The following is a 141,410-nucleotide window of genomic DNA, read 5'->3' as shown; positions in this document are numbered from 1 at the left end:
AATGTACCTGAGGCCGCACCGGCACGTGATGAGGTACACCAGGTTGGACGAATTGCAATTTGTGAACTGGCGCTGTATCCAGGTTTTGCCGTTTTCCAGGGCCAGTGTCTTAGAGGGGGAGGTCAGGTGGCAGACGCTGCAGTTGTTGCAAGGTTGATGGCCAGTCATTTTTGGTAGGCCCCAGGCGTTCAGGATCGTGTTGTCTGTCGGACGGGGGCTTGTTCTTGGTCTAGTAGACACCAATTGGTCTTTTAGATTCTTTGCTCTTTTGTAAGCGAAATGTGGGGTCTCCCAGTCTCTTGTTCCTGAATTGATGATCTTCCAGTTTTTGCGGATTATGTTGGACACTTGATTTGAGGCGGTGTTATAGGTGGTAACACATGTCAGAATTGGTGTTTCAGGTGGTTTGATGCTGGTTTCCAAAAGTGCCTCTCTATTCTGATTCCGCGCTCTTTTGCAGGTCTAGGAGATAATTCTGGTGGGGTAGCCACGGTCCTCAAGTTTGTGGACTAGTGCTTTGGACTGTGATTTGTAATCTTGAATCTTACTGCAATTGCGTCGTATGTGCAAAAATTGACTGAAGGGTACGTTTTCCCTAAGCGGTCTGGGGTGGAAACTATCAAATCTGAGTAAGGAATTCCGTGATGTTGGTTTGTAATGTGTGGTGGTTGTCAGGCCACTCTGTTCTGCTCTGATGTTGAGGTCCAGAAAGGCGAGTTCGGTGGGGCTGCTTGTGCAGGTAAACCGAAGATAGGTGTCACGGTTATTGATCCATGTCAGGAAGTTTCTCAACGTTTCTTCATTTCCCTCCCAGATGATGAAAATGTCGTCGATGTAGCGACGCCAGGTTACGATGTTTGCTGAGTAGGGGTTGGTTGGTGCCTCGATGTGGGTCCGTTCAAAATGATGAACATAAAGCCCCGCCACGCTTGGGGCAAAAACACTCCCCATAGAGGTTCCGTTAGTCTGGAGAAAAAACTTGCCCTCATACTCAAAATAGTTTTCTTTCAAAGCAAGGGCAGCACAGTCAAGGATGAAGTATCGGGGGGTACGATGTTGCCAGGTATTCTCCATCAGGACATCATGTAGTACTTGTAAGGTGGCATCCTGGGGTAAGCTTGTATATAAGCTCTCTGTCCAATCCGACAAGGAGTTGTGTTTCCGGGTTGAAGCAGGTGTCTTTGATGATGTTCAGGAGATGTTTTGTGTCCTGGATGTAGGACGGTGTCTTCTGGACCAGAGGATTAATATAGAAGTCACAGAAACGTGATAATGGTTCGAGAAGAGATTGGATGCCTGACACGATCGGTCTGCCTGGGGGCGGGATGACCCCTTTGTGCACCTTGGGTACTGTGTAAAAATAGGGTACTTTGGCATTTTGTGTGCAGAGGTAATCCGCCTCTTGTTTGGATATGTATTCTGCATCGCTGGCATCTTTGATAAGCTGGTTAATTCTCTTTTGTAGTTCTTCAGTAGGGTCTTTTTATATGCATTTGTAATTCCGTGTGTCACTCAGGAGTCTGCGGCATTCTGTATCGTAGTCGCTTTTATTCATGACCACAATTCCACCCCCTTTGTCCCCTGGTTTGATGATGCGGGTGGGATCATTTTGTAAGCGCTTAATGATCTCCCGGTCCTGGTGGGAGAGGTTGTTGAACATGTTTTTGGGTTGTAATTTATCTATTTCTGAGTAGACTGCAAGTTCGAATGTGGTGATTTCTGCTGGCATGCTGGCTGGTGGGGGGATGAAATTGGACTTCAATCTCAGGCCTGTTTCATTGACGTTCTCAGTATTGTTGCCAGTTTTCTCCTGTTTTTCGAAAAAGGCTTTCAGCTTGAGTTTCCTAAAGAACTCGGCTAGCTCCACATGGAGTTTGAAGGTACCCAGTCTGGTAGTGGGGACAAAGGAAAGTTCTTTGTTGAGGACGGCAGTCTCCTCATTAGTTAGTGGCACATCTGAGATGTTGAATACCAGGGGGCTGCTGGTATGTGGTGTTGTTATTTGCTGGGTCCTGCTTGTTCCCAGGATTTGTTCCGTGTGTTGGAGCTCTCCGGGTCTTCTTCTGTTGCCCACTGCACTTGTTGGGGGGTTCCTTCTCTTGCCACGTGGTCTGCGGCCTTGGCCTAAAAAAGGATATCTCTGGTTTTGGCTGTTTTGATAGTAAGGCATCTGTCCCGGGGCATAAAAGGGCGGATACCCGAAGTATGGTGGTGGTATTGGTCCAAAAGGTGGTTGCCCAAAGTTATGATGTTGTGGGGCCCCTTGCCAGGGTTGCTGCCAATGTTGGCCCCTACGTCCTCTTCCTCTGGGTTTGGTGTATCCTGCGCTAGAATCACTTGAGACAGAGCTGCTGTCTCCTGAGCTATCTGCGCCTCTTGTAGGTGCAGTGTAGTCGTCATCAGCATAGGGGTAGGTCTTAGAATAGCTGAATTTCTTGAGATCTTTTTCAAATTTCTTGATTTTGGTTTGTGTAAGGTATTCTTTATATTCAGCCATTTCACAGTTTTGATCATCCAGTTTTTTCTTGTAACCCGTGAATGTGGTTCTAAAATGGGTCTCTGTCGCCTGCATTTCTATGATCACAGCATCCGAAAGGCGTTTTGCAGTCTTTATAATTAGTATGAGCCAGTCCCTGGTGCAGTGCCAGGCAATCTGTGCCCAATCCTTTCTGAAGGTGACGTCATCAAGGAAGATTCTGGGTGCGTTGGTGACCAGAAGTCCTTTCGGTGCTGTGTTAGTGCGAAGGTATTGTGCGAGGATGACACCATGTAAGATCGTTCGTATCCTGTTCCGTTTTTTCTCAGTGAGAGTGTCCCAGTCTGTAGTCTGTGCTATGGTCGTGGCTGTGTTGAAATCTGCCAGGAGAGAGGGGTCAGCGAGGATTTCACTGACATCATCCTCAGTGAAGGTTAGGCCTGTATTTTCTGCCATATCGTATAGGTAAGTATCTCTCGCAGCTGTGCGCTGCCAAGTATCAGCAAATCAATATGGAGAGAGAGGACTAGATAGGCTAGTCCGGATCCCCTAGTTTATATGTACTATCAAGAAAGGACTAGCTTAGTTGTGTTGAGAGACTCAGTGGGTACGTATGTCGGCAAACCAATTGGTTTGATTATAAAGCCCTCTCCCACCAACCTAGTTGGTGGCATGCTTCATCATCGGGCCCACCACAGTGACGCCGAATGTGTCCCGGGTGTGCTGCGACTCCAGATTACTGAGGAGCTGGTATACTTGCTGAGTGCGCTGTGTTGTGGGAATGATTTAAAAGCTATGCAGTGGGTCCAACACGTACCCACTGAGTCTCTCAACACAACTAAGCGAGACGGTACCAATAGCATACAAATCACACTTGTACACACACGCTGAAATGAAATTCACTTCAACAGAAAAGATTCTGACAGCGGTTCAGACTACTGTAGCAAAAGAAAGAGCCCTCGCACAGGGTAAACGCATTAAAATTGTTACACCTATACCTGCCTTAGAGGCAGTGACAAAAGCAAGCATTCCAAATGGGGTTAATTCTCTTGCTGCAACAGACGTTGAATACGTTTTTGACCCGTATTTAAAAACACAAAAATTCCTGCAATACGAATTAGAATGTCCTCTGCCGACTGAAATTCTGCCACTTGAACATTACGGCTGTATAATATATACATATGGTTCAGCGCAACCAGCAATTGGGCGTAAACAGGCCTATAGTGCTGCGTGCGCGATTGTTAAAGGTCGCTGGCGCGAAGGTAAATTTAGACTTATGGTCACTAAAACTCAATCACTCGGGGACTGTACAGCTCAGCGAGCTGAACTACAGGCTTTCAAGATGGCGCTTGAAAATACAGATCGCGAATTCCCCACACTCATAGTGTGCAATTCGTATTACTGCGTCCAGTCTTACAATGAATATTTGCAGAACTGGGTTCAGAACGGCTTCAAAGACACTAAAGGTGGCACGATTAAGCATAAACTAATATGGGAACAAGTAGTTCTTTTGCAAAAAGACCTACAAAAGACTCACATGATTCATACACTGAGTCATCAGCGTGATGGCGTTCACGTTGAAGGGAATTCATTGGCTGTCGAAGCCGCAAAGGCTATGCAAACGGCTTCCGTAGCTGTAAAAACTCTTTTAAAAACGAAAATAGACGGTGAAACAATGCTAGCAGTCAAAGCCTCAATGGAAGGTAGCTATGCAGTGCTGCCTCTAAACTATCCACTCACGTATACATACATAATTGATGCAAACTCCGTTCCTTTTGCTTGAATCCCTGGAATGGGGGACAGAGTAATACCAAACAGGAACAAGAGAGGTGCTTTGGTTCACGAAGCACATATGGGAGAGGGTCTGAGACATCAAGGGATGAAAGGGATCAAAGGGAGAACAGAACAGTATCAATTGATCTGGTAAAACCACATCATGTGGCCGATAATAAGTAGTAGGCCAGTGGATTCCCAAGAAGTAGCAGACGACCAAATCTGGCTACTATTCAAGAGGTTCAAACTGAAAGACTTCTCACCTTTGATAAACCTGCAGTGAGAAAAGAAGGACTTTGCAACACAGCAATGGAACTCGTCCCTCTTGATACCCAAATATCAGTTCGTCAAGGGATCTTAGAATCTCTAATAGAATTAGAAGAGATGTACCGGTGGCCAGGAATGAGCGTCGAAGTTTACAAATTCGGAATTAACTGTGACACCTGTTACAAAGATCGTAGCTTCGAAAACCACCATGTACCTGACTACAGTATAGCCAGCCCAGTCCAGACACCATTGTTAGACAGCACCAGGCTTTCTACACGCAGAAGTCGCCATAGACATACGCGGTCCCACAAATATTAAGACAAGATTCATTTGGATGTGGCCCCAGCGCTCGGTTGACGCCAGAACTGTTATAAAAGATTTGGGAGTCTTTATCGGCACATACGCAATCGGCACGCTACATTCTGACCAAGGTCCTGTGTTTAGCTCTCGAGCTTACAAGGAGGCCATGGCCAGCTTGGGCGTTGCATTGCGGTTTTCGAGTCCCTTCCACTCTGAGGGAAATGCGGTAGTGGAAAGGAAAAAAACGTGACATAAAGCAATCTATAACAGCTAGGGTATTAGGTTAAGGTGACAGGTGGGTCAAACATCTAAATAGTTTCCAAAGAAGTCTTAATAGTCTGCCAAGAAATTCTCTGGGGGGAATCACTCCATATGAATTAATATTTGGTACTAGAATGCTTATCCAGGACCTTGATCGTCGCACTTAAAGGGTGGAAGAGAAACCCTTTGATATCAAAGACTGTTTGGCTGTTTTACAGGACTTAAATGAAACAAGAAGAAGTCTGGCTAACACAACACAAAAGCCAACGACCACTGAAGAAAAGCCACCTGTCCCAGCAAGACCTGTCTGGATTCCAAAGATTGGGGATCTAGTCAGGGAAAAGATCGAGGTGAAGAAGGAATTTGGGCCTTCTTATAGAAAAGCAGTACCTGTCTTAGCAATTCTTGGAACAAGATCAGTGTTACTACCGCCGCTTGTTGGAAAAAGGGAGAACAGAACAGTATCAATTGATCTGGTAAAACCACATCATGTGGCCGATAATAAGTAGTAGGCCCAGTGGACTCCCAAGAAGTAGCAGACAATCAAATCTGGCTACTATTCAAGAGGTTCAAACTGAAAGACTTATCACCTTTGATAAACCTGCAGTGAGAAAAGAAGGACTTTGCAACACAGCAATGGAGCTCGTCCCTCTTGATACCCAAATATCAGTCCATCAAGAAACTCCTGTCTACAATTATGTAGCATCTGACTATACAAACATGTCAAAGGAGAAAGCAATTCCAGTTATTTCGACAAATCCGGATGCGATGCCAACAATTGACAGAACTGCCTCTGGCTATTTTATCAACTTCGATAATTTTTCTGAGGATCCCAGTGAACCTGAAACAACGCCAGTTGATAAAACTTTAAAAGGAAAAATAACAGAACTCTTTCATCAACTTGAGAAAACATATCTGCTTTCATCATGGGTTGAATTTTGGATAGGATTAGGTGTACTTTTTCTACTACTATGGCTCATCCTTGTATTAAGTTTGGGACGAATGATAGATGGATAATATAGTACAATGGACACAGCAAGTAAGAACATCAACTTACTCCTGCAACCTTACAAGTCATCTCATCGTGAGCAAAGAGACCTGTCATCAGTAAACATTACAGCTGTTCCTATACCTGGTGGTATAGCATGGGACTCGACTGACTATGACATTTATGGCCCGGTTTAATTTTTCTTTAAGTGATTTTGTTTCATCAAGCACCTTTTCAGATGATTGGGAGTTTGAAACTGTTAATAATATGATGTCAGACTTAGAAATGTCAGCAAAATTTCAAAAACATGCACACTTAGAAGGTTCAACAAGTTATGAAGAACTGTATTGTTATAATCATTTTGGTCACCATTATTTGCACAAATCTGTAAATCTTAGAAATGTTTTTTCTTATAATCAATGGGAACATTGTCCAACGCCACCAAAAGACAGCTCTAAAACATTTTTTGAGAAATTTCAATACTTCTCAGGTTTTAATGTGACAAATCCAGAAACATTTTATTTTAAAAATACAAATAAGACAGGAATGAAAACGATGTTGACCAATACTAAACAAATTTATTCTGCAAACTGTTATGCAAAGCTGTCTACATTAGGGTATAACTTTTGGAAAGACAACATTGAGACAAAAACTGTCTGGGGCACAAAAGACTGGCAGATACAGAGTTTAGAAGCCTTGTTTAGAGCCTGCATTATACCAGAACAAATCATATTTTTAAACGACACTGTTCAACAAACATCATGTCTTGGCTTAGCTAAGATAAAAGAATTAAACAAACCGCCCATACCTAAAGCCACACCTGACAGTAATGACACTACAGATGAGGAGGTAGACGTAAAACAGATTTTAAAACACAACAGAACCAATCATGATTGGAAACAATGGTTAATCTGGCCCATAGACACGAATAACTGTCAAGATAGATTCCTGAACAAAAAACAGGGGTTCAAAATGAACAGGCCAGATCCAAGGTACTCCCAGAGACAGCATCCATGGATAGTAACCACATACAGTGTAGGAAAACTATGCCTTGACTGGCTACAGAAATCCTAACTTCCAGAAATTAAACAACACTTAACTTTACTTAAAGAAGACGTTGACTTGCGAGACTTCTTACTCGGGCCTCGCAAACAACAACAAAAACGTATATACGCCGGTATATACGCTGCGTACAACGAAGCTTGGAGAATAACGCAAATGGAAACTGCAGAAAAAATACGAGAAATTGATTGTATTAATTTAGAGAAAGCACACTCTGTAGTGGACAATGGGTAACGACTCTGTCCTCCAGAATTTATTCTTTGGACAGCATTGTATCATCTGCCATTGACATAATAGAACAAGATTTGCTAATGTTACAACACATCCAGTCTGCAATTGTGTTCTATAATGCCACTAGGCTGGACGTTGCAAAATCTCCGTTCAAGTTATGTGCCATGGCGTCTAATCAATACCACGTCATTGTTTACTGTCTTTAACCTTACAAATAAACAAATCTCTTTGGCACAAAGAGGAGCAGACTATATGGTGCTGAGCATTGAAAAACTGGAAAGATTACCATTGACAGTTCCTGAGAAACCTGTCGTTGAATGGATAATACATGGCACCATCACGATACCAGTGACGATTTTCCAATTTCAGTATTGTCTACAGCATATGCCAGCAGACCTGTATGAAAGGTTGGGTAAAGGATACATTAAGTCAACCTGGTCTTTACCATACACACACAAATGTTGGAGAGGAGGAAAGGAAGCATTTCTTAGTACAAAGAATTGTACAAACTCACTAAGCGGTACACTTTTATGTGAAGGTATTAACCTACATGGAGCCCTACGAAGGTTCTTTAAATAACCTTTCTTGCCACATGCACAGTACTCCAGCGGCCGTGATAGAACCAATTTTTAGGCCGCTTTCCAATGGGAGCTACGTTATGCTCAACGATCACAGCTGTTGTGGCATGTGGCCAGGGAGAGCCTATCTGGTTAGTGTGTTGGCCATGGTCACTTGTTAAATGCAAGTATTTTATCCAAAGGGTACTACAGACAGGGAGACTGCGTTATGGCCTTCACTGTATATCTCTTCTATACGAATTGATACTTTAAGCAGAATGAAAGCCATTCTTTTACAAAAAAATGTGCCACTGACCTCGTCTAGAGAAACGTATGATCTGCAAATTGCAAGGACTTCTGCAGAGATACATGCATTATTATCAACAAACTGCCCAGTACATTTCGCAGACATGTTAGGTTAAATGATAAACATGTATTTAAGACAACCTTTTCGGGACTGTTAACACCATTCGAAGCAGTCCTCTGCATTTTTCCAAATTTCATGCACTCTGTGTTCGGCGGTCTGCCTCTCATTTTGGGACTCGTAGCAGGAATTCTATTTTTATTTATCCTGCTCCGATATAGCAAGTCCAGTCAACAACGATACCCAGATTACCATGGAACAAGCTCTCCTTGCCATGCGGTATCGTGACAGAATTACACAGATTCTTGGCTTGGCTCGTTTAAGAGATCTGAATACCACTTGGTTCCTTTCATTCAGACCAATCTGGCAAGATTGCATCTTACCTTTTCTACGATGCCTGCTTTGCGGAGAAGAATGCGTGTTAGACATCTGTTTTACACTTCCATCAGTCCTGCCAACGGATGTTGACGCCTTGCTAGGTCCGGTAACGACTCATGCATCGTGTTGCCCCCAAAGTCTGCCAATCCTGATGACGGCATTCATTGAGATCTCACCAGCGAATTCAGCTCTTGGTGAAGTACGTGGAACAACTGGCACACAGGTACCATCTACATCGAACATTGCTAATGTGTCTGACGCTGACGGCGATGCTTCACATCTATGCACATTTGATCTACTTGATGAAGTAGTTCCACTTTCATCAGCTATGGTAGATGGTTTCTTTGCCAGCTTAGATGATTTGATGTTTTTTCCCGACACCGAAAATAACTTTTGAAAGTGCACACAGCGTTCCATGAACTCTGAAATTCGGCCTTCGTTTTTTCAAAACAAACCCTCTAACTTGGGAACTGTATGTTTCGGCAATCTACATCTGACATTTTTTTTCTCCCTTTCCAGAATAGACCCTTTTTCACTTGCCACAAAGTAATCTGCTTAAAGTAGAACTGTTCTTAGAGAACAAGAGATTCATTTGACACTTCCTATAGACAAATATTTGGCATTATCTCATGAAGACGTTAACTGTTTATATATTATGCTATGGAATGGTCTCGACTTTTTTCTTCTGTCAATTTAGAACCATTTCATAACTGTCATTTCATGGTTCAATGAGATTGCATTTTTTAATGACAGCTATCACTTGTAAAATGCGTGCAAGACAAATACTCATGTATGTGTATAAACCATGTTTAATGCATTTTATGTATTTTGGGTGGGATTATGAACACATGCTTTAGTTATGTTTTTTATGCTTGTAGATTTTGTAATATTAGACATAATACATGGAGTGGGTGTTGTATAGCGTTTTAGGACCCTAGTGTAATTTTCCCGATTCATGCCCTTATATAGGTATTAAATACTGCATCCTTATATAGGCATAGAAATCATAACCATATTAAGACATAGCTCAAGTAGTCCTAAAACGGCTTGGCTACTTCCACTAGTTCCGAAAATCTACAACGATTTCTTGAAAAAACCCACTTTAAGCAGTCAGGGACTTCCCCCTGCATGAATATTAAGTTATCCAAAAAATCATGGAGTTTTCAGAGAATTAAGTCTCTGATGACGTTATTATGTCCAATGGACCAATAGTAGACCTCAGTCCTACGTCATTTCTATAGGATATATTATTCCAATGCGCAGAGCCTATTGGGAATATAGGAACTACACTACAGTACATTGTGACTGTTTGGGAGGAGCTGCCTATTTGATGCGGGACAATGGACGGATGTGTGTTTGTACTTGGACATTATCAACTCACATTGCCCTGCTATGCCAAATGTGATTGGCCAGTTTCTACACACAAGCGGCAGCAGTTGTGTCTTCTGTTCTGTTGTGCACATGTTGCAGTTTGTAGCACATTGTTGTCAATGTTGATGTGCTCTGAATGTTATGTGTGTGTGCTGCATTTTGGGAGAGTTGCTCCTGCAGCTCTGATTTTGCTGGGCCATATCCCTTTCAGCCGGTGTGCCTTTGACTTCTGTGCTTATACAGTGCCGATATGTTGCATACTTGGGTAAATTAGGATCTTGGTGGGAGTTGGCGCATGGTTTGTCCACAGATGTATTGTTGACGTCAGGGGTTGTTTGTGCACATGGATGTGTCAGAGTGACCTGCTCCTTTACGGATGTGTGGTCCACACTCAGCCACTTCAGTGTCGTGGCATGCAACATGTCATGATATATTGATAGGCTGACTATAATTTGAAAGCCAAAAACCGGGAGATTTCCCAAAAATAGGAGAAGGCCTAAAATTTTACTTCAACCCAGCACACAGAATGACAGTGCTCCTTAGCAGAGACTTACAGAAGAGGCAGTCAGAACATACATAAAATGCCATTTTCAAAGCCAGTAGCATGCCTGTTAATTGAATTGCTTTCTTATATCAGCTGCTAACTATCCCTGCTTTGCAAAACATAAAAAGATACCTCCCACCGTTTTCAGCCGACCCGCTCTAAAAACCAAGACATAAGCTTAAATTCCTGAAATCTGCTGGGACAGCTGCTGAATATCCGGGACTGTCCAGGCTAATCCTGGATGGCTGGTCACCCTATATATTGACTGCAGCCATGCTATTCGTCATGCAGTGTCACTTGCATTGTCAGTGTGGCTCTCAGACACACCGCTTTGCTGTTTTTGGCACATGTGCATGGGTTGGTTGTGAGATTGGTGATGTGTGGGAAGGGCCCCTTCTGGGCACATAGTCAACGGAGCCTACTTGCTGTTTCTAGGTGTGTTGCAGTGTGCCAAGGGGATCAGGGACATGATCCAGAGTCATTGTGGGTGTGCATTGTACTATACTTAATTGTGCACGTGTGCCATCGTGCCCATCTGTGTGCCATTGTGCCCATCTCCCTCCGTCCCCCCAGTCTCAACCTCAACCTCAACTCATACCTCAACAACCACCTCAAGTTCTACACACCCACCCGCCAGCTCCGCTCCACCAGCCTCGCCCTCGCCACCGTCCCGCGGATCCCCAGAACCACCATCGGAGGAAGATCCTTCTCCTACCTGGCTGCCAAGACGTGGAACTCCCTCCCCACCCACCTACGTCTGACCCAGGACCATCTCTCCTTCAGGAAACAACTCAAGACCTGGCTATTCGAGCAGTAGCAGCCCCCCCCCAGCGCCTTGAGACCCTCCCGGGTGAGTAGCGCGCTCTATAAATGTTCTTGATTGATTGATTGAGTCTCTGGTCGTTACTCAACCTGTTGCTGTTGTGTCAGGTCATGTTGAGCAGTGTCTGGTCCCCCAACTCCTGCCACTGTCTCTCCACTGATGACTGTGGATACCATTTCCTCCATCTCATCCAGCTCACCTCCAGTCCGCATTGCTGCATTCTGGTTCTTGCCAAGTTTCTCCTTGGTTTTGCGCTTCACATCATTCCAGCGCCTCTTGATCTCTTTCATTGTCCTCCACAGCACTCCGACTGCATTCACCTTGTCCACGATGGACTGCCATATTCCATTTTTTATTGCCAATGACACAGTGGAGGTGATGAACAATAGTTGATGGTGTTCTATCACCTCCGTTAATAGGATCCTGTTTTCCTGCCGACTGAACCGCATCTTCCTCTTCTTCTTCTCCTTGCTCTTCCCTGACCCAGAAGTCCCAGGCTGATCCTCCGTGGGGCTTGTGGGGTTCTGGTTGTCCTCTGTACTTGCTCTGGCTACTTCCATTGTGCTTCGCAGTTATTTTGGTTTTGTTTGTGGGGTTTTTTCTGCTTTTATACTGATTTTTCCCACCTGACGTGTGTGAATTGCAGGCCTGGCGCAGCTTATTGCTGATTTTCCTATTACGGTTGGGCCCATTGCTGCTTCAGATTTTTATCGCCGTCACAGTGATTTTATCGGGGACATTTGACGCGTTATCGGGAGACTATTGCATGTTACCACCATGTTGTGAATAGGACGTTAACACAGAGTTATTTTCACACAATAGACGGCGATATGATAAATTGCTTTAACCGATTTTGGCAATGATTATAGCACGTTCTTGAGAATATCCTCCAGAGAGTTTCCTAAACCTTCTTCCACAATGGAGATGTTATGACTGGTCAGATATGAAATAGTGTATGTTTCTGCAGAACATGTGCCCACCAGACCAAGATATTCTCCTGCTCCTATATAGTCTAGCCTTGAATTAGCCCCCAGATAGAGCAATAGTTCCTGAATAAGGTAAATACTGTGTATGTGTTTGCAATTATAATGAGGATCAAAATATTACCCATTATGCTTCCAAACTGATTCTCCCACATCTCCTTCTTCAAACTCCTATGGTACTGCCGAATGTGTTTCTAATGATTCAGAATCTGTGCCACCCTGATTCCTCCCTAGATGCTCCACTCTTGCTGGCATCGCTAGATGCCTTCCTGCCTATGGCAGGTTGTGCCTTCTCTACCCCTCTAATATCATGTCTGTGGGCGCTAGGGACCCCAAAGTCTTTGAAACCACAAATATTGGTCTCAGTAGAAATCCCACATTTTGATGATTCGTAGACAGTGTTAAACTTTCAATTTCATGTGGCAACGTGTCCCCAAGTTAAGGTACTTCCCAACACATTCTAAATTCATTTAAGTAAAGGGCCCACTGAACAACCAAGCTCTAAATCAGTGGAATAGTTAATGGGTTTTATTACAAAAAAATCTAAATCGACGGTACAGAGTCAAAGCCATAAAAGCTCTTCAGCAAATAGATAATTATAGCGAAATGCAAAATCAAGACTTATTATAAGTTCCAAATGAGTAGCAAATGAAAGAAAAATGGACAGCATCCCTAGCAGCATCTAAGTCTTCAGGTAAGTCTTTTGGCTCACTCTCAGATTTGAGGGTTTTTATACATTATTTTCGCACATGAAATTAACATAACAAATAAACCTTGCTGCACAATTATCAAGCATATCTCTTCTGACAGGTGCATAGAACATAGATTCACTGTGCGCATTTTAACTACACACAGGAAGCCCATCCATCTAAGGCTTTCAATTCCCCCAGATCTTTTGATGCTTATCAGGGCAGCCACAGGACTTATATATGGACTTATATATTGTTTTTTGTGCCACAGCACAATAGTTCAGTCCATGTGTCCATTCAGTTATTGGCGGTGCTTGTGTAGAGCGCCAGTGCTGTGCATTGTCCCTCTTTGCAATAAGAGAAGGCTGGGGCGACAAAAAGCCTAATGTGACGAATCTCCCCCATTCGTCCATTAACCAAAGCAGGATCAACTTTGGGTCTGGGGTTACTGGCCTGCCCGCTACCCTTGATAGTGTGGGACAGACTGTCTGCCAGTACAACTGTATGACAGGACAGTCCCATATGGTGTGGAAAAGGTGCCTAAGGAACAGTGGCATCTCAAACACTGTGGGTCTAGGTTGTTCTTTATTTTATGGAGACTTGTGGGGCTATACTAGAAACGGTGCAGATATTTTAACTGGATCAATTAAAATTTCCAAGAACTCACCAGCCTCTTAGGGGCCATTCTAGCCTTCACCCAATCTCCTCTTCTAGGGGCCCCAGGTCAAATTCTCACCTTTCCTTTAAAGTCCTCATAGGGTCTGGGGTATTATTCAAAAACATTTAGTATAAAATTGAAATGCTTTTTCTGCCAATTTGTGAGTTTGTGAAATGTGTCTTTAGGGGGTTGCATTGCAGGATAGTTTGTGTAGGATTGAGGGAGGTCTCAAATCCATAACGCAGTTGTAGATATCAATAAAATTGTGTCTTGTGCATTTAATAAATGTCTTCAAGATATTTAAATATTCACATGGTGGTGCCCTGCTAGACATCTCCAATCCTGGATACACCAAGATTATCCCAGGCTTGTAACCTACCAGCAAGACTGCATGCTTGAGTCAGTTGCTGGCCCATAAGGGTGTTTCCACCATCAATACTTCATGCCACAGGATCTGTGTTGCAGGTGGAAGGGTTATGGGTATTTTGGCACCATCGGACTTGCAGGTGGTAGCTGTTTGGGAGGGGTGATGTGCAGGAGCAAGATGAACAGAACACCAGATACTGCCTCCATTTTAATTAAATGTTGCCTCATACTAAAATGTGGCATACCTATACTACATTATTTATTACACTTCTAAATGAAATAATTATATCGTTTTTAAGTGCAAAATCATTAGTTTGTCGGTTACAGTCATATGCACCATTAAAATGAGTAATCCATGCAAATAATTTGTCACCTAAAAATTGCACATCAAACAATTAATTTTTTATAGGAATTCTGTCTCTATTTCATTTAAAAACATTTAGTAATAATCTATGCAGCATTTACATTCTTTTTAAGTGTTGTCTTCTTGAATTTGTTGCTTTTTTATAAATCAAAGGGGAAAAATACTGGATCTTAATGATTTGCATCTCCTTTACTTACCTACCTTATCTTAAAAACATCAAGACGGAGAATGGCACCCCGTCACCCCCACAGGCCGCCTCCCCGGCGCTGCACCCCCCGTGCCCAAGATCGAGAGCCCAGACAGTAGAAGCAGCATGTCAAGCGACAGCCCCTCGGGCCGCTCCCTCAGCCTGGAGGGCCCCGACCCCCACCAGCAGCAGCAGCACCCGCAGCACCACGGCCAGGGCTTCAGCATGGATAATATCATGACCTCGCTGCGGGGCTCCCCGCAAGGCACGGGGAGCGATCTCCTCGCCGCACCCAGGACTGGCATCCCTCCCTCTTTGTCCCTTAACTACTCGCCCAGCCAGGGCTCCCTCTACAGCTCGCCCTGCAGCCTGAACAGCAGCTCCAGCGCCGGAAGCTACCACTGCAACAAGCAGGCCATGAACCTGTACTCGGGAGAGCGCTTCCTGACTTTGATTTCTGAACTATGTACCCCCCGGACTTCTCCTGGCACTCTAATCCATACTCACTGGGTCACTCTCATGGACTTCTTTTCTTTTGTCCTGGCCGCCATTTTGCTGCTGTTCAGGGCCTCTTTTCTCTGGACCCTGACCTGCCATCTTGTCCATCCCTCACCCTTTCCCCTTTTCCCTCATGTCCCCCTTGACAATCCTTAAATGTTTCTTCCTTTTTCTGATTTGCCTTTTCTCCATACACTTGTATCCCTCCCACCCTCCCTTGGTGTTGTGACTGAGTCCCCCCTCCAACCCCACTTAATGGAACTCTGCTCTCCTGTTTTTTTGGGTCTTGACCTGAGAAAATCTATTTGTATATCTATGTATATAGAGATAACTATAATCACTAGTATATGCGGTGGACCTTTGTACTCTCTACCATTCCTATGTGACTCTTAAAGTATATCCATTCGTATCCCTTCCCTATGTATATAGAGATAACTCTAATCACTAGTATATGCAGTAGACCTTTGTGCTCTCTACCATTCCCATGTGACTCTTAGAGTATATCCATTCCTATCCCTTCCTTATGTATATAGAGATAACTCTAATCACTAGTATATGCAGTAGACCTTTGTACTCTCTACCATTCCTATGTGACTCTTAGAGTATATCCATGTGTATCCCTTCCCTATGTATATAGAGATAACTCTAATCACTAGTATATGCATTAGACCTTTGTACTATCTACCATTCCTATGTGACTCTTAGAGTATATCCATTCCTATCCCTTCCTTGAATGACTTTACTACCTTTACATTTGCAAATTTTTTTATGTTTGTATCTCCTCCTTGTGTGACTGTATAACTTGTACATTTGTAATTTTTTTCTGTTTGTATCTTGTATGCAACGCCTGTAATCCTAAGTCTTTCTGTATCACAACTGGTTCTTATGTAAAGCGCTCTGACACCTTCGGGTAATGTTTGCGCTATATAAATTTGCATTAAATAAATTCGCATTAAATAAATAAGAAGAATTCACTTTAAAATGTGTTCCACTGATACCTTAATGATCCCTGACTGAAAATTAAAGTAATTATACCAGAGAGGGGCCCACTCAACCAGAGGGAACAGGGAACTACTAAGCAGTAGAGGTAAAGAGTTTTCCCCTTGGATTCGAAATTTAAAACACACTCGTTCACAAACTCACTCAGAATAGCAAATCACCATGCATAAAATGTACATATGGAATGAGACCCCGCAACCTCTTCACCTCCCCCCCCACACACCCACCACAGACTGATGTACCACCAAATCTGAAATTTTACATCAGAGGCATTAATTACATAGGAAGAAAATCATATCATAAAACCACCATTGTGTTCATCCTTAAAAAACATTCGATAATCTAAAATTCATACACAACATACAATATACAGTTTAAAAAGCAATGTGTACCATGTTAGAAAACCCTGCATCAAAATACAAAACATTGTTTACAATATTAAATTTGTCAGTAAGTGTTCCTAAAACGATATAGGTTTAAACGGGTCATGACTATTCATTTACCTCCCCTTTTTCATTTTTTCCGTTCATGTTAAAATCCTGAGCTTCGGGGTTTATATATCATACATCGATTGTCCATTGGGCCATTGCCACTAACGCTTATGTCAGGACACGGGCACCGTTAAAAATAACACGCATTTGGGGTTTGTTCTTGGTTTCTCTTAGTTCTCCAATTTTTCTATCTCTTCCCTATTTCCGGATAGCTTAGAACGGACATGAAGAATACCCCTGCCATGCACCCATGAGGCTTCTACAAGCAGCCTGTTAAGTAAGTGGTGCATGTTTAAAATACATCACTCATCTGACACTGACTGTACCTGACTGAAAATGATCGTTATTGAGATACCCAATTATAAACGGTCTTTTTCTTTTTCTCTTTCATAACTCTTTCATAGGTTTTCCTTAAAATGATGGCTTTGCAGACAGTAGGCACATGCACAGTGTTGTTTATAACCATTACAATGACACGGTAGCTGAGTGTTCAGTGTATTGTCTCTGACCATTAAGGTGGGAGGGTACCCAGCATGTTTAAAGGTGGTGGACATGAGCTGGGTCTTTGTCACATACATATCGATGTGTGAAGGGTGAATCTAATAATAAGAATAGATTACCTTATGCAATTTGATGAGTATTTCAATTTGTTGAGCAGGTGCCATTTGAACATTCAGTTCTTATATTGGGGAGAGTTTAGACACAAATGTAAGAACAGTATTACTATGGTACTTATGAGTTGATGATGTTTGGGAGTATAAGACCACGATTGAGGTTTTATCATCACTCATATGCATTCAATCCCACACAGAAGTTGTGTTACACTTCACTTGGATTTTTGCTGTTATTAGGATTTTGTTTTCCTTTACAGATACAGGCGTACTAGCAGCAACCAAGGCAACTCACGGAGGAGTAACCGTGAGTGGGTGAATCACCCTCCTTTTTCTTGAGGACAGCGAGAATTGGACACACGTTAGAGTGTGTTCCTTTTTAAGCTGTTAAAACAAAAGTTTCTTTTTTCGGTCCTGATTAATGCTTGAGTGATTGTTGCTCATTAGTAAGCAGAAACATGTTGACCATTTTTTTTCTCATTTAAAGGACATCAGGTTTCATTGTTATGCCTTCAAAATGTCCGTTGTTTTCACAGGCTTTTAAGAGAAGTAGACTATCCCTCTATTAAAATTGATATTAGGAACTGCTTATCTTCTTTTTAAACTTGCACTTTCACTGTGGGCCCTATGAGTGGTCCCCTTTCCCCTTTTTTTAAAAAATGTTTTCATACTTGGAAAACCCAATGATGATAATTAACACCTAGATGTTTGGTGTTTGAGGGATTTTCTTCTTATCATTGTTCTTTTCTCTCCCTACTTTCATTGCTTGCTCACTCCCCTCGTTGGATGGACATAGGCTATATAAAATAAAAATTAAACGTAAATTTAAAAATTTAACTTAAAAAAAAGTAGTCCCCTGGAAGTAACACTGGCCGCGACGTAGCGCTGGCCGCGACGTGCATGATGACGAAGAGGAGCGGCGGACATGAGCGCGGGGTGGAGCGGCGGACAGGCAGGGAGGAGCGGCGGACAGGCGGGGAGGAGCGGTGACGAGCGGCGAGGAGCGGCGGTGAAGTCAGGAGCGCGGGGAGGAGCGGCGGCTCAGGTAAGGCAAAGGGACACGTAAAATGTCGGAGCAGGAGGGGGGCCGGGGCGGGAGGTTGGCCCTGAAGAACGGCGGCTTTAAACACAAGTGAATAGGCATGTGGGGCGATTGAGGCGCGCACTGCAGTCCCGACCCGCTATTCCAGGACACTGCGTCAGAGCGACCCGCGAGCTGCGCATGCTTTTTTCCCCGCTTCATCTTGTCGGCTTAGATTTGCTGCATACAGTGGCAATGTTTTTTCCTAGCTGTGCTCTTTGAAGTCAATGATAGAGCTCAGTGGCATTAGTACCGGCTAGGGCGGGGGCCAGGGCGGGCAGGGGCCTGGGCGGGCGGTTGGCCCAGAAGCCTCATTGCCCCCGGACAACGTCGGGGCGGGCTGCTAGTTTTTATATAAAGTTCAAATTAAGTACCATGTCAAGGCCTTTGCGGAATCTTAAAACGTTAACAAGTGGCTGATATTTTTCTCTGGCAAAGGTGGCAACTCTATTAGTGCATTCCCACAATCTGGAACACAGCAATAAAATGTTAACTTTTGTTAGATTAATACATACGTACATGGAAACATTTGGGAACAGAGAATATGAAGATTTAGAACCCTGGAAGGAGTTTCCCACGATATCTGTATGTTATATGTTTATACGTGTATGTTTATATGTGTGCAAAAATAAACCAATAAAAAACTTCTGGAAATTAAAAAAAAAAGAAAAGAACATCAGGGAAAATAATTTCCTCATGGACTTGGATTTGTGTAAAGGTCTTTCTGGCTTAGAGACAGGTAAAAGGGCCGTTTTTTTTTTTTAAAAACAGGTATCCTCTACTACGTGTTTACATCAATAATCCTCGTAAGCATATAACATTTCTCGGTAAGTGTCATTTAATTACAACAGCAACTATATTTTTATTCATCGATACAGGGAGCAAAGGTGTTAAAAATCAAACTTTTTGTGTAGCTTTTAAAGGAACGTCATTGTGGGAGAAACGTTTTATCATTGCGTAATTAAGGCAGAATCAAAAATTAGCTAGCATTCGCGCCAAGAATTTTCAATTCTATTAAGGACACGGAGGCGAGGATTATGCTTCTCTTTCTTATATTTGCCACTCACAGCAGCCAATGAAAAACGTTTTGTATGCAATAAAAACTACATTTCCCATGATGCTTGTACATACATCACATCCTGTATAGCCCCATAAGAGCTGCTGCATCCTGTGTCTCCTCCTCTTTCTTTGCTCGAACATATACAGTCCACACATTAATAAATCCAGTCCATTTTACGGAATAAGAGTCACAATAAACATCCTTCAACATGGAGAACAAACATTAATAAATCCAGTCCTTTTCACGGATATGAATCTCAAGAAACATCCTTCAACATGGCGAACCATCGTCAACTGGACGAATCACGTCTTTTAAGCCAGAAGAACACCTGCTCCTTCTTCTTTACTCGAAGCTGAAAGGAATGAGACAGGAAAAACCCGTAACTTCTGCTGATACAGAATATCAAGTACATTCGGGTGGGTAATTATTACCAATACTGTAATAAACCGGGTGGGATAATCCTCGCCTCCGTGTCCTTAATAGAATTGAAAATTCTTGGCGCGAATGCTAGCTAATTTTTGATTCTATTACAGGACCGGAGGCTTCGGATTATGCTAGTTTAACGCTTAGTAACACAACTACAGTCTGAAATCTCCCACCGGTACATAATACAGTTTAAATAGAGTCTGAGAAACTCCATCAGAAAAGTTAAAACTTGCACAACAATGAGAATTATCCAAACAAGAATGATAAGTATTGTACTTGAGCAAACTGCGTATCACCAGTGTTCCAACACCCATTCCGGCCAAAGGCCCTCAACCATCGGCTGTAATAGCCTCGTACTCACATAGAAAATGATAACAATCATCAACAATCATGAACATATAGTCGAAAAATCATAACAGATTGCAATTCCGAGAACCATCGTCGTAAGCCATGAGGCATCGGAAGAAACACCCATAAAGTGCAAAGTCGTGTGACAAGGCCCTGACCACATGCATGTCAGACCTCGCCGACAGGGCAAGTAATAGTACATACTATACCTGTAAAACGCGGGCTTGCCTCGCCATAGGAACCCCCGAAGGTGGAATACTTCGTAACACAGCCTGACAATAATAAACGTCCCGTTTGTAAACGCAGGCCACCAAAAGAATTGGAAAGAAACCCGACTCAAGGTCAGCAACCTGCCCTGAACCGAGAAGAGCCGCAGGAAAACGGCCAAATGGACGTTATAAGGAGAACGTTACTGAAGTCCCCGTACACATTTGGAAAGCAATCCACCAGAAGAAATCAGTCCTCACAAAGCCGCCAATGGCGGGCATATCCACAAGCTATCCTCTATCACCGAAACGTCTGCAGGGAATGAAAGGTCCAGAAATACGAAAAGAACGCGTTCGAGAACCAAGAAGGTAACGTAGATACCGTAAACTTGATCGCAATAAAGCAAAGTCGGAATACATACACCTAGGGAAAACTGTTCGTCCCACATTGCCATGTGTCAACCCGGACCCGCCTACTAAATGGCAACTATGAATCTGCGGGCCGTAGCTCTCTGGTGAACCATAAGGCATCTGCCTTGATTTACATGAGTGTCACTACATTAGAAAAAGGAGAAAATTGCAAGAAAAGGCGGGAGAACGAGCCGTCCTCCGCCGACCCAGGGGCATTGGGATTCCAAAATGGAGTCCTCCTTGCACGAAAGATGCGACCAGTCGTCAGAATACCAGGAAACCAGATGGAGCCAACCTTTACTGCCATGTCGGCTAAGGAGTTATACCACAACAATCTGAATATGAAAATCGTCGGCAAGACGACCTGAGTCCTGAAATTATTCCACTATGAAGATGACTTATATGCCCATATCCGCTGATCGTACTCGCAGTTGAGACATTGTGCATGCTGAACAGCAAGCCACCAGAGGCGTGCACGACAAAGAGCCCGAATAACTGGAAGGGTCGGAAAAACTGACAGCATGACGGTGCCCAACACACCACTACCGAGGCATCCACCCAAAGGGAAACTCTCGTACTAATACCATCGGAAATGCATCCTCGCATTGTAAAGTGGGGATAAAGCCACTGAGCCGCATAGTAGTAAGATAAACTCGGAACCCAAATTAAAGGCCCAAATGCATGAAGGTTATAACCGAGCAATCCCAACATATCCATCCGCCGACGTCTGGAACTGGGAGGCCAAGGCCTGCCAGGATAGATCAACCATACTTCTAAGTAACCAATGAACCTGAGAGCACAACACGGCACTCGGACGGTAAGAGGGAACTGAGGAGGGATAGCCTATCCCTCGCATCAACCCTTAGTACCACTATCGGAACAACTGCCCTTGCCGGGAAGGAGAGAACCAGACTCTCTCCTGAACGCTATATGCCAGGAACTGCGGAAACACTATGGAAAAGAATAAAGACAATAACTAACGTAAAAATAATAAGTAAATAGACAAAAACGAACGCATGCGCTACTTGGGCTCTTGAAGGTATTGTGGTAGCAGACCAAAATGGGCGTCAATCAAGCCCTGTCACCCTGAGGTAGGTAACGTCAAACATGAGGCCCTGTTGACCACACAAGAACGGGAAGAACCTGGGTGTCAACATAATCCGTTCAGGAGGCTCTCGCGCTCCCATCAGTAGTTGTCATCCTCCAATATAGAAATATATATATATACATACATATATTCCAACATCATCCTCAAGGGACATCTATGTTCTATATATATGAAGTGCAAGGCACAGTGCAATGGAGGAGTCGAGGGGGAGCCAACCCTGTGCACACTAAAACAGAGAAATGAATAATGCATCGGCCCCTCAGCAAAGCTGTAGTCATTATACCAGCCCAGAGGGCGTCGGGAGTCTTTGTAAAATACAAGGAGCGTGTGCGCACTCCGAGGGCCAGCCTATTGTTAAAGCCTGGAGGCTACCAGGAATCTGCCCAGGTAAGCAGGAGGCACTGGGACCTCAAACCAAACAAACAAGGGACGCCTGCGACGTGCGTAGGCCAAAGTGCCCAAAGTAAGCCCAAATTGTGCCCAAATGGGTTACGCACACCGGAGCGTTATGACTCCATAACCGCACTCGGCTACTAGGGAAAGCCTTTGGCGGAGACAGCGCGTGACCGCGCAATAATTCAAACAACCCCATGGAAGTGACCGGAAACTTACGCAACGTGGAAAAGAGCACCGTTGGAATGCAATCCAGAAGCAACAAATCAAGACACAAACACATTCACCTAATACATCATGGCGCACTCTAGCGCCGAATTCCAGCTCCAGGAGGAGTGTTTGATTCAGTTTGCGGCAGACTAGGCCCCTCATCCAGGAGCAACAAATCAAGACACAAACACATTCACCTAATACATCATGGCGCACTCTAGCGCCGAATTCCAGCTCCAGGAGGAGTGTTTGATTCAGTTTGCGGCAGTCTAGGCCCCTCATGAGGATTAATCTCGCCGGCATAAGCAGAGCGACCTCACCACTCCCGCAGGAGCCATTGAAAGTTGCATCAGCGCTACCAAAAAAACTGCCAAGTGCATATTGCCGTCCAGTATAAACAGCGAAACATATCCCAGGAGAATAGTAAACTGGAATCGTGAGAAAACACAAATTATAACATTATAGAAAAAACGGACATGACTCGGGGCACCCGGGATCGAACCCTGTACCATGGAAATCAAAGGCAGCAGACCTTGCCCCGAGGCCACGTGTAGACCGATCCACACGAAGCTGATCAAACCTGAAGACCTCGGCAGGGAAGCGCGGCATGCGCTGATCAGCGGGAGCACAGAGCGCCTTTCAAAAGGGGGGGGGGGGCCCCCGCGTAGAGGAAACATCACCGGACCCACAGTCCTAGGACGTGGCAAGGAGGCGACGCGCGCTTGCCTTCATCGAGGCGAGCCCTGAAGCTCTGCGGAGATGTAGCGGTAAAGTGCCAGACTCCGCTGCAGGAGGAGGCGCCACATCCGGCGCCGCACACAGCCCCTGCAAGAACGCGGTAATGCCCGCAGGCCATGTAACAAATAAAAGCGTCCTTGAGTACGCTGAGCTCTGCGGAGATGTAGCGGTAAAGTGCCAGACTCCGCTGCAGGAGGAGGCGCCACATCCGGCGCCGCACACAGCCCCTGCAAGAACGCGGTAATGCCCGCAGGCCATGTGACAAATAAAAGCGTCCTTGAGTACGCTGCTCCCAGCGGGAGCCGCTCCGCCCTCCAAGGCGGTAAAAACAACCCATGGCGCCCGCGAGCGCTAACGCAAGAAAAACATGAAATGCAGCGTAAATCACCAACACAGACCCCTAGGACCCTTTGCAATTTGAGGACAACATCGATACTGTGGTATATCCAGAGCGCCGCCAGCAAGCAGTCTTGAACTTAGGGAGCGCCGTTCGTTAAGCACCATGACTGCACGTAACACGTGCGCTTCCAGCTCCCACAAACCACAATCACGCCACAAGCATGAAACATAGCGCGATATAAGCGCAAAGCATTGCAACATCAAGCGAACTAAACGCAAGGCCTGTAATACAGTGCGCAATGAGCGCAAACTACTGGCATTAACCTCAAATAAATCCGTTAGTCAACCAAGACATTAATCATATCATAAAGTAGAGAGCACTTAACTGGCTGCGTGAGCAGCAAAGAAAGAGGAGGAGACACAGGATGCAGCAGCTCTTATGGGGCTATACAGGATGTGATGTATGTACAAGCATCATGGGAAATGTAGTTTTTATTGCATACAAAACGTTTTTCATTGGCTGCTGTGAGTGGCAAATATAAGAAAGAGAAGCATAATCCGAAGCCTCCGGTCCTGTAATAGAATCGCACAGGCCGTATTCGTTTGCTAAACGACAATACTAAGGGTAGCCCAGAATGTTTTTTTGATTTTTTTTGCACTTTTATACAGCGTGACCTTGGCCCATGGGCAACTACAACTCTTTACACTAGCAATAAATTACATTACACAAACTGAGGTTTTTTTCTGCTTTTGGCAAAGAGAGATTAAATGGTTTGCCCAGAATAACAGGCTAATGAGCATACACCGATTTTATTCTAGGTCCCTCGTTTTAAAATGGGCACCGCCGGCCGTAAATGATCCATATGATCATTTCCCTTTTAAAAACGTTTACTCTATGATGATAATCTATGAATGCAGCCCAATTGCTCTGAATTTCGTGCTTGACACACCATCAACCCGCAAGGCGTGCTTGCACAAGTGCCTTTCTTGTTCCGCCCCACCTCCAATGACGAAATTGCCTGATCCTGGCATGGCTACCGCCCAGGACTTGGCCACACCTTTGCACATGCGGACTGGCGCAGCAAAAGCATTGCCTGATCTGTCCTAACGCACGCTCCTTTCGAACGTCGCTCTTCCGCAGTGTGCCTTTGCGTCCGTCACGTCGGGTATTTATAGTCTCGTGGACCCCTCAACTCGTTATGTCCACTGGGAAGCGGCAGAAGATGGAGGAGTCCGTGCTCGATCAGCTGAAGAAGTACACCGTGGTGGTTGCTGACACTGGTGACTTCAACGGTAAGGGTTGTTTGAAAGAGCCAACTTTTACTTCTCCCTATGTTGCTCTCAATCTCGCCGAGCCTACTGCATCTATTTTCCCGATGTCCAACTCCAGAAACGCGGACTGTACTTTTTCGAAGCGTTCTAGTATACAAGGAAGTGGCAGCAGTTTCCGCCATGCCGTTTCTCTTGGGTACAAGCCATCCGCGTGGGAGATAGTCTTAACTGTTGGCCTCCGTGTTCAGCTCTGGGGTGGGGTGGTTTTTTTTTATATTTATTTTTTTATTTATTGTCTAGCACGCCTCTTTATTGTATAGAGTAAATGGGGTCTCGGGTTTTATACTTTACTTTCCACCTCCTGGATAAGTGATAGCGTAGCTTAGACAGAACGGGGAAGGGGTGTAGGTTGAAAGGATGACAGGTGGGGAGGGTGTGTCTTTATTTTTTTAATTCTTATTATACATGTCAGCAGTGCCCTCCGTGAGGCCTTCCCACGTGGACCATCGTAGACTTCTCGTGTCCCATTACTGGAGGCCCTCTGTCTTGTAGTATTTTATGAACTGAGGTTTCTTTTTGTAAATGGCATGTCAGTTTATTTATTTTTTCTTCTGTAGTACAGATATTAACCTTTGGAATGTTAATGCCGTAATTAAGAACGCAGGGGAGACAAAATATATTTGCGCATAAAAACATGAGTGAATACAATAGTACATCTTAACGTTTAAAGCACTGGTTAAAAGAGATCATTAATTACATACTTATGATAGCTATTCTATTGATGACATATACTGGGTTCTACGTTCTCAGTCCTATACCGTCAGAGAGTGTTCAGCTTGGTTAATAGCAGGCGTCTGTTGAGCCTCCGTTGTAGTGGGGTCTTGTATCTGAGTAGGGGTTATACTAATTTTTGGGGACAAAATCTGTGCGCGATCATGTATAGGTTGCTGAATTCACGGTGGTTATTTGTTGCACGGAACATGCTTTAACTTTCAGATAAGACAAGTATCTCAGCTTTTGAGCTGTGTTTCAGCAACTGTAAATTTAAACTCCTTGTCTCCCTAATCTCCTGTACATACCGATTCACCTAGCATTTCAGGAGGAAATTATCATGTTGGCGACATCGAAAAGAAAAGGAGCTGGACTGAACTTACCACAGCTGCTCTGCACACTACAGAAGACCTCTGAGTTAATTACAAATAAGCACTTGGCTGCTACAGTTTGTCTCCAGAATTGTGTCCGTGAATCGTCAGTCCACTCTGACCCATGGTTTGTACTGATTTAAACCCGCTCTGCCCCACCCCCAAAAAATTAGGATTTGGGTTGCTTGGTTTTCTACATTGCCATTTAATGTTGGCTAATGGATGTGTATAACACGGGTGTACTTTGTCGCATAGTAAGCATATATTATTTTTAGGTTCATCGTAGATAGAATTAATTCCCAAACTGGATTTTTGTTGCATTTCCTCCTCCACCCCACATAACTGTCATGTTGTGTTTCCACACCCTTTTTGATTCATTGTGGTTTTTTCTTTCTTTTTTTGTCTGCTTGCAAATGATTGCTGGTATATTATTGCTAGTAACTTTTGACCATCTAGTACGGTACAAGTGTAGGCACCTAGTGCTTCCATTGACAAAGAAGGCTGCAAAATGCAAACAGAATTTTTAGTTTTAATAAAGGACTGGTGGCACTTCAATACTGTAGATTGGAAACTCCTTGATGTGATGCTGCATATTTTCTGAGTCATATAGGCATGCATCCCGCTGTTCATACACCTTTTCGAGATGCATTTACGTTTAATATCAAAAGATGATCAATGTCTCTTGTGTGGAGTTGCCAAGGAACGTGATTTGAAAACAGTCAAGATTCAGCTGAGTGCTCAGAAAAGGAGATTTGTTAACATTTTAATTGATCTGAAGATTGCTACATTATAATTGATCTGAAGATTGCTACATTTGGATTTTTCTGAAAGGGCGTGAGTACTGTTGTGACTTGATTGTTGCCCCTCCCTTTCTCTTGTGCGCTTCTTACCTACTGCTCAGCCAGCATGAGTTTTGGAAAGTGTGGTGATGTCATGGAATGCTTGGATGCCTGGATTATGATTGTAAGTTGGTGAATGCAGGTTGAGCAGTAGGGAGGCTGCTCCTGGTAGGGCTACCTTAGATCTTACTTACCATCTACTTAATCAGGAACTGGACTTAATAAACCCCTTTCTTGTAACTTACTACCTGGCTACATTTGGACTTCTTTTACCTAATAAACTTTGGCGACAATTTGAAAGAAACATGCATGCTTTTTATTAGAGGAACTGTTTTTTTAAATTGATTTGGACAATTTGAATACTTGTACAAAGAGAACTGGATGCTCTACAAATTCTACTTCTGGAAACTACTAAAGAAATTCCTGCTCGTAATCTTGGCAATAGAACGCTCTTACCAGCCCCACCAGTGTCCTTTACCATCTGGACAACCTGCTTAGAGTGTTGCTTGACCTTCTTCTTTACATCTACATGAACATTGGAAGTTTACTTGCATTCTCATAGAGTAGCGACCTGCAGTGTCTGTCAGAGCGTGAATTTATTATTTATAGTGTGTGACAAGACTTTATATTTCTCATCTACATTCTCCGGCAAATCCCTGCCACCGCATGAAGAGCCACACTTCAACTAGTGCTCATGATTTCATTTCTTTTCTGATTTGATGTGATTTCAGTAGTGAGTGACTTAACATTTTCGGGGAAGTGCTGGCCGCTGTTACACGCGACATTTAAATGGGCTACTTGCTGCGAGACCACTGGTTTTGCCGGTGTGCACTCACCTTACCATTCTCCCTGGTGTTGCGTGAAGCCTCCGTGATGCCTTCTAACTCTTCAGTGACGTCGCACCGCTCCACGGTGTTATGGGAGCACACACCCACCGTGAGTTATCCGGCTCTCTTCATACCTGCGTGCTGCCATTTTGGGTGCCTGATTTTTCCCGATGCTAGTTAGAGATGCAGAATCTTTTTGTTTTGGATTTATTTTCACCTTGCTTACTGTTTGAGTTGCAGCATTCCTCTTTCAGCTGTGCTGGAGGGCATGATTTATTGCCGTTTTGTTTTAGCTGAAGCAGAGTATGTGGTTTTGTACACCCTAACTGTACTAACATTTCTGAGGTGAATAACGTGAGTACATTTTGTGTGCCTACATCGTCAGTTTGTCACCACCTATGATACTTCAGTGGACTATCTCCAGTGATTTTCACCCCAGAGGATTCAAATAGTGGGCCATCGGCAATTATTTTTATGCATCCGTATATTAGAGCTCATCTGTCTCTACCTTATGTCTTTGTAATGAATCAGGTGAGACCCCCTCACCGGAGTCGCATCTCTATTACATGGAAGTTTACGTCTGTTAAATGTTTCGTTCAACAGTTATATATACTGTTATGGTCCTTATTTTTTTTTTTTTTTTTTTACTTAGTTGTATGGCTTTGTTTTCGATTGTGCGGATATTTTAATTTAGTCAGACTAATTTGTACTGTGAAATCTAGTGGAGATTATTTACTCTTAGTTCACTTGTATGGTACTGCATTGTTTTGCTGTGCTCCTTTTCTTGATTTACTGTTTTGGGTGCTATTATTATGCTCTGGATTTTAGTCCGATTTTATTTTTTTCAAATGTACTTATATTCTGACTACGTGTGGTGCGGAATTTCTTTTGTGGTAAGGGTTTTTCCCCTTGTTTCTCCATGGTATTGTGTGCTTGATACTGAGTTTTAGGGTTATTTACCCTTTTTGCTGTGTGAAGTTTTCCTACGTCCTGTGGTTTTGCCAGAGACATTTCGCCTTGTCAGGTTTACAGCCCTAATTTTGTGGTATACGGTTAGTTGTCCTAGACTTTATTGTTTAGTGTGTTGCCCCATAGCTGGTTTAGAGTGAGGCTCGTTCTCTTGTCAGGTGTACAGGGCAGTTTTTTTTTTGCGTTATACGATTGATTGCTTTACGTACAGTTGTTTTGCCTAGACATTGTGCCTTGTCAGGTGTACAGCGATTTTGTTGACTATAGGATTGATTATTTTACTGTTTATGACTTAGTTTATGCATTGCCTGAGACGGGAGGTCACTTCAGGTGCATAGTATGCGTGTTTTGTGTAAGTTTGATTTAATGTGAATACATTATAGGTTTGCCCACCTTAGTTTACTGGGGACTGCGTTTTTACTTGAAACTTCATTCCTTCTTGGGTTTACAGTAGTGCATATGTGGGTTGGCTGCATTGGTATTTCATGGCATACGTACAACATAGTGTGCGGTGTGCTTGCTTCTCCCTTTATGAGAAAAGGGAATGGTGTGAAAGTGCATTAACTCAAGTAAAATACTTTTGTCATTTTAATTCTTTTTATTACTTCAAGTTTGTTCTACCTGTTAATTTAATGTTTTATTTCATTTAGGACATTTGAATGTTATGTGAATGCTTGATATTTTAGCTACCATTTAACTTTGCTGTATTCTATCTGAATTTACATTTTCGCATTTTTACATGGTTATAAGCTTCAAAATTGTTCATGCTTTATTCTTGTCTTTTGTTGGTGTAAAGAGAGGCTATATGGCGACTTGATTAAAAAAAAAAAAAAAAAAAGTTTATATTGAGTAGGAAGTGGTCCATGGAACCACTGACTACTGTGAATTTTGTTACAAACTCATTTCGGTTACAAAACATTCACACCCCACTGTTTCGGTGTTAGGAACGGATGCCCTAAACATGCCCCTTCCTGATACCGAATCACAAACCTGAATCGGTAGTAGGTTACTAAATCACTAATGAGGCTTTCTACAGCCGCAAAAGCCTTTGTGCGTTTGGAGTCAGTTTGCAACCAGCAAAATGGTTTTTACATGTGGCCCCTACTGATTAGAATCCTCTACTCAGATCTGTGTTTTTAATTTGCAGTTGGATTCTTACCAAACCGGCGTATGTCCTAAAACTTCACGCTAGGGAATACAGCTATTTTTGTTTGTTTAGTTTGAGATCAGTGTGGAGGAAATGTCAATGTGGATATTGTTTCTCAAGAAGTGTGCACAGCCTGCTTGCTCAATTCTCTATTGCAGAATGCTGACTTGTGGTGACTTTGCAGAGTAGGTTGGGCTTTGAGTGGGCGGTGTTGTGTAAAAGAAGTATGTATCAAACGGTTAATATTTGGAAGCTGGCTGTCAGCCATCAATGGCTACATTTGGCATGCCTTTGGTTATTAATCTTAGGTCGGTGTAAATTAAGTGTAATATTGAGATTGTTTCATTAGAGGTGTTCCAAAGTCTTGCTCAATCCTCTGTTCCAGAATATTGATTGAATTGCAATGCATTTGCAGAGTAGGAAAGACTGGGCGTGCAGTCTTATAACGTAACCCCATTCTATGTTATCGAATAGATTTTATTTAAAGTTTACCATGCTACAGTTGCTAGATTTTAAGTGCATACCTTTAATGTGTCTGGTTACGTTTAACCTTTATAAGGCAATCTGACATAATGCTTACAGCTTAAAGTTGTGGTTCTGAATGAAATTCTTGCTTTCTCTCAATATTAGTCCCCTTTGAAAGGCTCCAGGTGGGAGTGCACAGCCCTCGCACTACAGTGCTTCGCTAGCAGTATAGACATTGGGCTGTAAGCGTAGCTTTTGGCAGCCTGTGCGATGAACCATGAACTTCCTCACGAGAAAATGGAAATACAAAGGTTAATGCTGTGAGTTGCATCAAGCGGTGCCTCCTGTTCAGTGGTCTGTCTTGTTGATCCCTTTAACATCACATGATTGAGTGTCCTGCGGGAGAGAAGGATTTTGAATACATTTTTCGTGTTTGCCTTAACCTGAGGATAAAGCAATACAAATGACTGTCCACTAAAGCCCTTTCTGTTTTTTAGGTTGAGCCTAGAGTCTGCGCACATGCACTGCTCTGCGAGGCATGCTGTATTGCAGTATGTACTTGTAGCCCTGCCCATATTGGTCATTGGCTTGCATTGTCCGTCGTAAATGCTAGATTCTGATTGGTTAATAGGCGTGTTAGCCCCCCCCCCTTTACTACCGCCTTGTCTTAATTTGCAACCTCCCATGAGGACTGGCCTTTTTAGGTTTCGCTGGAGGGCGGAGCTCTTAGCTCCGCCTCCAGAGAAATCTCTTGATTTCCAGTAAGGAGAATGGAATACGCCCCCCTGTCCCATTGGCTAGCTCCATAAATGGAGGCTAGCCATTGGAACAGAGATCTGTCCGTCAAGGCCGGACCAGATTCGGGGGCGTTCCCGAGATTTTTTCCCAGGGCGGAGTTACGTTTTCTCCCGTTCCCTCCCCTTTCACTGATGCGCTGTCCATTTCCGCCCCCCCTCGCTGTCCTGTGCACGTTTCCCGCCGTCCGTGTCCTCTCCCGCCCCCTCCCGCCGTCCGTGTCCACTCCCGCCCCCTCCCGCCGTCCGTGTCCACTCCCGCCCCCTCCCGCCGTCCGTGTCCACTCCCGCCCCGATTGATGTTATCTAGAGCCGGTGCCCACCCGGCATTTGCCCGTAAAAATCAGCCCCTGCCTACCTAAGGAGAAGGGCCGCTGCGCTGCCCGCAGCGACCCGGAAGTGGTTGGCCGGCCAATCCCAGCGCGGCCGGCCGGAAGTGCCCGCCCCCCGGGGGGAAGAAAGAAGCATGGCGGGGCGAGGCAGGGCGCGAGCCTCGCCCGTTCCGGGAATTCCAGTCGCGCGAGTTTCACTGCAACAGAGAACTCGTTGGCGCGAGGGAGGGAAAAGGCGCCCTTTTGCATCACGGGCTTCCACGAAATTCATGTTGTGCCTGCCCGCAGGTTAAGGTAAGCTGAATGAATTGCTTTCTGTGTCGGCGGGCGGCTGCGGAGCGTCTGGGCAAAGCAACAGTCGGCCCTTGTAGCGTGCCCACCTGACCTGCATGTTCCACAGCCTCACCAGGCCTCCACGAAAGGGCCTTGCATTTTGTGCGCTCATCTGTCCAAAAACGACAGTTTCCTTTTTGTCAAAGTACACTTGTTGAAGAGAAGCAAAGTAGTGTGTGGTGCCTTCAGCTTTTTTATTTTTTATTTTTACCTCTGTGTCCAGTGGCTTTATGGACAAGTTAAGGTGTTGTAGTATTTTATATATTTATTTTATGTATATATTTTGTTGAATAGTGTCAACTCCAAACACCTTGGTATCGTAGGTTTGATATTGATGTTGTAACATGTCTCATTCACTACCTTTACTACAACAGCTTTAGACGGCTGCACAAAACGTTTGTAACATAATGGGTACGCGAAGGATGATGGGGCTTTATGCCTTTGACATGGCCACAGTGCTTATGCATTTGGTATATACCACTGGGCTTTATGCAAACACTGTGTAGGGAATTTGTGTTTAGCATACTGAGGCATACCATGCGTTCCCACGAAAGCAAACACTTTGGTTGCAGCAGGCGGGAAATTTTTGGTGAGGCACATATAGGGAAGATGCTGCTTGGAATCTGCCAGAAAGATAAGAATCAATCCAGTAAAGAAGGACACCACTTAGCCCTATCTCCATTAGTCTATTCGGTAAGATTTGATGAATGACTGTTTCAAAGGCAGCTGACTGACACAGCTGAACCAGGACTGCTACCCGAACACCATTTATCATTCTTATCTCGTCTGTTGCTACCACAAGTGCTGTCTCCATGCCATGGGCTGGTCTGAAACCCATTTGCTCTGGTCCTAATAAATCCTTATGTTACTTAACCAAACAGCCACTCACCCGTACTGCCACGTACAAAGCCAGTCACCCACCCACCCATACAGCCACTCCTATCTATATATATATATATATATATATATATATATATATATATATATATATATATATATATATATATATACACACTCGACATATACAAAACTCTAAAGGATCGCTGGTCTCTAAATATATTGTGCAGCAGCTCTGGGGCACAGTTCCCAAGTTCTTGTTGTGGTAAGCCTTTGGAATGCAAGTTGGTATTCTAAATATAGTATCATAGTGCACTAACTTGGCCCCTAGTCTATTCTGAGGCTGTGATTTAAATTTAAGCTCAGCAAGCAGATGGTTGTCCAGAATTCTACTTTTATCAAACGGCCACTTTCCAAAACCATCTGTTTTAAATACTTTTATTGTTTGGTGAAGTTTCGGTGGAGAGCAGCGGAGTCCTGTATGCATGAAGGAAGCAATCCAAACCATACCAGAACAAGCATTTACAATGCAACGGTTTCGCCTTTGGAAAAGTTTGAGTTATTGGCATTGTAAATGACAACATTTGTATTTATGTGTTGGTTTTGAAAACAGATAAATAATTGGCATTGTCATTTACATTGCAAATAGCTTTAACATTTCCAAAGGCGAAACCGTTGCATTGTAAATGCTTGTTACTTTGGTTGTTATACATATGCTTTAATTAGAGCCTGGGAGCACTATTTTCTTAATTGCCTTTCTTCTGCCTGCTATTGCAGGCAGGACCTGCTTGCTCTCGATGCTTTTTAAAATGTAAGCAGCACGTCCGCCTTAGATGGGATAATGGTGGACGTGCTTTTCTTTTACCTGAACATGGGCATGCTTGTTTTGTTATAGTGGTTCTCAGCTGTCCATTGATGTCACCACAGCTGTATGACTTTAAATATATAATTGCGCTTATTTCAAGCATTCTGTACTGCTTCGCTTGGGTAGTTATGATAACTAGGAGCAGCTTGCCGTACTGCACTGAGACATACAAAGCTGGTTCCTGGCTCACTACACAAGCATTTGCAATGCACTAGGTCTTTCATTACTGAAAGTATGAGCTATTGGTGTTGCGTTATTTGCAACACCAATACCTTAAACTATCAGTAATGCGAGACCTATTGCATTGCAAATCCTTGTTGTACTAGACAGTGGCGACAGACGTGACCTTTTTTTGGGAGACTAAGTGCTTTCTGAAATACTACTGTGGTTGTTGTATTGAGTACACCATTTCATTGGGCATAAATTGTACTTCCACTGAGTGCTATATTTTTTTTTTGTATAATTTCTTTTTGAGTTGATTATGGTGACCAAGCCAGTATGACTTACTGTAATTTTGTACATATTTTGGTTTTATTACAATATACCTAATGGTTGCCATGTGGGAAAGTGTGTTCAATACAGTAGGTTGTATGAATTGATTATGGGGACTACCCAATTAACCGACCCGCATTTATCATTGGCTTAAGTATTTCAGAAGCCTTAGGGATAAATAGTTTGCGAAGTTGCAAAAAATACTGTAGGCCAGATCTAGGTACTATGAAACTCCAATGTTAAAGCCAATAGGCCTGGGGAGGGGGGGGATTATTACTGCACTGTTAAAGCATGCAGACATGTATCTTGATACATGAAATGTCACTTTCTTTTGGGCAAGGAATTTGATTCCAATTACCTCATGATTATAGCCTTTTGCTACCAGATTTGCACTATAATAAGTCTTACTCCAATCTCTTCAGAAGACCTGAACAGTTGCCTGCCAGTATCTTGTAATCCGAACAAATTGTGTGAGATTGATGTTATACTAGTACCACCTCGCATCTAAATTCAGTTTTCGATGGTTCCTGTACTCGATACAATCGGACTGAATTTTGGTAAAATAAAAACTGAGCTTTCAGCAATCAGACAGTGTTTTTAGTATTCTGATACCTCCTTTTGAAGTGTACCCAATGTTATATGTAAAGCCCAAGACGACCTTTGAAGCAGGGGGTGACCTTCATGCAGGATTTTAACACAAATGTCAGAGGAGGATCCCAGCCCCACCATGGTGGTAACTCTAAACCAGCTATGGGGCAGCTCACCCTCCCACTGGGACTTGGGCCTGGGTGCTTATGACAAAAAAGGCAGGTCTGTGAGCTACATCGGCTTGTGACTGGGGAGGCGTTTTTGAAGGCCACCTAGGGTCTGGGCACAGCCCTCGGGCCATCCTGTCAAGGGGAAGACACCTCCCCACACCCATGGCCCAGTGACCCTGTTCTGGGAGCAGTTCACACCTCCCCAATGGCTCAGAGGTTCTCAGAATCTGGATTCTGCTTTTTTCTTGTTTTGCTTTTCAGTGTCCACTTATTTGAATGGAAACACCTCATTGGCATGTTTAGTTGTAGCAGTACAACATGGCCGCAACTGACCAGTAACATGTACTCCTATCTTTTTTTTTTTTTTTTTTTTTAGCTATCGATGAATATAAGCCGCAGGATGCTACAACAAACCCATCCCTCATATTGGCTGCTGCCCAGATGAAGGACTACCAGAAGCTTGTTGATGATGCTATAGAATATGGCAAGATGAAAGGAGGGTACGTACATCTGAATTCGCAGCAGGTGTTGTACACTGTTATTGTGGTCAGTGTAGCTGCATTCAATTGATCACTGAGATGGTGTTCTGTGGTTTACTCTGCGCTTAACTGTTGTGTTCTGTATTTTAATACTTAAAGTGCAACTTGTTCTATGGTATGTAGAATGGAATTTATGTTCACTCTGGGTAGAATTTATTATTAGACTGCTGACCTGGCTTCAGAAACATATATTTAGACCTAAAAACTCCAGGTTATTTGCTAAGGCACCTGCTGTTGTGATACTATTTATGATGAACCTCCCATTTAAAGAAATTGGTGTTGCATTCGCATTAAAAACCAATAACTCTAGCTTACTGTCTTGAAGTTCTTGTTAGGGGTGTGTTTGGGTGTTAATATTTAAAAAAAAAAAATGTTGTATTACTTATGAATCCAAGAAGAACCAGCATGGTCAAAGCTATAAGGTTTGGCTTTAGATAGCCGCGCACCCACTCATCCAGGCATAAATGAACATTCATGCACATTTGGAGAAAAAAAGCGCCTATCAAAGGTATTTATGCATACAAACCACCAGACTTGGAGGTACCCTTGTACATGGACCCATACAGACAGTATATACCATATCCTACATGGAGTTAGACAGCATGCAATCTGAGGCACATAGACATGTGAACCAGTGATTTACAACTTGATTTCACTTAAATGTTTGTCACCTTTATTGAGTAAATCAACTTTGAGGTGGTGCAACAGTGGAATGTCCATGCTCTAGCAGTCCTTTTGTTCGACCTGGAGAAGAGGCTGTGATGTAGTAGTAGTAGTAGTAGTATTATACAAATGTGAATAATTAATTTTATTATTGGAATCCTTATTCCCATGCCCGTCCAGGAGTCAAAGTGGCAAAATCAAATACAGCTCTGGTTGGGGATGTAATCCAGGTTGCTATTACTTCATATTTACTGCATGTTCTGTCCCTTGTCAATTCTTAGTTCATAAATACTCTGCTGCTATCAAGTAAGGAGACCAGTCTGACTATGTCCTGATACGTAGTCTTGGGAATGAGATGACTTGTTCGATGGAGTCTACATTTGGGCATCCACTGATCCACGTGATTGCAACAGTTTAGGAAGTTGCACTATTACTACTAACAGAACTATGCTCTTGAAACCTGGCAGAACACTATTGTTGAATACTGTTGCGGAAAATCTGCTCATATACAGAACTGTGCACAGAGACCCAGGACCTCAGTGAATTGTAGTGGACCAAAAAACTCACCTCCGTACCTAGAACTCCTAACTGCTATAGGACGAAGAGCTAATGAGACACTGATGCTAGTCCAAGTTACCAATGATTAGACAACCCAGAACATGCGACTTGGGGTACACTCAGGAATGGTGGGAATCAAGAACCCTTTCGTTTTATTCTTATACCAGTCCACAACGCGAGTAATCAAAAGTTTAAAATGTTTGTTTTAATGACTTGCTCGAAGATGCAGTATTTTTGCTACCTTAAGCAGGCATATGATTAAAAATAATACGATCAGCATTGTTACAATTCCATAAAACACAAAGGGAGAAATCCTAATATAATAGAGGCAACCGGTCCTATAGTGCCTTGTGAACCACCCTCCCCTGCTAGGAACTAGGTTTTAAAATAGGTCTCTAGGCTTGAATGGGGAACCCCATACCTCCAAGATCAGCATAGCTGAATCCCATCCGGTTCAGCAAAGCTCTCTCTGGAAAAGGATTGCCTCCAAATGCCAAAATCATGCATGCAGTGCAATATTAAAGGCGCTAGAATTTCAGTTAGCTGCAGCTGTGTTCGTGTTATGTCTAGAGCTGGGGCCGATCAACCTGAATAACAGCCTACATTGTTATGGTGACCTTGAAGGCTTCTGCACACAGTGTACAGACAGAGGTCACGATGTAAGTCTGGAGATGTTAAAAACTAGCCATTTTCATGCGCAGAATAATCAAGCAGCCTAACTTACAACAATAGTTACATGTGGTGTTGTGTGCAAAAAGCTGCAAGTGGCAAAATAGTGTTTAAATGATCATGGTAGATGGTACCACTGGAATTTCTATTTAAAACCTTTTGAAGACCCCTGAATACAGTTGTACTCCGCCAACCAGTCTTATGCCCCCCTGCCACTGGAGGGTGGTATAATAGGGGGTATACCGACCCCCAAGAAAACCGTTTCATAAAAGAGGATCAGTATTGGCGTCGGTTGGTTTTTAGTGTGTGATATCTAGGCATATCACAATGATTAGCAAAAGTAGCTTAAAGTAATCCAAGAAGTAACGTGTACTGTTATCTACAAAGTAACTGATAAGTAATTCTGATTGACTTACCTGTAAACCAACCACATGCATTTAAACATGCATCCAACTGTAATTTACTGCAAAAATATTGCTAAGTATTTATTTCGCTTACCTGCACCAGGCCTGGTTTGGTTCTAGATGTACAATAACTAATAGTGTTATACAAACCAAATTGGTCTGAGTGACATTTCTTGCCTGAGTGTGTACAATAAATGCTTAATACTACCCTTTGATAAAGCCTTACTGCTCGTCCACACTACCACAAATAGAGTAAGGTATTATCTACTTTTACCTCTACCTACCTTTGGGGTTTCACTTGATTCTGTGCACACTATACCATACTTTGCTATAGTATATACAGAGCCAGCTTCATACAGTAGCAGATTTATATCTCCTTTCCAAAGAAGGAAAAACAAGCTTTATACTATACTTGCCATTGGATGTTTCTTTTGCTAAAATCTTTTGAAAACGTACTCTGATACCATAATGTACACGTGTGTGTTTTTAATGGGCTTTAGGCAACATCAGTCGGGTTCAATGATAAGCTACTGTTTGGTTTCCTTAGCAGATGAGAAAAAATAAAAATATTCATTCACTGAAAAAAACATAGGTTTCAGGAGTTATATAGTTAGGAATTAGCTAATTCACTCAAACTATACGTTTTAGTGGTGTTATAGTTAGCTGGACATTTTACTCATTCAAAACCATTGAAATTGCTCCTATATAGTTAGTTGTACTAACTATATTTTGCGCACCCGCAATCCACTGCTGATGTCACATATTAGATCATTCATGACATGGTCAGTGACATCACTGATGACATCTCAAATGACATCACTGATATCATCCAGTGAATGTGGTTTGCTTCGTTATTTAAATATGCATTATATATATAGCAATTTACATTGAAGAATGAGTGGATATATATAAATAAATATTTGGATGGAGGATTTAGTAGCAGTGTAGTCGACTGTTTACTTGACCAATTTATAATGTCTCACTAAATATAGTGGATAGTGACTAAACTGTGTGAATATCTGTATCACTTTGTCAGTTGTTGTGTAAACTGATTCTACAGTTGGTTACTAGCTATGTGAAAGTCTATATTAGTTATTGATTAGTTAACTGAGTATTTGTATGGGAGTGTGAAAGTGTGTGGTTCGGTGGGGGGGTGTGACTGTCCAAAGATGTGTGAATAGTTGATTCAGTAGATATATGAAGTTAAAACTACATGTTCTAACAGTTGTTTGGGTGAGTGAATATCTTTATGGGTGTGGTGATGAGCAAATATATTTCTCAATGGTACAGGTCCAACAAACTAGAAGGCAGTGTATGTGTCAGTTGTATATAAATAAGTATACATAAGACACAATGATTGTGTGAGTGACTGGATAACTGTATACTTGTAGTAATTTTATAATTCACTAAGTATGACTTTCTATCTAAATGAATAGAAGTGGTGTTTGTATAAGTGTTTTGCTAAGTAAATATGTTAGTATGATCCATTGTTTACATAAGTGAGTAGGATGACTTCATATGTGAATAGGATGCGTGCTGTTTAATGTCCCTATAGATGTATAAGTATTTTTGATAGTGTTCTATTCATTGACAGCATGTATGAGTGAATCCATAGGTAAGTGATTAGATGTGTATATACATCTATGAATCACTGAGTGGATTTTTAGATACTTGTATTGCTGTGACAATGGATTTAAATAGGATACTCCGTATTTTACAAAGAGTGATAAAATTGTAATAGTGTATGAAAAGGTGTATGTGAATGTCACGTGGATGATGTCATCAGTGATGTCACTGACCATGTCATGAATGATCTAATATGTGACATCATCAGCAGTGGATTGCGGGTGCGCAAAATATAGTTAGTACAACTAACTATATATAGGAGCAATTTCATTGGTTTTGTATGAGTAAAATGTCCAGCTAACTATAACGCCACTAAAACTTATAGTTTTTTGAGTGAATTTCAAAGGTTTTTTAAATGCTAATTCCTAACTATATAAGGCCTGAAACCTATATTTTTTTTCATTGAATTCGCAAGGTTTTTTAAATGCTAATTCTATTAGCAGATAACGTTTTTATATATTAAAACGTTTTTTAAATCTCAAATGCCTGCTTTGCCAACAGTTTTTAAGCACAGGGGCTTTTGTCTCTGGTGGCCATCTTGGGAGACTGCATATCAGAATTTTTTTAATGAAGTATAAGAGGATTTGAGAAGTCACTCAATTTCTATGGCAAAATGAACCCCCTCATTTTGTTCCTTTGCAAATTAAATGTTTTTAAGTGTTAACACTTTATTCCAATCAAGATGACTTCACGTGTGCCATACTTTTGTCATAAGACTGTTCGCGCTCTAGTTGTTCTTTAGAACACTCTGGGACATTCTGTCATTGGGCTATAGTTGGGCTACATCTGGCTGATATTTGGGCTACATTTGTTTTTTTTGTCTCTGGTGGCCATCTTTGGGCTACATTTGGGCTCTAATTAATATATATAGATATATATAGATATATATAGATATATATAGATATATATAGATATATATATAGATATATATATAGATATATATATAGATATATATATAGATATATATATAGATATATATATAGATATATATATAGATATATATATAGATATATATAGAGATATATATAGAGATATATATATATAGATATATATATAGATATATATAGAGATATATATAGAGATATATATAGAGATATATATAGAGATATATATAGAGATATATATAGAGATATATATAGAGATATATATAGAGATATATATAGAGATATATATAGAGATATATATATAGAGATATATATATATAGATATATATATATATATATATATATTTTTTTTTTTTCCCAAAAGTTAATTTTCGCAAGAACCACTGGAGCACATACCTTGAGACATAGCAAAGGCACATCGGGCTACCAGTCCCTACAATTTTGCCAAGTTTGGTGGAAAACCATTCAGCCGTTCGGGCTAAAAGTGAGTCCAACCGCCCTATGGAAATTAACATGGGGAAAACACGTTTTGGGACCCCCCTTTTATCTCTGCCCCCGCTTGACGAATCCCCCCCCCCAAACTTTCAGGGAAGGACCAGAGCGCCGCAAGGCAAAGTTAAGGAAAATTTCAGGAAGATTCCTCAACCGGCGCCAAAGTTATTCCCAATAGAATGTTGCGATTTCCCTATGGAAAACAATCCTAACTATATATACCTACTGGCTATCGCCAGTAGGATGTATGTATGTATGTATGTATGACACTCGCGGGGCTTCCAAACAAGGTTTATTTCATCACAGGTTGCTCAATGGCTGGAAACCGGGAACACAGTCTATGAGTCCTGCTTCGTCTGCTGTCCTGACGCGTTTCGAAGGCGGTAGCCTTCTTCTTCAGAGGAGGACGAATGCTTTGCAGGGTAGTGGCAGGAAACACCTTTATTTAATGTTGCACGCCCCTGGATGGGCGCAGTGCCTCCTGGTGCTTGTAGTCCAGCCGTGATTTCTACTTGCAGTATTGCAACAGGTTCGTGGTTTCCATTTGTTATGAAGTGGCCTCGTATTGGAAACCCCTCGCCAGCCAGCCTGCGCGGTGTTGGTAGAGTTGAGGAGAAGTATATGAGCGTCTCCCCACAAGCTGGATGCTCGCCATCTGGACTCCTTGCATCGCGCTGCACGGCGGTGCTCGGCGTATTGCAGTTCTGCTGCCACGCTCCATCCCCATCAAGATGCCGATCACTCTTTCGGCGGATGCAGCAAGGAGGGTGATGGGACCCTCCAAAAAATGTTCTATATATATATACAATTTTTTTTTTTATCAGGCAAAAGAGAAAGTACAAGGCAATGATCAAACAATAGCCCGGTCCACAATACCGTGACACATTACAACACTGAGATGTCGATAAGCAGCATGTATTTCCTAAAAAGGAACCAGGATGATGGAGTGCCGTCTGTACAGTAGGTTGCAAGGGCCGGGGGACAAAAGTATGCAACACAGCAAGAAGAGCAGGTGGCGGCCCACAGACTGGTAAGTGTCAACAGGAGTTAGAGCTTGGTGTCCGCATCACACACTGGCTGGTCCAGCAATAAGCTTTTTTCGCATTGCAGTTCAATGAACGTGGGGGGGTACACATCACTTCTGTATTTGTGCCATTTCCCCCCCTTTTATGACCCCATTTCCTGGGGCACCCTCTGTTTGAACACCATTTTTGGCAATCATTGCCGTATCCATATCAATAGCCCAATCTCTCCAACACTGGGTCACCCCCACCCTGAATTCTGCACAATGTTGCGTTTTGCAATGGCCCATCCCATTGAAGCCCATGTTTGCTCAGTCTGAGAGAGATCCGTGACCTCCCACACATTAAGAAGACAAAGCTGGGAGGAGGCCTTCAAATGTCTTGCGCAAGCCCACTGCATCTGTTTTGTGACCATATACCAGTATTGCCCAATTTTAGGACAGTCCCATAAGATGTGGAAGAAGGTGCCTATCTGGTTACAATCCCGCAACCATAGAGCTGGTTTCCTACCTAATTTAAACAGAAGCTTTACATCAAAATATACGCAATGGAGTCTTTTCAGTTGTACTAAACGCAGTCTCATGGGGATAGCCACTTCTCTAGGAGAAGCAAGCACATCTCTCCAATCCTCATCGTCCTCACACCCCAGGTCAAACTCCCAACCCTGACGCAGGCGTTGCATAGGATCAGGCCGATTATTTATCTTATCTTAGAGGGGTTTTCTATAGCGCTCTGTCACCATAGTTCCCTGGCGCTGAGTGGGTGCTGAGGATTGTGAAAGAGGGGAGCTAGCCAGACTGTGTGAAGAGGCTGGTTTTCAGAAGTTTTCTGAATTGCAGGAGGGAATTGGAAGATTTAAGCGGGAAGGGCAGCTGGTTCCAGAGTTTGGGAGCCAAGTGAGCGAATCTACAGCCACCGTATCTTTTTAGCTTAATTGACTGTGCAGCTAAGAGTTGATGATGAGAGGACCGTAAGTTACGTACCGGACAGTAGGGAGTGACTAAGGATTTGAGAGGCAGGAGAAGTTCCAGTCACAGCTTTGAAGGTCAGGCAGCCGATCTTAAATGCGGCTCGCTGTTCGACCGGCAGCCAGTGGAGTTTGCAAAGTAGTGGTTTTGCAGACTGCCACTTCGGGATTTTATAGGCCAGTCTGGCCGCCTGGTTCTGCACGATTTGAAGCCTATGAAGAAGATATTTGGGTAGGCCATGGTACAGGGAGTTGGAAAAATCCAGGCGGGAGAGCACCAGGGCAATCGGGACTTGTATCAGGGCCTCGGGTGTGAGGAGATGCGACTTTCCTGATTTTCCTTAGCTGAAACATACAGGATGACACAACCACACCCACCTGAGGCTTAAGGGAGAGCTCTGTGTCTATGATAACCCCGAGGCTCTTTGCAGACTTCGCCGGGGTGGGCGGGGAACCAAGCTCCCAACGGCCAGAACTGAGGGCTCCAATAAGTGGGGCTGTTGCCCGCAAGGATTAGCTCAGTCTTCCCCGGGTTCAACTTAAGCTGGTTGAGGTTCATCTATTGCTGGATGTGTAGCATGACAGCCTGACAGTCGAGAGCTGCATTAGGAGTATTGAGAGGGAAAATGATTTGCAGATCATCTGCGTAATTGAAAACTGTAATGTCCCATCTCTTCAAAGAGTGTATGAGCGGGTGGAGATAAAGATTAAAAAGCAGGGGGGACAGAGAAGAACCCTGGGGCACTCCGCAGATGGTTGGTTCCTTGGCAGCCATGAAAGGGCCTAGGCGAACCGCCTGGGTTCTGCCTGTCAAAGATTTGACCCAGGCCAGAGCCAGGCCCCGGATGCCAGCTTGTTCGACACGGTGGAGAAGGATGTTATGGTCCACCGTGTCGAACGCTGCTGACTGGTCCAATAGGACAAGCGCCTGAGGAGACCCTTTGTCTGCATTGCCCCTGAGAGAGTCCATAACTGCCAGAATCACAGCCTCCGTCGAGTGGGCCGGTCTAAAGCTGGCTTGATTGGGTTCAAGGTAGTTGGAGCACTCAATGAACTGAGAGGCAGCTGGTGACGTGTTCCTCCAGAAGTTTGGATAGGTAGGGCAGGAGAGAAATAGGCCGATAGTTGACAAGATCTTCCGGGTCAGCTCCAGGTTTTTTCACCAGAGGTACCAAAACAGCCTCCTTAAAGGAGTTCGGTACCGTGCCGGCCTCGAGGTGTTTAACAGAGGCAGGATGCAGTCCGGCAAAGCCAAGCAAATGTCTCTGAGAACGGAGGGAGGACAGTAATCATTGGGTGAACCGAATTTGACTCGAAGCTTGTTTGGCCAGGGTGGAGGAATCGAGGATGGGGAAAGCGTGATAGTGGATTTTCAAGAGAGGGAGCTGGTTGGGCAGCGAGGGGACTGGGAAATGGTATTCTTGATTTTTTTTTTTTTTTTTTTTTTTTCAGTGCAAAAGCTATTTAAAGCATTGCAGGACTCTTGGGTGGGGACCTGGGAAGGGAGGGTTCTGGCATCAGACGTCTGCTCACCTATGATTCTAAAAATCTCCTTAGACTTATTAGGTGCAGCGGAAATCCTTTCGGAGAAGTGTGAGGATTTCGCTGCTGTGATTGCGCTTTTATATATTTTACGTGCCGCGACATATGCCTCTGCCAGTCGGTGAATAATTACGTCTCCACCTGCGTTCCGCCTGACGTAGGTTTCAGCTGCTGGGATTTCAGGGAGGTATTGAACCACCTGTGTGATTTACTATGACGGGAGTGGGGAAATCTGAAGAGAGGGGCAAAAACATCGCTGGCTTTTGTTATCTAGTTGGAGAAATCGTCCTCCAGGATCTGGACAGTTGCGGTACTGCGCGATGGAGGTTGGGTATCGGCCAAGAAGGAGAGAACCTTGCGAATCAAGGGTACTCCATTTACGAGCGACCCCGCCTGCCAAGGGAGGAGCTTTGACATGGGCCCCTGACTGTAATCACCGTGTCGATCATATGATGATCCGACCAGATACAGGGGGTGATCACAGGAGAGCGTGAGCTTGTGGGTCCAGATATGATCTAATATATGACCCCTAATGTGGGTGGGGAGGAGACAAGTTGGCTCATATTGAAGTTAGAAAGAACTTTAAACAGTTCGGCTGCATGGGGCCCGGCGTCGCTATCATGGTACCAGTAGTTGAAATCGCCAAAGATAGCGACTCGGGCAGATGAAGTGATCAAATTAGCTAGCTGTTTGCTAAAAGTGGCAGGGAACAGAGGCATAGAAGACTGGGGGCGGTAGAGGACAATAAGAGTAAGAGCTCCCTCACCTGTTTCGAGGCTGATAATGAGGTTGTCTACGTTCGCAAGGGTGAAGGAGGACGTAGAGATAGATTTGAGCTCCTTCCATATGACAGCTGCCACCCCTCCACCAGCACGGCCGGGAGGCTGGTTCATATTGAGCATGTAGTAGGCTGGGGGTAATGCTGCCAGGATGTCAGGGAGGGCGTCATCTGTCAGCCAGGTTTCGGTAATTAGGAGAATGTCGGGGCTTTCATCGGTGAGAAGGATAAAGAGGTCAGCCTGATGTTTTAAGAATGAACATGTATTTAAGTATGACACACGTATGCACGAGTCATTAATATTCAGACGTGCTGAGGGCTGGCCAGTGAGGTGAGAGGGGAACTGTGCGCGCGATGCCCAGTGATGAGATGCGATCTAGGCAGGCAGGGGATAAGGTACATTGTGCAGATTGTAAATTTCTGCGGATTTTTAAATTTCTCACGACAGGGAGGATAAGTAAGAGAAGTAACAGCGTCCCTGGGCCCGTCCGGGTGCAGACGGGCAGGAATCTGACACGACTCCCGTGCGAACCGGGCACGTCCTATGAACGCGTCCTCTGCGCGGAGGCATGGACGTCCCCTTTTATGCGCAACTGGAGCACGAAGATTCCAAGCCACACTCAATATGGCCGCCGCTGTTCTATGCCCGGGACCATCTCCACAGCGTCCATACTCGGCTGGGAGTGGTCCAGGGCTGCAGGAGGGAGGGGGAAAGGAGTCCGCAGATAAAGCTTCTTCAGTCAAGCTATTTAACAGTTTTTATTTTTTTTTTATAAGTGAGGGATATCGTTTTTGTGGGCATAGGGTCCAGAATCCATCTGTCTTCCAGTGGACAGGAAGCAGGCATGGTGAGCTCCTTGGGCATGAGCGCTGAGATGGCATGACTGATCTGGAGATATCAAAGTCTCGGTGGGAGCTAAATGGTCAGCAAGAGGCCAGTTTCCCCTTCACCCACATGTCTCCCCACCGTTGAGATTCCTATCATATCCCACCTGTCAAATCCAGGGCATTTACGAAGTTGACCCAGCATCTCCGGTTCCCAGAGTGGCGTGGCTTTTGTGAGCCTGGTGTGCCAGCCCCATTTCTTAGTGATTCCGTGCCAGACCTCTACAGTGCACGCAGTGGGCCCCGTGAGATGAAGCTTACAGGGGTTTGTGTAAAGTGCTCGATTTATATCCCAACAGCCTGTACGAAGTTTGGATCGTCATACTCTCCACATACCCACTTGACCGCCACCAGCTGCAACGCTTGGTAATAGACGCATGTCAGGCAATGCAATACCTCCATCATACCATCCCATGGTAAGTTTATTCATGGCTATACGTGGTGCCTGTCCCTCCCATAGCAGTCCCCACACAACATTATGAATACTGGAGAAATAGGCGACGGATCACATTGGGGGTAATTTGTAATGTATATACGGAAAGCGCGGTAGGGCAAGCATTTTAGAGTGCCGCCTGCCCGAGAAGAGTGAGATTGCTATTTACTAGCATCGGATTTCAAACGGGTCAGGGGTCCCAGTAGATTGGTTTCATAGAATAAGGACGGGTCCGGGCTAATTAAGATGCCGAGATACCTAAATCCCTGAGAGGCCACAAGTATGTTGTAGCCCCTGGGGCGAAGTGGCGGATCCCCCCCAAAACACATAGAGCTGGGACTTAGCCCAATTGATCATGTATCCCAAGTGGGCACCAGTTCTATGGAAAATGTGAAGCACTCGACTGAGGGACAGCGTGGGCGAGGCCAAGTAGAGGATATCATCCGCATAAAGCGAGATGCAATCTTTGTGGTCCGAAGTCTCCTTATCTGCGGGTCACCCCTAATCCAGACAGCCAGCAGCTCCAACAATGGGGCAAAGAGCAGGGGCGACAAAGGGCACCCCTGCCGCATGCCCCCCTGCAATGGAAAATCGCTGGAGATGTGGTTAACAGTTGCATGCGCCGTTGGTTTGGTGTAAAGCAGCCGAATTATCTGTTAAAATTGGCCCCACAACCCATCATAGCCAGAACCACTAAGAGAAAATCCGACTCAATGGTGTCCAACGCCATAGTGGTCTTCTTATGACAACAGGATTGCATTTTCCATAATAGTGTCTAATCTGCCAAGGACTCCGTTCAACCGCTGCAAGATCAGAGCTGTATTCCTTCCTGGCTTAAACCCGGATTGATCTGGATGCACCAAATCGGTGATATGAGGGATAAGTCTGTTGGCCAATTTGGCTACAATTTTCGCTTCCACTGAGTGGAGGGATGTGGGCCGATAGGCTGGCTTGTCTGGTTTGTGAATTACCACAATTGAGGCAATCCGAAGGTCTGAAGGATACACAGTTCGAAACTTTCAGTGTACAATAAGTGGGGAGAGAGCTTAGAAGCCACTGGTTTGAAGAGTTCAATTGGGAGCACATTAGGTCCCAAAGCTTTGCCTGATCGGCTGTCCTGAATAGCTTTTTGAATTTCAGTTTCCGTGATGTCACTCTCCAGGGATTCGCTGTTCAGCACAGTTCCGCCGCAACTTTGATAGTCGCGTGAAGGTCAGCAGCCAAGGGGGCTGAAACTCTCGGCAGTAGTATATACCGATGAGAAATAAGCGGCGAATGCTTCGGTAATCTTCTGGGGTCAGTGAGCAGCACACCGTTCCCATCAGAAATCGAGTGGATCCACCTGGATGGCATCTCCTTTCTTTCCAGCCAGGCCAGGAGTTTTGCGTTCGTAGATCTTGTGGAGAGTAGCAAGGTAGGGCGACGTAGCAGATCTTGTGGAGAGTAGCAAGGTAGGGCGACGTAGCAGCTTCCGTCAATAGTTGCCGGTAGTCCAGACGGCACCAAACGCTCCCCCACAATACACAAGCGGAAGAGACTGACCCCATTTTTTCCGTAAAATGGTCCGTGTCTTTAAGCAATGTTTCCCTAATGTAGGGTATTTTAAGCACCCAAGGACTAATAGAGAGTAGCATTGCACCCGGTATGCCCAGTGGCTAAACTTGTGCACAGGGAGAGGTGTGGCGCCGCGGCCAGGGCGACTGATGCTGGAATCTGGGGACCACGGTTCGATCCCCGGCTCCGGCGGCAGGTTAGCCCAGCACCATGTGACTCTGGGCAATAGCTCGCTTAATCTTCCCGATGGCCCCCAGCGCCTAGAGACCCTTACGGGTGATTGTGCGCTTTACAAATGTGGACTTTACTTTACGTTGGGGGGGTGATCAGATTCCCCGCGACTCAGAAAAAAATGATTATCTTGGGCTAGCGTGAACATGTGGTCAATAAGGGATTGACTATTGTGCACCCCCAGATTGAAACGTGAATTGAACGATGTTCGGGTTAAGCCATCGGGCTTAACCCCGAGGGGGTACTTGCTGGGTGGGAGGCGTCCCCTAGCGCCAACTACTGTGAAGTTGAAGTCACCCCCCCAACACTAGTACACCCAAGGGTAGGTCCAGTATAAGCGCCCCTATGTCCTGTAACGTAGTACGCTGTAACCCAGGGGGGACCTATATGGATACGACGTGGTACGCTGTAACCCAGGGGGGACCTATATGGATACGACGTGGAGTCTGCCCCTCCCAGGTACCAGATAATGCTGCATACCTACCCAGCTCATCTGTCCAAGTCCTGTGGATCACATATGGACAACCTCTACGGAGGAATACTCCTGCCCCTCTCGAACCAGGATTAAACCCTGAGTGGGCAACTAGTTGATATCCCCATCTATTCAGCGCCCCACTGCAGTTCCCAATCAAATTAGTATCCTGGAGCAGTACGATATCCAGCGCCTGGCGCATCTGGTATTTCGATACTATTCACCGCTTAATCTTGTCACCCAGGCCATTAACCTTCCACGTCCGAAACCTAATACTGAGTGCCACGCCTTGTGGGTGATATGGTTGGAGAAGAACCTGTCGGAACTCAGAGGGTGAGGTCAGGAGCCTGGCACCGGGCCGCGAAGTCGGGGGGGGGGGGGGGGGTACACTGCACGTGAAGGTGGATCGGGGTCCAGTTGTTTAACGAGTAGGCACATGCATTGATCTCTAAATATCCCCAGCACTCCCCTTTGTAAGGGCTCTGTATCCTGGCAGTGAGCATATAATGGTTCAGTCAGTGTATGGGCGCAGAGAAAAATTGGACCCTTTGGCGAAAAGGAAAACCGAGTAGCATTGCTAAAGTAGAAGGAACTAACCACCCCTACGTGCCCCCCCCGCCTCCCTGCACAACCGGTATAAAGCCACCCCCAACTTGCAGAGTGCCTGTCACCCTCCCTCAACATCAGGTACATGAACAACCCCACTCCCTGAGGCAACAGTTCATGAGTACAAGAACAGCCTTGGCTGATCTCCTAAACTGGTATGTGGACACTGCAAATAAATTGTTGCAGTGGTTGAGAGAACATTTGGTACACCAAAGCCAAGGACAATGCAGAATTGGGTCCAGAGGTACTCTTATGTATTGGAACCATGTATATGGTGGGGCACCCTGGATGCAGTAACAGCTACCAGACATGAGAAAACAAAAAAACTCCTTCTCCTGAGTTTGGCAACGGATTTGTAATGCTAAATTCCCATAGGGGGCGTTTACACAAGTGGGAGGGACTCAATCTTTGTGTAGGTTACCAAGTTTACACCTTTTGTATTTGTCAGATCAATAATAACATGAAAATATTGCAAACACAAAATTAAGTTTCGTTCATTTGTTTTAAGATTTAAAAACACATTACTTCATCAAAACCATCTTATGCACATTCGTATTGGCGGTTGACCAGCTATATTTAAAAGACGCGGCGTTTCGGTGCCTCAAACAATCTTGCACCTTCTTCAGGACTTTATCATTAAAATGATATCTACAAAAGACGTGTCACAATACATTCCATTAGGTCCAATATTTGATCGAACAATTGCACATTGATTTGTTTACATTTTACCTCTTATGCCCTACTATTTGGTAACCCCACAACACTGTAATCTGGTTATATTCCCTCAGTCCCCTGTAGTACTAAGTTCCCACACCTTAGTATTACTGAAAGGGAAGACATACCAAGCGTGTTATATCCTTATCGCTAGGATGATGCGTCCTCAACTTGCTTTGTAGGACACCGGTGCTATGGGCTGTGAATGATTTATAACCAGGGCAATTAGATCTATGTCCCTTCTTGGTCATACAGTCCCACCCACAGGTAACTCTATGTTCTTACCCAGGTTTGTATTTCCTTCCTGGAACTCCCTTAACGGTCTTTGGAGCAGGTTGTCTTCAGCTCTTATGATATCATAGGGATATTTTGTTTGTTTTCCTCTTGTTTATTCTAGGAGAAAGCGCACCTTATTTTTAATTCCCCTGACATTAAAATTATTTCCTCAATTTTTTCGTAGTGTACTACTTATTTTTACCTAAGATGTTATTTTTGCTGGATGTTCCTTCAGGTAGATTAAAAAATGGACCAACTTCAATCCTATCAAGACAGAAAACATCTCCTTTGTCAAGAGTTCCCTTTCTTAATTGTTGACCCAATCCTTTTCCTGTCAAAAGGGTAGCCCCTCTTTATTATTAACAGCTACCAGACATATGCTCTGGTAGTCAATGTTTAAGAGGACCGTCACCTTTACTTGCCGATCTTCCACTCTCCCCGTCGGGCTCTGTGCCACCAAGTTGCTATCAGGCGGGGACCTCACCCGCTGGAGTTTGTCAGTAGCATTACCAGCATCGCCCGCAGGTTTGTGAGGGCGCTTATCAACTGTTCGTCAGCCGTCAAGCCAGTCCCACGCATCTTCGGGCCTCGTGAAGAACCATAGTTCATCCTCTGACTCGACTTGGAGCTTTGCCAGGAACAACATGGAGCAATTCACGGCCCTCCAGGGGCAGGCCATGACCCTGCTATCCCCCACCGGAGCCTAGGAGCAGCCCAGACCCACCATTCGCACTCCGCACCGAGGCAGCTAAAGGAGCATCAGTTCAGGGCCTTTGATGCCCCCACAGTTCTAGATGCAGAGTTCAGGTAGAGGGGGTGATCATTCACTGCTCCCGCAGGATTTATTGTACAGTTGCCGGGCTAGAGCACTCCCATGGCCCCACTGAATGAGAATCTGGATGATCAAGGCACTGTCGTACCTTCCAGGAGGCCTGATGCAAGGGCCGGGCGCAGACTATAACTCAAACTGCGCCCAGCTTATACAGTGAAATGTCTCTGTGGGCGCAGGTAATCCGACTCCCGATTGTCTGGAGCTCTCAGCGCTCGTGAGCATAGGCCACACATTAGCCACAGGAAGTAGCGATGTCTGCTCTTCAGGGACGCTCCAGCATCACAGGGAAGAAGCCGCACTGGAGGCGCACTCACCGCCAGCACTGTTGTTGTCGAAGATGAGGTGCGGTGCAGTGACCTGTGTTGGGGCCAGCTCGTCAATTAGGCCGCGGTGTCGGTCAGATCGCCTTCCCCGGGAATCAGCGGGGCACTCCGATGTCGTCATGGCCACCAGAACACACAAGGAGTATTTTGGTGCGGGGGTGCCTCTGATCAATGTCATCTCTCGTCTGCTTGTAGGGCACCACGTCGGGCCCGGTAGTCGGTAACTTGAAAATCCAGCCCGGGTATAATGGTGTATTTCAGATTAATCGAGTGGCACAGCGGAGCGCTGCTACCGTGCAGCCTTTCCCTTTGTCTTTTGATCACACCCCCTCCAGATGTGTTCCTTTTTGGCCTGGTTTGAATAAGGAATTCTTTCTACCATGTGGCCAATGGCAATTAAGTTATCCTGTTTAAGAAGGATTAACTCCATTCCTGAAGTGTGACTGTCACATCTTTGCACATACAATGGCAAAACCACAAGTTTCTTTTCACTGTGTGCCACATACCCTGTAAAAGGTTTCTCTCTAAGGGTTTGGCAGGATTGAATAGCTGAATTTGTCTCCATAAGTAATTCAACATCTATACTTTTAATTCAAACCTACAAGCCTGATGTAAAACATTTTGGAATAAAAAGCCAGCCTTTGCCATTATGTAATGGATTTATGCAAATTATTGCAGGCCTCTGATATTGTTTGCCTCTTCAGTCTTTGCAATGATTTGACTTGCTTTCCTTAGCCTGAAGTTGCATTTAAGCTGATTTTACTAACTAGAGAAACTGCATGAGCTTTGCCTCTCAAAGATGATACTTGCTGAAAGTAACACCATTTTTCTCAACAGGTCAGATGATGAGAAAATTACTAATACTGTGGACAAGCTATTTGTTTTATTTGGTGTGGAAATCCTGAAGAAGATTCCAGGTCGGGTGTCAACTGAAGTAGATGCTCGGTAAGTGTTTTGCCTCTTAGGTAAAGTGATGAGATTGATTAAAACCAAACCTCTGGCAATTACTACTCAGTAGTGTATCCCACAGACCTGCTCACAACAGTGGGCATAAGCCCCAACTCTATCCCCATTCCATCTACTTACTTCTATTGTACTTAGTCTTTAAGTCTAGTCCCATAGAATTGTGCTTCAAACAGGCTTTTTTAGCTCCTCAAATGCATACATCCTGTTAATCACTGGACTTTAATCTGTCTTCTCAGTCTCTCACAAAGTGAGATTGCAACCTCGCAAGCAGACACCCAGATGCAATTTTGGAATTGGATGCCCTTAAGATGGACTTCTTAACAGTTTATTTAATTCTTTACATGAATGGTGTGAAATTGGGTTTGCTAGTGTAGTGTGCATAACCTTTCCATGCAAGTGCATGCACACAATGCTGCTGTAATTCTGTTATATGGAGAAACTGTATTAAGCAAGACCTTTTTCATGCTCGATTGTTTAACCCCAAATATTGGGTAATGCTAAATACACCACTTAATTGTGGGTTTCTAAAGCGCTAGAATCGACTCCCGAAGGAGTATCTCTGCGCTGTAGACCGCTGGGCAACCCGTCCTGGCTTTCCCTGTGAGATGGTCCCTAATGGGTATCTCCAAGGTGAAACTAGGCATCCCCGGCGTATGTGGGGGGCCGTCTTTTGCCCACTATGCCACCCCCCTTTGGACACCGCCATATGCAAATCAGTCTTGACACTGTGCCCCATGGTAACAGTTCAGACCGAAGTGCCGTGCCAGGTCCTCCCTGGACCGCAAACTATCATCCTGGGACCGGTTTCCGGGTATGTTACCCTTCAGCCAGGCTAGCTTGAATCCAGTGGCACAGTGAGCAAGGGACCCACGTCTGGCCATACCCATCCCACTTAGGGCAGACTTAGGGTCAGACTGATTTGCATATAGCCATGTCTGAACTGGGGAGCGGAGTGAGCTAAAGAATGATGATGATTACACCCAGATCAGTTGACCTGGGGTGAGTGCTTGCAATGTTCAACAAGCAGTCCATCATCCACTTTGGTTTTGCTTCATACTATGCCCAGCAGACCACCAGTGTGAAACTCCATGGAAAGGAAGATGGTTTGCTTGTCAAAACTCTCTAAAACTGAGTTGTCTTATGCTTAAGTATGCTCCACCGGCCATTTCAAATAAATGGGTGGTCACATCTCAATGGTGAGAAATATATGCCACATCTTAATTTGTTTACTTGTTCGTTCTGATTCTCTGGTCAGTCATCCACATGACATGGATAAAAGGGTATCCATATAGGGTATGGCGGGGGCTCCACCTGATTAAGTTAAAAGAGGTGGGTGGGTGGGGTCACAAATGACTAGAGTGTGGCGTCATGTAAGCAATAGGTGTGGGGCGGGGGGGGATTGGGTGGGGGGGTGGGAAGCAATACTGGGGAAGGGCATGGCAACATGGATGCAACACTGTGTGTGGGAGAACAGCATGAAGGCTAGAGTTGTCCAAATTAAGAATACCTCTGCCTCCAAACAGTGACTTGCACATTCTGCTGTGCTCGTCCCTTGCACCACCACTCTCCCAGCAGCAGATTTCAGCTTTTTAGCCCCATCCACCCCACATCCCTCAACTTAGTTCATTGCATCAGTAGGAGCTAGAAACCCAGTTGGATTGACCTGTACACAGCCCATTCATCAGCACTTCAGGAAGTGTGTTCTGGTCAAGATCAGTCCCACTAGATGAGTTTAGGGACCCAGTGGAACACCAAACACTTTGTAAAAACACTCTAAATTGCACTAAAAACAGGGAATGAACTTAAATAGTTTATACACTAGACTAACGTTTGAGAAAAACATTAATGGTAACCACGCTGGATGAGCAAATAAAAGCAGCAATGCATGTTATGTGAATTTTTGTAAACTGCAGGATCGCCTGCGAGTATTCTGGTCCGGAGCAGTTGTCTTCAATTAGCCAACCTGCCATAATCTGGGCTAAACAAAGCCAGATCATGTTTTTTTTTTTTTCCCCCATTGTTTTTCTAACTTTGCATATCTTGTACCATTAAGGATATACAGGAATGACCGTGTACACAAACCTAGTACTTAATTTCATATTAATTAGTAATCTCTCAGCAGAGAAATATAAAAAATGTCTGGTATAAAAATTCACAAACTCCTATATTGGAGTCCGTAACATGGACGCAAGACATATCGCATGGGCGTGTCAAGTGCCAGGGATCTAGCAGTTTCTGGTTACCAGATTTATCAAGGTGTGGGTCAAGGGGTAGATTCCAGTCACCCCATCAAAATCTTGGTTTTACCAGAGAATGGAGGAGTCTGGATAGGGTGGGAAGAGATCATATTTATTTCCCACTGGTGCCTATATGAAGCAGATCATGAACGTCTCATTCAGTATCTTAGGTTTTGCGAAAACTTCCATGGATTTATGTAAGAGGATAGCGACTCCACATTGTGCCCACCCATTCCTTTCTCAGTTTTTAAGGCTGTGTCCATAAAGCAATTTCTTGCACAAATTCCTCATACAGGTGTTGAGATTTGAGAATTGACTATTTTATTTTTATACTATCTCTCGGGCCGTTCACATTGAGAGATACGCCGCAAAGGTGGCAGCGTATTAAGGGGAATAGGCTTTTAGCCAATATAGCAAGGGGGTGGGGTTCCGGAGGATGAGAGGGTCTATGGCGGGCAAAGGGGCAGAAAACAGATGTAGGTCTGCTGCTATCCTTGTGATAGCTTTGTTCCTTATCAGGACATTAACACTGTCAAGTTTTTTTTTTTTTAACTCTCTAAAGAGTATTGTAACTGTGGGTCTGAGGCGATGCCAAGTCTACCTACCAATGGCTGTTGGGAGCCAGTCAATGAGCTGCTGGAGTGTGAACCTAGACACACACAAATGAAACCCATTTCCTGTCAGTTACCAATGTCCCCTGAGGTTGTTATTCAGCAGTCACTGCTCAACCCTCTTAGTAGGCAATAATACACAACATGCGTAAAGAGTCATTACAAGCAAAAGCAGGGTATCTTCCAGGCTTGGGCACTCCCCAGTAGCTGGAACTCTGGGTGCCTTCTCTTGGATCTTAACCTAAGCATGCAATGTAGAAGGTGCATGTCACTCTATTTCCCCACCCACCCTTGGGGGAAGATGGGGAGGGTGGCGTAACATCCCACTGAACCCAGTTGTCCATAAATTCAATTGCACAACTTCAAGTGAATCAGGACTAGGAGTAGTCATGGTCTCCTTTTAGTTTTCATCTTTGATCAAGAGAAGTCTCTTTGTACCATGACTTTTTGTGTGGAATTTTTCATTGCCAACAACCACCTTTGAGTGACCCTTTCCAGTCTTTGACGTTTGCTTTGGCTGTTGGCAGTTCGTGCCTCTCGTGTGCTGGTTGAAGCGACGCCTTATGGTTTTCCTATATATTTATATTGAACATCCAGTGCATCCAAGAACTTCCTCATTTTCTGACTCGTCCTATTTCCTTGTGCTGCCATCAATGGTTTTCAACCTCCCCACCAGCCTTAGAAAGCCATAGCAAATGTCCTGATTTTACAGGCGGAGTAGCAAAGTCCAGAAGTGTTCAAAGTATAATATTAATTGGTTTGATTTTTATCATGAGAGAAGTCTGCCAGAGTAAGATTTGGGGGTTCTCCGACTGGGAGGGTCAATGTTTCTTAGCTGCAGTGATATCTCTCTGCTGTGCCTGCTTATGCCGTAGAAGAAATGCCAAAATAGGCCAGGGTACCTCTGATGTAGAGGCAGCATGAAATATGACCATGTAGCTCTCTTTACAGCTGTGGGGCTAATGTCTGTTTAAGGAGTTTAACTGAGTATTGCAATCCACGTTTGATCAATCTATATTTTGTTTTGGGAGTCTCCAGTGATTCTCACTTAATCGTGCCTGCTACAGATGTCTTTTGTTGCTTCAGGGCCCATATCTTTGGAGACCATTCTGGTAAATCAAGTCTGGATTTGATGTATTTCCGTTTGGCGTCTGTATTATCCAGCCTATGGTTGAAGGAGGCGATGTTGTACCTTGGGGATTGGACTTTCCACCCTCTCTTGGACATGGCTTCATTTATGGAGCCCATTGAATGATTTATGTTGGATGGCTCGCAGAGTAAGGCTTCCATTGCAGTAGAAGATGTGGACGGTGGGTTGTTTAACATGTCACCCCAGTGTGCAGCAGCAGGCACCTTGGTATTGGTGACTGCTTGCAAGAAGAGTAGTTGTCAGGTGGCCTTCACTTTGACGTGCAACAGAGAGCCCATAAGATCCTATGAACGGATGAAAGATGTGCCAGGTAGGGATTAGGCTATGGTCCAGCAGGACAGGCAATCTGGATGCCTCGCACAGAGCACATGAGTTACTGTATTAAGAGGTGAATGTCAACCCACATCCTTCCAGCCCCTTCTAACCCTCACTGTGACAGATACGTGGGTAGACTGTAGCGTCCCAGTGCGTACTGTGCAGTTTCTCTGATGGCATGTGCCAGCAGTGGATATGCTGCTCCTACAGCCAGGGCTCGAGGCCAGCTGGCAGGGAAACTCTCAAAATTACTGACTGCTATGTGCAGCCCCTCAATCTGGGGGCAGACAAATGCACTGATTCCAGAGTAGCTGCACAGTCTCATTTGTCGGGCAGGGCCACCTCGAAGGTTCCTCCGCATTCTCCAGGTGTTACACCAACTACATAAGCAGATTCTTGACAGTTAGCCGGCTTTGGGCACTTCTAAGTGATGACCAAGGCCCAATGAGCAGCAGAACTCTAGCAGGATGTCTCCATGGTTTCCAGCTTTGCTCCAATTGTTTTGAGGAATCCAAGAAGGGCGACAGAGGCTCTGATGTGAAGGGAGAGGCTGTTATGTTTCTTTTGACTTGTTTAGTGCACCAATCACCTGGGGTATCCAAGTGCTTGTGTAGGTCTGTGAGCCTGAGGTGCTTATACGAAGAGCCAGATCTTCAGCTTCTTGCTGAAGAAGTAAGGTTGTTACATGTCTTGGGTGCAATGTAGAAGAATGAGCGAACTCCAGTTTTGCTTTTGTGGATGCAGGGAATTTGTGCGAGAGGCAGAGCTTAAGTGTCTGGTGGGTTGGTGAAGTGTATGCAGGTTGCAGGTCCTGTATCATGTAGGGCTTTCTATGCATGTGTAAAAGGCGGTTTAGTTTTTTCTTAATTGGCTGCGCTTGTGAAAGTGGAGACAATGAAGCGTGCTTCTTGAGGTGCGGTATGAGTCATGCAGCTGTGTTGTGGACTGTCTGGAGTCTGCGCCGAAATCTCTTCACTCTTAGGGTTGCCGTACTCCAGCCTGCTGGTAAGGAGCGATTGCGTGACTGCCTCAGAATATCATAGGAACAACGATTTGAAGATCTTTCCTAACATGCGTAGGATATGGTAGCATGAGGGGCATGCTGTGTTCACTTGAGCCATCAAGTTGTGCTTATTGTTTAGGATGATTCCCTAGGGTTCTGGCTTAGCCTGTGGGTCTTCCATCTGGCTCAGATGGACACCAGGTGGAGTCCCATGGGGATGTTTTGTTGCCAAAGACTAGTACTTCTGTCTTGTGGGAGTTTAGCTGCAGGCAGTTGATTTGTATCTAGTCTGCTTCCATGGTCATGCAGTTGATTAAGTTGTCTCTGGTGGTGGTTGTCTTTTTCCATTAGGGGAAAAGAGGAGTTTGGTGTAATCGGTATAGGAAACTTTGCACTTTATGAGCTATATAAGCACTCCTGTCCTAGTAACTTGGTTCTGTGTTTGCATGCAAGTAGGAGTCCTATGGAATGGAGGGGTGTGTTTGGTGAGAGGAAATGTGACTGTTCAGGTAAGTGAAGTTTAAGGTGTCTCGGTCTCTGTCGTATTAAGTAAGTTGTGTGTAGGAGGTTGAGGATGAGCCTGGTTGCTGCGTCCTGTGTGGTTTGCAGTTTTCTAGTGAGTTGCTTTGTGATCCTGATGAAGGGTGTTCCCAAAGTCCTATTTGCTGGTGACCAGGGCATGAATGATTTTTTTTCTTTTTAGGTCTCACCTTACAGACCTGCTGTATTAAAGGTGTGCATAAAGCTCCCCCTACTTCCCGCCCACGTTTTTATTGGTCCCTGTCCTTTGTAAATGCTGGCTTTTCATTGGCCATAAGGCCCCCCTCCCCCAGCGCCTTGAGACCCCCACAGGTGAGTAGCGCGCTCTATACATTTTTTGATTGTAGTTCCTCCTTAGTATCGCCCTGTCTCTTTTTGTAACCTGACACCCCCCTTTACATGTGGTGTAACACCCTAGGTTTTAATTACAGCCTCAAGGCACTATTTTCTTAAAGGCCTTCAGACCGGACACTCACTTGGTCCTAAACAAGGTTGGCAATGGTTACTTTGCTCACTAGCACATCTCACAATTGTTAGACCTTCTATAAATTTCCCTTCATCAGCTCAACATAGAGTACAAACTAATCGGAATTAATATAATTGTGTTGTCACATTTCAAAGCTCTCAATTGTATATATGGACATAGCTATTTGAATGTACTTGTGGTACTGTCTTGCATGCAGTGCATTATGGGAGTACCATATGTGACCAAGCTTGATGCTCACTAGGGACCTCTGGGAGAAGCTTGCAATGAATATAAATGTTTGTCAGATTTAAAACTACTAATTGTATATATGGACATAGCTATTTGAACATACTTGTGATACTGTAATGAATTATGGGTAATGTGTAGAATATATAAAGTGTTTTTTTTTTTCCTTTTGTCATGGTGTCATTTCTGGTTCAGATGTATCAATCTTCACCTTCCACAACACCCTATTTATTCGTCGGTCGTTAGTAACCATCTCTGCAACAAGTGCGCAAGCTATCCTATTTATCTTTTATCTGTGAAGGGAGAAGGTCACGTTAGTCCAATACATAGAGTAAATAACTACATGTTCGAGGCATGTGGGCTGCTGAATTCATATCTGTTCATAGATCGCTGCCTAGTGTTGGGTCCGGATGATTGCACATTGTTGTCCTGGAAGAGTCTTCGAAGTATCACGAGATAGGTGGCTCCTCCACTGGACTACAGTGCGCATGGGCATTCTCTCCATCCTCAGATTGTTATTCTCTGCCATTGGGTTCGGATGTACTTTCCTAATCTCCAAGTTCGGAATCAAGAAACCTTTCAAAAGGCCTTCGGAACCGTCGGTATTGTTCAGCGCTGGCCGTGAGGCCTTCTCGACAACATGTGGACCGACCGCCGATGGAACGAAGCCCATTCAAGTACTGCCCGCAGTGCAACTCTAAGTTCCCGCACACAGACAAGCATCCGGTGTGCAATAAATTCCTATCTCCAGATCACAATTAAGATAGTTGCCTAGCCTGTGCCCAGTTCCGATCGAGAGACTATCCGGATTCGACGGGCGGCGAGGCAAGAAATGCAACGGTCGACGCCCAAGCACATCTTCGATGATGAGGTAGATCTAGCGAGCACCGAAGACTCTGATCTAGACGAAAGAGAATACTCTGAGCCCAACTCCGAATATTACCCCAATATTACCCCGAAGAGGGAGTACTAATCGTCTATCTCTAGGACTATGATCAGGACATCGTAGCGGTTGAAGACGACTCCGATAACGACGAGGGGCGAACTGTGAGTACACTGCCCCATATTGACACTACACCTCTATCAGAGACTCAGGTCAAGGCATCGCCAGCAGGCCTTAGCCGAGATCTACAACCTCGTTCTATAGTCCCGCAATACCGCCCGGCTAAGAACACACACCAAGAGCCCTCTGAGATACGATATACATCATCGGTTCCATCGAAACCGAAACTTACCGTCTTCGGACCGAATTACGTCGACCCGAAGGTAACTAAGCCAAAGGGCGTCGACCCGAAGGCCACAGTACCAATACAACCTTCGAAGCCAAAGACCGTCGAGTCGACATCGAAGACCAAAGCTGTTGAGTCTAGCTCTAAGTCGAAAGCCGCCGAGTCCACCTCTAAGCCAAAACACGTCGCTTCGACACTGAAACAAAAGCACGTCGAATCTAGCAAAACAGCCTCCGGTATCGACAAGGGGGAAAAAAAAAGTCGACGCAAGCACGAGGCCTACGCCTAAAACTGCAGTCGAACCAGAATCGAAACCGAAGGTGGACCAAAGTCAAGCGGTCGAGCCAAAGCCCATCGAGCCGAAAAAGGGCATCGAACCAAAAACACCTAAACACTGTCGAACCGACCAAACCGCTCGGTCCGGAAAAGGTTGTGAAGCCAACCAAAGACGTTCAGCCGACAACCTGTCAAAACATCAGAAACCGATCCAACCACCAAAAGCGGTCGACCCCAAAAAAGCGTTGAGCCGAAAAAAGACAAACCAAAGGCTACAGCACCAAAACCAAAGACTGTGAAAGAAGAGCTTATTCATCCAGATCCTTCCACAGAAGACCAGTAAAACTGTACATTGACCCACAGACTGGTAAAGTGACTTGTTTATACAAAAAAGAAAAGACCTCTGCCAAAGGAAGACTTTTCTAAAATTCCCCTAAAGAAAGAGGGGACTGTGCAACCTACTCCTTATTCGCGGTCGACCCCAAAAAAGCGTTGAGCCGAAAAAAGACAAACCAAAGGCTACAGCACCAAAACCAAAGACTGTGAAAGAAGAGCTTATTCATCCAGATCCTTCCACAGAAGACCAGTAAAACTGTACATTGACCCACAGACTGGTAAAGTGACTTGTTTATACAAAAAAGAAAAGACCTCTGCCAAAGGAAGACTTTTCTAAAATTCCCCTAAAGAAAGAGGGGACTGTGCAACCTACTCCTTATTCTTTGAACCTATCAGTCCAGCTATGCCTACTACTCCTTATGCCCCAACCTCACCTGCGTGCTCTGACTACACCCCAGATGAAGATCAGGACACAGATCTAGTGTTATCCACAAAACCCAATTGCGGAGCCAAACTCACAGCCATGGGGTGGAGGGACACTGAAGGGATTCTGCTCATTACAGACCCTGCAGTATACCCAACTAAGCCACCCACAGAGGATACAATAGCGTTTAATTCACTATTCGACAGAGCAGCAACCTATCATAATGTAGATATGCACTCTGATGCTATTGAGGAAGACTTCCTCTTTGATACATTAACAACCTCTGAGAGGCACGTTAGACACTCCCAATGTTAAAAGGTGTATTAAAACATGCAAGTGACCTATTTAAGGACACTGCGAGGGCACGGGTCATAAACCCTAGAATCGGAAAAAAATATAGGGCTGCACCTATTGACCCAACATACATCAAGGGGCAGCTACCCTTAGATTCCCTAGTGGTATTCAACGCACGGAAACATGCAAATTCCCAGACTACTGGAGAGGCCGCACCTCCAGACAAGTAGTCAAATCTTTGATGCATCAGGCAAGAGAGTGGCAGCTCAAGCAGCAAACTCATGGAGAATAGCCAATACACAGGCCCTGTTGGCCAGATATGACAGGGCGCACTAAGACGGTGTAGAAGAAATTCTCCAACACTTGCCTGATCTTTACAAACAGCAGGCAGATTAACTTATTCAAGAGGGAAAGCTCATCACCAATGCCTCAATTAAATGTGCACTAGACGCGGCAGACACAGCTGCCAGGTCCATCAATACAAGCGTGCTGCGAAGGCGACACGCATGGCTTCGCATATCTGGCTTTAAAAATGAAGTCCAATCCACAATTCTTAATCAGCCGATCAACCCAGACTTTTTATTTGGTCCAGCAGTTGACTCAATTCTGGACAAAATAAAAAGATGCGGAAACTGCGAAGTCTATGGGAGCTCTCCAGTCCCAACAACGGGGCTCCTTTCGTCGCTCCAATTATAGAGGAGGAGCGTGAAGTAATACATCACAGCAAACCTCCAACTACAAAAGTAACACACAATCCACACACAACAAACACCAACAGGGGTGGATACAGAGGAAACCATACCAAGGGAAGAGGTGGAGGCAATGCAAATAGATCCTCCACTAACTCAAAGCAGTGACTTCTTGAACTACCACCAGACCACATAACACCGGTCGGGGGAAGAATACAACCATTTCTGCCAGTCTGGTTAAATATCACCACAGACAAATGGGTCAGCAAATTATCCAACATGGCTATTGCCTCGAACTCGCCTCACCACCACCCCAAACATACCACCCGTGCACCGTCCAATGTCACAGGAACATATAACGCTACTACAGCAAGAGGTCATCAGTATGCTGCAAAAGGGGGCCATAGAACCAGTCTCACTACAACATCCGGGAACAGGAGTATACTCCCTATACTTCCTCATTCCAAAGAAGGACTGGTCTCTCAGGCCAATATTGGACCTCAGGCCCCTCAACCTGTACATTGTCAGAGCACTTCCACATGCTGACTCCAACAAGTCTTACCATTGCGCCGCCAGGGAGACTTCCTAGCAACCTTAGACCTCAGACGCATACTTTCATATACCAATACACCCTGCTCACAGGAAGTATTTAAGGTTCACCATTCAGGGACAACATTACCTGTTCAAAGTCCTACATTTGGTGTCACGACAGCTCCAAGAGTGTTCACCAAATGTCTAGCTACAATGGCAGCAAATCTCGGAAGGCAACACATTCATGTGTACCCGTATCTGGACGACTGGCTAATACACGTGCCGACAGCCCAGCAATGTGCAACCACATGTCAAAAACCATACATCTCCTGCACAGTTTAGGATTCTCACTAAACTACCCAAAATCACATCTCCAACCCGCCCATGTCCAACAGTACCTGGGAGCACCAATAAATACACTGGCAGCAAAAGCATATCCCAACACTGCACGGATCAAGGGAATGCAAACGTTGATTCAAAAGTTCAAACCCCAACACTCACTACCAGCTCAAGTGTTTATGCAGCTAATAGGCATGATGGCCTCGTGCATATTCATAGTCCCTCATGCCAGACTACATATGCGTCCGCTCCAAGAATGCCTACCGAGGCAGTGGAACCAGGCTCACGGGCAATTAAAGGACCTAGTGTTGGTGACCAGTCGGGCATACAACTCTCTGCATTGGTGGAATCCACAAAACCTTTGCAAAGGACGACTGTTCCAAGAGCCTGTCCCACAAATAGTGTTAACCGCAGACGCATCCCTAGTAGGATGGGGAGCCCATGTCCTACACTACAGTACAGGGACTCTGGACTGCACAGCAAAAGAAAATGCATATCAACCTTCTGGAGTTGATGGCAGTCTTTCTAGCACTAAAAGCTTTCAAGACACACCTAGGCAACAAAGCTGTGTTCCGGACGAACAACATGACAGCTATGTATTACATCCAGCAACGTGGAAATGGTCTATTCAGAGCAACATGTTTCTCATGGCAGAACACCTCCCAGGCAAGGGCAAGCAGGTAGCCGACCTGCTCAGCAGGCACAGCCAACAGATGCACGAATGGGAAATTCACCCCAAAGTGCTCCAACCATTATTCCGCAAGTGGGGACAGCCGGAGATAGATCTCTTTGCCACAAGCAAAAATGCAAAATGCCAGTACTTTGCTGCCAGGTTCCCACATCCGCAGTCGCAGGGCAATGTGATATGGATGAACTGGTCAGGCAACTTTGCGTACGCTTTTCCCCCAGCACCATTAACCCCTTCCACGCTGATGACTGACTGAGCTCGTCATGAGTTACGCCTCTCGTACGCTCATGACGAGCTCAGCTCGTCATGTAACGCACATTTTTAAAAACCGCCACGTAAGCGGGAAAAGCCGCCGCGCACATGCGGTTAATACCGCTGGTGGCACGCAAAATGCGCCAACATTCGCTGACACTGATCCTAGTTGCTCCTACATGGGCAAGGCAACCGTGGTACACAACGTTCCTAGAACTGTCAGTGGTGCCTCATCAAAGACTGCGACTCACACCCAATCTTTTAACTCAGAGCCATGGAGAAATCCAACACCCAGACCCTCAACCTGGCGATCTGGCTCCTGAAGTCCTAGAGTTTGGATACCTCATCTTGCCTCCTGACTGCATGAATATTATCAAAGAGGCAAGGAAACTCACCACCAGAGCTTGTTATGCAGCAAAGTGGAAGAGTTTCGTCATTTACTGTAGTAACCATGACATTAACCCACTTGATGCTTCTACTCAAAACATCATTTGCTATTTCTTGCCTCTACAGCGTTGCAATTTAGCCTATTCATCCATCAGGATACATTTAGCTGCGTTAGCAGCATATCTGCAAAATAGGCAACACCTTTCACTATTTAGGGTGCCAGCAATTAAGGCATTTATGGAAGGACTTAAGCATGTAATTCCCCCAAAGCACCCACCTTCACCGGTCTGGAATCTAAACGTCGTTTTAACCAGACTATGGGACCACCTTTTGAACAACTACTCATGCGAACTACAATTTCTTACTTGGAAGGTGGCTTTCCTTATTGCCATTACTTCACTTAGAAGAGTTAGTGAGCTGCAAGCCCTAACTATTCAAGAGCCATTCATTCAAGTACATGCAAATAGAGTAGTTCTCAGAACAAACCCTAAATTCATGCCAAAGGTGGTATCCCATTTTCATATAAATCAAGCAATATAACTGCCAGTGTTTTTTCAAAATCCAGACAGTAGCTGAAAGGGCCTTGCATACTCTTGATGTCAAAAGAGCACTGCTATACTACATAGATCGAACCAAGGCATTTAGAAAAACAAAACAGTTATTTGTTGCTTTCTCACCGCAACACAAAGGTAACCCCATTTCTAAATCCAGTATAGCCAGATGGATCGGTAAGTGCATCCAAATGTTATTTGAAAGCAAAACGCACCTTAACAGTTCCCCCTAGGGCGCATTCCACAAGCGCTAGGGGCATCCATGGCTTTCCTAGGTAACATTCCCTTACACAATCTGTAGAGCAGCCACATGGTCAACCACACTTACATTTACCAAACACTATTGTGTAGATGTACATTCAAAACCGCAAGCTGCTGTAGGACAGGCTGTTCTCAAAACTCTTTTCCAGACTGCTGCAGCTGCCACAGGTAGCCACCGCTAAGGGCGATACTGCTATACATTCTATGCAGATATGAATTCAGCAGCCCACATGCCTCGAACGGAATATGCTACTTAACAGTATGCATCTGTTCTTGGCATGTAGGGCTGCTGACATTCATATCGCCCACCCACCTCCCCGGTGCCTGTCGCAGATGCAGCATTCACTCTTTGCATGGACATCTCTTGCTGTACTATACTCCATCCATCTCTGCCACAATGGCGAAAAACAATCTGAGGATGGAGAGGATGCCCATGCACACTGTAGTCCAGGGGAGGAGCCACCTATCTCGTGATACTTGGACTCTTCCAGGACCACAATGTGCAATCATCCGGACCCAACACTAGGCGGCGATCTATGCACAGATATGTCAGCAGCCCTACATGCCAAGAACAGATGCATACTGGTAAGTAGCATATTCCTTACTCACATCTTCAGCCGCCTTCACCTTCCACAACACCCTATTTATTCGTCGGTCGTTAGGAACCATCTCTGCAACAAGTGCGCAAGCTATCCTATTGATCTTTTATCTGTGAAGGGAGAAGGTCACGTTAGTCCAATACATAGAGTAAATCACTACATTTACTCACATCTTCAGCCGCCTTCTCCCCTGTCTCCAACTAGTTCCTGGGTTAAAGAAAAAAGGACAAAAATAGGTTAGTGGCCCCCTCCAGGGCACCCCTTGCTAGGTTACAAAGGGACCCCTTTTGGGTCCTCCGTCATCTTTATCTGATCTGTCCAGGGTAGGGTATTCCCGCAGGAGGCTGTGGATAATCTTATTGCCCACCAGGATTGATGTCTCCTGTTTCCCTACTACCAGGCTGTTACTGGAAAAAATAACCTCTTTGAACAGCACAGGAGCCTCCAGCAGCCCTGGAGGTCACCTAATGCATGTGTCCCTGGTAACAAACCATATTTCAGAGTCCGGTGATGCATGAAGTAGGAATCCATGCCCTAAACTCCGTGCCTGTGGCCTTCAGTAGGTCCTGTGCATTCCCAGAAGAGATGGTATGTTGTCTCGTCTGCAGTGCACCCTCTCAGGCAGGACTTATATTGGTTTAGTCCTCTTGCATGCATGAAGGCTCTCATGGGAAGTTCACCTTGGATGGCTGGCCAGGCAATGTCTTTGTGCTGGTTTGTCAGGCGCTTGGATGCAAGGTTTCCCCCACACGTGGTCTGCTGTGGCAGAGGGTAGGGCGCCGATCGGCTCGCTGATATGGGTAGGGTGGATTTCCAGATCTGCCAAGTTTATGATGCTCACTAGGGACCTCTAGGAGCAGCTTGCTGTGCCGCACCTAGACCAGCAGTGCTGGTGCCTTGCTCACTAGGGACCTCTAGGAGAAGCTTCCAGTACTGCACCAAGACATGCAGTGCTGGTTCACTATGAGCTATTGGTGTTGCATTATGATGTGCAACGCCAATACCTTAAACTATCAGTAATGCGAGACCTATTGCAAATGCTCGTTTTTCCAATGTTGCTTGGGAGCCATTGGACCATCTTCTTCCACATCTTCAGATTTTAGGAGCAGGATTCTGTAACTGCATTGGCTTGTGCATTCCTGTCCACTTATCTGTCACTGATTATTCAGTGTTTCCTGGCATTGGTGTCGGTCTGGTCACCAGTTTGAGTCCCATGGTGAGGTCTTCTTGCTGAAGATTGCTACTACGTCTTCTTGGTGTTGATCTTGAGAGTTTGCTTCATCTGGTTAGTATTTCGATCATGCAGGCGGTGAACTTGTTAGTTTTTCGGGGGGCGGGGTCTTGCCTTGGAAGGCGATCTGTGTTGTCCGCATAGAACATTTTATGTTGTGTGCATGGATGACGTTGGCCAGAGGGTAACCTGTATTAGTTGCAGAGGGTGGGGCTGAGCGATGAAACGTTTGACACTCCAGAGATTAGTTTGTGGCATTCCGACTAAAGTTCCAGGCTCACGGCTTCCTTCCTATGTGTTAAGGAGTAGATCCAGCGGAGAGCGGGGTCCTTGGGTGCCAATCTCATGCAGGTGTATGATCAAGCTGGGGAGTGAGACCATGCTGAAGCTTGCTGAAAGGGGGCCATTGTGTATTCTGTCAAGGATCACATGGCTCTCTGTGGCATCGATTAGCACGGTTTCTCTATTGTGGCTGGGCCTTAATCCGGACTGAATGGCGTCATGGAGCTGGTGGTTGCTGAGGTGGTCGGCGAGACATCTGTTTATTTCTTGAAGACCTTTGCTGGGTATGGTACGATGGAGATGGTTCTGTCGTTTGAAAGGATGGCTGGGCCAGCAGATGGCTTCTTGAGCAGGGGCGTGATGGTGACATGTTGCCAGGCGTCCGGAATTGTGACTCAATTAATGGAAGCTTTGAGGATGGGTGTTAATGCTGCTCTGATCATTAGTCCTGTGGTGGGGCGTCTGATGGCTTCCAGAGTGGGTGGTCTGCATGGTAGCAGCAATTTCAATGGCTGTGACATTGCCTGAACAATTGGCATAGTAAGTTCTAAGCGTGTTAACACCCTATCCAATTGCAAAACTATAAATTGAGTTTTTTTTTTCTTCTTGGGTGGATTGCCTAGCATATTTCTCTTAAAAAAATAGTGGTTTAGCTATATTCTATATCAAATTGCTTATCGTTCCTAGGCAACAGCTGTTAGACTGAAGGGTACATCTCTGCACCACTCCTGGAGTCTCCGCTGACTTGGCTATTAGTTGCTGAACTACAGAATGAGAGCCCTATCGCAAAACCCTCTAATGGTCAGAAACCTGTGTTTTTTTTAAGGATCTGATATCCAATTTATTTTAGCTAATTTATTATAATTCGACACCACTTGCTGACAGTAAATTCTTAACAAGACTAAACAAATATGGCTTTAACGGCTTCCATGCGTCTGACATCCCCTGGCCCTCCTACGTCACGGTGGGCGTCGGATGGCCCAGGGCCATTCCCTAGCAGCGAAGCGGTTAAATGTGTCCTTTATTTACATGCATGTACGTGTCTGTAGGAGAAAAAAGAAACATACCAACTTCCACAGTAAATCTCCACCATGTTCTGTCCGAGTCTATAACAGTAAATTATGGCAGCGTATGTCGGAGTCAGACATGATAGTAACACTTCTGCACATATCTAAAATGTTAAACTTTCTACGAAGGTATAAAAGAACGTGCAAACAAGCACATGATGAAAATGAAGGTCTAAACGAGACTTGTCCCATCATGCATCCCGCTTAATTGGCATAATGCTTTTATGATGCGTTTCGTGTTATCAATTTTTGATCCTTTATTGCTTGCAAGATGAAAAGCGTATCAATCACATCTTATTGCATTTCTTCTTGCTATTTTATGTACTCACACTTTTATGAAGTTACATTTATGTAAACTCCAGTCATACATATGACATACCGTTTGAGATTGGTTATCTATAGAATTCCTAAATAAATATGAAATGGCTCTCTGCCCATATGATGTCCCAATGTAGACATACAAGCTTGGGATGACTTTAAGATCGCAAGGTCTGACTCAATTTTGAGCAGGCCAAGACTTGCACTTTTCCCTTGACTCTGTCCTGATCTTGCCAAGAACCAGTGAACGTGTCAAGCTACTCAGACAGTGACATTGAAAAGACACCTAATGTGACATCAGTCTTCAAGTGCCTTATCTTATTTCAAGGTCCAACAAGAATAGCCAAAACAGTGTAGTCTGAATTGTTGTATTTTTACCTTTATGGGAATTTCTTGTACTGCAAGGGTCTGATGTGCCCCCAGAGTTATGCAAGACGTTCCTAAGGTGATCTGGTAAATCTTGAATAGGATATGGTATAAAAGGCCTGACATTTCCTCCACTTGACAAGAGGTCCTGCATTACCCTTAAAGCTGATCTTGAGCAGAGTCCAAGAGGAGCTGATGTGACGTGTTTTCCTTTCGCAAGTAACGCAGCCTCCCCAACGACTGATAATTGCAGCTTCTACCTGTAAACAGGTATGCAGTGTGCGGATTCCCTAAAACTCTAGTGGGTAGTTGTACTACTCCATGCTCTCCTAGCGTAGCGCATAATGTAGGTGATAGATTCTTAGGCTACTTTTTACTATAATGTACATTTGTATTTTATTGTTTTAGTTGGCAACAGGCATTTGTGCTGTTCTAATTCTGTGTGGTTGCTTTAAATGTGCTAAGCAACAGGAAGAGCCTGTTGGAAAATATATATATATTTTTGTTTTATTTCCTTGTTTTATTAATTGCCATGTAGTAATAGCATTTACAAACAACTGAAATTGCATATTTGCATCTCTTACGGTCACTACTTGCCACCAGTGTTTGACTTATTTGCTGCAAGTTCTGTATCTGGTACCTAAATGTGTACATCACTTGCTATAACGTAATATTTCTTCAAATATTCGACTAGAATGTACACACTACTCCTTGTAATAACATACTCTTGGGGGGGTGAACAATGGGATGGGGGGGGGGTAAGCGGTAGGGGAATAATCTCACAGAATTATTAATATTATATTGAGCGCAGATGGTGTTACTACATTGCATGTCATAAGCCTCAGTCCCCTTCCTTCGCCAACACCTTCTTTCTTGTGTCCCAATTTTAGTGCATGGTATCTTGGGTGTATGTCAGGGGTTGCTGTGCGTGCACTGCCCCTGCTCCACTTCTGAAATGGTGGCCATCGGGTGGGGGGGTGTAACTAGCTATTGTGAGGTACTCTGTTTGCTCTTGTGCCCTGCTTGTTGCTTGGGATACCCCCTGTGTCTTCAAGTGTTCCTACAATGTGCCTCGGAGGTCTGAGTATTGTATCCCATGCTATGGCTGTCTTGGGTATGCCAGTGGTATCTTCTCGCCGGAGCGCCACGCTTTCTGCTTGCGCCCAGCATATCATGGAGTGATACCATGTCTTCACTGACGGTGGGTCAGGGAACTTCCGTTGTTTAGTAATGAGGCGCTTTCCCACTGAGTCCCATGTCTATAAAGTGGGTTGTCACCTTATGTTAGTCCTCTGGTATAGCCCCAGTAAGCACACCTCCCAATTCCACTCCATTGTGCGGTCAGTGCAACTCACTAATTGTGTTGATAGTCTCCCAATATGCAGCCAGCTTGTTGCATGCCCCCAGCAGGTGTATGAGATCTCCTCCAACCAGTCTGCAGCGAGGGCACCGTGCATCCTCACGTTTGACAATTTGAGGCCGGTGTCATGTAAGCTCTTTGTGTTATGTAATGTTGTATGTATAATGTAAGAACACCAATGAATATAGACACAATGGAGACTATATTGACTTATGACTTGTCCAGCCGGACAGAGGTCCAAGGATTTTTACTTTTCAAGGATAGTCACGCAAAATACCTTCAACAATTCTTTGAAGCAGGGCACAAGCCTGTACCCTAACGCTACCTTCAACAATTCTTTGAAGCAGGGCACAAGCCTGTACCCTAACGCTTACAAATTGGCATGGTGAAGAATAGATCAAGAAATAGAGCAGGGTTTTTAGGCAGAAGCTACAGATTTCTGTGAGTAAAGCAATTTACAGAAATTCAATTAACACCATTACGAGCATATCACATACAGTATACAATTACAGTATATGGTGTTTAGAAAGGTCGACGGCGTTTCGATCCCATTACCAAATTAAAGGGATCATCAGGACAAAATATTGCCTAACCAATAAAAGCTACAATAGCCCACTGGCCTTTCGCAAAAAGTGATTGCCAGGCGGAGGGTAGAAGGACAAGGCACCAGAAGCGAAGAAGAGTCGCTGACACAACCGGCAGATGCTCGGTGGGTTTGAATTTATTGCAGAGAAATCGTCATCCCGTTATCAGGGAGACCTGAGGAGACGCGCCAGCAGATTGCTCGGTCGCGTAAGGGGAAGTCTGCCGTGTCAGTGGACTGGAGATCTCTTCCCTGGCAGTAGACTTCCCAGTCTACTGCCAGGGAAGAGATCTCCAGTCTACTGCCAGGGAAGAGATCTCCAGTCCACTGACACGGCGGACTTCCCCCTTACGCGACCGAGCAATCTGCTGGCGCGTCTCCTCAGGTCTCCCTGATAACGGGATGACTATTTCTCTGCAATAAATTCAAACCCACCGAGCATCTGCCGGTTGTGTCAGCGACTCTTCTTCGCTTCTGGTGCCAGAAGTGTCCTTCTACCCTCCGCCTGGCAATCACTTTTTGCGAAAGGCCAGTGGGCTATTGTAGCTTTTATTGGTTAGGCAATATTTTGTCCTGATGATCCCTTTAATTTGGTAATGGGATCGAAACGCCGTCGACCTTTCTAAACACCATATACTGTAATTGTATACTGTATGTGATATGCTCGTAATGGTGTTAATTGAATTTCTGTAAATTGCTTTACTCACAGAAATCTGTAGCTTCTGCCTAAAAACCCTGCTCTATTTCTTGATCTATTCTTCACCATGCCAATTTGTAAGCGTTAGGGTACAGGCTTGTGCCCTGCTTCAAAGAATTGTTGAAGGTAGCGTTAGGGTACAGGCTTGTGCCCTGCTTCAAAGAATTGTTGAAGGTAGCGTTAGGGTACAGGCTTGTGCCCTGCTTCAAAGAATTGTTGAAGGTATTTTGCTTGACTCTATCCTTAAAGTAAAAATCCTTGGACCTCTGTCCGGCTGGACAAGCCATAAGTCAATATAGTCTCCAGTGTGTCTATATTCATTGGTGTTCTTACATTATCTATGCATGGGACCACTGTTGTTGTAAAAATATGTTCCCCGAGGTCCTGTGCTGACTCGTATGGGTGCCCTTGTTGTTTTGTATACACATGTAATGTTGTATGAGCCGAAGCCTGGCATTCCTCGGTATGCAGGTAAGGCTTTCTAATAGCTTAGCCCACTCCCGGTCCGTGCTTTGTCTCTGCAGAACTGTATCCCAATGCTCTTTTAATTTTACTAGTGGGGCTGCCGTATGTGCCCGTAATGACTCTGCGAACCATCTAATGAGCTGTCAGCCTGCACCCATTATGTGTAGATACTGGAGTGTTGAGTGGGTTTTTGGTTCTTCTGTAATGGCACCCCAATTTGACCACCACATTCTGATGAGCGCTGTGTGCAGTAAAAACCTGCCCTGCGGGAGACATTATTTGTTCACAAACAGGAACACTATCTGCGTTTAGGTACAGCAGTGTCAGCAAACTGCCTCTCACGAAGCCAGTGGGCCACCCACTGCAGCTGTGCTGCCAGATAATAGTGTTCCATGTTGGGGACTGCCACTCCACCACCATCTACCGGCAGGTACAGCTTGGCTAACTCTACTCTATTTCGGCTGCCCTGCCAAATGAATATCCTAATATCTGCTTCAAAAGAACTGAACACCGCTGGCTTAATGTATACCGGCAGGTTTGCACAGAGGTACAATAGCTGTGGGAGGGCCACCATTTTCAATGGCGCCACTCTCCCCATTGTGGGAATAGGCAGCCAGCGCCAAAATTCCATTTGCAATCCAATTGGCGTTATTGCTCTGGTGTAATTACTCTCTGAAAGATCCAGCGGCTTTTGATCTATTTGAATTCCCATTAGTGTGTCTTAGTGCAGTTTGTGTGGTATTGAAGAACGAAATAGGTTTGTTTCCAATCACCACAGCGTGTCTGGATTACTCAGTTAACGACCCGAAAGCATGGACACCACTTCAACTATGTAATGGGTGTAGGTTCTGTGGGGCTATAAAAACCTGTCTTTCACCTTCGTGTTGGAGCATTCCACTATGTTTACTCATAAAGCTGAGCCAAAGACTTAGTTTATGAAACGGTGTGACACTCAGTTTCTCACCCTCCTTTGATCAAGAGTTTCCCACAACTCCACTTTCTTTTCTCTTTAAAAAAAAAAAGTTTACTTTTTAATGTTTTTTGTTTTGATACTCTTCACCCGAAGTCTCTCTTCACTGACTGAACTCTGTTAAACTGCATGAGTGAACTGGGAAGGCATGTGATGAACAGGCACTTGAAGCAACAAGCTATCCTGACTCTGCAATGCTCTTGTTGCCAGTCTATAATTGATTCCTAGATGGAGGTGGCTTGCAGAAATGTCTGCCCTACTAAAGCTAGGACTTGCAGCTGAAAAAATCATTCTTTAGCATAGTGGGATGTTTTTGTAAAGGATGACTTTGACCGATTTCACCACTGTTGGAGGCTCTTTTTTTTTTTTTTTTTGGTCTCGCCTAGCGTTCGCAGCGCACATGCGCTGCTCTCGCCATGCGAGGGCTTCTTGGGATCAATGATTCCAGAAGCTCTTTTTGCTCGGCCCATGTTTTGTATTGGTGCCTGTCATTTTGCGTCACCAGTTATGCAAAACCGGTATTTTGATTGTCCAGGAGAGTTTTTAGTCCCTCCTGGTTACCACCCTGTCCGCTTTTGGCCCCACCCACTGGGATCGCATCTTTTACTGGCAGCGGGCGTCGGTGTCCTACTTAGCTGCTACACACTTTTTGTTCAACAAACTCTCGGCTTTGGCAAAGGCAGCCGCGCTTTCACTTTTGCATTGCGCTTTCACTTTTGCATTGCGCTTTCACTTTTGCATTGCGCTTTCACTTTTGCATTGCGCTTTCACTTTTGCATTGCGCTTTCACTTTTGCATTGCGCTTTCACTTTTGCATTGCGCTTTCACTTTTGCATTGCGCTTTCACTTTTGCATTGCGCTTTCACTTTTGCATTGCGCTTTCACTTAAAGTGAAATTGCGATGGAATTATAAACCAGCGGCTGCCTTTGCGCAATGCTGAGAGCTTGAGTTTTCTTTTTACTGCACTTTATAGCTGCACACGGTGACAGTTTACCTTGTATGTAGTCAGTTTACCTTGCATGTAAGCAGCAGGCAGCGCAACCATCTCAGCATTGCTTCTGTGAATGCGTACATGGCGTGCAGCCTGACATTCCACTGAGCGAAGTCTCCCTTCCTAACCATACTTCAGCAGGCTGCTTGTTTCCACATTGCTTCTGATCCTGCCCTCCATCCCTGGGGTCGCCCACTTCCTAACTGTCTGCCTGGGATCGATTTTAGGAATACAGGTACTACTTCACATAACTGTGGAAGCCGCTGATCTCAATCTCTGTTTAGCTCTTAAGTTTTCACCCCTCTCTTTCCCAGGGCCATCTCCCCTCGAGCGCCCTCCCAGGGGTTCTCCATTTCCCCCATGGCTCCACCACCTGCTCTGGATGCTCCTACTTGGCTGTAGATACTGAGCCCCGCCATGGAAGGGGCTCTGGAGAATAACCTTGCTGGAGCTGCGAAAAGTGAAATACGATTCTGTATGGGGAGCAGGTTTAAAACCTGGATTGGGGGTTACAGCGAGCTGGGAGGGGAACTGGGGCCGCTACTCTGTATAGCTCCTGAATGTTCCTATGCCCTGTGTGCACCTTCAAATAGTTATAACTTTGTAGCCAGCAGTGTGTGTGTGTGTGTGTGTGTGTGTGTATATGTATTATTTTTCTAGATTTCTCTATTGCGTGAACTTGAGGCAAAGGTATTGGAATGCTTTATGAGCACCTGTTACACAAGAACACATTCGTTTTTGTAGCCACAGGAGATCAAGCGAGTTGCTCAGAATCGCAGGACATTGAGCCGAGACCCAAACGTGGTTCCCCAATTACAATTTTGGCAGAGTGGGCAGTTCTAGACTACGCCACACCCTGTCCCCCAATGGAATGTGCCTTCCTGAGCTGCCACATGTGGAGTGAGGGATTTTGAGTGCGGGGTGGAAGGCTTGATAGCAAGTAGCTGAATTTGCCCTTCTCCCTCAGCCTAATCCGCCCCTCTCCCACCCCGCTTTGTTGTTCACTTCACATGTCTATTGTAAATCGAGCTCCTGCAGGCAGCAAAGGCCTCTTAACCCCTTGCATGCTGCCGCGATTCTGCGTCTGTGTGGCAAAATCGCGAGTGGGTGGGTTGATGACGGCCCCCAGCCGTCATCAGCGCCGTAGTGCATGACGGATGGGGGCCGTCATCAGCATGCAAGGTTTTAAAGGCATCCGTGAATGGTGTAAACATGGCATTTGGGTATTTAGGGGACTTGAATATTCAGTGTTGGACTTTTATTGCCACGCATGATGTTGCGGTCCTGATGTGCTTTGTTAATAGTGCACATCTGACACTTGTAGTCCGGCGATTAGGTGTATTTATTGTTGTACTGGATGCGTATTTCTGAATTGCTGTTTTTGTGGGGGGCAATGAAAACTTTACTTGTACCATTTATACATTCCGAGTGTTTCGGTGTACAGCTGTACATGAGTACTCTTGTGTGACATAGTTCTGAGGAGCATTGAAAATGCAGTAGGTCTCGCATTTGATAAAGTTTAATGCTGTTTTTTTTTGTAGAATAAAAAAATATATCTGTTGTGCCAGATTTACATGACTAGTTACATTTGTATGACCTTGTTCCTCTACTGATCAGCCCCTGGCTGCTGGAGCCACTAAATATAATATTCTAATAATGCAATCCTGACTACCGTTGACATTTTTATGGAGTTTAAAGTGGGGTTGACTAGTGAACAATGCATGGCTTCTGAGGGAGCTTTAATCTGGCTTCTTTTTAGTTCTTAGTTAATTTACCATCCTCTTAAACTAAATCGTTTTGAATGTTCTGCAGAAGTGAGATAAACTAGTTTCTCTTCCCTGTGTCAAGATACTTTGTACAGAAATCCGTGAATGTCTGTTGTCTGTTAAAATGACGCACACTACAATCTGTGGATTAGAAAAAGGGAAGTAAACAGTTAATCTAAAATGTGCTAATTTCAAATTGTCTCTATTTAGGTTTACAACAGGTTTGTCTAGTGTGTAATTTCACAATTTGCCTTGGTCTCCCATTTTAGGTTGTCGTTTGATACAGAGGGAATGATCAAGAGAGCCAGGGCTCTAATAAAACTATACAAAGAAGCTGGTATTGACAAGGAACGGATCCTCATCAAGCTCTCATCAACCTGGGAGGGAATCCAGGCAGGAAAGTAAGCAGTGATCTTTCTAAAACGTGCCCCTCTGAAAGCTTGCTTTGGAGCCTTTCAAAAGACCCTATTAGTGTGTGTGTGTGTGTGTGTGTGTGTGTGTGTGTGTGTGTGTGTAGATTAACACCTTCTACTCTATTAATGCTACCATTTGTGTGCAGAACCTCTACTTGGATTTAAACATTCCCTTCTAGGCTAATGTGAGAGCCTTACTAAATTAGTGTATAGTGAAAAAACAATCCAAGGAAGAACTTTTTTAACATGATTTTAAGTTCACTGCTACACCATAATGTTCCTTGAGCTGCAGACCTTTCTTCTGATTGCTCCCAAACTGTGCTTTTTCTATTCAGATTAGACTGTCCTTCTAGTGTTAGTTGGTTTACTTTCTCTGGTTGTATCGTTTGCTTTTCATTCTCCTTGGGAATAGTTTAAGAGGTGTCCATAACTCATAGTACGCTTGATCTTTAAACTGTTTCAGAATTCTGGAGAAGGAGCACGGCATCCACTGCAACATGACCTTGCTCTTCTCCTTTGCCCAGGCTGTGGCTTGTGCGGAGGCTGGCGTAACCCTGATCTCTCCTTTTGTGGGTCGTATCCTGGATTGGCATGTGGCAAACTCTGGAAAGACCACATATGAGCCTTCTGAGGATCCAGGTAGGTCCGCTGTTGGCTCATAGTTGTATGTGTTTTTTTATTTCTGTAAAATTAAATTGCTTAATACTTTGAGGCATCTTGCAAGAGTACCAGTGAAATCTTGTTAGTAATTTACCATTATAAAAAATATATGGTTGGGTTTCGTAAGGTTTGTGCTCTATAATATATTTGCACCTCTTAGTAAATGTGTAGAATTAATGATCTCGCGCAGTGAGGTTTGGACAGTGGGTAAAAATAAATCTACACATGAAGCCCTTTTATTAGTGGCAATTCACTCTCCTGACTGGAATTCTGTAGAGCTTGTAGAAAAGAAACTATTTACTAAGTGACATTCCTCCTGTGAAAGTTGTCTTTGAAATGCTTCTAAAATGTGTTTTTTACAAGATCTATTTACCTTACTTAGAATGCAGTAGGGGCATTACTTTCCTGCGGACTGTAATAGTCTGTAAACACCACGCCAGCCTCCAGCTGGCATACTTCCCCACATGCATGAAAATACAGAGGGATCTGGCGGGGGTGTTCATAAGTATCCCAAACACATTTGTAGAGCTGCCTGACCCACAAGGGTATTGGCTCTGAGATCAGTGCGATTGGAGAATAGCATCCTCCCCCTCCAAACTCCCACTGCAATGAGTTTAGGGCAATTTGAAAAGCCTGTTTGCTTTTTGATAGCATGTAATAGTATTGGAGGCTGTTCATCTAGCTGCAGTTTGCTTGGAGGATGGAATATCCGTACAGGCAATACCATAGTAAGCCACTAACTGTTATGATTGCCTGATAGCATTTCCTAGTCTAGGAAGGATCAGAGTCCTCATTTTGCATCCATTGTGTGAAGCAAACGGTCTGCCGTAGTAGAATCTTCCTGAAATGTTGGAAGGACAAGTCTTTAACCTCTTCCATGCTAATGACAAGGTCAGCTCGTCATGCAGTTTACTGGACCTGTGCTTATCGCGAGCTGACCTTGTCATGAACAATAAGCTTTTAGGACTTTCAGCACCCAGCGGGAAAAGCCTTAGCATTCAAGGTGTTATGTGGAAATCTGAAATTACTTTGGGAAAGGACGACTGATCCACCTTAGTTTGTAGGGTTCCTCAGTGCAGAGTTTGAAGCTGACTAACCCTTCTGGCTTAATTATCGCCACAAGGAAATCTACTTCCTCTGCCAAGTGTTGGCAACCTGGTTCATAAACTCTTTCAATACGGACATTTTATATCTGAAGTAAGATTTCATGACCATGGTGGAGAGGTGTGGTGCAACGGCCAGGGCAGCTGACTTCAGAGCACAGGTTTCATGGTTCGATCCCCTGCTCCAGCAGCAGCTCAGCGCCATGTGACTCTGAGCAATAGCTCACTTCATTTCCACGATGGCCTCCCGCGCCTTGAGACCCGTAAGGATGAGTAGTTCGTTATTTACAAATACGGATTTACATTTACCATATTTAGGAGGTCGTTAAACTTGAATATTTTATTTATTCAAACGGTGGAAGTATTGCATTTGGTGCTGCAAAACATCCAGTGGGCTTATGCCTGGTTCAGTGCTTATGGACTATAATGAAGATTCCCTTGAAGAACCAGGGTTTCATGTAAAACTAGGAATTTTGTTTTCTTTTCATCTATTGTTTGAGCGCAAGAACCATGAATTTGTAAACCTCTTGTTAGAAAATAGTTAATCTCTCTGCAGTGTAGATTTGCCAATGCGGGTTACAGTATCTTTTTGAATGTGTCGTAAAGATATTAAAACCTTCCTGACACTTGGTTTTAAAATGCACTGTGGCCATGAGTAATGGGCAGTGGCATCTGGCATTTCTTCGTTCCAGGCTGATGCTAAATTAATCTCTACAGCTTTGGAATAAAAAAAATTTTTTTTTTTTTTTTTTTAGCATGAAGCTGAAAACTCCTGCTCTGATTAAGAGTATATAATGCTTCTGAAAAATAGTATGTGAAGCCTGGTTTTTCTACCACTGCTCTTGTCACTCTTATGTCGACCACCAGTTCCTTCAGGCTTTATCCCTTAACAGTACAATGAATTAATGCTTGAAGAGTTCCTTTTAGGTCTAGCCTGGGCAGCGCATGCACTGTTCTGTGAGGCATGTTGTAATGTAGACTATTGCTGCAGCAGATCGCATCTTTTCAATTCGATTGTGCCCTACACACACCTGCTTTTGATTGTCTGGCATGTTTAATCCCGCCTTTTTGCATTTCGGACCCTCCCAGCAGACTGCCCCTGCTGCAGGTGGTCTTGCACATTTTCTAATTTCCGGCGCTTTTATTTGGCGGGCTTGTGTACCAGCACGGTGCCCACTTCAGACTCAGTGCCTGCATTTTCCAAGGATGATCTTTCTTATTGCACAACTGCCGCTGCACTGAGTTGAGGTAGTGTTTTTGTTGGCCACCTTCTCCCTGGTCGCTGCTTTCCCATTTGTATCCCAGCCTCCCACACATCGTTCTATTTTGAAGCTTCATTTTCATCCAACCTTTGTTTGACCCTTACACAAAGAAGTACTTTGGAAGATTGTTGGCAATCGTGGCAGAATTTCTTTACAATTTCGAAGCCTCTAGAATTTCTGTTCCCTTGGCCCCTCTTGCTTACAGGCATGCAAGTCTCCACCCAACTCCCCCTTTACTGAAGAACACCTCTATCACATGGGAGTGATGGGTGTTTACTCTGTGTAAATTGGCCGTGCTGTTCACTTAATCACTATGCATTACAGGCAGCTAGTCTCCTCCACATTAATAGCTTAAGCGTCTTTTCCCAGAATTAGCAGTTGTATTTTACAATCTTGTTTTTCTAGCTTTTTCTGTGTGAAGCCAAAGTAACCGCTCATCTGCAGACTCCCCTCTCACCTGGCACTCTTCAATCACTCATGCTCCCTTTGTGGAGCGAGATTAGGCAATTAAGCCAAAATTGCTTTTAAAATGCCCATCCTATTTACTGCACTGAACACCAAGGTATCCGCACAGCTTTACTTTCACTTCCGACATCTGCGCTCACCACTACTTGTCGCTGGGACCTTTCAAGCGTTTCTTAAGCTTCTGTAAAAATAGTAAATATGTTTAAACAATTCAGCTCGACTCCTACATTCTTGTGTCCCAAATGCCATGTGTACTTGTGCGCTCTCTGGGGTTCTATAAAAGCCGCTGTAAATGTGTGTAGAGAAACTGCAGTTTGAGTCTCTGATCACGGTGTCATCGCACACCCAATGTAATCATGTCTCGAACGCTTTGGAGTTAAATTTTCCTAATATTTAGTTTCTGTTGTACTCTTCGAATTGTTACAAAAAGAAGGGGTAACAGTTTGAAAAGAGCGCACAGCAAATATAGGTAAGTCACAATATCACAAATCTTAATTTGGTGCTCCAGGAGGGAACGGGGTCGGTTACCACAACCCCATACTTAAACCACCTTCTGGTGATTCAAAACATAACAAAGTTCTTCAGAGCACTCCAAGTAATAATTAAGAACAGCAGTTCTGATAGATACATCTGCCTTGTGGATTCCTCACCTTGTGAATAATCCCCCTTGCGTCAGCAACGTTCGGAATTTTTTCTTTGTAGCACACCGGCGTGGACGACGTCATAGGAACGCGGCATCGCGCGCGCGACTCCGTCTGACTTCACCGACCCCTTATTAGGCCTACGTCGGCGTGATGACATCAGTTCCCTTTTTTCCGCGTCGACGCTAACGGTTTCAGGGATCTTCTGTAGTTACAGATAGAGACTTTGTTACTTTTTGTCTGTTACTGTTTCTGTTCTTCGTCGAGGATGTTGTCGAAGAAAACTGGATTCAAACAGTGTGGCTCGTTTGCCCGGATGATGTCAATTACCGATCCACACGAAGATTGCTTATGGTGTTTGGGGTCGGATCATGACGTCAAGGGCTGTCGATCCTGTTCTAGAATGAATCCGAAGGCTCTATGTGAACGAGAGGCTAAACTTTTATTAGCCAAAATTAAAAATAAGCTGGTAGATCTTCGAGATCAAGACACTCCAGATCGAGACCGAAGTCAAGATCGAAGTCACGATCGAGGTCGCGATCGAAGTCACAAAAGCTCTGACCGAACCAATTCTGGAAGTTTGGAAAAAGCCTTTGTCTGCACCTGCAGTATCTAGATCGGTGGCGAGACGTTATAGGGTGGCTCCTGGAGATCCTGAGTTTGTCATCTCACCCTTCACCGGAGAGTCTGGTGGTACAGGCTGCTTGTGCGAATAGATCAGCAGGCTCTTTTCCTCAAGTTCCTGGAGATAAAGACTCCAAAAAATTGGATCAAGCCGCTAAGGTCTTCTCAGGTAGCATGGCTTTTAAATAAACAAATGCTACTTGTTTGCTTGGTAGATATGTACATGCCCTAATGGACTCTGTCAAACAATTGTCTGCGAAACTTCCGGAGGAGGACAGAAAACTTTAATGAAGTTTTGGACACTCAGCAGCCCGCCAAGTTATTCAGAGTGGCATGGACACTGCAGACTCTGTGGCTAGAGTAATGGGTTCTTCAGTGGCTACCAGAAGAGCTGCTTGGTTAAAGTCCTCAGTTTTCCGCTGATGTACAGGCTACTCTTTTGGATTTACCTTTTGACGGGGTTGGTCTCTTTGGGAAGAAAGCGGATACGGCTTTGGAAAGGTTCAAAGATAGCCGAGCGACGGCTAGATCTTTGGGCTTGCAGGCGATAGTCACTAGGAAGTTCAGGGGCTTTGGCAGATCTTCCTTTCGTCCCTTCAGACAAGGCCAGCAACAGAACCCTCTGTACAAGTCTTATAGAGGTAGACAGAAGGGTCGTAGACGTCAAGCCTCTTCCTCCTCTACTTCCTCCTCTAATACCCACCCCCCACCTGCAACAGCAAAGCAGCCCTAGATCTGCCATTCCGGATCATGCGGGTCCGGTAGGGGGTCGGCTTTCTCATTTTCTACGGGATTGGGAATCTGTTACATCAGATCTTTGGGTTCTCAATCTCGTAGAAAATGGGTATGCTCTTCCTTTCCAGGAGTTCCCTCCCAATTACCCTCCTTGCCAAGGTTATTGTTCGGAGGACCACCTGCTTCTCCTGCAGGAAGAAGTCCTGGCACTGTTCAGAAAGGGTGCGATAGAGGTGGTTCCGGAGCAGGAGAGGGGTCGGGGATGCTACTCCCGGTATTTTCTGATCCCCAAGAAGAATGGCGGGCTTCGGCCAATTCTGGATCTCAGGATCTTGAACTTGTATCTGAAACAAGAAAAGTTCAAGATGCTCACTCTTGCGCAGGTTCTTCAAGCGCTGTTGGAAGAAGACTGGATGGTGTCGATAGACTTGCAGGATGCGTATTTTCACATCCCCATTCTGAAGTCGCACAGAAAGTATCTCCGTTTTACGGTGGGATCGCAGCACTACCAGTTTGCAGTCCTTCCGTTTGGACTTACTACTGCGCCTCGAGTTTTCACCAAGGTGATGGCAGTGGTGGCGGCACATCTCAGAAGGTCGGGAATTCCTGTATTTCCGTATCTGGACGACTGGCTCATCAAAGCAGTCGCCAGAGAAGGTGCTCCTTCATTTGCAAGAGACAACTCTGTTGTTTCACAGGTTGGGTTTTTCGATAAATGTGCCTAAGTCTCACCTGGTGCCCTCCCAGCGCAACCTGTTCATAGGTGCGGTACTGGACACTACTGTGTCGTGCATTCCCTCCTCCTCAAAGGATTTGCGACATACAGGAAATGATTCCTTTATATTTCAATGGAGCGGTTGTTCCAGTCCTGAAGGTCCTTCGTCTGCTTGGTCTGATGGCTTCTTGCATTCTGTTGGTCAACCATGCACGCTGGCACATGAGGGCAATCCAGTGGTGCCTCCGCAGGCAGTGGTATCAGCACAACGGAGATCTCAGGGAGTCAGTGAGGATCTCCAGAGAAACTGCAGCGGATCTGCCTTGGTGGAGTGTTGAAAGCCATCTTTCTCAAGGAAAGCCTTTCCAGCTGCCTCAATCGGTGGCCAGTGATAACGGATGCATCCACTCTAGGGTGGGGTGCTCATCTATGGAATCTGGAGGTCAAAGGTCTTTGGTCTCCAGAGGAAAGGTTGCTTCATATCAACCTTCTAGAGTTACGGGCGATACGTTTGGCGCTCAAGGCCTTCCTCCCTTCCCTTCATGGTCAGTCGGTTCAAGTCCTGACAGACAACACGACCGCGATGTGGTATATCAACAAGCAGGGAAGAGTGGGGTCGCAGTGTCTCTGCAGAGAGGCTCTGCGTCTCTGGTCCTGGGTTCAGGACCATCAGACTTGTCTGATAGCAAATCATCTGGCCGGAGTTCTGAACGTTCGTGCAGACGTTCTCCGTCTGCAGTTCTCTGCCGAACACGAGTGGAGGCTCCATCCAGAGGTTGTTCGTTACATCTTTCGGATGTGGGGGGGAACTCCTCGGGTGGACCTGTTCGCCACTCACGATAATGCTCACTGCCTGTCATTCTGCAATCTCCAGTATCAGATGCAAGGAGCGTGTTTCCTCCCATACCCTTGATTCCTCTGGTTCTGAGGAAGATTTGCCAGGACTGGGCCCAAGTCATATTGGTCGCCCCGGATTGGCCAAGAAGGGTGTGGTACTCAGACCTTCTCCACCTCTCCTCTCACCCGCCGCTCTGTCTCACTCTCAGGGCAGACCTCCTCTCTCAGATGGAGGACCAGGTTCTACACCCCCACCTCCAGACATTACACCTTCATGCCTGGAGATTGAACAGGGCAACCTGAACTTTTTCTCTCCCTCACGATGTGGTGGATGTCTTTCTTTCGGCCAGGCGTGACTCCACCAAGTCCATCTATTCGTATAGATGGTCTAAATTTGTTGTTTGGTGTAGGGAGAAGGCTGTTGATCCTTTGAGGGCTCATTTATCTGATATTTTACAGTTTGCTCGCTCTTTGGCGCAGCAAGGATTTGCTGTTGCCACAATCAAAGGTTACGTGTCGGCGTTATCGGCATTTCTTTGCTTGCCGGATCAGCCGTCTCTTTTTAAATCTCCAGTGGTTTTGAGGTTTCTGAAGGGGCTTACTAAGTTCCCTCCTTCTCCATTTATCGTGCCTCAGTGGGATTTGAATCTTGTCTTTACTTTCTTGATGGGTTCTCCCTTTGAACCCTTACACAAGTGTCCCTTGAGGCTTTTGTCTTTCAAGACGGTCTTCTCAGTAGCAATCACTTCGGCAAGGAGGATGAGTGAGCTTCAAGCTCTTAGTTCTAAGCCCCCGTTCCTGACCATTCATGCTGAACGAATGGTTCTTAGGACCAGGGCTGCTTTTCTGCCTAAGGTGGTAACTCCCTTCCATCTAGGACAGTCCATTACCCTTCCTACCTTCTTTCCTCCCCCTCACCCTTCCAAGGAGGAAGAGAGACTGCACCGTCTGGACCCTAAGAGGGCGGTGTCTTTTTATCTGGATAGAACGAAAGACTTCCGGATTGACGACCAGCTGTTTGTTGGTTTTGCTGGCAGAGCGGTGCACAAGCGCACACTTTCCAGATAATCCTGTGCATCAAGATTTGCTGCTCCCTGGCGGGTAAGGACCCTCCTGAGGGTAGAAGAGCTCATTCTACCAGGGCAAGGTCTGCTACTTCTGCATTGTCTAGAGGTGTACCTGTTATATTTGCAGAGCCGCGACTTGGGCCTCCCTCCACACTTTCGCGAAGCACTACTGCTTGGATACCGAGGTGAGGAGGGACGGCCACTTCGCGCGTTCTGTCCTCCAAGATTTCCTGGTGTAGCAGAGTGGACTCCCTCCTCCGGGAGTGGGGACTGCTGTGGGACTCTATTCACAAGGTGAGGAATCCACAAGGCAGATGTATCCATCAGAAGAACAAGTAACTTACCTTCGGTAATGCTTTTTCTGGTAGATACAGGATCTGCCTGTGGATTCCTCACTGACCCGCCCGCCTCCCCGTCGTCCACTCTGCTATACCTGGTTTTATTTGTATATTTATTTGTATATATTTTGGGTTTTGATACCTTTGCTATGCACTGTGTGCTATTTTGGTTTGTATGTACTGTGTACATTATATATGTATATTTCCTGTCATTGGTCCGTCCGTGTGCCTCGAAGGCACGGAAAAAAGGGCGGAACTGATGTCATCACGCCGACGTAGGCCTAATAAGGGGTCGGTGACGTCAGACGGAGTCGCGCGCGATGCCGCGTTCCTATGACGTCGTCTATGCCGGCGTGCTACAAAGAAAATTCCGAACGTTGCTGACGCAAGGGGGATATCCACAAGGTGAGGAATCCACAGGCAGATACTGTATCTACCAGAAAAAGCGTTACCGAAGGTAAGTAACTTTTTTTTCTTCTCCAGTCGTATTTCTATTTACAATGTCAAAGTTAATTTCTTCAATAGATTAGAAGGCAGGCGGTGGAATCGCATGCATTTACAAGAGCAACCTTTCTATTAATAGTCACCACCCCTTCTCTTACCTCCTGTGAATACATCTGCTTTGATGTCATCAGTGAAAACAAACCTGTATGTTCTCTACACATCTACCACCCACCTGGGGACCATCACCTCCCAACAACTCATGGACACAATCTCAATCAACTCAGGACGGCAAAACACACGTTTACCTGGGCGATTACAATCTTCACTGGAATGATTGTAGTGACGCAGTGGTCAATAGCCTCAAATTACCTTAATGCTTCAGACCTCACCCAAATTTGCAACAGCCGGACCCACGACAAAGGCTCTATCCTCAACCTTGTCATCTCCAAAGAAGGCACTACTCAACTTGATTCAATCCAACCATGTGACTGGTCTGATCACCATATTGTCACATTCTTCATCAAGGAAAACGTTAAACGTATCCCGGTCCAAACCTCCAAGCCCAAAGTCTGGAAAAGAGACTTGAAGAAACTCGATCCAAACTCTCTACCCCCTGACAGCTGCAAACTCCTACTTCCCCCTACCGGCGTTACTGACGTTCATTGCTTAACTGACCACTATCTCAACTCTATGACCTCAATAATCAACGAGGCTGCACCGATGCAACTGAGAGTCTCCACCAAGATCTCCAACCCTTGGTACGACTGGAGTCTCAATGAAGACAGAAGGTCCATGCGAATGGCAGAGCGCACCTGGAGATCTGTTCCCTCAGCTCTGCACCTAAAAACTCTGAAGAAAGAGAAACGCGTACTTCAGGAAAATAAAACGCTCAAAGTCAGGTTTCTTCAGACTCCAGCTCGACCAAGCAAAAAAAACGGCCAAAAAAACTGTTAGAGATAATCCGATCACAATCCAAGGAACAACCCCAAGCAGTCGACACCATGGGCAATGCACCTTCCTGTGAAGAGTTCTCTGCTTTCTTTAACCAAAAAACTGATAACATAAGGAGCGATCTCCTCATTGACGCAAGCCTATACCCCAAACCCCACTGCTTTTCACCCAATGAACCAAAAAACAATGCGACATGGTCATCCTTTGACACTTACTATGAAGAAGAAATTGACAGACTACTCAGCACCCTGAAACCATCCAATCACCTCAATGACCCTCTTCCAGCTAACGCTGTAAAAGACTTCACCCCTTTGCTACTCCCACTCTGGACTAAAATTATTAATTGCTCACTTCAACAAGGAACAATCCCCGACTCCCTCAAAGTCGGACAAGTTACACCTTTACTAAAGAAACCAACTGCCGACCCCACTGATCTAAACAACTACCGTCCTATTACCAACATTCCCACTCTCGCCAAACTGTTGGAAAAATGCGTTCAACTAAAATTGACAAAGCACATAGAGCAGTTTGATCTCCTCAACCCTCATCAATCAGGCTTCCGAGCAGGGCACAGTACCGAAACTGCTATGACTCACATAATTGACGACGCCCTACAAATCTTGGATCAAAATGACACCTGCCTCCTCGTCCTTCTTGATCTCTCTTCAGTATTCGATACTGTGAAACATGAGAACCTACTAGAGCTCTTAAGCACAAGAATGGGTCTTTCTGGGACTGTTCTTCAGTGGTTCACCTCTTTTCTACACAACCGGTCTCAGAAATTCAAGAGCAACAACTTGATGTCCGCTCCAGTACCTGTATCGTTAGGGGTCCCTCAAGGATCCTGCCTATCCCCTACTTTGTTCAACTTAGTTATGGAACCTCTCACCACCCTGCTACAAGCATCCAATGTACACTTTCACATGTACGCGGATGACACTCAAATATATCTCAAACTGCAATCCCCTAAAGACATTATCCGTCTGAACTCGACGATCAGAAACACCCAATCCTGGCTGGCCGATAACCACCTCAAGCTCAATGCCATGAAAACTGAGTTCCTTCTGATCTAACCTCCCGCGAAAATTTCTATCACTCAAACCTGGCTTAAATACCTAACTGCACTTAATGTCCAACCGACCATCGTGGATTCAGCAAAATCTTTAGGCATAACACTTGACGCCAATCTCAACATGCAGCAGCATATCGGCAAGGCAACTAAAGGAGCGAACTTCCAAATAAATACCTTGAGGAAACTCAAACCCTTCCTCCCAGCCAAAGACTTCCGAAATGCAGTACAAGCACTAATCATCCCTCGCATAGACTACGGCAGCATCGCCCTCTGCGGCCTCCCCCAACTACAACTGCACCGCTAAGAGCCTCACTAAACGCGGCAGCAAGGCTCATCACTGGATCTAAAAAGCACTCACATTTCCCCTGACTTCAAATCCCTGAACTGGCTGCCTTGTGAAGCCAGAATACATCTGAAAATTGCCTGCATGATGCACAAGGCTATACACCTGAACTCACCCGGCTACCTCACTCAGAAGCTGACAATCTCCGGCGGCTCCAGAACCACCAGAAGTGCTAACAATCTTCTGCTGAAGCCTCGAAGATTCCGGAAGGAAAGAACCTACAAACGCTCCTTCTCAGGAATGGCGCCTAGGATCTGGAACCCACTCCCTCCTGAAACCAGGCTCATCCCCTCCACTTTACTTTTTAAGAAAGAAGTTAAAGCTATCCTCATGGCTAAATACACTTGAACTACTACTTTTGATCTTTAAGACTCTGCGTCGATCTGTACTACTGTTTGATTCCTTTGCACGTGGGTTTTTACTTGTATTATCGACCCTACCTTACTGTTCATGCTCCCTCTTATCTGTACTACTTCCATTGTTTGACCCACCCCCCCCAACTATGCTCCCCCATATACCCACCCTACCTCCTGCCTTTGTAAAGCGCTCTGTTATCTGCAAAGATCTTGTTCGCGCTATATAAAACTTTCAAAATAAAATAAATAAGATTCAAAATCCGGTTCACATAGAATAGTGCAGACAACACGTGTTTCGTCTAGTCAGTACATTGACTTTAGACTTCTTCAGGGCTGCAACCCAAATATTATATAAGACAAAGTAATTACCATCATTAAGATACTACACTACGTTGTGGTATCACTTGATTATTATTTTACTTAAATTAAGGGATATACCCTCACACCACCCGGTGTCATTAAAAAGAAAAGTGCAAGAAAGAAGCATCCAAGACCAAATTCAAACTAAAAATCACCAAAAGTATGTGCAAAGGCGTGTAACCAAACGTGCCAAATATGGCAGTGGTATTTGGAAATGTGTATTCAATTAAGGTTATTAGTGCATGTCCAGTAAGACATAACTATATGGAGGCAACAAACACCTACCATCCTTAATATTCTCCTCCGTAATATACACTCTTTACAAGATAATCCATAGGAGTCAATAGGTCCTCAATCACCATAAAATCTAGAAAACATTCAAAGACTACATGTCATGATCAGCTACTATATTAAATATAAATATCCATAAACTAAGTGAAACATCAAGTGTCCACTAAACACCTTGACAAAGTCCTCTATCCCTATAGATCTATTAAAGCGCCTAAAAAGCATCTCACCAGAATAGAAGGTATGAGAGTATCTCATCTTCATATAATCAATTGTAACTCAACGACACAAATCTAAAAAGGAGAAATTAAAGACACCAGCTCACATATTTTGTCCCCACATATCTCTGGGTTTGTCACAATTACGACACTTGTTAATTCTCACCTTAATACTCACATAATCCACAACTCGTATCTCCGCTCTGATCGTTATCGCAATCGTAACCACGCGTTCGTGTTCTTCGAATTGTTAACTTCACTACAAATTAAACTTAAAGGAACTGGAACTTTAGCATGAAGGCCTGCTATTGCGCGGGGTAGGGAGTTTGTTTTCAGCTTTTTTTGCACTCTTCTCCTATATAGAGATTTTGCAAACTACCTACCGCTAACAGTTCGTCACAAATGGTTTTTAAGAAGTCTCTGCACTCCACTACCAAAAGCCTCTACCTGTCTGCCTTCATTTTTTTGTTTTAATGGCTCTGGTGCAATCATGAAGACATTTAATGATGGATTGGAGAATGTGATACAGAGGTTGTGATGAATTGCCCTCCTATTCTGTTAGGCTGGGGACATAAGTGTTTATTTTTATTCAAGTTATTTTTTGTTATACAGACTGATTATCATTTTCTTTATTGCATGCTTTACTTTTTACTCTTTCCTCTTGTCTTTTGTTCTCCTTTATTCTGCAACTCGCTGCCTATCTGATGCTGTGTTGTGAAACCGTGCATGAGGCCAACCATCTTGGCTTTAAATGGTTCAGGGTACGAAGAAAAGGTGTTTGCCTTCTCCCCACTGCACTGCCTCGCTGCTTTTGTCTTCAATCTTGTGTCCAATGTCCTGTTGCTTAGCTGCGGTGCCATCTCCCTTAACGTCACTTTCCTTTTGCATCTGCTGGTTATTCTGTAATGTGCCTAGGCTTGCAGTGTGACTTCACTTAAGTAGCCCAAGACATGGCCAAAAAAAAAACAATATTCAGGAGATTTCTTAATGTGCTGATGGCAGGCGTCTTACCTTAACTGATTGTTATAAATACAAACATTGGCATAGCCAATAAGTCTCACTTTTAGGACCTTATAAGTATTTAGTTATGCCGCACAATATCCTTGGTGCAACAACTGTTGCATGGCTAAGCACTTAAAAGTTCCCAAAGGCAAGACCCATTGGCAATGCCAATGCTTGTTGTTTTTTCTTTTCTTCATGAAAGAAATATTTATTTTCCTTTGTATGCCACCATTCAGTGATGTCTTCAGAAGCAACATGGAGCACCCACAAAAAATAAATGTATAACATTGGTAAATCCATGAAAATGTGAGGCTGCGTTTCTCAGACTGTGGATACTGGAAGTGGGGTGGTTTCTGCTTTGGTACTTCCTGTCTGGAGCGCCAAACACAGCAAATGTACTGGGCAGGAAAAAATACAGCAATGTTCCCTATGCGCTGTATTTTATCTCCTCAAGGATACACAGAAGATGCCCAAACCACACTTACTTCAGAAAACCTTTCAAGGGATGGAAAAGTATTTATTCAATCCAAACCTGGCAACATGATTTATTGCCAATTATTTTATATTTCATCAACAAATCCTATCCTATATTTAAATAAGGTCTAGCCTTAACCACGTATACAGACCTATCTCCTTGGGGACACAGTATTTTATCTCCCCACCAGCGACAATGATTTTTCATTTTCCAAAGACAATCCTCCGCTTTGATGGTTTGGCAATGGATAATTTTAAAAACCGTGCCGGGCCCATCTTGCTGCAATGGTATAGTGGACCAGCCGGCACTCTGTTATTGCCGAAAATGCTCCTGTCGTGTCAGCGAACAGTTTTGAAGAAAAAAGTTTGCCTGGTCCACTGCCATTACAAGAGTTTGTGAGTGGCTGGACCTGAGCCAGTGGAGATGTTATCTCTGCCTCCACAACCGCTGGGGGACCGCTTAAACTGTAAACAGTGAGAAGAGTAAAAGGAAGGTGCCAGCAATCAGGTTGAACTTAACTATTAAACTCACGAGGGTAAAGTTAAATCAGAGTCTGTATTCTAAGCACAAAGCGTTGAAGCTAAAAAATAAAACTGAGCAAAGGACAAGTTGTTAGTTTGAAAAGTACTTTCCGAGGCTGCAGTTTTGAGTTGTAACCTGGCAGCAAGACCGTATCTTTTAATTTCGTGTTCTTTGAAGAACTAGAAGTCCGAATCGAGAACAAACCATGCCTTTGTGAAGAAGCCAGAGAAAGGTTGTGAATGTGCTGTAAACATTTTCCGCTACCCCTCCTGAAACTTATCCATAAGCATTTGTGAAAGCAAGCAGCACACAGGGCGCCTTTCTTCAGAATATCAAACTAATTTTCAATTTATTTGAGAGGAACAGGCTCAGGTGCTTCAAATGGGGGAGTACTGCAATGCCAGAACAAGAAGTACTGTCAAGTGAGTGCCAGCAGTTTTACACGTGGCCAGAGCCATTTTAATCGGCCGGTACTAGCTGTCAAGGAGGCATGCGCTTTGTGTAAGCGTCCTTGTGCATTTCTTTTTGTGTCCCATTTTGAAGCACTGAGTTTGGATTTATTTTGCTGGGCAGGCTTGTAAGTAGCTGCACAAAATAAATGAAAACAAGCAGAAAAACACAGGGCTGCGAGGCGTGCTCTGTGTTCGGGGAGGAGCATTGAAGCCCAAAGCAAGCAAAATGGAGAGGCGGAGCGAGGCGCGCGCTTGTGCGCGTAACCGCACGCTCTATGCCTCACAAAAAGCTATGGTCAGCTTTTTGAAGCCCACTAACTAAAAGTCTCGCCAGAGCAGCGCATGCATTGGCTCAGGCAAGACCTCAAAAACCGAAAACTCACATGTCCACTTTATAAAATCGTGTACCACTAGGTACTCTGGGGCACAACACTGCTACAGGTTTTGTATTCTTTTTTAGGTCTCCAGTATAAAAGTGCAAGCAGTCTGCTTGTGAAAGACCTATTTTGAAAATACAGTGGGCTTCCTGCCCATCCATGGTGGAGCTTTCATACATTAACTTGTGTATTGTTGCCTTCTGTGGGTACCCCCTTCCTTTTATGTTTGTCCCTCTGGTGCATAGCCTCTTTACTTGTGTCCTTGCATTGATCACTTTTTGGAAATAACACTTTAAAAAAAAAAAAAAAAAAATTTAACCACTCCAGAACGGTGCATGTATTTTCCAGCTATCTCGCTTGTGTACTTCTTTCCTCTGTAACAGCCTGGACTGCATCCGTTTCCGTTTTCATAACACTTATAATGTGCAAAAATGGGGAGAGCTAATTTTGGTAATTCAAAATCGATTCTCTATAAAGTGTTATAGCACGTTAGCTATTTACAACGGCAATAGCTTACATTTTCCCAAATGCGAGAACAATTGCATTGCAAATGTTTGTTTTCTAATTACACAAAATAGCCTGGTCAAACTGCAGAATTGAAGTTAGTTTCTGCTGCTAAGGCTCCTGAGTGGCTGTTACGCAGGCCTTCAGATTTCAATGAAAATCATACATTTAAAATGCATACTCAAGTGACTGGGTTGGTCACCGTAATCGATCTTCTCATACTCTAACACTGCAGATTCTGAGATGTTTCTTTTCTATACATGTTTAAGTCACATTAAATTGTGCTATTGGTTCTGTGCAGTACAAACTGCATCCTGAACATATAAACAGTGGTAGATTTAACATGCATTGGCATAGACAATAGGTCTCGCCTTTGGGACCTTATGTGTTTAGCCATGCAACACTTGATGTTGTTGCAACAAGGATATTGTCCTGGATAACTAAACACTTAAGGTGCCAAAGGCGAGACCTATTGACTATGCCAATCCTTGTTTTCTATCTCAATTACTTTTTCAACATCGGAGTATTCCCCTCCCCTCCCCGCTAACGTGGTGCCTTCAAGGTTCTCCTTGTTCATGTGGAGATGCTGAGATCCTTATAGAATGTTGTCGCCCGTGCCATGGTGTAATGTCAATAGACTGGGATACTTGCACAGAAGCAGAATGGCATCCGACGCCACCCTTATTTTGATGCAGTAGAAATTAACAAGAAAAGTGGCAAGATAAAGGAGAATGTAACTCCAGCGAGTTAAAACTGCAAATGTTGACACAATTACAGCAAGAATTGTCAGATGAGAACAGTACTTGAAATGAGGGAAAGTAAATTCTCATACCTCATATCCTGATATCCAGCAACATGCGTTGTAAAGACTTGTAAATGAGAGAAATAAAAGCCTGTCAACCTGTGCCCAGAACCTGTGGAGTTACCTAGAGATAATTAGAACTTAAATCTCCTCACTTTCAGGAAACGCCACAAGAAACTTTACAAAGGCTCATTCCAAAAGATTATCTTCGCAGAGGGGGCGAGAGGCCTGCAGCAAGCACTGCTCAAGTAAACCGAAATCCGAGCTACCGAAGGCAGCTTCCCGGTTTGCTGCTTGTCTGAATTGTTTTTTGCCGCACGCAACCTGGTTTGTACAAAAAGGCTGGGTAAGGGGGTTGGATAAACAAGCCTTGCACTTGTTAAAGGAGACTGCACAGGCCGGGGTCTACCCAGGACCCTTCATGGATTCCTGCTATTCACATACGCTTTTCTTACCCCCTGAGTTAATGGCCCATGGCACCGAGCCAGAGCACATTATTAATTTCTGAAGGGAGCTGACAAAACCCACAGCGTAGCAAAGGGAAGTGGTTGGAAAGCCATCTGCTGGCTTCAGCAGGACAGTAGGAATCAAACTACGTAGACTGCTGGAGAAAAGCAGATTAATGATCCACCAAACTGAAACCATGGCTAAAATTATCCGCAGGATACATAAAAAAGCAGCCACTAGGGTTGCAGCTGGACAGGAAATTGCTGGATTCGCTTGCAAATCCCCCACTTTGAACTGCAGAAGCACACAGGATGCCAGGGGCTTAACGCCTCCAGTGCTGGATTAGCAAAAATCAAGTTTAGCTGCAGCTGCCTTCCGTAGTTTACACTGCACGCCATTACACAAGTGGAAAGGCTTTATCTGGGTCCTGATAATAATTTGGTGGTTCACTTTTTGAGATTCTAAGTGTACAAAGTGTGTTTTGCTAATCAGCGACCTCTCTGCCTCCGTGTTTCCAAGCACACACTGCCCTTAAATGGGGGACAGGGAAGTGACCTTCAAAACTACTGTGCAGTGGACTACAAGTTAATAAACGTTTACAAGTATGACAGACAAGTACTTCCTTCATATCAACAGCAAATGCCTGAAGTAGAGCCCTGGTGGTTACTGCGTGTTTCAGAGGGGTCGGGTGTAATCTGGGCAGCGTTCAACATTGAAAAAATGAACAAACGCCGCACGGCTGAAAGCGCAAGTCATACGATCGCAGTGAAGGTGAAAGTGATCGCGATGACCTGCTCAGCACTCGAGGAATGCGCGTGCAGCAGCTTTGAGAGGCGGAGCGAGGCGCGCGCTCTTTGCGCGTAACCGAAAGCTGGTGGCCGGCAACAGCCTTTGGAAGCATTTTGCAAAAGCCACTGACTAAATGCCTCGCAGGGCAGCGCATGCGCTTACTCAGCGAGACCTAAAAAGATTTCAGTGCTGCGGATCATACTTCCATTTAGTAGCCATTATTTTGAAACTTTCACTTCCAAATCTGTTTTATTCTTGGTTATCAAAGAAGGCAGTGTTTCTTGAATTGGAACCACTGTTTGTAAAGAGTTTGAATCATTGCATCTAGTAGTTTTGGAAGGCTCGAGTCTAGATAGATTAATCTGAGTGGTATATACGGAATCTTAAGATGAGTTCAATGTAGTCTTTTGGAAATATGACCATGACACTATTGGAATACACTTTTTACTGCCATTAACAGTAGTGAGCCAACTGTAGCACTCAGTGAAACGGTATAGCCGGCTAACAACTTGCATGTTCACATTTTGCTGTGAGCAAGCTTCTAAGCTTCTAAACTTCAATGAAAGACCATGCCTAACTTTGTTTTTGTCTAAGGTGCTGATTTCCCTACATGGGCTCTAGCATGCCTACACCAGTGTCTGTCTGTACCATGACACTTGCCCTGCATTATCTGAACTCCCTAAATTAGTGTTTTCTTGATTGTGGCGTTTGACTGCTAATTTTAGTTTAAAATTGCAGTGTTGAAATTACCAGAGTTTCTGCCTTTGTAATGCAACTATCTTAGACAGAAGGAAACTACACTTGGTCTGCCAAACCTCGCAATGTAGTTGTAGGCACATTGTGCAAATGAAGTGACAAAAGGCCTGGGATTTTAATTTTTTTTCTTCTGAATTTTACAGGAGTTCAAAGTGTAACTGCTATTTACAATTATTACAAGAAACATGGGTATAAAACAATTGTGATGGGCGCTTCCTTCCGAAACATTGGAGAAATCAAAGCACTGGCTGGGTGTGATTACCTAACTATCTCACCCAAACTTCTTGGAGAACTTAGCAAGGATGACAGCAAGCTTACTCCAAGGCTCTCCGTAGAAGAAGGTAAGCTTTATATTTGCCGGTCTTAAGTACGTCAGACCATAGTGTGTGAAATGGGTTGTTTCGATTTTCCTTATTTTTTTTGACTGCCTGGCTGTAAACTGTTAGGCTCCTTAATACTCATATGAATTCTGGAGGAACTCTAGAGGTCGAGAAGGATAAACAGTTGATTGCTAAAGCTGTACAGAACTTGGTTCTAGAATTGAATACCTTCTCCCAGCCACCAATAGTAAATTGCTACAGCTAATTTTGTCTTGTCTGCACTGTATGGAGCTTATAAAGTTTGGTTACCTAGGAAGGTATACCCTAAGGCACATTGAAGGAACAAAATCACCCTGCCTAATCTGCCCTTTGGTTCTAATCTAAATTTTATGATCCATGTCGGGGATTATTTACTTTGACCTGACTACAGGATCCAAGGCTCTGGGATTCATGGGAGAAGGCTCCAGTCTGTGCCTCTGGATGTAATGTCCAGTCCCTTTAGAAATCCAGCTGTCTTTCTGTGTGAAGGGAGGGGGAAATGGGCTGAGTTGAGATTCAGCACCAGTTCATCAACCTTACTAGTAAGGGTAGTTTTAGGGAACTGGGAAACTAGAGCAGACTGGGTACAAATGTGGTGTTACTGTGTTCAGGGTGTATTAATTACAAATGAAGGAATTATTTTTTGGAGTCCATTTCATATCTACTCACTATACTACAGTGACCAGGCTAATCGGAGGTGGGGAGAATATACTGCAATAAGGATCAGACCTGCGCATGGGGGTGGGACCAAAGGATCATGAAACTTGAGTAGTTAAAGAAGATAATGGTTGACCAGGTCTAAGTGAAAAGAGGAAATCCACGAGGGAGAAAAAGCTACTCCGTTTTTTTTTTGTTGCTTTTTTTTTTTTTTGCTACCCTACAATTGAGCATCCTCCCTTTACGATTAAATACAGTGCTCTTTCAATTAATGAGGAGCCCATTCCAATCCTTTCACACTGCCTCCACGTTAGTTTGTTGGAGTTGCAGGCGATTCTCCTGGCATTGAGGGCCTTCCTACCACCCATAAAGGTTTGGTCATGAGGACCTGCACTAAACCACCCATTGCTTTGTGTGGTATTGTAACTGAATGGGTGGATTGGGTCGTGGATCCTGTGGCAAGAGACTGACTTTAATATTGGCTGAGACATCAAGGCATCTCCCAGATATTCAAACATCTGGTGGGATCTTAGAATGCCTGGGTGGGTCAACTGTCTGCATTGCCAAGCAGATCTCACATGATTACACCTTGATTTTAGGTTTTATAGAGCGCTCTTAATGCCCTGAGGCGTCTTGACGCTGATCTACACAAGAGAAGATGCAAAAATAACAGTATGGAAAAGATATAATACTTACAGTAAAGTCAGGTTTTTAACTTTGTTCTAAAAACAAGGAGAGTGGGGACAGTTTTTAGGTCCAGAGTAAGTCCTTTCCAGAGGAGTGCGGTGTTTTTCACAAAGCTTTTGCCACCCCAAACAGCCAGTATATGGTGTGGCTCAACAAATGTTTTTGCCAGGCTACAGGGAAGAGGTCTATTGGCAATATAACAATTTTTTTTTTTCAGGTATGAAGGACCTATGCCAGTTAATGCCTTGTAAGCAATACATAAAGATTTAAACGGTTCGCTTTTTCACTGGAAGCCAGTGGAGGTCATTTAGTGCCGAGGTAGCTGAGTGAAATTTGGGTAAATCTTTAACCATTCTAGCTGCAGAATCTTGTCCAGTTTGTAATTTCCGCATAATATTCACTTGGAGGCTGAGATGAAGAGCATTGTAATAGTCCGGAGGAGAGTGACCCATGACCCTTCCAGGTAGGTAGCTCCCCCTCCGCACAGCACCGCCTGTGTCCTTGCCCCAGCAACTGCTGCTGAGGAAGTTCGAGGCCCTCCTCACCCTGCAGGCTACCACCTGCGCCTCATCCCTGGTGGCCAGTGGTAAGCAGTAGGTTTGCTCATCCTCCATTGTATTGCCTGTAGTTTCTTTCAGTGCTCCCGTTGTAACGAATGCATTTTCATTGTCTGTGACTGCTGTTGTCCGTCTCCCCCGCTGCCTGTACGTGGTCTGTGCCAGTTCTCTCTCTGCTCCCCTCGCTGCCCCAGTGTGTCTCTGCCCATTTTTTTCCTTCTTCTCCCCTCGCGGCCCCCATGTCTCTGCCTGTTTTTAGGTCTCGGCTAGCGTAGGATGCGCAATCTCGCTGGCGAAATTTAATGTCTTAGTAGCGAGGGTAAACCCCGCCCCTCTTCTCCATTGGCTGGCCTCCTAAACGGCAGCCAGCCATTGGAGAAGAGGTCTCAGTGACATCATTCTTTCCATTTAAGCCCTGTCTTTTTCGGATTGAGGGGTGTGTTTTTTCGTTTCTTTCCTCTTTCCATTGGCTGGAATGTAGACAAGTCAAAGAAACACCCGTTGTATTACATTCCAGCCAATGGAGAAGAGGGAGAAACAAAAACACGCCCCCCAGTCTGAAAATGACTGGGCGTTTCTGTCTCTTTTGTGCTTGGCCTCGTAGAAACAGTGGTGGTCATGGCGTGGTCCAACCGGTGTCCGCGTAGGCCCGGGTCAGGGATTAATAAAATCAGTAATCTCGCTGCATACCCGACCATCCACCCCTAATTTTACAAACAACCTAACTCCACCAACATCAGACTACTATTGAAGTTTTTTTACCATCTGAGACGACCCCTCACGACCCGACACTCCTTCGCCACGCTGGCCTCACCGCTCCGCGCCAGGATCGGGGCCCCCCCTCCCGAGCCGTCCTCAGGTGACCGGACACTCATGCCTCTTCACTCCGGAAGCGACTCCTTCACCACCAGAGGCTTGGAGACTAGGTGCTCCCAACGTCAGTCACGCCACCCCATCGCTGGTTCTTTTCCTTGTCCCCTGTCCGTTCACTTCCGTGTCCTTCGTTTTCCTCTTGTCCGTTCTTATTCTTCTTCCTTCTCTTTTATAGTGCAGGTTGCATTATTAGTTTCCACATCCATCTTTAAGTTGTGATTTACTATTGTTACATTTCTCCAAATAGCTAGGCAGTCCGGCACTTTTGCTACTAAGCGCTTTCCAATCTATAGCTCCCCTCCCCAGCCCATCTCTAATCGTCCTTCTATGTGATGGGCTCTCGCGTGAGCGCCTGGCTGGGAGTTGTTTATTTCGTTTGTATGGCTGCTCGGGTTGGAAGCTGATGGTACAGAGAAGATGTAGTCAGGGGTGGAGGGGAGGATGGAGTGAGGGGGGGGGTTGCCGGGGAGAGCCCACTCCTGTCCCGCAGCACAGCAGAGCCTGGGGCAGCTGGTAAACAGCTAGTCTCTCTGCTCTCCAGCAGCAGGGAGCGCCCTGCACCCGCATTACCCATCGAATAACGACTGACCCTCCAGACGCAGGACCATGTCGAAATGCTGTAGGATACCGGAAGCTGGTCTGAGATTACCTGACGCAGTCCTGTAGAGGCGCTCATATCTGCAGCAGTCCTCGCCCACGGCTGCAGCAGAGGGATGCCACGACAGGACGAGGCGTCACTCTGGCAAAACAGTGTGCTTGACTACTGTCTGTCTAGTGTGAAACACGCACTGCTGTATGCATAACCAACAGCAAACGCCTCAGAGATGCCTTAACATTTTACCTAAGATGCACGAGACGACACAGCTGATTGCCCACTGAGCTACCAGGAGGAGTTATCATCTGATGCAGGCATTTTTGGGGTTTCGCCATACCTCAAAGTCATGGCCCAGGAAATATACCCCCACCCCTGCAGCATGAAGCGATACTGGCCGGGACTCGCAGTTGCTCAGAATGCTCGGGGGGTTGATTGGCAGATGAGGTTACTTATACACGCATGAACGTGAAGCCCCAAGTGTGACTTGGCTAACTGTAGACATGACCCAATAGTGTCAGCCTCCCAGAACCAAAACAATGTCCCGTTAAATGTTTTTTTATTGCGCCCCCCCCCCTCCCTTATATCCCTCTAAAACATTAATTTGTATTAGCACACTGGAAAGCTGGGAGCTTATTTGAAACCTTGGTTTGGGAGAGGATGACTGTAGGCAGAAGCCATGGCCTGTAGTAATCTTGCTCTTTTCAATGTAAAACCTTGTGCTCACAGTGGGTGGCGTGTTCTTGTAACCTTGCTGACACTGGCTATACGTGTCCTTTAAGCCTTCTCACTCATTACAGGCCATGGCCTGTGGCTTGAGCCTATAACTTGGACAGAATGCATTTGACATCTGTTTTGTTGTGCACTGTGAGCTACGCTATATAGCTGTGTGTGTGGCGCTATGTGTGTGTGGCGCTATGTGTGTGTGGCGCTATGTGTGTGTGGCGCTGTGTGTGTGTGTGGCGCTGTGTGTGTGTGTGGCGCTGTGTGTGTGGCGCTGTGTGTGTGTGTGGCGCTATGTGTGTGTGGCGCTATGTGTGTGTGTGGCGCTATGTGTGTGTGTGGCGCTATGTGTGTGTGTGGCGCTATGTGTGTGTGTGGCGCTATGTGTGTGTGTGGCGCTGTGTGTGTGTGGCGCTGTGTGTGTGTGTGGCGCTGTGTGTGTGTGTGGCGCTGTGTGTGTGTGTGGCGCTATGTGTGTGTGTGGCGCTATGTGTGTGTGGCGCTATGTGTGTGTGTGGCGCTATGTGTGTGTGTGGCGCTATGTGTGTGTGTGGCGCTATGTGTGTGTGTGTGGCGCTATGTGTGTGTGTGTGGCGCTATGTGTGTGTGTGGCGCTCTATGTGTGTGTGTGTGTGTGGCGCTCTATGTGTGTGTGTGTGTGTGGCGCTCTATGTGTGTGTGTGTGTGGCGCTCTATGTGTGTGTGTGTGTGGCGCTCTATGTGTGTGTGTGTGGCGCTCTATGTGTGTGTGTGTGGCGCTCTATGTGTGTGTGTGTGGCGCTCTATGTGTGTGTGTGTGGCGCTCTATGTGTGTGTGTGTGGCGCTCTATGTGTGTGTGTGGGGCGCTCTATGTGTGTGTGTGTGGGGCGCTCTATGTGTGTGTGTGGGGCGCTCTATGTGTGTGTGTGGGGCGCTCTATGTGTGTGTGTGGGGCGCTCTATGTGTGTGTGTGGGGCGCTCTATGTGTGTGTGTGGGGCGCTCTATGTGTGTGTGTGGGGCGCTCTGTGTGTGTGTGGGGCGCTCTGTGTGTGTGTGTGTGTGGCGCTGTGTGTGTGTGGCGCTGTGTGTGTGTGTGGCGCTGTGTGTGTGCAAATGCAATAGGTGTCGCATTTGCGAGAGATTAAGCTATTTGCATTGTAAATGACAATGCCATTTAGTTGTCTGTTTTCAAAACCAACACTTAAATAAAAATGTCATTTACAATGCCAATAGCTCTAACTTTTGCAAAGGCGAGACCGTTGCATTGTAAATGCTTGTTGCCTTGTGTTGCTTAGCTGCCCCTGCATTTCTGTGACTTTTCTGCCCTTTCTTGTGACCTTTGTGCCCTCTGCCACTCTTCCTTCCCCCCCCTGTTTTTTAGGTCTCGCCTATTCTATCCCGCAGGGATAAATAGACTAGCGTATAGTAAACGGGGAAAAAAGTCTACCTAGCTGCGGATCGCGTACAGTTAATGTGAGCTATGCACGTGCACATATTCACCGGCCACATCACACACCACCATATGTCTGAGCCTTGGCATCTGACTTCAAAGGCATGCGCTCCCCCGCCCTGCCCCGCCACAGCAATGCCAAGAGCTTGTCTTTTTTTTTTTTTGCATCTATTTAGCGGGGAAGCAGTGTTTTTTGTTCGGTGTTCTCTGCACCTTTCTCTTTTATTTTATATATTTTTTTTTTTCTGGGCGAAAGCCTACCGTGCTTGTTTACAGTAGCCTTGCTCCTCAAATGCTGTTTCTGTGTTGCCATCTCTCTAGGGACACTCCGCTTGAAAACGCTCTACTTGCTAGCTGCAATGCTACATCCGCTATGCTTTGCCTCTAGACATGTTGATCCCTCGCAGACTGTACTGACACTGCCCCTCCTGATTCTAAAACTGACCAACGCAGTCACCACGCAGTCTCTTCTGATGTCTGCCCCGCCCTCTCGCGCTCGCCCTCTCGCGCTCGCCCTCTCGCGCTCGCCCTCTCGCGCTCGCCCTCTCGCGCTCGCCCTCTCGCGCTCGCCCTCTCGCGCTCGCCCTCTCGCGCTCGCCCGCTCGCGCTCGCCCGCTCGCCTCGCTCGCCCGCTCGCTCGCCCGCTCGCTCGCCCTCTCGCTCGCCCTCTCGCTCGCCCTCTCGCTCGCCCTCTCGCTCGCCCTCTCGCTCGCCCTCTCGCTCGCCCTCTCGCTCGCCCTCTCGCTCGCCCTCTCGCTCGCCCTCTCGCTCGCCCTCTCGCTCGCCCTCTCTTTCTCTCCTTTCCCTTCTCTCCTCTCTCTCCTTTCTCTCTTTCTCTCTTTCTCTCTTTCTCTCTTTCTCTCTTTCTCTCTTTCTCTCTTTCTCTCTTTCTCTTTCTCTCTTTCTCTCTTTCTCTCTTTCTCTCTTTCTCTCTCTCTCTTTCTCTCTTTCTCTCTTTCTCTCTTTCTCTCTTTCTCTCTTTCTCTCTTTCTCTCTTTCTCTCTTTCTCTCTTTCTCTCTTTCTCTCTTTCTCTCTTTCTCTCTCTTTCTCTCTTTCTCTCTTTCTCTCTTTCTCTCTTTCTCTCTTTCTCTCTCTTTCTCTCTTTCTCTCTCTTTCTCTCTCTCTCTCTCTCTTTCTCTCTCTCTCTCTCACCCCCACTACCCTCAACCGCATAACTCGGGGGCACCACAACATCACCATGCGCTTCCACAGCTTCACTGAAACCCACAGCATCACTTGTTCGCCATCACTATGCGGCACCACAGCTTCACTGAACGCCACAGCATCACTCGTTCGCCATCACAACATCACTCTGCGCCACCACAGCATCAATCTGTGCAACCATTTAACACCTGGTTCAAATAGGTTCTCTCAACATCTTTTTGTTACATTTGTAATAAAGCTTGAAACATTAATATTTCACTTCTGTTTTTGGATTTTCGTCACAATAAAATACACTGAACATAATCTTCACAAGTTATTTATAAAACGTTAAGCTATTGCCATTATAAATTACAATAACTAACTTTTATTTAAGTATTAATTATTTAAAAAAATTAAAAGCCATTGTTGTTTGTAATAATACATGTAAGTCACGTAAATACAACACATATTGCATTACAAATGCTATAGGTGTCACATTTGCCCACGTTATAACTATTGGCTTTGTAAATGACAAAGCTATTAATTTTGCTATTTTCTAAAACAAAACATAAATAAAAAAATTGTCATTTACAATACCAATAGCTCAAACTTTCCTAATGCGAGACCCTATTGCATTGCAAATGCTTGTTATTGTGCCCTTTCCTGAGAACTTTCTGCCCTCTGTGCTACTCGGTCACCCCCCCCCCCTCAATTGTTGTGCACATTTGCCTTCTGTTTCCTTCGTCGCCAAAGGCCGCTGCGGCTCCACCCCCTGACTGCCCGGTCGCTGCCCCCGCCTCCCAGCTGCTACTAACTCCCACCTCCCCATGCATGGCGGTCGCGCCACTGGCGCGCGGCAAGCCAGTATGCGCCTGGACTGCACCAGAACCCCTGGCCCCGTACCAGCCATGACAACCGCTGCCACTACGACGCCAGCACTCTGCACACTCAACCCCCGACCGACCCACAACTGCTTCAAGGGTGCCTCGTAACGCACAGTCCTTTCACCTGCCGGAACTGCAGCTACACCAGCCGCAGAGCTGACGAACCACCCGCCAAGAAAGACCTCACCCACCTCTGCTGCATACTACTGAACACCCGCTACGCACGCAAACACGCAGTCTAGCTCTGGGACCTACTCAACACAATCTCCCCAGACGTCGCATTTCTGACAGACCTGGTTGAACAACTGCTCCGCACCCGGCATTGCCATAGTCATCCCAGACGGCTACAAGATTAACCGCAGAGACCGTACCAACGGAGTCAGAGGAGGAATTGCCATTGTCCACAAGAACAGCATCAGGGTCTCTACTAGCACCGACGACGTGCTCAGCCCCGACAAACACATGCATTTCCAGATCCACACTGACCCCCCAACTCCACCCTCAGAGGCACCGACTAAAGCCTCCTTGGAGACCTGAACTTTCACCTTGAGAACAACGACAGCAACTCCACCACCCTGATCGACAACCTTGGACTGAGGCAACTCGTCACAACGTCCACCCACTCCGCCGGCCACACGCTTGCCCCAGTCTTCTCCTCAAGCCCACACGTCTCCGTCAGCCACACCACCGAACTCCTCTGAACCGACCACCGCTGCATCCACTTCACCTTCCAGAAACCTACCACACACACCACCTCACCCAACAGATCCGCCGCTGGAGCAAAATCACTGGAGACCAACTACATGCAAACCTCGCTCTCAGCCCACCCACCGAGCCCTCCAACACAGACGTCGCTGCCTGCAACCTCAGACGCTGGATCGAGGACTGCGCCAACCCCCTCGCTCCGCTGAAGAAGAAACCCTGTTCCCTTCCCCCCCCCTTCCCCACAGACACCAGCAAGCGGGCCAGCTGGTTCACCCCAGAACTCCTTGATGCCAAGCAAGCCTGCCGGAAACCAAAGAAGAAATGGCACAGTGAACAAACTCCAGACAGCCACGCAGCACAAATGGACGCCGTCCGCAACCACCACCACCACATCAGGGCTGCCAGGAAGACCTCCTTCAAAGACCGCCTCGACAACGCACACGACAGCAAGGAGCTCTTCAAAATCATGAAGGAACTCTCCAACCCCAGCTCCAACACCAATGACATCCCGCCGTCGCAAGCCCTGTGCGACTCACTCGCCACCTTCTTCCACCGCAAGATAGCAGACATCCACGACCGCTTCAACACCCAGACAGCAACACAACAGACACCCCCCCCCACCTCCCCACCATCGACCACGTCCCCTTGCTAGCCTGGACCAGCGTGTGCGTCTGACACCAAGACCATGAGCACAATCCACTTCAGCTCACCCCACCTACGCATCGTCCTCAATCTCTCCCTTGAGCCCGCGACCTTCCCAGAGAGCTGGAAACACGCCGACTCCCTACTCAAAAACCCCAAGGCAGACCCAAGAGACCTCGTACTTCCGACCCATCTTTCTGCTTCCCTTCCCGGCCAAGGTCATCGAGAAAATCGTTAACAGACCGCTAACCCGATACCTCGAAGAGAACCGAATCCTGGACCCTTCCGTGTCAGGGTTCCGCAGCAACCACAGCACCGAGACAACCCTCCTCGCCGCCACCGACTACATCAGGACCCTGCTAGACAACAGGGAGACTGCAGCACTCCTCCTCCTAGACCTCTCCGCTGCCTTCGACACTGTCTGCCACCACACACTACGCGCAGACAAGGCTCTGGAATGGACCACCTACTTCCTCTCTTGCAGAACCCAGAGCATCCGCCTCCCATTCTCACCCCCCCTCCCCCCCTCTCCCCTCCCCGCTCAGTTCCAAAGCCTCGGAACATCAGCAGCATACCCCCAGGGATCCTCCCTCAGCCTCAACATTTACATGGTTTGAGCGTTGGTGTGCCAAAATGTATAATTTATATAGTTTATAATTTAGTTTGTATTCGGCAAAGGAGGCATGGAAACACAAAATTGGTATGTGTATTTGGGGCATTTTATGGTTATTTGAATGTATGAAATCTTGGAGGTCCAAGTGAGGTGGGAGTGTATGTATGATCGCCGCCTAGTGTTGGGTCCGGATGATTGCACATTGTTGTCCTGGAAGAGTCTTCGAAGTATCACGAGATAGGTGGCTCCTCCCCTGGACTACAGTGCGCATGGGCATCGACTCCATCCCCAGATTGTTTTTTTTCCGCCATTGGGATCGGATGTACTTTCGTTCTCTCCAGTTCGGAATCGACAATATTCTCGAAGCCAGAAGGCCATTTTGTCTCTTATCGTCGGTATTGTTTGCATTCGGTGCCCGGTTCTGTTCGGACTCGCCTCCAGAGTTCGACATCCAGGGAGTCGCGTGAGTCTTTGGGGCTCGAGGCCCAGTCGATGCAGCAAGACCCTCGACGACGCGACATGGAACGGAGCTCATTCAAGAAGTGTCCCGTACCCACACATCGACGTCCACCCGGTGTGCAACAAGTGCCTATCGCCGGACCACGATGAAGCCAACTGTATGGGGTTGTTCCCGTTTCTGTTAGAAGAAAACGATTCGGCTTCGGCGCGTGGCACGCATGGAGGCCCGGCAGTCGGCCACGGCACGGGTGGACATCTTAGACAGCGAGGAGGCAGGCGAACACTACGTTCAGCTGCAGATTTCACCTCCAGCGGAAGTCGACTATCAAGTGGATGTCGAAGGCCTACCCGTACAAGAAGTCGTCGACTAGGTAGGAGACGACGATGGGGCCATGGAACATAGCTCAGAGGACGAGCTATGCCCCGTTCGAACACTTACGAAGGCTCAGGTCGAGGGATCGCCTATCGACCTTACCCAAGACCTTCTATCAAAATCCACGGCCCCGCCGCCCGGCTACGGACACTTCGACGGAGCCGCCATTACAGAAAACGAAAGTGAAACCTTCAGTGTCCACACTACCTAAAGTGGTTCAGGCGCCTTCGAAACCGAAACCTTATGCTCCACCGTCGACACCCTCGTCTTCCGAGGTGTCGGGACAGCCCAAGCCGAAGAAGCCTGTCGACCCGGCAAAGTCGGTGAAATCCGTCCAGCCGAAGCAGACTAAATGCGTCGAGCAGAAGCCCAAAAAAGCCGTCCAGACTCATTCGAGCAAGGGCGTCGAGCCGAAGTCCGGGTCGAGCCGGAGCCAAGCATGGGCGTGGAGCAGAGGGCCGCAAAGGGCGTCGAGCCGAAGACCAGCAAGGGCATCGAGCCAAAGATTGGTGCCCCTAAAGTGGTTGCCCAGGACGCCAAAAAGGTCAAGCCTCGGACCGACCAGCCCAAGTCATCGACGCTCTAGTCTTCACACGTTGCTGGACCGAGGTCGTCTGTCATATCGATGAAGCCGTCCACTTCCTTCACGAAGCAGACTCCCTCAAGCGTATCAGGGACAAGGCTTCGGCAGTAGGCCCCAAAACGCCTTCCGCACCGAGGCAGTCGGTCCCCACCTCAAAGTCATCGACGCCACTCCTCTTCACATTGCCGCCGAAGGTGGCACCAAAGGCCTTCGCACCACGGGTGGCGCACGAAGCGAAAACGTTAAGTGCTGTGGGGTCGATGCCTACTCTCCCGACTGGGGCCTTGACGCATCGACCACCATTACTGGAGGAACGTTTCATCGATGCCGACACTGGGAAGCTTATGCTTTACAAGCGGAAAATAACGGCGGCGACGCCTTTGTAGTCGTATACCATTCCTTTGAAGCGCAAAAGGCCTGCTTCTGATTCACCGGTCTTGGTCGAACCACTGACTCCTCGGACTCAAAGAGTTGCCACGCCCTCGCCAACTTATTCCGATGCCGAGGATGCTGGGGATCAAGATGAGGAATACAGCTTCCCGGCCCACACAGATCCTGATGCACAACAGGACGCATGGGTGGACACAGTTGACCAGGGGATCAGCAACCCGCCCTCGACCCTCAGATATACAATATCAAAACGTTTCCCACTGAGGATTCTGCAGCATTCAATGCCTTGATTGAAAGGGCGGCTAAGAACCACGACGTTGAACTCTATGCTGACCCTGTGGAAGTGGACTTCCTCTTTGACACTTTTTCAACAGCTGAAAAGACTGTGAAAACCCTCCCAATGCTGAAAGGGGTCCTCAAGCATGCTGCGGACATTTTCAAGGAGCCCACACGGGCAAGGGTGGTCAACCCTAGAATTGAGAGAAACCGGCCGGCACCTGGCGATCCCACCTACATCAAGGGCCAGTTGCCATTGGACTCCCTGGTCGTTTCTAATTCCCGCAAGAGGGCGAATTCGCAAACCACTGGTGAAGCCCCTCCCCCGGACAAAGAGTCCAAGGTGATAGAGGCATCGGGAAAGAGAGTAGCAGCTCAGGCGGCCAATATCTGGCGTATCTCTAACACGCAGGCGCTCATGGCACGCTACGACAGGGCACACTACGACACACTAGAGACCCTGTTGCAACATCTCCCAGACCAATATAAGGAGGCTGCGGAGATGCTTATCCAGGAAGGATGCTCATCTCCAACGCTTCAATTAAGTGTGCACTAGACGTTAAGGATACTGCAGCCAGAGCAATTAACACCAGTGTGATGTTACGACGACAAGCATGGCTCAGAATCTCTGGATTTAAGCCTGAGATCCAAACTACCATCCTCAACCAGCCAGTTAACCCTGACAGATTATTTGGTCCTGAGGTGGATACCACCTTGGAAAAAATAAAAAAGGATACAGAGACTGCCAAGTCCATGGGAGCTCTCCAATCCCAACAGTTTCGGGGGAGCACTTTTCGTCGCTCAGGCAATAGGGGTGTTTCCAGAGGCCAAATGTCCCAGCAAACACAATTCAATAAAGGTGGGGCGCAATCCTCTTACCCCAAACAAAATAGAGGAGGTTATCGGGGCAACAACGCCAAGGGCAGAGGCAAGGGCAACAACTCCCGTTCCTCTGCCTCCAACAAACAGTGACGCCCTGTCACTGCCCCCGACCATTCCACACCTGTCGGGGGGAGACTCCAGCAGTTCCTGCCAGTCTGGAAATCCATCACCACAGACAGGTGGGTCAGGAAACTTATCCAATACGGTTATTGTTTGGAGCTCATATCCACTCCACCCAACATACCACCAAAACACCGTCCTATGTCCACAGAGCATTTGCACTTATTGCAGCAGGAGGTTCTCGTCATGCTGCAAAAGGGCGCTATAGAGCTCTTGCCAGTGGAGGAGGAAGGCACAGGGGTGTACTCCCTGTACTTCTTAATCCCAAAGAAGGACGGGTCCCTCAGGCCTATTCTCGACCTCCGGCCCCTAAACCAATACATTCTCTCAGAACACTTCCACATGTTAACGCTGCAGCAAGTTCTTCCGTTACTCACTCCATTAAGGGATACTTCCTCACAACCTTGGACCTCAAGGATGCTTACTTCCACATTCCACTCCATCCATCACACAAAAAATACCTCAGATTCACCATTCCAAATCGGCATTATCAATTCATGGTCCTTCCTTTCGGAGTGACCACGGTCCCCAGAGTGTTCACCAAATGTCTAGCGACAGTGGCGGCGCACCTCAGGAGACAACACATCCATGTCTACCCTTATCTGGACGACTGGCTGGTTCAGGCAGAGTCGGCCCAGCAGTGCGCCGACATGTCCCACACCATTCACCTTCTTCACAGTCTGGGCTTCTCCCTGAACTATCCAAAGTCGCACCTTCAGCTGGCCCATGTGCGGCAATATCTAGGTGCAACGATCAATACTCTGGCAGCCACGGCTCAGCCAACTTCAGCGCAGATCAACATCCAGTCGCTAATCCAACAGTTCCAACCGCAACACTTGCTTCCTGCGAGAGTGTTCATGCAGTGATGGCCTCCTGTATTTTCATAGTCCCGCACGCGAGGTTACATATGCGTCCGCTCCAGGAATGCTTAGCGCATCAGTGGAATCAGGCTCAGGGACAGTTGAAAGACCTAGTGTTGGTCACCGGTCGGGCATACAACTCTCTGCATTGGTGGAATCCACACAACCTTTGCAAGGGCCGACCGTTCCAAGAGCCTGTCCCACAGATTATCCTGACTGCGGACGTGTCTCTCCAGGGATGGGGAGCTCATGTACTCCACTACACAGTGCAGGGACTATGGACAATACAGCAGAAGATGCACATCAACTACCTAGAACTGATGGCAATCTTCATGGCACTAAAAGCATTCAAAGTACATCTGTGCAACACGGTCGTGTTGATCCGGACGGACAACATGACGGCCATGTACTACATCCAGAAGCAGGGAGGTACGCACTCTCCACAGTTGTCTCATCTGGCTCAGAGCATGTGGAAGTGGGCCATTCAGAGGAACATCTTCCTCATGGCGGAACACCTCCCAGGCAAGGACAATCAGATGGCGGACCTGCTCAGCAGGTACAGCCACCAGATGCACGACTGGGAGATACATCCATCAGTACTCCGCCCGTACTTCCAGCAGTGGGGTCATCCACAGATAAACCTGTTCGCCACAAGGGAAAACGCAAAATGCCAAAGCTTTGCCGCCAGGTTCCCTCACCCACAGTCGCAAGGCAATGCGATATGGATGAACTGGTCAGGCAGATTTGTGTACGCTTTTCCCCCAGCACCTCTCATACCGCTGGTGGCAAGAAAGCTAAAGCAACACTCGATGACTCTCATCCTGGTTGCTCCAACGTGGGCACGCCAGCCATGGTACACCACGTTTCTGGAACTCTCCGTGGTACCGCATCAAAGGCTACACCTCACGCCCAAGCTTTTGACGCAGAGCCATGGTGACATTCAGCATCCAGATCCGCAACAGCTCAACCTGGCGATCTGGTTCCTGAAGTCTTAGAGTTTGGCTACCTTGACTTGCCTCCTGAATGCATGGATATCATACGGGAGGCAAGAAAGCCCACCACCAGAGCCTGCTATGCAGCAAAATGGAAGCGGTTTGTCATTTACTGTGCTGCACACATCAACCCGCTAGATGCATCCACTCCCAACATCATCTGCTATTTGTTACATCTTTACAAATGCAATCTAGCATACGCTTCCATCAGGATACACTTATCCGCCATAGCGGCTTATCTCCAGAACAGGCAGCATCTCTCCGTCTTCAGAGTGCCTGCCATTAAAGCCTTCCTAGGCCTAAAGCGGGTCATCCCTCCCAGGACCCCGCCAGCTCCTGTATGGAACCTCAATGTGGTCCTCACCAGGTTGATGGGCCCACCTTTTGAGCCTCTACATTCATGTGAGATTCAGTTCTTGACATGGAAAGTGGCTTTTCTCATTGCCATTACGTCTCTGCGACTGGTTAGTGAGCTACAGGCGCTCACTGTACAAGAGCCATTCATTCAAATTCACTCCAACAGGGTGGTGCTGCGCACTAACCCTAAATTTCTTCCTAAAGTGGTTTCGCAGTTCCATGTCCATCAGACCATTGAACTGCCCGCATTCTTTCAAAACCCAGAAACAGTTGCCGAAAGAATGCTCCACACTCTTGACGTCAAACGAGCCTTGATGTACTACATCGATAGGACCAAAGACTTTAGGAAAACACCAACTCTTTGTTGCCTTCTCAGCCCAGGACAAAGGCAACCCCATTTGCAAAGCAGGTATAGCCAGGTGGATCGTTAAGTGCATTCAGATTTGCTATCACAAGGCTAAGCGCACTTTAACGGTCCCTCCAAGAGCCCACTCCACCCGAAAGTTGGGGGCCTCTATGGCTTTCCTTGGTAATATCCCTTTGGAAGATATTTGTAGAGCAGCCACATGGTCTACACCACACACATTTACTAAACATTACTGTGTAGATGTGCACTCCAAGCAGCAGGCAGCTGTAGGGCAGGCTGTTCTTAAAACGCTTTTTCAGACTTCTGCAGCTGGCACAGGCGGCCGCCGTTAATGGAGGGACTGCTATGTATTCTATGCTATAGATATGAATTCAGCAGCCCACATGCCTCGAACTGTATATGCTACTTACCAGTATGCATCTGTTCTTGGCATGTAGGGCTGCTGACATTCATATCGCCCGCCCTCCTCCCCGGCGCCTGTAGCGGCTGCAGACTTTTTAACACTTACTCTTGGCATGACCATCGCTTACACTATTACACTCCATCTTTGCCACAATGGCTAAAAACAATCTGGGGATGGAGTCGATGCCCATGCGCACTGTAGTCCAGGGAAGGAGCCACCTATCTCGTGATACTTTGAAGACTCTTCCAGGACAACAATGTGCAATCATCCGGACCCAACACTAGGCGGCGATCTATGGTATAGATATGAATGTCAGCAGCCCTACATGCCAAGAACAGATGCATACTGGTAAGTAGCATATTCAATATATATATATATATATATATATATATATATATATATATATATATATATATATATATATATATATATATATATATATATATATATTTACACAGCTGTCCATCCCTGTCCCAAAATAAATTTTGATGCGAAGTTAGATACTTTTTGAAATGGGTAAGAAAAATAGCAAAATGTAATATTCTATGCCGGGGCAAAATTATTTTTATCAGATTCCTTCTAGCATGAAACAAATGACATATACATTAAAGAGGAACACTGATGCATCACTCAACATAGAGCTAGAAGTGTCAGACAAGGCACCAGTTCTACAATAGAGCCTAGTATCTATAAATGTAAAATTGTGGTCTACTTTCTAGACGTTGCGACATGTGCGGGCATGGACCGATATTGCTGGATTTTTCATCCATTTTGTGATGCTATTAAAATTAGGTATTGAGTTGGCACTAGAATGCTGCATGAAGAGGCTGCGTATTATGCAAAATATATTATTGGCTCTGCAGTAGGCTGGTCCATTGCGTCTTAGTACTTTGGATGGCGAAATTAAGTCATGACATAGTTTGTATTGCCATTGGCTACCTCTTTCCTGATTATGGTTTTGTTTAGGTATATTAAGAGATAAGCAGCCACTGTAAACTACTAGTTTTCTCCCATGTGGGCAATCAATACTTTAAAATAGTCTTGTAGCTTACGGTTTCTCTAATTTTTCTTGCTATCTGCTTATGCATTTCAGTGTAGCGAATCTTGAATTGCTTTTGTTAACTTTCTAATTAATTGGAATGACTTTGCTTTAACAAAGTTACTCTTGTCACTCAATCGTTGCTCTATCACTACTTAAATCTGTACAGTTTGTAAAATATAAAATGAATATCAGGTATGTTCAGGACTCTTGGCTTAAGCTCCTTTACAAAATTGTTAATGGACTAGCATTTCATTTTTGCTTGTGGAACATATGCCCAATTTCCACGAGGATAATTGGATAGCCTTGCTCAATAGATAAATGAGACAATAGCAATTGCATTCAAAGCATGTGGTTCAGTTACTTACATTTGAGATTTGTTTTCAGTGCCCACCGCCAACACTAAAGGAAAAACATTTGTTTTCAAGTACTCCTGTTGATGTTTGATGGCTTGGACTTTTATTTAGGTTCCTTTGGTTTTCTCTTACAGCTCAGAAACAAGACTTGGCAAAAATCCATCTGGATGAGAAATTCTTCCGCTGGCTGCACAACGAGGACCAAATGGCAGTGGAGAAGTTGTCAGATGGCATTAGAAAGTTTGCTGCTGATTCAGTCAAGCTTGAAAACATGATCGCGGTAAGGAAAGCCTTGCTTTGCCCAACCACAAATCTGCACTGTGCTCACAAAGCAGAATGGTGCAATTTCTATGGTAAAGTGCTGTAGGCATGTTTCCAAGGACTACCATGTTTCTTATAGAGTAGTTTACCCTTCGTAAAACTAATGTTATCTACCTAAAGCTCATACTTCTGAATTAACATTCAGAGATCTTACCCCCTCCAAGCACATTTTATGGACCTCTTTAGCCTTAAACACCAACTCAAAATGCTAGAAGAAACTACTGCACTCATTTTGAGAAGTCCATAGGAATGTTTCCACATATCCAAAAAAGTCAGCACAGTCTTAAAGATTTGGGGGTGTGTTGGTTTTATTTAGTTTTTTTGGTCCAAGTACAGGATTTAGACAAACTCTATTTGCCTCAAAATGGAGACCTTTTGCATGAATTTGTCATTAAAAAATGGAATGTTGAGGGGAGTTGCCCACCCCACCCAGGAGGCACTGCCCGAGGGCCCCAATCAGAGCTCATTTGCAGGAGAGGTAGAGGGGACTGGCTCTGGGCACCGCACTGGGGGTGGGAAGCAGCAAAGGCCAGCTGGCTTGAACTGCAGGAGGCCCCAATATAAGCCAGGGACATACTGCTCCCCAGGGCTAGACTCCCACGATCTGCAAAGCTGATAGCTGGAGCGCTCTAGCAGAAGATAGCACGACAGAAGCCAGGGCGGCAAGTCCAGGCCTGCGGAGAGGAGCGCACGTGCTGAGGCAGGCTGGGAACGGTCTGAACCCATTTGAGGGCAAACTTACTCCAAGGGACCGGAGACGGCCTGGGTTTTGTTCAGCATACGCCTGGGGGTGGAGAGCTTTCAGAATGACGTCTAGCCGTACCAAAAAGGATGCTAACATTGAAGACCTACAGCCAGGGGGCAAACTACCAGATGGACAAGCCGTGAATTTGCCACAATCTCAGACCAGGGAAGGGGATCTAGGCCAACCTGACCAGGGAAAAGAGCCGATCAAGCTGCGCTTCATGGAACAACTGTTTACCATGCTACGGGACGACTTTGTACAGTTGAGCCAGGAGGTCTCCACGGATCTAAAGCAGGTCCGAATGGACATTAGCGATCTTGGGGACTGTTAGACCTAGCACCATTGGCGTGGGTCTCCCTTCCTTTTTTTGCTTTCGTCTCCTCTGTGTTTGATGGTGTTAGATGTTCTGGGTGCTGTGCCACTGCCATTCAGTGCCACAGCGCGAATGCTCGCTATTGTAAATTAACTGTATGAAGTGGTATAATCCTGGTTGACTCAAACATGATAAAGTCTAATTTAGTATGCCTGAGCTCCAAATATTAAAGTGCATCTTTTAGTGACGATTATATTTGTATTCTGTGTTTAAACTACCGCTTTTGGGAAGTAGATATTTTCTTTGCCAAGCTTTCCCGTGTGCTCTGCTGGTATGTGTATTGGCTGTTTGGTTTCGGAGGGTCAAGGCAAGCTGAGACCGACCTGGATTAAATAGGGAGATCGGCAGTTGGAGTATGGGGAGGGGTGACTCTTTGATCTGAGCAGGGCTGTGCCTGGCAAGGTGAATGATGGCTCCACCTCCCGCTGTGCGTCCGATGGCAGACCCCTCTCCCTCAAAGGCAGGATGCAGCCTCGTAAATAAAGTGCTCCAGGTAGACACCAAACTGGTTCTGGCTGGGTTCAGTGATTTGTGACTTTTTATGAACCGACTTTTGGGGTATAAAGATCTGTGCTGAAACCCCTACATGGGGTGTTACTTCTGGATATCAAGACTAACCTCTGTCTGTGTAACTAGAGCGAAAGGCCTTGGAAACTTTCATCCATCTTGCTGAAGCAACTACCCAAGGGCCTGATTTGAGCTTGCCTCCTGTTGAAATCTCATGGCCATTAGACTTCGCCCATCTGCCGTCCGGATTCCTATTTGAGAGGGATTCTACTAGCAGGTGAGGCCTCTGAGTTCCAGAGCCTCTAGTTCTACTGCAGGGAACGCGGGCTGAAAGTCATCGCATCGCTATTGTGGACCGCCGCAGCTAAGGAGCTGTTGCTGCTGAGAGCAATCATTGGCCTGTGTCACCAAAGTCATCGTGATCGCTATTGTGGGAAATAGGTCCTGGTGCTCTAATATACTCATCAAAGGAGTTCCCCCTTCATGCATATGCAGGGAAATTGAAGGACTTTGTGACCCGGCTTTTTCAGTATGTTGCCCCAGCGTTAAGAGGGCCAGGAGATCGTTTTGGATCGCACACACAGGGCGGATCACCTGGTACAGAATCCAGGCCAACACCAGGACATCGTCACGTGCTTTCATTCATATTGGCAAAAAGAAATGATGGCGGCAACCCGGGTTAAGGCCACTATACAGTTTGAGGGCTTGCAGGTGGGCATATACCAGGACCTCTCCCAGCCAACGCTCCGTCGCAGGACCCTGCGACCTGTCACTACATTCCTGTGGGATCTTGAGATCCGCTACAGGTGGGGACACCCCTTTAAACTACTGTGTAATATAGAAACTCATGCAGTGATTTCCCTTCAGGAGGCGCAGACAGCCCTAGGGGTTTTCGAGGCTGGTGATTTTGAGGACAATCACATGAGCGATGAGGGAGCTGAGCAAGCATCAAAGCAGAGAAGAGTGCACTGCATCAGGAAGGGCTCACGTAAACGACCCCCAGAAAAGGAATGTCGGAAGGAGCGTGAGAGGCACTTATTAAGCAGCTGCAGGCCAGAGGAGGCGGAGGGAGAATCCAGCAACAGACTGAGATGGTCCAAGTAAGTCTGCCAGACCATAGAACCATGTTGGCTGCCAGCAGATCAGGGACGAGATAAGAATGGCCATCGCTGGCGGATCCCGCTTCACACCCACTGTACGACTGGATGGTGCTGCATTGCCTCCTGCCAGATGGACCCACGCGCCAAGGCGCTATTGGTGTCCAAAGACAGGCAGTCGCTGATGTTACTTTCTAAGTTCACCTTTCGTAGAAATGTCTTACTCTTTTCTCTAAACTTTGACAACCTCCCCCCAGCTAGGAACTGAAAGCACGGGTACCTCATGGCTGTGCACGCTGCAAGAGAATGAGATCCAGTTTGACACTAAACTGGTATCTTTTGATGCATAATACACAGGGCTTTCCTACCAATCACAGATGGTACATGAACGGGTGGAACAGGGTGAGGGAGGGTTAACCTGCCAATGATGGGTTACCACAACTTGGGATTGTGTCCTATCACTCCCCATGCAACACAAGGGAAGGGACAGACACTTTCTTGGACTAAAGCTGGTAATACCCCCAACTGGGAGGACCTGGGTAGAACCCACCACCAAGGAGACATCAAGTGGAAAAGACCTCCGAATGTTGGGAGGGACGGGGGGGGGGAACCCTAGCCTGATGCACATACACCCACAATATCCCAATAGCAACCCGTAACACTTTAATAGTAAGCCTCAAGTATGCTGCCTTTAACTCTCCGGCAAAACAAAGGGCACTCTTGACGTACCTCAAAGAAATTAACTGCAATATTTGCTTCCTGCGGGAAACTAGTTTTGAAACTCAGACTGGACGCCACTCCGGTCTCGCTAGTTTGACCACCAATTATTTTCATCCATGCCAGGGAAGAAGGCGGGTGTTTCGGTGTTTGCGACACTTCTCTGGGAAGATACTAAATGTGCAGGTAAAAATACCGGGTAAGCTGCTGGCACTTAGTGTGGTTGTGTGAGGCCACAATTACACACTGGTATCATTATATGGGCCCAATGAGGGACATGAGGCGTGTCTTAGGGACGCATTATGCTCTGCCTGGAAACCTCAGGTGAGCATCTTATAGTGGGGGGGCACTACAATATAGTACAAGACCCTGCCCTTGACAGAACCACGCAATGGAAGGGTCACCAGGGAGCGCTAACTGCGTCCATGCAGCAGTGGCTGGCAGAGGTGGGACATGTGGATGCCTGGCTGCAACGTAACCCTATGACCCATAACTACACCTTCAAGGCGGCACATTAGTCTTGCGCTCGCCCAGATGACTTCTTAACCTCACCACGAATTACCCTAGGGATATTAGACATTACCAGGGGCACTGTTGCACTCCGATTACGCATCCATTAGCTCATGGAAGCGGTCAGTTGTTTCTTCCTGCGCTGAACGCAGCGAGGCTCGCTGTATCCCACACTGTCCTGCTAAGAGCTGGGGAACACTTGGTTTTACACTCGCCCGATTTTTAAACCTTGTACATTGCCCCCTACCTGTGTTTTTGCACAGCGCTTAGCGCACTAAGATTGCCACCACAGGACTTTGACCTCAGCCCCGGTCCACCGCGGCAGGAGCCGTTTGAGTGGAGGGCAGGGCCATATTTCCCTCTCCTGCCAATCAGACCACTCGATGGGGGGAGAGGAAGGGGAGAGTCGGATTCTGGACACACCCTATATCAAGAACAGAGGTTGGAGGACGCGCACGCCAAAGGGAAGCCTGTCTGCGCCCGTCTGCGACTTTCCGGGACCAGGGGTCAGGAACCCTGCCCCAAACCTGCACTCCCGAGAAGAGTCCTCACCTATACCAGATCAGAGCTTCTGAAAGGATACTGTCTCAGCAGTGCCAGCACCTGGTAAACATAGAACAAGTGCTGTACTGTCCTGTATGTGGGTTCAAGGGAGATACTAGGAACTATAACAGGCTTGAAACAGATGCAGAAACAACTAAATGGAAAATAGTCAAAATGGGACTAATTAACAGCAGATCCCTACCCAAGCACGCCCTGGAAATCAAGCTACTACTGGAAGAGCGCCTAGAGGCTCCATCACTGAAAGCTGGCTTAGAGATGGCTCAGCCCCAGACATAGCAGAAGCATTACCCCCTGGCTATAAAATTGCCCGCCTTGATGGGTAGGAGCGATGGGAGGAGGACTGGCTATTATACACCAAGCACAACTGGAATGTACAATATCCCCCCTTAATATCAACAACTCGGAAGCCTGCAGCTTCAGATTATCCTTCTCTGCAACAAGCTCCTTCACGGGAGGGCTAATCTATAGGCCCCCGGGACCCTCCACCGGGTTCCTGGACTCAGCCCCAGACCAACTGGCCAGTTTGCTCATGGAGAAAAACGCCATAACGGTGTTAGTTGATTTCAACCTCCACTTGGATGATCTCCATGACTCCTGTGCTAAGAGGTGCCTAACCGACATGGAAGCCTTGCAGCTCCCACAATTGGTCCCCTCCGCCACACATGGCAAAGGACACCTCTTAGACCCCATTTTTTCAAATGACCAAAGACTAAAAGTATCAGACCCAGTCTGGATGCCATGGACGGATCATGCCTGGATTCCATTTCAACTTCAGATCCCTATTACAGTACCAAACTAAACACATATAGTCATAGGACGGAAATGGCCCAAAAGTGTACCGGAGGCCTGGATCTGTGATCTGAAATCCTCTACACCCCTCGAAACCAAAGATCTGTATGAATCACACAGGAACTGGCATACATGGATAAATAAACCGCTCCATCAACAAATTCAGGAAGCTCCTCGACCCCCCCCTCAATTTCCCCCCCCTCCTCTTTCCCGAATCTCAGACCTCAGCCCCGTGGGAAGGACCGGTCCCCCATACTATATCCCCCCCCATAAATTCAGATCAGGTATCCGCACTACTAAAAAAAAAAAAAAAAAAATCAGGCTCTCCTTTAGACCCAGCGCCTCAACATTTTCGCCCAAGGTGGTGAATCAATCACCACTCACTTGAGGAACCTTATCAATCTCTCGTTTGAACAGGGCGTGGTTCCAAAGGAATGGAAGCACGCCATTATCAAACCTCTGCTGAAAAAGCCACACCTGGATTCAGCTGAACTCTCTATCGTCCAATATCTCTCCTGCCAATAGTGGGCAAAATGGCGGAAAAACACGAACTCTGCATCTCCACTTTCCTCAAACAAAGTAATCCACCAAACACAAATGGGGTTCAGACCCAAGCATAGTACAGAGTCAGCACTGTTAGTGGTCACTGAAACTTAAAGCCAGCTTAGATCAGGGAAAAATGGCCGCTGTGGTGCTCCTCTATCTTAGCGCCGCATTTGATACGGTTGACCACACAGTTAATACAGAGAATGGAAGAGGTGGGCATAATCGGGACAGCAAAAGAGTCGGTGGCCTCCTTTCTGAGTGATGGGTCATTCCAATGTGTTGAGGGTGAGTTCAAGTCAGATCCCTTCCCAGCACCTTGGAGTGCCTCAGGGCTCATCCCTGAGCCCTACCCTTTCAACATTTACCTCAGTCCACTAGCCCTGATCATGCAAAAATTTGGTATCTGTCGTGTCATACGCGGATGATACCCAATTAGCTTTTTCAATCTCAGACTCCCTGCACTCTGACCTCCGACAGCTTGTCCCTTGCCTCGAGAAAATCTGATCCTGGATGGCAGACTGTAAACTTAAGTTAAACTGTAATAAAACAGAGCTGATCTGGGTAACAACCCTAATCCCCACATGGACATCCCATGGCCTGCCAGCTGGGGATCACCTCCCTCACCCAAACCGACCATAAAAAATCTTGGCATGTGGCTAGATAAAAAATCTCACAATGAAGATACATGCCAAAAAGCTATCCTGCACCTGTTTTGGGATACTACATCTGCTGAGGAAGATCATGCCTCTACTCCCAGAAGATGGTAAGAACAGTGGTCCAGGCCTTGGTGGTCTCAAGGCTGGACTATGGTAACTCCCTCTTTTTGGGCTCCCCGAAATATGTACTCAACCGTCTTCAAGTCGTCCAACGCTGCAGCACGGCTACTATTAAACATACCCAGACGTCAGTCCGTTAAACCCAGACTGAAGGAACTGCACTGGCTTCTCGTTCAAGCCAGAATTAAATTCAAATCCCTCAACCTGGCTCATCGTGCTATGCACGGAAAGGGTCCAGCACTCAAAACCTGGTCACCCACTACACTCCCCTACGACAACTCAGGTCAAGCTCTAAGTTCCTCATGAAGAGTACTTTAATCAAAAGAGCCAGATGCATCTGATGCCTAAACTCTGGAACAGTCTAGATCCCAACATTCGATCTATCCAAGAAGAAACTCAGTTCAGAAAAAAACTTAAGACCTGGCACTTTCGACTGGACTAGTCTCCTTTTCCTGTTATTTTGCTCCCTTAGCGCTGAGATGCCCAAGGGTAGTCATGCGCTCTACAAATCCCATAAACATAAACATTAGCCTTTCCTGGCACTTGGAGGGGGATTATCAGAGACATAGGGTATGGAGACTTAACCATAAACAGCTTACATATGATGCTAGCATTCAAGAAGTCCAAGAGGCCATAAAAACCTTTCTGGACAACAACTATCAATCATGCCATTTGTATAGCGCACTACTCACCCGGGAGGGTCTCAAGGCGCTTGGGGGGAGGGGTATGCTACTGCTCGAACAGCCAGGTCTTGAGTTGTTTCCTGAAGGCGAGATGGTCCTGGGTCAGCCGAAGGTCACTATGATGGTCACACGCATGTACATCTACTGTGGGACACTCTTAAGGCGGTCATCTGGGGACAGTTTCTAGCGATCGCAGCCAAATGTGAACTGGGACAGGAGGGGGGGAAAGGGGCCAACAGGAGGGGCAGGTCAAAACTGGAAATGGTGCACAGCAGTACGGGGGCTGTCCAGACACAGCCAGCTTACGAATGTCCACAAGCAGCTGAAAGCACTGGACTTCGATAGGGCTGAATACTCCTTTCTCTGCACCAAGCAACGCTTTCATGATTGGGGTGAATGGTGGGAAGCTATTGGCCTGCCAGATACACTCTCAAATAATCCAACGCCGCATAGTAGAGATAGAAACCCCACATGGTAACAGTGCACGGAGATGACCTAATAGCTCTTGAATTCGAAAACTTACACAGTGCTCTATATGGCAGATTCCTTAGATGAAGCAGCGGCATATGTCGCTCTGGCACAGGTCGCCTGTCTATTTTGGAAAAGGTGATGGACAGAGTTTCTGAATGATGCAGAATACTCTTACCAAGTCAATAGATCATGGTTTTAATCCATCACTGTTTTTTAGCTCACTGCACCATCCCAGCTCAGAACTTGGCTATATGCAAATTAGTCTGTTCCTGTCCCAGTGCATGATGGGAACAGGGCAAACCAAACTACCAAGCCAATTCTTATACTGGGAAGGAAACAAGCTTCCGGGGACCGGTTTCTGGCATCTCAGGTCGCCTGTCTCCCAGCCACAGCGCAGACAAACTAGATGCGAACAAAGCCAGACGAGGTGCTGAGGGCGATCCAGGGACTGGTGTTGGACAAGACTCCAGGGGAAAGATGGGTTTTACTCTGAAGTTTACTAGATTTTTTGCCTTGAGTTTGGTCCTGCTAGTCGCGCAACTCTTAACTCCTTCTGCACTGAAGGAACTATACCCACTTCGATGCGCATGGCCACAGTGGTGGTCTTGCCGAAGCTGGGCAAGGAGCTGAAGAAATGCGCTTCATACCACCCCATCTCGCTATTGAATGTAGATGTTCAATTCTTCACCAACATACTGGCCGCTCGCTTGGCACCACACATGCAGGAGTTTTTGGACCCAGACCAGTCTGGATTCATACCCGAAAGAGGTTTTAGTGATGGCACCAGACGATTGTCACCTCATCGACCAGACCCAACGCTCTCCGATACCAACCATGCTCCTGTCAGATGCCGAGAAGGCTTTTAATCTGGTCCAGTGGCCATATCTGCGCCTGGTCTTGATGAGATTTGGCCTGGGACCACGATTCTTGCAGTGGGTCAACAGCACATAAAAAGCACCTGAGGCAAGAATTGATGTGAATAGGTTCAGGTCTCAACCCTTTAAAATCTGGAGAGGCACTAGACAGGGGTGTATAACCCCATTTGCTCTGTATAAGGAGCCTTTTGTGAAGCGTATCCAACATGTTGCAATCTCTGCAACTTACATGGGGGCTAGGGTATACAAAATTTCCCTCTACACTGATGCGGTGCCATTTCACACTCTACCACTCCCCTCCATACCTCCAGTCATGCAGGAATTCACTGAATGTGTCCGGGTCTCATGCTTTAAGATTAATAATCAAACCGCACAAGCTCTTAGCCTCGCCATTCTTAGTGTCGACCTAGGCCGATTAAAATCGGACTTTCCCTTTGGGTGCAGAATTCTTTGCTTTGATTAAATACTGTCCCGATTTCCAGGTTTTAACGGGCTCCGGTCCATGTTGAAAAAGTCGCGGTCTTGCTGCGATGAGAAGGCCTCGATGTCCGAGTAACTCGACTCCGCAGATTCCGCCTCAAAGAGACGGGAGAAACTCGAGACCGCACGCAAACAATACCGACGTAGGTAACGAAGGTCTTTTGACCTTAAAGAAGTAAGTTTTCTCGGTTCCGACAGACGTCGAGACCGCATCCGAACCCAATGGCGGAAAAAAACAATCTGGGGATGGAGCCGATGCCCATGCGCACTGTAGTCCAGGGGAGGAGCCACCTATCTCAGGATACTTCGAAGACTCTTCCAGGACAACAAGGTGCGATCATCCGGACCCAACACTAGGCGGCGATCACTAGGCGGCGATCTATGCAAAAGATATGAATGTTAGCAGCCCTACATGCCAAGAACAGATGCATACTGGTAAGTAGCATATTCATTAATGAACGTACATGCCCCATGTACTTGTGAGTGCTCGGACTTACTAGGGATCTATTCCTCCTATTTTGTTTCCCCATCGGCCTGTAGGATGTAGGTGGTGGTTTTTGTTCTGAAAATAGAATAAAAAGATGTAAATCATAAAACTGAATGTTAATGTTTGCTCCATTTTAAAGAGTCCTACTTCTGTTTTTCCAATACAATCCTGTCCCGGGAACTTTGAGGTTGATGTAGTAGCTCATCAGCATTATTAATCTAGTCATCTCCTTTGGCCTAAATGTGGCTACTCGAGTATTTGACATGCATGACCGTAGCAGTTCCTCTAAGAAAATGTGCGTTTTATCCTTATCTGGGTGATTGGTTTCCCAATGCAAGCACCCAACACCAGGTGAGACCAGATCTGACCATTTAACAGTTTGCAAATTGGAGAAGTGACATCAGACCAAAGTTACCGTTTCCAGATTAGCATCCAAATAGGTCACAGAAAAAGCGCATCCTTCATTACCCTTTGTTTCGGTGTATTAGATTAACTTTAAATTGAGAAGTAATTCTCCAGTTGCCTGCAAGAGAACACTTCTCCTATGCTCTGCAGTGTTTCGTTTCTAATTGTCCTTGATGACTACACATGAGCCCGCTCTAGAAGTGTCTAGAGGGTAAGTTAAGTCTGAAAGCCACAACTGGAAATAACAATTGCAGTAAAACCGTCTCTACGGTGGTGGTGTCAAACAAGCTAATCCCGGGTGTTTTTTTTTTTTTTTTTTTTTCTTTCCCTCTGAGAAAATGGAACAAACAGTTGTCACAGGTGCTTCTCTTGTCGGTTGATGGAATCCACCCTGAGCCATCCAAGGTTGATGGATGAAAAAGGAACTCTAATATCTCTAGAATTGGGAAGTTTCTTGCTCTCAAATCTTTCAGTCTATGAAAACCTATGCTACTATCAAGATTCAAACTGACCTTTACCAGCATGTTTTGCATATACAAGCGGGGAAGTATAGGAAGCTGGCTCTGTATATGCTATACCAAAGTAAGTTATAGTGTGAACAGTTCAGTGGATCCCAAGAAGTATAGCAGAGGTTAAAGTAGTTAATACCTTACTCTCTCTTGTGAGTGTGGTTGAGCAGTAAGGCTTATCAGGAGGGTAGTGTTAAGCATTAGTTGTACACCCTCGGGCAAGAAAAGATGTCATACACACAAACTGAATCCAGACAAATTGTTGGCAAATAAAGTGATTTTATTTTTAGAACCAAGATCGTATTGGTAGCAGAAAAGGTAAAATCTTCATACAATGTCCCTTTTCAAAATGCAGTGAACACTGGCTTTGTAGGAACCTTCAGATTGCTTAGGAAGTCTGTTTTCTCATCTGCAAAAGTAGTGTGAAGAGTCAAAAATGGGATCTAAACATTCTCTTCAAGTGGAGCACACCTTAACGCCATCAAATACTTACAAATTTGCTTCTAAACTGCCAGAGCATTGTTTATTTTAAAGGCAGTTCACTTTTGATGAATTGGTCACAGGTGTGGATGCGTGTTTTTTTATTTTTAAAAAAAGTTATGCAGTTTTTTTCTAATTGTTGGCTATCCTGAAATCCATTGCATCTCCAGGTAAGATTATCTGATAGCTCCAGAAAGACCAAGACAGTGGTGGTTTATGAAACTTCTGAGCCTGGTTCCACATCCATACCTGGTCTCTATGAATTTGTTAGCATGGCATTCAAAAGTGAGACCGTGCAGTAAGCTAGGTTTAGAAAAAAAAAAGCAAAATGTCGGTCTCCCAACCAATGTTATTCCCTGAAGTAAAAATGCTTTTGCATATGGAGTAAAGAGGCTAGAATCCAGTTACATAGCAGGACTTTACTTCTGGACTTAATTTGGTGCAGTCAAAATTACAATTGGCTTCAATAAAGGTCTTCTTAGCAGCCATCCCAGCGTACAAAAATCTCCTAATCAGGCCTCTTACTTTAAAATTCTAGTAGTAAAAATATTTGTGGGAAGGTCTCAAGTATTTCCTCCAATCTGATGTCCACACTACAGCAGGCAATCATTCAAACCCTTATGACTTCAATGGATGCAGTATCAGGACTACAAGTAAGTCTTGCTGTAATGTGGGTCCTATCCACATTACAGCAAGACTGGGGCTTAGATCTGGGACTTTTGGTCTAGACTGTAAAACTGTGTCCTGCAAATGCAACCCTTTTTAGAAGCCGTTCTAAAATGCCAACCTGCAGAGGGTGATGACCTTTTAAAGGCTGATTTTTATTTAAATAAAATTCATGACATCACATCTAACAGTAAGCGTGATCATGAAGCTGTTGGAGATGGCCTCCTGCATTGAGTGTTTTATCCAAGCAGTGCTTATAAGTGTTTGGTAGAGCCTAGAGTTCAGTGTCTAATGGTGGAATAAGGAGAGCTTGTTACCAGGCATATACATTCAGAACCCCCAGGCCCAAGTGATCATTACCACAGACTGCTCACATACAGGGTGTGGAGCACAACTAAATGATATAGCTGTTTAGGGTACTTGGACGTAGGAACGAGATTCATACGCTCTTTCTTGAGCCGTCATAAATCCAATTGGTACTCAAGGCGGTTTATGCACTTATAAAAAAAAAAAAACTGGTCTAGTGAGTGTAGGAGAATAGGATCTGCTTACTATGGTTACCCCCACTTTTTTGCTGTTTCACTGGTTTATCGACTTTAGTCTGGCTGTGGCCCTGATGAACAGGACCACAGCCTAGCTGTTCTCTCTAAATTGATTACCTGTACATTCCAGATTGGTTACTGGGTTACTCTTGCGAGTCCCTAGTATATGGTACCTTAGGTACCAAGGGAATAGGTACCCCAGAAACTAAAGCATGCCACCCCTGGGAAGCCTTCCAAAATGGCACCACAGGTCTGCACTTGCAGCCTGGGTAAGGTGGTATAAGCACACCTTACTTAGATATAGTATACCTATATCTACCTTTTAAAACAGACTTGTATAAACCTATAAGTCACTCCTATGGAAGGCCTTGACAATCCTGAGGGCAGAGTGCTTGGTTTTGTGAGTGTGCCCTAGCATGAGCTGAGCCCATCTGCAGCTTTTGGAATCCCTTCCTTATAACTGTTCTGTGATATGCAAAACACACAAGATGATGGACGGAATGTTGCACAATGGCAAAACATTCACCCTCCGTCACAAATATGGGTTTAATCCATCGTTATTTTGCTCACCAAGCCAACCCAGTTCAGACATGGCCATATGCAAATCAATCTTGACCCTGTGCCTCATGGGAACAGTCCTGACCGAACTGCCAAGCCATGTTTTCCCTGGACCGGAATCAAGCATCCTAGGACCGGTTTCTGGCTATCAGCCGTCTTCAGCCAGGATAGCTTGACTCCAGTCAAACCGATGGATTTAGGCCCAGATCTCTGTACTGGGGTGAATGTATGACATTGATCTGAAAGAAACAGGTTAGTATTAGATTCTTTACCTTAGAATATCCCCAGGCGTCAGACTGGATCCGGAAATTTTTGTGTAGCAGTACCCTTGCGAGTCGGTAGGTGTCGTCTGCGGCTCCGCGTCGGCGGTGCCGTGATGTCATCAGAGTACTTGGACGAGGACGCTCCGCGTGGTGACGTCAGTTCTTCTTTTTTCCGCCCCAGCAAGCGCAGATCCAGAAAAAGTGGTACCTTAGTCATTTTTTGACTAAACTTTTTATGATCTTTTTTGATCATTTTCGAGTCTTCGACTCCAAATGGTGCTGGTAGGGATGCCAGGTTTTAAGCCTTGTGAGGATTGCGACCGACTGTCGGTCACCAACCCCCACCGCCGGTGCCTTCACTGTCTCTGCGTCGACCATGACGACAAGACCTGCTCCGACTGCCGGGCCCTGACTTCGAAAGCTATTCGAGCTCAGGCAGTCTGCCCCGCGGACGGTCTTGGTCCGAACGGAGGTCAAGGGACAGGTCGCGGGAGAGGAGCCATCACCGCTCCGGGAGAGGAGCCATCACCGCTCCGGGAGAGGAGCCATCACCGCTCCGGGAGAGGAGCCATCACCGCTCCGGGAGAGGAGCCATCACCGCTCCGGGAGAGGAGCCATCACCGCTCCGGGAGAGGAGCCATCACCGCTCCGGGAGAGGAGCCATCACCCCTCAGGTTCGAAGTCGTCAGATAAGCTCATGAAGTCGAAGAGACTTCATCGCTCTTCCGACTCCACCCCCCCCCCCTCCCACTCCCCCTGATGCGGCCGGGGGTTTGGGTGACACCGCCCACGCGGCTCCACGGGCGTCGCATCCGGCCCCACACCCTCCAGGTCCCTGGGCCGCACGCGACGCCGGAGGAGATCGAGCGTTTCCTCATGGCCATGAGGTCCCTCACTCCTCCGGCGGGCTCCGCGGCGCCTTCGGGCCCAGCGGACCCGTCTGGGATCCCTAGCGGGTCAGGGGCTTTGCCCCGATGCTGCCGGCGCCTTCAGGCTCGGCGCCGCAGGGCCATGCTGGATCCGCTTCTGGGTCCGGATCGCCGCCGGTTGACCTGACGACCTCACCGGCGCCGGTCCATCAGGTGTCTCCCCTCCGGCGTCGACTCGACGCCGTTTGGAGAGTTTTACTTCAATGAACCGGCCCCATCATTTGACGCCCCTGAGTATCAGGAGATGGGTGATGAGGAGAATTGGGAGGAGTCTGAGGACCCTCTGACACGTGAGTGTCAGTCCCAGGAGGACTGGACAGGTGGACTTGGGGATGCCAGTGGTCTGGACACCTCACCAGACACTGTTTTTGTCTCACCTCCTACCGTGGCTACGGAGGAGGGGGCAACTTAGTGTGGTGTTGACGCGGGCGGCCAAGGCCTTTGGCTTTGAGCTCCCAGTCGCGGCCATGAGGACCAACTTCCTCACTGAGGTCCAAACCGCAGTCCAGCTCTGCTGCCGTTTAATGAGGCCTTGACCGACGTTCTTTTGGGCACTTGGTCCAGGCCCGCTACAGTTCGCCTGTAGATAGGAACGTGGCCAGACGCCACCGCCCGGCCCTGGGCGACCCTGGTTTCCTGTCCACCCACCCCCACCCCTGAGAGCCTGGTTATCCAGGCTTCAAATTCCCAGACCGCATTCCCGTCGGCTCCGCCTGACAGGGAGAATACCTTTTTGCCGTACTGCTTATACCTCTTGGATTCTTTAAGTCTGGGACTTTGGTCTTCCAACACCGCATGCCTCTTGGGCCGCTACACCCACTCTCTGTGGGATACGGTTGCGGACATGCTGCCAGAATGCCCATTGGAGATACAGGCTAAACTCGGCCAGGCCCTTGTGGAGGGCCGGGATGCGGCACTGTATTCTATCCGGTGTGGGCTGGATTCCACCGACTCACTGGGCAGAGCAAATGCAACGATGGTGGCGATTCGTCGCCACGCCTGGTTGAGGTCCGCCAACTTCTCGGCTGATGTCCAGAATACATTCATGGACATGGCGTTTGATGGCCGTCGCCTTTTTGGCGACAAGACCGAGCGCTTTAGGGACTCCAGGGCTAATGCCAGGTCCTTGGGCCTCTCGGCCCGCGCCAGCAAACTGGTGCCTTTTGCTCCTTTTGTGGCCAAGGGGCGCCCCCACACGTGCTGCCAGCCACGCACCGCAGACTAACATTCAACGCGGTGGCGGCCGAGGAAATCGCCGTGGAGGCCAGGTCGAGGCCAGTCCACACCCTCCCCGCAGCATCTGCCTCAAAAAACCCTCCTAGTCGGTGCTTTCAGGCCCATGTGACGCCAGTGGGGGGCAGAGTTCGCCATCACCTCCTCCACTGGGCACTGTCACATCGGACAGGTGGGTGCTGCAAATCGTCAGAGGCTACTCCCTCCCCTTCGAGGCGACCTCTCCAGCCATGCCACTGCAATACCACTGCGTATCGGGGGATCTTTTACAACTTCTGCAGGAGGAAGTTACAGCCCTCTTGGCCGAGGGGGGCCATCGAGCGCGTTCCTGGGCCAGAAGTAGGGTGTGGTTGCTACTCCCACTACTTTCTGGTACCCAAGAAGGGCAAAGGGGGCCTACGCCCTATCTTGGACCTATGGAACGTCAAGGGCTTCCTGCGGAAGGAGATGTTCAAAATGCTGACACTGGCTCTGGTTTTAGCTGCCCTGGACCCAGGAGACTGGATGGTAGTGTTGGACTTGCAGGACGCTTATTTCTACATCCCCGTCCTGCCGGCCCTCCGGCGCTACCTGCGGTTCACGGTTGGCCACGAGCACTTTCAGTTTACGGTGCTCCCTTTCGGCCTTACCAGCACCCAACGGGTGTTCACAAAGGTGATGGCGGTGGTCGCAGCTCATCTGCGCAGGTTAGGGGTTTCAGTCTTCCCCCTACCTCTGCGGCTGGTTGTTGAAGGCGGGCTTGCCCCAAACAGTCGTCGGCCACCTCCAGACTACGGCAGACCTCCTGCACCAACTGGGGTTTTCCATCAATGTGCCGAAGTCGCACCTGTGCCCCTCTCAGAAGCTCCTCTTCATCGGAGCGGTTCTCGACTCAGCGCAGTTTCGGGTTGATCCTCCCTAACAGCGGGTCCGGGATATTCAGGCTCTGATTCCACTCTTTCGGCTTTTATCCCGGGTCTCGGTCAGGTTGACGCTGCGACTGCGGCTGATGGCCTCCTGCATCCTTCTGGTGCATTACGCCCGGTGGCGGATGCGGGCTCTGCAGTGGGACCTGAAGTTTCAGTGGGCCCAGCATCAGGGCAACCTGTCCGACCATGTCCTGATCTCGGAGGGCACTGCGAGACCGCTGCAGTGGTGGCTCACGGACTGCGATTGGGTCAGCGGCAGATCCCTCTCCCTTCCCCAACCGGAGCACGTAGTTGTGACGGACGCGTCCCTCCAGGGCTGGGGAGGCCACATGGGAGAGGCAGAGATCAGAGGCCTCAGGTCTCCGGCGGAGTCCCGGCTCCATATCAATCTTTTGGAGCTGCGGGCGATTCATCTAGCACTGAAGGCATTCCTCCCCTCTGTCCGGGGGAGTGTAGTGCAGGTGTTCACGGACAGTACCACTGCCATGTGGTACTACAACGAACAGGGCGTGGTGGGGTCGTGGACCCTTTGCCAGGAGGATCTGCGCCTCTGGCAGTGGCCGGGACATCAGGGAGGACGAGCTCAGCCGTCTGTGCATGATGGATCACGAATGGCGTCTGAACTCGGACGTGGCGCAAGGCCTCTTTCAGCAGTGGGGAGAGCCTTGGTTAGATCTATTCGCCACCGAAGAGAACGTGTAATGTCATCAGTTCTGCGCGTTGGAATTTCCAAGGCGGCACTCGCTCGGCGGCGCTTTTCGTCGCGAGTGGAGTTGCGGTCTATTGTACGCCTTTCCGCCTATACCACTTCTCCCAGAGTGCTGAAGATCAAACGCGACCGGACCCAAGTCATCCTTGTGGCTCCGGACTGGGCACGAAGGTACTGGCATCCCGAGCTACTCAGTATGTCAGTCGATTTCCCCCGGTTCGTCTGCCTCTTCAGGAGGACTTTTGTCGCAGCAGCAGGGGATGGTCCTCCACCCGAACCTGTCCAGTCTCCACCTCCATGCTTCGAGATTTAGCAGCGACAGTTGAGGTCATTTGACTTGCCTCCCGAAGTCTGTAATGTCATTCTGGCAGCCAGACGTCCCTCCACAAAATCGGTATACGCCTGCAGGTGGAATACATTTGTGGCATGGTGCACAGCAAAGGCTGTGGATCCACTTTCTGCCCCTCATTCTGAGGTTATTCTCTTCCTTCTTTCTCTTGCCCAGCAGTGCTCTGCTCTGGGCACTATCAAGGGCTACCTTTCTGCCCTTTCAGCCTTTCTAAGGCTGCCTGATTAACCTTTTTTGTTAAAGTCCCCTATTGTAACTCGTTTTCTGAAGGGCATCACACACATGTTCCCTCCTGTTCCGTTTGTGATGCCTCAGTGGGACTTGAACCTTGTTCTTACATTTCTGATGTGCGCTCCCTTTGAGCCACTTCACAACTGCCCTCTCCGCCTTCTTACTCTGAAGACTGCTTTCCTGGTGAGTGAGTGAGCTCCAGGCTCTTTCATCCAAACCTTTCCTTTTTGTCCATCCGGACAAGGTTGTGTTGCATACTAGGCCATCTTTCCTGCCCAAGGTTGTCACGGCCTTCCACATTGGGCAGTCTATCACCTTGTCCACCTTCTTTCCGCCACCGCATCCCTCTAAAGAGGAAGAGCGGCTCCACCGTCTGGACCCAAAACTTGCGCTTTCCTTCTATCTGGATCGCACACGCCAGTTCCGGGTGGATGACCAACTCTGTTAGTTACGTGGGCGCTAAGAAGGGACTGGCGGTGCACAAGAGGACCATCTCTCGGTGGGGTTGTCTTGTGTATCAAGGCATGTTACTCCTTGGCGAGGAGGGAGCCTCCTGTTGGGCTGAGAGCCCATTCCACTCTGGCCACGGCTGCTAGCACTGCCCTGGGCCGGGGAGTCCCCTTGCAAAACCTCTGTCAGGCAGCTACGTGGGCATCCCTGCACACATTTGCAAGACACTGGCCTGGGCAGCAAAGTCCGGAGGGATGGCTTCTTTGGCCGTTCCGTCCTCCAGGACTTTCTGGTGTGATTATTGGTTCACAGACCCACCACCGGGGTTGGTATTGCTGGGGTATCTATTCTAAGGTACGGAATCTAATACTAACCTGTTTCTTTCAGATGAACAAGTTACTTACCTTCGGTACCGATATATCTGTAAGAAACAGTAGTTAGTATTAGATTCCTTACCGCCCCACCCATCCTCCCCGTTCTGCAAACTGATATCTAGGGTTACGGTCATCCCCTTTCGGGGCCCTAATTTCAATGGCACCAGTGTTGGTTTTTAACATGGCTCTGCGTTTCTGGCGCGTAAAAGCTGTGTCTAAGAACTGACGTCAGCACGCGGAGGTGGCGTCTAAGTACTCCGACGTCATCACGGCGACCACGACTGACGCGGAGCCGCAGACGACACCTACCGACGAGCAAGGGTACTGCTACGCAAAAATTTCCGGATCCAGTCTGACACCTGGGGATATTCTAAGGTAAGGAATCTAATGTTTCTTACAGATATATCGTTACCGAAGGTAAGTAACTTGTTCTTCTGCATTCTGTCCATCACCTGTTTTGCAATTGTCACCCCGAGTGGGACGGGTATGCTCAGACGTGAGTCCTGTGCTCTCCATACCACTGGACTCAAGCTATCCAGGCTGATGAGGGCTGAAAGCCCGAAACCGGCCCTTGGATACTTGTTTCCAGTCCAGGGAGGACCTGGCTTGGCAGTTCGGGCTGGACTGTTCCCATGGGGCACAGGGTCAAGACTGATTTGCATATGGCTGGCTTCAAACTGGAATGGCATGATGAGCAAAAAAACGATGGATTTAGGCCCAGATCTCTGTACTGGGTTGAATGTATGACATTGTTCTGCATTCTGTCCATCACCTGTTTTTCCAATGTTCTGTGATATGGCCATACCATATACTTTTAAGTGCATTATAATCCTCGCGGTTAATGCTAACTTTGGAATGGCTTTATCAAAACATGTTGTGTTTGGTGTCAAACACTTTGGAATACTACCCCTCGCCAGTTCTGGCGGTGGGGGTAGCATTCCACTCTTCTAGTGGGAGAAGACATGTACACACTGGTCTAACCGGTAGAAGTTTAAAAGCCTCAGCATCACAAAATGGATGCTGCTGCCACAGACACGAGTCTGACCTCCTGCTGCTGGACGAAACCGCTGCTGGACTATAACCACCCCCTCCCCAGGTCCTCCCATAGGTGGGGACCCTAGAGTTAGTCCAACCTCTAAACTTGGTATAAGTATAGGGACCCAGTCATTAAGACTTTAGATTACCCTGGACGAAACTCTGAAACAAATCTTGGACCTTCGACATTCCATATCGACTGGAAAACTGAAGAAATCTCCCTTGGGGTCAAGGAGTGACTCCCCGTTCAAACTGGCACCAAAATCATTTTGCCGGTCTATTTTTGAGGCTCCTGCCGGTTCCTGAAGAATCTGCGACACAGGACAGACTTCCAGACCTCTCCAAGGCTGACACGAATCCCCAGCAAAGCTGAGACCTGTAGCTATCACGAGACGTGTGATCGGAACTCCTGGACATCCTGCACATTTGCTAGTGCATCCACTTACCAAGCTTTCCCGAACTTGTGCATTGGGCTACATGTAGTCCAAGCCCTGAGCACCTTTTGCATCGAAGATTGTGGGCCTAAACTCCACGAGTGTTCCGTGGGCCCACTTTCACCATTTCAGCTCGAGGCTCCTTCACGATCCCTAGTCCGTCGACTGGTGGGTCCCCACGAAGGGCAATCCATTGTTTCTTGGACTAACCTGGTTGCTCCAAACGTGCCCCGACTCCCCTCCAAACGGTGGGTCCCTCAGACCTTGCTAGTCTATTCCGAAGCAAATCTTGTAATCTTGCGTGGGTTGCTGTTGCCAAGGCTTGTTGGGTCCAATCCAGATACAGACGCTGCAGCACTCTACAGCCTTCGTGGATCAGCTCAAATCCAGCTCCTGGTCCTTGTCGACGCCTCCTGGTCCTCATGGCTGAAGAGTCGAGCTTCACCTACATCACTTGAAAGCACACGACATCGGCTGGCATCATCTTGTTGCCATCCTGATCACTGGCTAGTGACCCAGACTCTGTCCCCTCTGTTTTCAGGTTCTTCAGATCTCCTATCCACCCTTGGATCCATCCGGACACTTTTCTCCTGGTCGCCTGCAGCACTTTGGTTTTGTCGTTTCCAATGGCGAGCTGCAGACACAAAGACACCTATGCACCCGGCTTACGTGGGTGAGGTAACACAAGTACTTTGGTGCTCCCGTGGGTCTTGACTCTCGAAGTGTCCAGTACTGAAGGGGTTTTACCGTACTCCTAAGTGTCCTTAAACTCTAAACTTTTAACTTTAACTTTCTCCATAGAAGTCAATAGTGATTTGCGGCTGTGTTTAGACACTGCACGCGTCACCCGTGGGTCTCCTTTGTCCCTACCTTGGGAGGTTCCTGGTTGCCCCAGCGGTTCTACAGGCCCTAGGCCTTGTCTATACTTAGAGCAGTACTTGTACCACTTTCTTAGTATATGGTTTGTGAGGCCCCTAGGGCAAAACGTATACTGTGCTAATTTACTGTGCCATTTAGGTTCTTGTATTGTACTGTTACTTCTAGCCTTATAAAGAGACTAGAGGGGTTGTGTTGAGAATAAATACATATATATTTCATATATACCTGGTGTGGTTCTGCTTTCATTTGATCATTCAAGAGATTAGACTGGTAAAACAAGCTGCTTTACATGCCTTCAAGACTTCGCCTGAAGGCTGCTCTCCACAGCTACCACTAGGATAGCTTTCTATAAAGGTTGTCTAAACCTACCATCAATAAGGGTCGTTTGGACTGTTGCAAGGTGCCACTGGAATAGTGGAAATCATATGCCAGGCCAACTTCTCACGGTGAGGATCAACATAACCACTATTTACTACAGCCAAACGCACACGGTCCCCTATTCCCACCAGCTGTCTACTTAAGCACAATCTATTTAGCACTGGGCCATCCGACATTCGATCCAACTACTAGTGGAACATGTGCCAGAGATTAACACACTTTGCTTACTTGTTAAGTAGGGTGCAGCACACAAATACATGAGTTGGAGATGAAATAACCCCAATTCTCCAACCGTAATGAGTATGCCCACACTATCTAAACGCCACCACAGAAAAAAACAATACGCTCCAGTTTCACCTTCAGGCAACACCAACAGTCCATGGGCAATGCGCTATGGATGACCTGGTAGACCTTTGCCTTTGCCATCTCATTGCATAATTGATCAGAAGTAGTTGAGGAAAAGAGCAAGCAGACATCCACCACTCCTTGTTGCTTTGATTCATTAATCTGTGTTTCTGGAAAAGTCTATCCATCCCAAATTGTCAGAGCAGACCGAACTCTGCATAAGGGTCAATTACAGCGTCCAGTTAACCTTGTGATTTGGCAGCTGAGGTCTGAGTTTGGCTGCTCTTATTTATGGTTACTGGAGGAGTGCATGAATATTCTGCACAAAGCTTACAAGCCAACCATGGGAGCTTGTTGTGCAGCGAAATGGAAGCATCTTGGCCCTTACCACGTACACAAACCCCTGAAAGTGTCAGTTCAGGACATTGTATGCCATTTGTTACACCTCCAAAAGGCTGGCAAACTCATCCATTAAGCTTTAGTTGGCAGCAGTGGCTTCTTGCATACAGTGCTGGCAAACTAAATCCTAACTAAAATCCCAGCAATTAATGCTTTCATTAAAGGCCTGAAGAAACATTCCTTCAAGGACACCTCTGGTTCAAATGAGGGACCTCTATGCAGTCCTCACTTCACTTGTGGAGACCCCTTTTGAGAGGCATTGCACATGAATGTAACGTCTTGGTATGAATCACTTTCTTGTGCAGGGGTAAGCGAGTTGCACTCTTTACAGTATGGGAGCCTTTATTCCAGTTCACCTGCATTGAGTGGAGTTGAGGGGAGAATAACAGTCTTAAGTGGAGTATTTGTTCTAGTGCATTGTTGGTTTTGGGAAGCTATAATGTGTTAACTTGGAAACAAAACGTTTACTCAAAGTAGATTTTGAAGAAAAACAACTTGTAAATGTCTGCACCTAACACTATGACGGAAGTGTGCAGAGATTTTGAATCTACAGCACTACGAGCTATAAACTGATAGTTGCATGGCAAATAACCTTTTTCTTTCTTTTCTTAGGAGCGGTCGAAGATCTGCATTTCTAAAAATGGAAACTAATGAACATTCCTATCAGACTGATTACAGATTGTCAGCAGTTTGAATGATCACTGTTTTTTCAATAAAATTCGACCTGCAGTGTAGACTATGTTCAAACCTCATACATGAAGTCTTGCAGTTGAAATCTAAATCCACTGCTTGCAGTCTTTTTAGCCAGTTTGTAGACCAAATAAGATTCCATCTTTTGTACATGTTCATCTTGCACTATTAAACCATAATAACACTGACTTGAATCTGTCTTTGGTGGTTTGTTTCTTATTTAAGCAACTTGACTTTGAGGACTGAATTTATGTGGCTTGCCAGAATTAGCCAAAGTCTTTTTTCCAAAATCCAGGAGCAAAATCTAGGTGAACTGATTAATATTAGATCTTTCATCCAGGTTTTTGGAAAAAGCTACTTTTCTTTTATAGATCAAACGTACTAGGCCTAATCCTGCTGCACTGCACCTCATTTTTAGGCGTACAGTCCTAATTGAATTTGGAAATCTTCATTGCATCAGTTTTCTCTGCTGCAGTTCAACTGCTGTACATTTCAGCCTAATCTCCTGCACTCAAACATACATTTAAGTCCCTTCTTGACATTCTTATGAATACTTCTAACCTCAGATTCCTCGCCTAGTGAATATTCCCCAAGTGTCTGACTGGATTCAGACACTTCAAAGCAGTACTTCTGGCACCAGTAGGTGGTGGTGTGCAGATTCACGCTGCCAAAGTTTCACTCTGGAAGTGGCAAACCCCGACACTACTTCACTCCACCCATGGGAGTGTGAGGTGAGAGGAGCCTCTCGGACAGTAGTCTTACTTTGCTGTCTCCATGCTTATCCTCTGATTCCTGTAACTGCTGTTACTTTTTGCTTTTAATCGCCCGTGCAGCTTTTTATCGCCCTTATATCCTCTATCTTCTAATGCGTGTTTGCACTTTTGAGGCAGATATTTGCACATTTGTTTAATAATTTTGCATTTATCCTTTTGGACTCACCTCTGTGTTTCATTGATAGTGTTGGTGCTTGCCTCTACTCCCAAGTCTGACGCGGCGCTTGCCGTTTGTTCAGAGGGAAGTGGACACACCCCCTTACTTGGCCTGCCTGACTTGCGATTCCGCCTTCTCGGCCGGAAGTTTTCCTGCGCCGGCAAGCTACTTAATTCAATGTTGAACCGGCAGCGAACGTGCTGAGACGAGAGATGTGCACGCCTATGGTGTGCAGGCACGGCGTACAGTGGCTGTGAGAAGACTGCTTTGCGAGCTTCTGCTGAGTCCACACCTGAAGGTAAGGACCATGGTACTAAGACTGCGCCTGCCCGAGGCCACGCAGTGGCCATAGAGAGGGCGGGCCACTAGTCTCGGAGGGCTGTCCCGCCCCCAACAGGATGTTCTGCTTCTCCTCCTCACTGGTTGGAGGAGGCGGCTGGCCGTGATTCTCGTCCAGGGCGGCAGGGAGGGGCCTCCGTGGGTTCTTATGCTTCTGCACCACATTGGAGGGCCTCTTTGCCGCCCCGGACGCCGTCTTGTGCTCATCGGGACACTCTTTGTTGAAGGTGAGCGAGGCCTTGACCGGCCTATCCTTCCCCCCCACCCCTTCCCCTCCGCCTGCTCCTCCTTGTAGTCGTGAGCCTGGCGAGGCGGCCCATTACGCGTGGGCTGCTGTGGGGGGGGACGTCCGGTTCCCGATGTGGTCTCCGTCCTTGCCCCCCCCTCTCGGCGGGTGGGGTTTAGCGGGCCGGCCGGTAATTCGTCGGTCCCGCCGCGGCTTTTGCGGCCGCGCTGACGGAGTGTCCCCATCCGATCCTCGCCCTCTCTCTCTGTGGTGGCGCTTTCTTCCCCTCTCTCCCCCCCCCCCCCCGCCTTAACTGTGTGCGGTGGGGGGGGCCAACCTTTGCAGGGTTGTACTACTTTTCCAGGGGCGGCAAAGATTTAACATACCTCGTGTCCGATCCTCGCCCTATCTCTGTGGTGGCGCTTTCTTCCCCTCTTCCCCCCCCCCCCCCCCCCCCCCCCCGCCTTAACTTCGTGCGGTGGGGGGGCCAACCTTTGCAGGGTTTTACTTCCTTTCCAGGGGCGGCAAGGATTTAACATACCTCCGCACCCCCCCCGCACCTTCCTACGGGGAGCAGGCCATGCTGCCTGCCCTCGTGGTGATTGGGCTGCGCAGGGGGTCGGTTCCCTTCGTTCTCCAAGCGGGATGCCCCTTTCATGGGCTGGTGTCGTTATCGCGGCAGTGACTCAACCCCCTCCCCCCCCTGCCTTTGGGGTGCGGGCCATGTTGTTTTCCCTCGTGGCCGATGGAGCTGCACATGGGGTTGGTGTCCCTTTCGGCGGATGCACTACGGCAAAGATTTACTCCTGCCCCGCGCCTTTCTTCGGGTGCGGGCGATAACGGTACCCCACACGGTTGCTGGTGCTGCCCGGGGGTTTTTGTGGGGTGCACGGCCATATTGTGGCCGGGATGCGATCGGTAAGGATCTGTCGGAAAGGGGCGTGTGAGGCAGGCTCCTCCGGCGGGCCCGTTGGCCAACCATCTTCATGCTGCCTGGTTAGCTCAGTTGTCGGAGCATGGGGCTATTAATTACCAAAGTCGCAGGTGCGACCCCCGCACGGGCCACTCCGTAAATTCCTACACTCCGATGGGGTGCAGTGGTCCTATTCCCCGGGGCATTGCCCTCCTCGGGGCGTTAAGCTCCCTTGCGCGCACGCGATGGTATTCCCTTATCCCCGTTGTCAATTGTTGTTTTCCCTAACTATCTCGGCCCAATCGGGGGGGGGGGGTTTACTGATTGGAGGCAGGGGGTGGCACATCAAGTGGGGCTGGCACCGCAGGCTCGGTCTTTTGGTGTCCCACCGTGTAATCGCCTGGTCCGCGTGCAACTTGGCCCCTGTTCCTTGTCGGCCCCCTCGGCCCCCCCACCCACCCACCTCCAGCGTGGCACGGAAACAGCTTGGGCTAGGGAATTTGCTCACGAATTCATACTTCGTGCCGTGCATATATTGCTAGATGTTTTCTACTGGTTTGGCGAGAGGAGCTGGCCTCACGGCTAGGGTGCTTGACCGCGGACCTGGGGACCTGGGTTCGAGCCTCGGTAACGACGCCAACACCTCCTGTGGCTCCGGGCAAATCACTATGCCTCAAAGACATATTTCCGCGTTAGACTGCAAGTATTACTTGGCAGGTGGCGAGAGTTTTACAATGCTTAAAAGCCTCGATAAGCTTATTTTCTTATCGATTTACACTCTTCCTGGTTTTGCAGATAAAACATGTCTACATGTTTCAATCTGACGATGGAAAGCATCCGAGGGTGGTGCAATACCTGGCTCCTCGTGCATCTGCTAGGCAGTATCCTCTGTATGAGTGAAGTGAACGGACAGTGTGAATCTTTCGGTATGTTAGTCCCCAGCGGGCCACCGATGGCCTGTGATGTTCTTCTTATTCACACGAAGTTGATTCATTGCAATGTATGGGTACTTTAGAGTTCGCGAGGTAGCTGTCAGTATTCGCACTTTCTGTCTTCGAATACTGACGGAGGCTGGGCCATGCAGTATATTCGAAATGTAAGAATTTTGCCTGCCGCAATACGTGCGTGTTCTGCTGACACGTTGCATGTCCGGGGGTACACCGTTTGGGTAATCCGATAACACATACCTTATCATATGCTCAGCAGGAGGCCCGTTTAGTTCCTCTATGGTACGGTTTGCGTGCGGCGCTGCAGTGTGACCACAATGAATAATTACATGGATAGATAAAATTCCTCACCTGCAGCCAGGTTTCTGATTTGACAGCTATGGTCCGGCCAGCAGCCAGCCTGCATGAGCTTTAAACATCGTACCTTGTGTAGTGGTCCCCCCCCCCACCCCCCCGGCTGACCCAGCACGGGGGTGCTGCCACCCTGTGCCCTCGTGGGGAGATTGTCCTGCCTGTTCCCTGAATCTGGTGAACCGGGTTCGTGTCTCGGTGAGGTCGCCGAACATCCTGTGATTATGTTTCATTCAATTTTCCGTGCATTAAAAAATGAGTGTCATGATATGCAACTGGGCTAGGTAATTTACCTCGATGTCCAGGCCGTGCCTCGCGTGTGCCATTTAAGGCAGGGAAAATATTGTATCCCGGCAACTGGGCTAGGTAATTTACCTCGATGTCCAGGCCGTGCCCCGCTCGTGCCATTTAAGGCAGGGAAAATATTGTATCTCGGCTTGCTGGGACCTCGTTTCCAGCGCGGGTTATACTCGCTTGGTCATTAGGTTTCCATATCGCGCGGGCCGTCCTGTGTGAGGGCGAGGTACTTGAGCCGATCGTCCTGGGGGTGAGCGTTATTCGGAGCTCCTCCCTGGTCTCTCCCCGGGTTTCGGCATATGCAGGCGCAGGCCCCCTTTCGCCTGTTGGCTGTCGCTAGGGCGACAGTATGGTTGAGGCCCCGCTTTCTCTACGGACCCACATAAGTCATTAGCGCACAACTTTCGATTTGTCAGCCCTGTTCACGAGCGTGGTCTGGCCACGGGGTTGTCGCGCAGCCCCTGTGATAAAGTTGAAAATCCATGCAGGCTCTCGTACTATACATGATAGTTGTAACGTATGTCTGGAGATATTTAAAGTGCCCGGGATTGCAAGTGTAGAGGTGGGACACTTTCAGGCATTTAATTCCAGAGCTTAATTCGAAAAATAATGTTCCAAAATGTGTACCGGTGCCCAGTGGGCATCAGGCTCTTATCGTTGCTGCTGAAAGGTCGGGGTGACAAATCCCAAGGCTGAGAGTTTATTAAACCTCAGGCCCCCCTTAATCTACGGCAAGACACTCCCTGCCCCCCCCTTTATCTCTTTTGCAGGTTCCTTGTCCATTTTGAGATCGTCATGCTAGTAGTAGCATGACACATACTAACGCTGATTTATGTGCCGGCCATTTCTATTGTTGGGATGGCCTTAAAGAAAAATTAACTCTTCATATACCTCAAACTTATACAGAGATTCTGGTGGAATCACGTATAAAAGAGAAAAGCAATTGATTAATATAATCGATATGTATCAATATTGAGTGTCTACTAGTTTATGTATAATTACGGTTTCCATATTGGTATGTGCAACACACGCGCGATAAAACTTGGGGACTTGGATTATGTTTACTAACATATCCGGACACGTGGTTAACATTGTTTTATTACCATAATACGTAAACATTACTGTTCAAACATGGCTGTGTTTTTGGACTGGGGAGGGCTTGGTTTTGGTTACTTGCAGTATATACGTTGAGTCGTGGGCATGATACTTCTGCCTGTATATCGGTTTCCTGACTATATTAGTCATACTTTATGCATGATACTTCTGCCTGTATATCGGTTTCCCGACTATATTAGTCATACCTTACCAGTTCGGACCCCTCTTAAGGGATCCCTGATGTCAGTGCATATACTGGAGTGCCTTGCGGTCGCGCTAATGTCTGGGGCCACCTTATGCAGGGCTAATCACCTTAGTTTGTACGCGGTACCATAACACAGACCCATGCACTTGTCGTCGGCCCCCCTTTTGGCCCATTGGGGCTAGGCCTTCCACCCATTCAGTGGGTCGCAATATTTAATGCTTTTACATCCGTCTCTGACTGGAACTTCATGTCAGGAGGAGTATAAGATGGGTTTTGACATAGGGTGTCCCTACTATGACGATTTTGTGGCCACACCAGAGTGTATCCCGAACTGTTTTCCAGTTTGACAGCAGACTCATGTAGGTCTGCGCTGCCCGGGGGAGGGGCGTAGTTGTGCGCTCAGTGTACAAGTATGTGAATGGACGCCTGCGCTTGCGCAATTTTAAGGCCTTTGTGAGCATTTACTGGACTACATCCATGATAGTGCAACTGGCAGAACAGAGGCACGTGGACCGCAACACTGCGGAATCAGTGTCCCTAAGGTGGTAATCCTAAGTCACTTTTCATTTATTTGGCGTAGTTTGGGTCTATTCTAATACAGTAGAGCAGACACTCCGTAGAAGCGTCTAAGTGTGCTAGGGGGAGCCTCGAGCCGCGTTGTGACTTTTGATGACTGTGTGGAAATTATATTGGCACCTTGATCATACATATGACAGTCTTGCAGCGGTGCTTATTTCAGTGTCGCTCATTGGGAGGGGCCCTCACTTTTGGGTATTTCTTACTGTACTGTTATGGCAGTCCGTCGGCTAGGATGTGCCTAATGTAGCATATTCGGCTAATTAGGCTAGCCCTAGGTATTAGGTTGCATATTTCACCTTCGAATATTTATCTCCTGGGGCCTTGCCATGAGGCTTAGTTTGTCTTGTTCATGAACATTCTCGGGACTTGCTCTGTTTTATCTCAACCATGACAAGATGAGGTGAACATTCTTGGGACTTGCTCTGTTAACTCAACCATGAGAAGATGAGGTCACTTGACAATAGTCAATTTGCTCTCCCTTTATACTGCTGTTGTCTGTCGATGCACCCAAGGCTCTTGAATTTGGTAGACGGCCTATCCGCTGAGCATCAGATCGGGAGCTCCTGCTGCCTCCCAGTAGTGGGTGGGGTTTTCAGCCTGTAGTATTCACTCATTTCACTTCTAGTGGGGCAACTGAGCAACCACTGCCTGAGCCTGGAATGCCAATAATACTTAAGGAGCGGGTCCCTAGTGGGCTCTCATTATAGGAGTGCTCAAGAAGTGAAGTTCCAGCTGTTATGGAAACTCAGATTGCCTATTGGGTATTCTTGCCCCCCCCCCCCCCTTTTTTGTTCGTTTTCACTATTATGGGTGGTGGCTTTGCACGAGGGGCTCCTTTCAGGATTTGACACAGTTTTTTCTTCGAGGTTAGTGCGGTTGGGCTCCCCTG

The 141,410-nt window shown here is 46.5% G+C and overlaps 1 protein-coding gene across 1 annotated transcript; it reads left to right on the top strand.

Annotated features, from left to right (window-relative positions):
* Window positions 1-24,583: 24,583 nt before the first annotated feature.
* Window positions 24,584-134,827, top strand: TALDO1 (transaldolase 1). The gene is made up of 8 exons (XM_078682811.1): window positions 24,584-24,854; window positions 35,010-35,133; window positions 51,941-52,048; window positions 75,860-75,991; window positions 76,467-76,642; window positions 94,752-94,949; window positions 112,067-112,212; window positions 134,562-134,827. Exons 1-8 carry the CDS (start codon window positions 24,761-24,763, stop codon window positions 134,598-134,600), a joined length of 1,017 nt encoding a protein of 338 aa, XP_078538937.1. The 5' UTR covers window positions 24,584-24,760; the 3' UTR covers window positions 134,601-134,827.
* The last annotated feature ends 6,583 nt before the right edge of the window (window positions 134,828-141,410 follow it).

This window comes from Lissotriton helveticus, chromosome 3_1 (genome assembly GCF_964261635.1).
Source record: "Lissotriton helveticus chromosome 3_1, aLisHel1.1, whole genome shotgun sequence".
NCBI lineage: Eukaryota > Metazoa > Chordata > Amphibia > Caudata > Salamandridae > Lissotriton > Lissotriton helveticus.
The sequence above is the reverse complement of the archived record's forward strand: the minus strand, read 5'-3'. Positions and strand labels throughout refer to the sequence as shown.

Excerpts from the sequence above, each read along its gene's own strand:
- TALDO1 (XM_078682811.1), top strand. The coding sequence starts at position 24,761 with ATGTCCACTGGGAAGCGGCAGAAGATGGAGGAGTCCGTGCTCGATCAG. Across the intron at positions 52,049-75,859 it reads TCAACTGAAGTAGATGCTCG|GTTGTCGTTTGATACAGAGG; the intron begins GTAAGTGTTTTG and ends CTCCCATTTTAG. Across the intron at positions 94,950-112,066 it reads AAGGCTCTCCGTAGAAGAAG|CTCAGAAACAAGACTTGGCA; the intron begins GTAAGCTTTATA and ends TTTCTCTTACAG.